At 36.1% G+C, this 144,179-nt stretch overlaps 4 protein-coding genes across 13 annotated transcripts; 3 read left to right on the top strand and 1 right to left on the bottom strand.

Annotated features, from left to right (window-relative positions):
* Nucleotides 1-62,523: 62,523 nt before the first annotated feature.
* On the top strand, nt 62,524-82,063 carry LOC148651947 (palmdelphin-like). Its single transcript, XM_088598313.1, has 9 exons — nt 62,524-62,865; nt 69,331-69,382; nt 71,070-71,150; nt 71,644-71,774; nt 75,788-75,902; nt 76,397-76,421; nt 76,530-76,646; nt 77,127-78,200; nt 81,486-82,063. The coding sequence occupies exons 2-9, from the start codon at nt 69,338-69,340 to the stop codon at nt 81,524-81,526; spliced, it is 1,629 nt and encodes a 542-aa protein (XP_088454439.1). The 5' UTR covers nt 62,524-62,865; nt 69,331-69,337; the 3' UTR covers nt 81,527-82,063.
* A 1,876-nt stretch (nt 82,064-83,939) lies between these two features.
* Nucleotides 83,940-95,901, top strand: LOC148651946 (uncharacterized). 6 transcript variants are annotated; one of them, XM_088598312.1, is made up of 4 exons: nt 83,940-84,059; nt 91,911-94,083; nt 94,730-94,818; nt 95,043-95,901. In XM_088598312.1, the coding sequence occupies exons 2-4, from the start codon at nt 92,022-92,024 to the stop codon at nt 95,130-95,132; spliced, it is 2,241 nt and encodes a 746-aa protein (XP_088454438.1). In that variant the 5' UTR covers nt 83,940-84,059; nt 91,911-92,021; the 3' UTR covers nt 95,133-95,901. The 6 variants fall into 6 exon arrangements, with proteins under 6 accessions (XP_088454438.1, XP_088454432.1, XP_088454435.1 ...); XM_088598306.1 differs by lacking the exon at nt 83,940-84,059 and adding an exon at nt 86,057-86,580; XM_088598309.1 differs by lacking the exon at nt 83,940-84,059 and adding an exon at nt 86,061-86,533.
* A 2,501-nt stretch (nt 95,902-98,402) lies between these two features.
* On the bottom strand, nt 98,403-112,690 carry LOC148651945 (ferric reductase 1-like). The gene is made up of 16 exons (XM_088598305.1): nt 112,535-112,690; nt 109,353-109,551; nt 108,657-108,805; nt 107,856-107,950; nt 107,256-107,394; nt 106,795-106,977; nt 106,439-106,537; nt 105,574-105,721; nt 103,514-103,627; nt 103,060-103,175; nt 102,213-102,299; nt 101,210-101,307; nt 100,577-100,635; nt 100,139-100,282; nt 99,503-99,561; nt 98,403-99,335 (listed from the first exon to the last, which is right to left on the bottom strand). The coding sequence occupies exons 2-16, from the start codon at nt 109,549-109,551 to the stop codon at nt 99,243-99,245; spliced, it is 1,782 nt and encodes a 593-aa protein (XP_088454431.1). The 5' UTR covers nt 112,535-112,690; the 3' UTR covers nt 98,403-99,242.
* Nucleotides 112,691-113,477: 787 nt separating this feature from the next.
* On the top strand, nt 113,478-143,796 carry agla (amylo-alpha-1,6-glucosidase and 4-alpha-glucanotransferase a). 5 transcript variants are annotated; one of them, XM_088598300.1, is made up of 34 exons: nt 113,478-113,535; nt 114,613-114,762; nt 116,584-116,794; nt 117,686-117,855; nt 118,903-119,106; nt 120,892-121,073; nt 121,189-121,300; nt 121,670-121,796; nt 122,606-122,708; nt 122,805-122,902; nt 123,672-123,811; nt 124,320-124,507; nt 125,324-125,447; nt 125,696-125,859; nt 126,402-126,503; nt 127,042-127,197; nt 127,697-127,847; nt 128,222-128,346; nt 129,320-129,432; nt 130,172-130,306; nt 130,525-130,655; nt 130,805-130,941; nt 131,911-132,044; nt 132,432-132,607; nt 132,754-132,856; nt 134,109-134,334; nt 137,123-137,234; nt 138,671-138,806; nt 139,034-139,146; nt 140,011-140,222; nt 140,655-140,752; nt 141,106-141,193; nt 141,318-141,451; nt 142,656-143,796. In XM_088598300.1, exons 2-34 carry the CDS (start codon nt 114,681-114,683, stop codon nt 142,771-142,773), a joined length of 4,605 nt encoding a protein of 1,534 aa, XP_088454426.1. In that variant the 5' UTR covers nt 113,478-113,535; nt 114,613-114,680; the 3' UTR covers nt 142,774-143,796. The 5 variants fall into 5 exon arrangements, with proteins under 5 accessions (XP_088454426.1, XP_088454430.1, XP_088454427.1 ...); XM_088598304.1 differs by lacking the exon at nt 125,324-125,447 and adding an exon at nt 124,927-125,050; XM_088598301.1 differs by lacking the exon at nt 113,478-113,535 and adding an exon at nt 113,681-113,973.
* Nucleotides 143,797-144,179: the final 383 nt, after the last annotated feature.

Genomic DNA, 144,179 nt, shown 5'->3' with positions numbered 1-144,179 from the left:
AAAGCAGATACCTTTAAAGTACTTAAATACTGCTAGTGTGAATGTTTCTGAAGAATTTGTACTCATTTAGCTAACTTTTGTAGCACTTTTTCAGCAGGCCAGGATTTTGACATTTCTTCCAGAAGTGCCCGAGCTAGGGTTAGGGTTAGGGTTTGACAGCACCTAGACATATTCTGATGCATTTGTTGTGCATAAGGATGCATTTGAAATGCAAGAAAGGTGTTGGTTTTTAGTTTCCTTGAAAATTTAATGTTTCCCCATTTTGTACTTTTTTGTGAGCCCCACACCTGTCAGGCAAACACAGTCAACACTGAATGTTTTGAAAACAGCCTTTCTACATGCTGAATCCTCTTATTTTATGTGGTAGAAAACAAACTAAATGGAAAGTTTATCCAAACTTTAGTAATAAATGTAATCCTATCCAGTAAACGGCAAGAATCATGCTAATTTAAAATACTATTTCAACAGCAACTTGCAAAAACCTAGATAATGCAGAATTAAAATAGATTAAAAGCAGATAACTTTAAAGTACTGAAATACTGCTAGTGTGAATGTTTCTGAAGAATTTGTACTCATTTAGCTAACTTTTGTAGCACTTTTTCAGCAGGCCAGGAATTTGAAATTTCTTCCAGAAGTGCCCGAGCTAGGGTTAGGATAGGGTTTGACAGCACCTAGACATATTCTGATGCATTTGTTGTGCATTAGGATGCATTTGAAATGCAGGAAAGGTGTTGGTTTTTAGTTTCCTTGAAAATGTAATTTTTCCCCATTTTCTCATTTTTTGTGAGCCCCACACCTGTCAGGCAAACACAGTCAACACTGAATGTTTTGAAAACAGCCTTTCTACAAGATGACTCCCCTTATTTTATGAGATTTAAAACAAACTAAATGGAAAGTATATCCAATATTTAGTGGTAAATGTAATTCTGAACAGTAAACGGCAAGGATCATGCTAATTTAAAATACTATTTCAACAGCAAGTTGCAAAAGCCTAGATAATGCAGAATTAAAATAGATTGAAAGCAGATACCTTTAAAGTACTGAAATACTGCTAGTGTGAATGTTTCTGGTCAATTTTACTCATTTAGCTAACTTTTGTAGCACTTCTTCAGCAGGCCAGGATATTGAAATTTCTTCTAGAAGTGCCCGAGCTAGGGTTAGTGTTTGACAGCACCTAGACATATTCTGATGCATTTGTTGTGCATTAGGGTGCACTTGAAATGCAGGAAAGGTGTTGGTTTTTAGTTTCTTTGAAAATTTAATGTTTCCCCATTTTCTTATTTTTTGTGAGCCCCACACCTGTCAGGAAAACACAGTCAACACTGAATGTTTTGAAAACAGCCTTTCTACATGCTGAATCCCCTTATTTTATTTGGCATAAAACAAACTAAATGGAAAGTATATCCAAACTTTAGTGGTAAATGTAATCCTAACCAGTAATTGGCAATAATCATGCTCATTTAATATACCATTTCAGCAGCAGGTTGCAAAAACCTACATAATTCAGAATTAAAATAGATTGAAAGCAGATACCTTTAAAGTACTGAAATACTGCTAGTGTGAGTGTTTTTGATCAATTTGTACTCATTTAGGTAACTTTTGTAGCACTTTTTCAGCATGCCAGGATTTTGAAATTTCTTCCAGAAGTGCCCGAGCTAGGGTTAGGGTTAGGGTTTGACAGCACCTAGACATATTCTGATGCATTTGTTGTGCATTAGGATGCATTTGAAATGCAGGAAAGGTGTTGGTTTTTAGTTTCCTTGAAAATTTAATGTTTCCCCATTTTGTACTTTTTTGTGAGCCCCACACCTGTCAGGCAAACACAGTCAACACTGAATGTTTTGAAAACAGCCTTTCTACATGCTGAATCCTCTTATTTTATGTGGTAGAAAACAAACTAAATGGAAAGTATATCCAAACTTTAGTAATAAATGTAATCCTATCCAGTAAACGGCAAGAATCATGCTAATTTAAAATACTATTTCAACAGCAACTTGCAAAAACCTAGATAATGCAGAATTAAAATAGATTAAAAGCAGATACCTTTAAAGTACTGAAATACTGCTAGTGTGAATGTTTCTGATCAATTTGTACTCATTTACTGTAGGTAACTTTTGTAGCACTTTTTCAGCAGGCCAGGATTTTGAAATTTCTTCCAGAAGTGCCCGAGCTAGGGTTAGGGTTAGGGTTTGACAGCACCTAGAGATTTTCCGATGCATTAGGATGTATTTGAAATGCTGGAAAGGTGTTGGATTTTAGTTTCCTTGAAAATTTAATGTTTCCCCATTTTGTCCTTTTTTGTGAGCCCCACACCTGTCAGGCAAACACAGTCAACACTGAATGTTTTGAAAACAGCCTTTCTACATGCTGAATCCTCTTATTTTATGTGGTAGAAAACAAACTAAATGGAAAGTATATCCAAACTTTAGTAATAAATGTAATCCTAACCAGTAAACTGCAAGAATCATGCTAATTTAAAATACTATTTCAACAGCAAGTTGCAAAAACCTAGATAATGCAGAATTAAAATAGATTGAAAGCAGATACCTTTAAAGTACTGAAATACTGCTAGTGTGAATGTTTCTTAAGAATTTGTACTCATTTAGCTAACTTTTGTAGCACTTTTTCAGCAGGCCAGCATTTTGAAATTTCTTCCAGAAGTGCCTCAGCTAGGGTTAGGGTTAGGGTTTGACAGCACCTAGACATATTCTGATGCATTTGTTGTGCATTAGGATGCATTTGAAATGCAGTAAAGGTGTTGGTTTTTAGTTTCCTTGAAAATTTAATGTTTCCCCATTTTGTACTTTTTTGTGAGCCCCACACCTGTCAGGCAAACACAGTCAACACTGAATGTTTTGAAAACAGCCTTTCTACATGCTGAATCCTCTTATTTTATGTGGTAGAAAACAAACTAAATGGAAAGTATATCCAAACTTTAGTAATAACTGTAATCCTATCCAGTAAACGGCAAGAATCATGCTAATTTAAAATACTATTTCAACAGCAACTTGCAAAAACCTAGATAATGCAGAATTAAAATAGGTTAAAAGCAGATACCTTTAAAGTACTGAAATACTGCTAGTGTGAATGTTTCTGATCAATTTGTACTCATTTAGGTAACTTTTGTAGCACTTTTTCAGCAGGCCAGGATTTTGAAATTTCTTCCAGAAGTGCCCGAGCTAGGGTTAGGGTTAGGGTTTGACAGCACCTAGACATTTTCCGATGCATTTGTTGTGCATTAGGATGTATTTGAAATGCAGGAAAGGTGTTGGTTTTTAGTTTCCTTGAAAATTTAATGTTTCCCCATTTTGTACTTTTTTGTGAGCCCCACACCTGTCAGGCAAGCACAGTCAACACTGAATGTTTTGAAAACAGCCTTTCTACATGCTGAATCCTCTAATTTTATGAGGTAGAAAACAAACTAAATGGAAAGTATATCCAAACTTTAGTAATAAATGTAATCCTAACCAGTAAACTGCAAGAATCATGCTAATTTAAAATACTATTTCAACAACAAGTTGCAAAAACCTAGATAATGCAGAATTAAAATAGATTGAAAGCAGATACCTTTAAAGTACTGAAATACTGCTAGTGTGAATGTTTCTGAAGAATTTGTACTCATTTAGCTAACTTTTGTAGCACTTTTTCAGCAGGCCAGGATTTTGAAATTTCTTCCAGAAGAGCCTGAGCTAGGGTTAGGGTTAGGGTTTGACAGCACCTAGACATATTCTGATGCATTTGTTGTGCATTAGGATGCATTTGAAATGCAGGAAAGGTGTTGGTTTTTAGTTTCCTTGAAAATTTAATGTTTCCCCATTTTCTCATTTTTTGTGAGCCCCACACCTGTCAGGCAAACACAGTCAACACTGAATGTTTTGAAAACAGCCTTTCTACATGCTGAATCCCCTTATTTTATTTGGCTTAAAACAAACTAAATGGAAAGTATATCCAAACTTTAGTAATAAATGTAATCCTATCCAGTAAACGGCAAGAATCATGCTAATTTAAAATACTATTTCAACAGCAAGTTGCAAAAACCTAGATAATGCAGAATTAAAATAGATTGAAAGCAGATACCTTTAAAGTACTGAAATACTGCTAGTGTGAATGTTTCTGAATAATTTGTACTCATTTTGCTAACTTTTGTAGCACTTTTTCAGCAGGCCAGGATTTTGACATTTCTTCCAGAAGTGCCCGAGCTAGGGTTAGGGTTTGACAGCACCTAGACATATTCTGATGCATTTGTTGTGCATTAGGGTGCACTTGAAATGCAGGAAAGGTGTTGGTTTTTAGTTTCTTTGAAAATTTAATGTTTCCCCATTTTCTTATTTTTTGTGAGCCCCACACCTGTAAGGCAAACACAGTCAACACTGAATGTTTTGAAAACAGCCTTTCTACATGCTGAATCCCCTTATTTTATTTGGCATAAAACAAACTAAATGGAAAGTATATCCAATCTTTAGTGGTAAATGTAACCCTAAACGGTAAACGGCAAAAATCATGCTAATTTAAAATGCCATTTCAGCAGCAGGTTGCAAAAACCTACATAATGCAGAATCAAAATAGATTGAAAGCAGATACCTTTAAAGTACTGAAATACTGCTAGTGTGAATGTTTCTGATCAATTTGTACTCATTTAGCTAACTTTTGTAGCACTTTTTCAGCAGGCCAGGATTTTGACATTTCTTCCAGAAGTGCCCGAGCTAGGGTTAGGGTTAGGGTTACGGTTTGACAGCACCTAGACATATTCTGATGCATTTGTTGTGCATTAGGATGCATTTGAAATGCAGGAAAGGTGTTGGTTTTTAGTTTCTTTGAAAATTTAATGTTTCCCCATTTTGTAATTTTTTGTGAGCCCCACACCTGTCAGGCAAACACAGTCAACACTGAATGTTTTGAAAACAGCCTTTCTACATGTTGAATCCTCTTCTTTTATGTGGTTTAAAACAAACTAAATGGAAAGTATATCCAAACTTTAGTGGTAAATGTAATCCTAACCAATAAACGGCAAAAATCATGCTCATTTAATATAGTATTTCAGCAGGAAGTTGCAAAAAACCTAGATAATGCAGAATTAAAATAGATTGAAAGCAGATACCTTTAAAGTACTTAAATACTGCTAGTGTGAATGTTTCTGAAGAATTTGTACTCATTTAGCTAACTTTTGTAGCACTTTTTCAGCAGGCCAGGATTTTGAAATTTGTTCCAGAAGTGCCCGAGCTAGGGTTAGGGTTAGGGTTTGACAGCACCTAGACATATTCTGATGCATTTGTTGTGCATTAGGATGCATTTGAAATGCAAGAAAGGTGTTGGTTTTTAGTTTCCTTGAAAATTTAATGTTTCCCCATTTTGTACTTTTTTGTGAGCCCCACACCTGTCAGGCAAACACAGTCAACACTGAATGTTTTGAAAACAGCCTTTCTACATGCTGAATCCTCTTATTTTATGTGGTAGAAAACAAACTAAATGGAAAGTATATCCAAACTTTAGTAATAACTGTAATCCTATCCAGTAAACGGCAAGAATCATGCTAATTTAAAATACTATTTCAACAGCAACTTGCAAAAACCTAGATAATGCAGAATTAAAATAGATTAAAAGCAGATACCTTTAAAGTACTGAAATACTGCTAGTGTGAATGTTTCTGATCAATTTGTACTCATTTAGGTAACTTTTGTAGCACTTTTTCAGCAGGCCAGGATTTTGAAATTTCTTCCAGAAGTGCCCGAGCTAGGGTTAGGGTTAGGGTTTGACAGCACCTAGACATTTTCCGATGCATTTGTTGTGCATTAGGATGTATTTGAAATGCAGGAAAGGTGTTGGTTTTTAGTTTCCTTGAAAATTTAATGTTTCCCCATTTTGTACTTTTTTGTGAGCCCCACACCTGTCAGGCAAGCACAGTCAACACTGAATGTTTTGAAAACAGCCTTTCTACATGCTGAATCCTCTAATTTTATGAGGTAGAAAACAAACTAAATGGAAAGTATATCCAAACTTTAGTAATAAATGTAATCCTAACCAGTAAACTGCAAGAATCATGCTAATTTAAAATACTATTTCAACAACAAGTTGCAAAAACCTAGATAATGCAGAATTAAAATAGATTGAAAGCAGATACCTTTAAAGTACTGAAATACTGCTAGTGTGAATGTTTCTGAAGAATTTGTACTCATTTAGCTAACTTTTGTAGCACTTTTTCAGCAGGCCAGGATTTTGAAATTTCTTCCAGAAGAGCCTGAGCTAGGGTTAGGGTTAGGGTTTGACAGCACCTAGACATATTCTGATGCATTTGTTGTGCATTAGGATGCATTTGAAATGCAGGAAAGGTGTTGGTTTTTAGTTTCCTTGAAAATTTAATGTTTCCCCATTTTCTCATTTTTTGTGAGCCCCACACCTGTCAGGCAAACACAGTCAACACTGAATGTTTTGAAAACAGCCTTTCTACATGCTGAATCCCCTTATTTTATTTGGCTTAAAACAAACTAAATGGAAAGTATATCCAAACTTTAGTAATAAATGTAATCCTATCCAGTAAACGGCAAGAATCATGCTAATTTAAAATACTATTTCAACAGCAAGTTGCAAAAACCTAGATAATGCAGAATTAAAATAGATTGAAAGCAGATACCTTTAAAGTACTGAAATACTGCTAGTGTGAATGTTTCTGAATAATTTGTACTCATTTTGCTAACTTTTGTAGCACTTTTTCAGCAGGCCAGGATTTTGACATTTCTTCCAGAAGTGCCCGAGCTAGGGTTAGGGTTTGACAGCACCTAGACATATTCTGATGCATTTGTTGTGCATTAGGGTGCACTTGAAATGCAGGAAAGGTGTTGGTTTTTAGTTTCTTTGAAAATTTAATGTTTCCCCATTTTCTTATTTTTTGTGAGCCCCACACCTGTAAGGCAAACACAGTCAACACTGAATGTTTTGAAAACAGCCTTTCTACATGCTGAATCCCCTTATTTTATTTGGCATAAAACAAACTAAATGGAAAGTATATCCAATCTTTAGTGGTAAATGTAACCCTAAACGGTAAACGGCAAAAATCATGCTAATTTAAAATGCCATTTCAGCAGCAGGTTGCAAAAACCTACATAATGCAGAATCAAAATAGATTGAAAGCAGATACCTTTAAAGTACTGAAATACTGCTAGTGTGAATGTTTCTGATCAATTTGTACTCATTTAGCTAACTTTTGTAGCACTTTTTCAGCAGGCCAGGATTTTGACATTTCTTCCAGAAGTGCCCGAGCTAGGGTTAGGGTTAGGGTTACGGTTTGACAGCACCTAGACATATTCTGATGCATTTGTTGTGCATTAGGATGCATTTGAAATGCAGGAAAGGTGTTGGTTTTTAGTTTCTTTGAAAATTTAATGTTTCCCCATTTTGTAATTTTTTGTGAGCCCCACACCTGTCAGGCAAACACAGTCAACACTGAATGTTTTGAAAACAGCCTTTCTACATGTTGAATCCTCTTCTTTTATGTGGTTTAAAACAAACTAAATGGAAAGTATATCCAAACTTTAGTGGTAAATGTAATCCTAACCAATAAACGGCAAAAATCATGCTCATTTAATATAGTATTTCAGCAGGAAGTTGCAAAAAACCTAGATAATGCAGAATTAAAATAGATTGAAAGCAGATACCTTTAAAGTACTTAAATACTGCTAGTGTGAATGTTTCTGAAGAATTTGTACTCATTTAGCTAACTTTTGTAGCACTTTTTCAGCAGGCCAGGATTTTGAAATTTGTTCCAGAAGTGCCCGAGCTAGGGTTAGGGTTAGGGTTTGACAGCACCTAGACATATTCTGATGCATTTGTTGTGCATTAGGATGCATTTGAAATGCAAGAAAGGTGTTGGTTTTTAGTTTCCTTGAAAATTTAATGTTTCCCCATTTTGTACTTTTTTGTGAGCCCCACACCTGTCAGGCAAACACAGTCAACACTGAATGTTTTGAAAACAGCCTTTCTACATGCTGAATCCTCTTATTTTATGTGGTAGAAAACAAACTAAATGGAAAGTATATCCAAACTTTAGTAATAACTGTAATCCTATCCAGTAAACGGCAAGAATCATGCTAATTTAAAATACTATTTCAACAGCAACTTGCAAAAACCTAGATAATGCAGAATTAAAATAGATTAAAAGCAGATACCTTTAAAGTACTGAAATACTGCTAGTGTGAATGTTTCTGATCAATTTGTACTCATTTAGGTAACTTTTGTAGCACTTTTTCAGCAGGCCAGGATTTTGAAATTTCTTCCAGAAGTGCCCGAGCTAGGGTTAGGGTTAGGGTTTGACAGCACCTAGACATTTTCCGATGCATTTGTTGTGCATTAGGATGTATTTGAAATGCAGGAAAGGTGTTGGTTTTTAGTTTCCTTGAAAATTTAATGTTTCCCCATTTTGTACTTTTTTGTGAGCCCCACACCTGTCAGGCAAGCACAGTCAACACTGAATGTTTTGAAAACAGCCTTTCTACATGCTGAATCCTCTAATTTTATGAGGTAGAAAACAAACTAAATGGAAAGTATATCCAAACTTTAGTAATAAATGTAATCCTAACCAGTAAACTGCAAGAATCATGCTAATTTAAAATACTATTTCAACAACAAGTTGCAAAAACCTAGATAATGCAGAATTAAAATAGATTGAAAGCAGATACCTTTAAAGTACTGAAATACTGCTAGTGTGAATGTTTCTGAAGAATTTGTACTCATTTAGCTAACTTTTGTAGCACTTTTTCAGCAGGCCAGGATTTTGAAATTTCTTCCAGAAGAGCCTGAGCTAGGGTTAGGGTTAGGGTTTGACAGCACCTAGACATATTCTGATGCATTTGTTGTGCATTAGGATGCATTTGAAATGCAGGAAAGGTGTTGGTTTTTAGTTTCCTTGAAAATTTAATGTTTCCCCATTTTCTCATTTTTTGTGAGCCCCACACCTGTCAGGCAAACACAGTCAACACTGAATGTTTTGAAAACAGCCTTTCTACATGCTGAATCCCCTTATTTTATTTGGCTTAAAACAAACTAAATGGAAAGTATATCCAAACTTTAGTAATAAATGTAATCCTATCCAGTAAACGGCAAGAATCATGCTAATTTAAAATACTATTTCAACAGCAAGTTGCAAAAACCTAGATAATGCAGAATTAAAATAGATTGAAAGCAGATACCTTTAAAGTACTGAAATACTGCTAGTGTGAATGTTTCTGAATAATTTGTACTCATTTTGCTAACTTTTGTAGCACTTTTTCAGCAGGCCAGGATTTTGACATTTCTTCCAGAAGTGCCCGAGCTAGGGTTAGGGTTTGACAGCACCTAGACATATTCTGATGCATTTGTTGTGCATTAGGGTGCACTTGAAATGCAGGAAAGGTGTTGGTTTTTAGTTTCTTTGAAAATTTAATGTTTCCCCATTTTCTTATTTTTTGTGAGCCCCACACCTGTAAGGCAAACACAGTCAACACTGAATGTTTTGAAAACAGCCTTTCTACATGCTGAATCCCCTTATTTTATTTGGCATAAAACAAACTAAATGGAAAGTATATCCAATCTTTAGTGGTAAATGTAACCCTAAACGGTAAACGGCAAAAATCATGCTAATTTAAAATGCCATTTCAGCAGCAGGTTGCAAAAACCTACATAATGCAGAATCAAAATAGATTGAAAGCAGATACCTTTAAAGTACTGAAATACTGCTAGTGTGAATGTTTCTGATCAATTTGTACTCATTTAGCTAACTTTTGTAGCACTTCTTCAGCAGGCCAGGATATTGAAATTTCTTCTAGAAGTGCCCGAGCTAGGGTTAGGGTTAGGGTTTGACAGCACCTAGACATATTCTGATGCATTTGTTGTGCATTAGGATGCATTTGAAATGCAGGAAAGGTGTTGGTTTTAAGTTTCCTTGAAAATTTAATTTTTCCCCATTTTCTCATTTTTTGTGAGCCCCATACCTGTCAGGCAAACACAGTCAACACTGAATGTTTTGAATACAGCCTTTCTATATGATGACTCCCCTTATTTTATGAGGGTTAAAACAAACTAAATGGAAAGTATATCCAATCTTTAGTGGTAAATGTAATCCTGAACAGTAAACGGCAAGAATCATGCTAATTTAAAATACTATTTCAACAGCAAGTTGCAAAAACCTAGATAATGCAGAATTAAAATAGATTGAAAGCAGATACCTTTAAAGTACTGAAATACTGCTAGTGTGAATGTTTCTGATCAATTTGTACTCATTTAGCTAACTTTTGTAGCACTTTTTCAGCATGCCAGGATTTTGAAATTTCTTCTAGAAGTGCCCGAGCTAAGGTTAGGGTTAGGGTTTGACAGCACCTAGACATATTCTGATGAATTTGTTGTGCATTAGGGTGCATTTGAAATGCAGGAAAGGTGTTGGTTTTTAGTTTCCTTGAAAATTTAATTTTTCCCCATTTTCTCATTTGTTGTGAGCCCCACACCTGTCAGGCAAACACAGTCAACACTGAATGTTTTGAAAACAGCCTTTCTACATGCTGAATCCTCTTATTTTATGTGGTAGAAAACAAACTAAATGGAAAGTATATCCAAACTTTAGTAATAAATGTAATCCTATCCAGTAAACGGCAAGAATCATGCTAATTTAAAATATTATTTCAGCAGCAGGTTGCAAAAACCTACAGAATTCAGAATTAAAATAGATTGAAAGCAGATACCTTTAAAGTACTGAAATACTGCTAGTGTGAATGTTTCTGAACAATTTGTACTCATTTAGGTAACTTTTGTAGCACTTTTTCAGCATGCCAGGATTTTGAAATTTCTTCCAGAAGTACCCGAGCTAGGGTTAGGGTTAGGGTTTGACAGCACCTAGACATATTCTGATGCATTTGTTGTGCATTAGGATGCATTTGAAATGCAGGAAAGGTGTTGGTTTTTAGTTTCCTTGAAAATTTAATTTTTCCCCATTTTGTCATTTTTTTATGATCCACACACCTGTCAGGCAAGCACAGTCAACAGTGAATGTTTTGAAAACAGCCTTTCTACATGCTGAATCCCCTTATTTTATTTGGCATAAAACAAACTAAATGGAAAGTATATCCAATCTTTAGTGGTAAATGTAACCCTAAACGGTAAACGGCAAAAATCATGCTCATTTAATATGCCATTTCAGCAGCAGGTTGCAAAAACCTACATAATGCAGAATCAAAATAGATTGAAAGCAGATACCTTTAAAGTACTGAAATACTGCTAGTGTGAATGTTTCTGAACAATTTGCACTCATTTAGGTAACTTTTGTAGCACTTTTTCAGCAGGCCAGGATTTTGAAATTTCTTCCAGAAGTGCCCGAGCTAGGGTTAGGGTTAGGGTTTGACAGCACCTAGACATATTCTGATGCATTTGTTGTGCATTAGGATGCATTTGAAATGCAGGAAAGGTGTTCGTTTTTAGTTTCCTTGAAAATTTAATTTATCCCCATTTTCTCATTTTTTGTGAGCCCCATACCTGTCAGGCAAACACAGTCAACACTGAATGTTTTGAATACAGCCTTTCTACATGATGACTCCCCTTATTTTATGAGGTTTAAAACAAACTAAATGGAAAGTATATCCAATCTTTAGTGGTAAATGTAATCCTGAACAGTAAACGGCAAGAATCATGCTAATTTAAAATACTATTTCAACAGCAAGTTGCAAAAACCTAGATAATGCAGAATTAAAATAGATTGAAAGCAGATACCTTTAAAGTACTGAAATACTGCTAGTGTGAATGTTTCTGGTCAATTGTACTCATTTAGCTAACTTTTGTAGCAATTCTTCAGCAGGCCAGGATATTGAAATTTCTTCTAGAAGTGCCCGAGCTAGGGTTAGGGTTAGGGTTTGACAGCACCTAGACATATTCTGATGCATTTGTTGTGCATTAGGGTGGATTTGAAATGCAGGAAAGGTGTTGGTTTTTAGTTTCTTTGAAAATTTAATGTTTCCCCATTTTGTAATTTTTTGTGAGCCCCACACCTGTCAGGCAAACACAGTCAACACTGAATGTTTTGAAAACAGCCTTTCAACATGTTTAATCCCCTTATTTTACGTGGTTTAAAACAAACTAAATGGAAAGTATATCCAAACTTTAGTGGTAAATGTAATCCTAACCAATAAACGGCAATAATCATGCTCATTTAATATACCATTTCAGCAGCAGGTTGCAAAAACCTAGGTAATGCAGAATTAAAATAGATTGAAAGCAGATACCTTTAAAGTACTGAAATACTGCTAGTGTGAATGTTTCTGATCAATTTGTACTCATTTAGCTAACTTTTGTAGCACTTTTTCAGCATGCCAGGATTTTGAAATTTCTTCCAGATGTGCCCAAGCTAGGGTTAAGGTTAGGGTTTGACAGCACCTAGACATATTCTGATGCATTTGTTGTGCATTAGGATGCATTTGAAATGCAGGAAAGGTGTTGGTTTTTAGTTTCCTTGAAAATTTAATTTTTCCGCATTTTCTCATTTTTTGTGAGCCCCACACCTGTCAGGCAAACACAGTCAACACTGAATGTTTTGAAAACAGCCTTTCTACATGCTGAATCCTCTTATTTTATGTGGTAGAAAACAAACTAAATGGAAAGTATATCCAAACTTTAGTAATAAATGTAATCCTATCCAGTAAACGGCAAGAATCATGCTAATTTAAAATACTATTTCAACAGCAAGTTGCAAAAACCTAGATAATGCAGAATTAAAATAGATTGAAAGCAGATACCTTTAAAGTACTGAAATACTGCTAGTGTGAATGTTTCTGATCAATTTGTACTCATTTAGCTAACTTTTGTAGCACTTTTTCAGCATGCCAGGATTTTGAAATTTCTTCCAGAAGTACCCGAGCTAGGGTTAGGGTTAGGGTTTGACAGCACCTAGACATTTTCTGATGCATTTGTTATGCATTAGGATGCATTTGAAATGCAGGAAAGGTGTTGGTTTTTAGTTTCCTTGAAAATTTAATGTTTCCCCATTTTGTCATTTTTTGTGAGCCCCACACCTGTCAGGCAAACACAGTCAACACTGAATGTTTTGAAAACAGCCTTTCTACATGCTGAATCCCCTTATTTTATTTGGCATAAAACAAACTAAATGGAAAGTATATCCAATCTTTAGTGGTAAATGTAACCCTAAACGGTAAACGGCAAAAATCATGCTAATTTAAAATGCCATTTCAGCAGCAGGTTGCAAAAACCTACATAATGCAGAATCAAAATAGATTGAAAGCAGATACCTTTAAAGTACTGAAATACTGCTAGTGTGAATGTTTCTGATCAATTTGTACTCATTTAGGTAACTTTTTTTGTAGCACTTTTTCAGCAGGCCAGGATTTTGAAATTTCTTCCAGAAGTGCCCGAGCTAGGGTTAGGGTTAGGGTTTGACAGCACCTAGACATATTCTGATGCATTTGTTGTGCATTAGGATGCATTTGAAATGCAGGAAAGGTGTTGGTTTTTAGTTTCTTTGAAAATTTAATGTTTCCCCAATTTGTAATTTTTTGTGAGCCCCACACCTGTCAGGCAAACACAGTCAACACTGAATGTTTTGAAAACAGCCTATCTACATGTTGAATCCCCTTATTTTAGATGGTTTAAAACAAACTAAATGGAAAGTATATCCAAACTTTAGTGGTAAATGTAATCCTAACCAATAAACGGCAAAAATCATGCTTATTTAATATAGTATTTCAGCAGCAAGTTGCAAAAAACCTAGATAATGCAGAATTAAAATAGATTGAAAGAAGATACCTTTAAAGTACTTAAATACTGCTAGTGTGAATGTTTCTGAACAATTTGTACTCATTTAGGTAACTTTTGTAGCACTTTTTCAGCAGGCCAGGATTTTGAAATTTCTTCCAGAAGTGCCCGAGCTAGGGTTAGGGTTAGGGTTTGACAGCACCTAGACATATTCTGATGCATTTGTTGTGCATTAGGATGCATTTGAAATGCAGGAAAGGTATTGCTTTTTAGTTTCCTTGAAAATTTTAATTTTTCCCCATTTTCTCATTTTTTGTGAGCCCCACACCTGTCAGGCAAACACAGTCAACACTGAATGTTTTGAAAACAGCCTTTCTACATGCTGAATCCTCTTATTTTATGTGGTAGAAAACAAGCTAAATTGAAAGTATATCCAAACTTTAGTGGTAAATGTAATCCTATCCAGTAAACGGCAAGAATCATGCTAATTTAAAATACTATTTCAACAGCAAGTTGCAAAAACCTAGATAATGCAGAATTAAAATAGATTGAAAGCAGATACCTTTAAAGTACTGAAATACTGCTAGTGTGAATGTTTCTGATCAATTTGTACTCATTTAGCTAACTATTGTAGCACTTTTTCAGCATGCCAGGATTTTGAAATTTCTTCTAGAAGTGCCCGAGCTAAGGTTAGGGTTAGGGTTTGACAGCACCTAGACATATTCTGATGCATTTGTTGTGCATTAGGGTGCATTTGAAATGCAGGAAAGGTGTTGGTTTTTAGTTTCCTTGAAAATTTAATTTTTCCCCATTTTCTCATTTGTTGTGAGCCCCACACCTGTCAGGCAAACACAGTCAACACTGAATGTTTTGAAAACAGCCTTTCTACATGCTGAATCCTCTTATTTTATGTGGTAGAAAACAAACTAAATGGAAAGTATATCCAAACTTTAGTAATAAATGTAATCCTATCCAGTAAACGGCAAGAATCATGCTAATTTAAAATATTATTTCAGCAGCAGGTTGCAAAAACCTACAGAATTCAGAATTAAAATAGATTGAAAGCAGATACCTTTAAAGTACTGAAATACTGCTAGTGTGAATGTTTCTGAACAATTTGTACTCATTTAGGTAACTTTTGTAGCACTTTTTCAGCATGCCAGGATTTTGAAATTTCTTCCAGAAGTACCCGAGCTAGGGTTAGGGTTAGGGTTTGACAGCACCTAGACATATTCTGATGCATTTGTTGTGCATTAGGATGCATTTGAAATGCAGGAAAGGTGTTGGTTTTTAGTTTCCTTGAAAATTTAATTTTTCCCCATTTTGTCATTTTTTTATGATCCACACACCTGTCAGGCAAGCACAGTCAACAGTGAATGTTTTGAAAACAGCCTTTCTACATGCTGAATCCCCTTATTTTATTTGGCATAAAACAAACTAAATGGAAAGTATATCCAATCTTTAGTGGTAAATGTAACCCTAAACGGTAAACGGCAAAAATCATGCTCATTTAATATGCCATTTCAGCAGCAGGTTGCAAAAACCTACATAATGCAGAATCAAAATAGATTGAAAGCAGATACCTTTAAAGTACTGAAATACTGCTAGTGTGAATGTTTCTGAACAATTTGCACTCATTTAGGTAACTTTTGTAGCACTTTTTCAGCAGGCCAGGATTTTGAAATTTCTTCCAGAAGTGCCCGAGCTAGGGTTAGGGTTAGGGTTTGACAGCACCTAGACATATTCTGATGCATTTGTTGTGCATTAGGATGCATTTGAAATGCAGGAAAGGTGTTCGTTTTTAGTTTCCTTGAAAATTTAATTTATCCCCATTTTCTCATTTTTTGTGAGCCCCATACCTGTCAGGCAAACACAGTCAACACTGAATGTTTTGAATACAGCCTTTCTACATGATGACTCCCCTTATTTTATGAGGTTTAAAACAAATTAAATGGAAAGTATATCCAATCTTTAGTGGTAAATGTAATCCTGAACAGTAAACGGCAAGAATCATGCTAATTTAAAATACTATTTCAACAGCAAGTTGCAAAAACCTAGATAATGCAGAATTAAAATAGATTGAAAGCAGATACCTTTAAAGTACTGAAATACTGCTAGTGTGAATGTTTCTGGTCAATTGTACTCATTTAGCTAACTTTTGTAGCACTTCTTCAGCAGGCCAGGATATTGAAATTTCTTCTAGAAGTGCCCGAGCTAGGGTTAGGGTTAGGGTTTGACAGCACCTAGACATATTCTGATGCATTTGTTGTGCATTAGGGTGCATTTGAAATGCAGGAAAGGTGTTGGTTTTTAGTTTCTTTGAAAATTTAATGTTTCCCCATTTTGTAATTTTTTGTGAGCCCCACACGTCAGGCAAACACAGTCAGCACTGAATGTTTTGAAAACAGCCTTTCTACATGTTTAATCCCCTTATTTTAGGTGGTTTAAAACAAACTAAATGGAAAGTATATCCAAACTTTAGTGGTAAATGTAATCCTAACCAATAAACGACAATAATCATGCTCATTTAATATACCATTTCAGCAGCAGGTTGCAAAAACCTAGGTAATGCAGAATTAAAATAGATTGAAAGCAGATACCTTTAAAGTACTGAAATACTGCTAGTGTGAATGTTTCTGGTCAATTTTACTCATTTAGCTAACTTTTGTAGCACTTTTTCAGCATGCCAGGATTTTGAAATTTCTTCCAGATGTGCCCAAGCTAGGGTTAAGGTTAGGGTTTGACAGCACCTAGACATATTCTGATGCATTTGTTGTGCATTAGGATGCATTTGAAATGCAGGAAAGGTGTTGGTTTTTAGTTTCCTTGAAAATTTAATTTTTCCGCATTTTCTCATTTTTTGTGAGCCCCACACCTGTCAGGCAAACACAGTCAACACTGAATGTTTTGAAAACAGCCTTTCTACATGCTGAATCCACTTATTTTATTTGGCTTAAAACAAACTAAATGGAAAGTATATCCAAACTTTAGTGGTAAATGTAATCCTAACCAATAAACGGCAAAAATCATGCTTATTTAATATAGTATTTCAGCAGCAAGTTGCAAAAAACCTAGATAATGCAGAATTAAAATAGATTGAAAGAAGATACCTTTAAAGTACTTAAATACTGCTAGTGTGAATGTTTCTGAACAATTTGTACTCATTTAGGTAACTTTTGTAGCACTTTTTCAGCAGGCCAGGATTTTGAAATTTCTTCCAGAAGTGCCCGAGCTAGGGTTAGGGTTAGGGTTTGACAGCACCTAGACATATTCTGATGCATTTGTTGTGCATTAGAATGCATTTGAAATGAAGTAAAGGTCTTGGTTTTTAGTTTCCTTGAAAAATTAATTTTTCCCCATTTTCTTATTTTTTGTGAGCCCCACACCTGTCAGGCAAACACAGTCAACACTGAATGTTTTGAAAACAGCCTTACTACATGCTGAATCCACTTATTTTATTTGGCTTAAAACAAGCTAAATTGAAAGTATATCCAAACTTTAGTGGTAAATGTAATCCTAACCAGTAATCGGCAATAATCATGCTCATTTAATATACCATTTCAGCAGCAGGTTGCAAAAACCTACATAATTCAGAATTAAAATAGATTGAAAGCAGATACCTTTAAAGTTCTGAAATACTGCTAGTGTGAATGTTTCTGATCAATTTGTACTCATTTAGGTAACTTTTGTAGCACTTTTTCAGCAGGCCAGGATTTTGAAATTTCTTCCAGAAGGTCTTGGTTTTTAGTTTCCTTGAAAATTTAATTTTCCCCATTTTCTCATTTTTTGTGAGCCCCATACCTGTCAGGCAAACACAGTCAACACTGAATGTTCTGAAAACAGCCTTTCTACACGATGACTCCCCTTATTTTATGAGGTTTAAAACAAACTAAATGGAAAGTATATCCAATCTTTAGTGGTAAATGTAATCCTGAACAGTAAACGGCAAGAATCATGCTAATTTAAAATACTATTTCAACAGCAAGTTGCAAAAACCTAGATAATGCAGAATTAAAATAGATTGAAAGCAGATACCTTTAAAGTACTGAAATACTGCTAGTGTGAATGTTTCTGGTCAATTGTACTCATTTAGCTAACTTTTGTAGCACTTCTTCAGCAGGCCAGGATATTGAAATTTCTTCTAGAAGTGCCCGAGCTAGGGTTAGGGTTAGGGTTTGACAGCACCTAGACATATTCTGATGCATTTGTTGTGCATTAGGGTGCATTTGAAATGCAGGAAAGGTGTTGGTTTTTAGTTTCTTTGAAAATTTAATGTTTCCCCATTTTGTAATTTTTTGTGAGCCCCACACATGTCAGGCAAACACAGTCAGCACTGAATGTTTTGAAAACAGCCTTTCTACATGTTTAATCCCCTTATTTTAGGTGGTTTAAAACAAACTAAATGGAAAGTATATCCAAACTTTAGTGGTAAATGTAATCCTAACCAATATACGGCAATAATCATGCTCATTTAATATACCATTTCAGCAGCAGGTTGCAAAAACCTAGGTAATGCAGAATTAAAATAGATTGAAAGCAGATACCTTTAAAGTACTGAAATACTGCTAGTGTGAATGTTTCTGGTCAATTTTACTCATTTAGCTAACTTTTGTAGCACTTTTTCAGCATGCCAGGATTTTGAAATTTCTTCCAGATGTGCCCAAGCTAGGGTTAAGGTTAGGGTTTGACAGCACCTAGACATATTCTGATGCATTTGTTGTGCATTAGGATGCATTTGAAATGCAGGAAAGGTGTTGGTTTTTAGTTTCCTTGAAAATTTAATTTTTCCGCATTTTCTCATTTTTTGTGAGCCCCACACCTGTCAGGCAAACACAGTCAACACTGAATGTTTTGAAAACAGCCTTTCTACATGCTGAATCCTCTTATTTTATGTGGTAGAAAACAAACTAAATGGAAAGTATATCCAAACTTTAGTAATAAATGTAATCCTATCCAGTAAACGGCAAGAATCATGCTAATTTAAAATACTATTTCAACAGCAAGTTGCAAAAACCTAGATAATGCAGAATTAAAATAGATTGAAAGCAGATACCTTTAAAGTACTGAAATACTGCTAGTGTGAATGTTTCTGATCAATTTGTACTCATTTAGCTAACTTTTGTAGCACTTTTTCAGCATGCCAGGATTTTGAAATTTCTTCCAGAAGTACCCGAGCTAGGGTTAGGGTTAGGGTTTGACAGCACCTAGACATTTTCTGATGCATTTGTTGTGCATTAGGATGCATTTGAAATGCAGGAAAGGTGTTGGTTTTTAGTTTCCTTGAAAATTTAATGTTTCCCCATTTTGTCATTTTTTGTGAGCCCCACACCTGTCAGGCAAACACAGTCAACACTGAATGTTTTGAAAACAGCCTTTCTACATGCTGAATCCCCTTATTTTATTTGGCATAAAACAAACTAAATGGAAAGTATATCCAATCTTTAGTGGTAAATGTAACCCTAAACGGTAAACGGCAAAAATCATGCTAATTTAAAATGCCATTTCAGCAGCAGGTTGCAAAAACCTACATAATGCAGAATCAAAATAGATTGAAAGCAGATACCTTTAAAGTACTGAAATACTGCTAGTGTGAATGTTTCTGATCAATTTGTACTCATTTAGGTAACTTTTTTTGTAGCACTTTTTCAGCAGGCCAGGATTTTGAAATTTCTTCCAGAAGTGCCCGAGCTAGGGTTAGGGTTAGGGTTTGACAGCACCTAGACATATTCTGATGCATTTGTTGTGCATTAGGATGCATTTGAAATGCAGGAAAGGTGTTGGTTTTTAGTTTCTTTGAAAATTTAATGTTTCCCCAATTTGTAATTTTTTGTGAGCCCCACACCTGTCAGGCAAACACAGTCAACACTGAATGTTTTGAAAACAGCCTTTCTACATGTTGAATCCCCTTATTTTAGATGGTTTAAAACAAACTAAATGGAAAGTATATCCAAACTTTAGTGGTAAATGTAATCCTAACCAATAAACGGCAAAAATCATGCTTATTTAATATAGTATTTCAGCAGCAAGTTGCAAGAAACCTAGATAATGCAGAATTAAAATAGATTGAAAGAAGATACCTTTAAAGTACTTAAATACTGCTAGTGTGAATGTTTCTGAACAATTTGTACTCATTTAGGTAACTTTTGTAGCACTTTTTCAGCAGGCCAGGATTTTGAAATTTCTTCCAGAAGTGCCCGAGCTAGGGTTAGGGTTAGGGTTTGACAGCACCTAGACATATTCTGATGCATTTGTTGTGCATTAGAATGCATTTGAAATGAAGTAAAGGTCTTGGTTTTTAGTTTCCTTGAAAAATTAATTTTTCCCCATTTTCTTATTTTTTGTGAGCCCCACACCTGTCAGGCAAACACAGTCAACACTGAATGTTTTGAAAACAGCCTTACTACATGCTGAATCCACTTATTTTATTAGGCTTAAAACAAGCTAAATTGAAAGTATATCCAAACTTTAGTGGTAAATGTAATCCTAACCAGTAATCGGCAATAATCATGCTCATTTAATATACCATTTCAGCAGCAGGTTGCAAAAACCTACATAATTCAGAATTAAAATAGATTGAAAGCAGATACCTTTAAAGTTCTGAAATACTGCTAGTGTGAATGTTTCTGATCAATTTGTACTCATTTAGGTAACTTTTGTAGCACTTTTTCAGCAGGCCAGGATTTTGAAATTTCTTCCAGAAGTGCCCGAGCTAGGGTTAGGGTTAGGGTTAGGGTTTGACAGCACCTAGACATATTCTGATGCATTTGTTGTGCATTAGGATGCATTTGAAATGCAGGAAAGGTGTTGGTTTTTAGTTTCCTTGAAAATTTAATTTTTCCGCATTTTCTCATTTTTTGTGAGCCCCACACCTGTCAGGCAAACACAGTCAACACTGAATGTTTTGAAAACAGCCTTTCTACATGCTGAATCTTCTTATTTTATGTGGTAGAAAACAAACTAAATGGAAAGTATATCCAAACTTTAGTAATAAATGTAATCCTATCCAGTAAACGGCAAGAATCATGCTAATTTAAAATACTATTTCAACAGCAAGTTGCAAAAACCTAGATAATGCAGAATTAAAATAGATTGAAAGCAGATACCTTTAAAGTACTGAAATACTGCTAGTGTGAATGTTTCTGATCAATTTGTACTCATTTAGCTAACTTTTGTAGCACTTTTTCAGCATGCCAGGATTTTGAAATTTCTTCCAGAAGTACCCGAGCTAGGGTTAGGGTTAGGGTTTGACAGCACCTAGACATTTTCTGATGCATTTGTTGTGCATTAGGATGCATTTGAAATGCAGGAAAGGTGTTGGTTTTTAGTTTCCTTGAAAATTTAATGTTTCCCCATTTTGTCATTTTTTGTGAGCCCCACACCTGTCAGGCAAACACAGTCAACACTGAATGTTTTGAAAACAGCCTTTCTACATGCTGAATCCCCTTATTTTATTTGGCATAAAACAAACTAAATGGAAAGTATATCCAATCTTTAGTGGTAAATGTAACCCTAAACGGTAAACGGCAAAAATCATGCTAATTTAAAATGCCATTTCAGCAGCAGGTTGCAAAAACCTACATAATGCAGAATCAAAATAGATTGAAAGCAGATACCTTTAAAGTACTGAAATATTGCTAGTGTGAATGTTTCTGAAGAATTTGTACTCATTTAGCTAACTTTTGTAGCACTTTTTCAGCAGGCCAGGATTTTGAAATTTCTTCCAGAAGTGCCCGAGCTAGGGTTAGGGTTAAGGTTTGACAGCACCTAGACATATTCTGATGCATTTGTTGTGCATTAGGATGCATTTGAAATGCAGGAAAGGTGTTGGTTTTTAGTTTCCTTGAAAATTTAATTTTCCCCATTTTCTCATTTTTTGTGAGCCCCATACCTGTCAGGCAAACACAGTCAACACTGAATGTTTTGAATACAGCCTTTCTACATGATGACTCCCCTTATTTTATGAGGGTTAAAACAAACTAAATGGAAAGTATATCCAATCTTTAGTGGTAAATGTAATCCTGAACAGTAAACGGCAAGAATCATGCTAATTTAAAATACTATTTCAACAGCAAGTTGCAAAAACCTAGATAATGCAGAATTAAAATAGATTGAAAGCAGATACCTTTAAAGTACTGAAATACTGCTAGTGTGAATGTTTCTGATCAATTTGTACTCATTTAGCTAACTTTTGTAGCACTTTTTCAGCATGCCAGGATTTTGAAATTTCTTCTAGAAGTGCCCGAGCTAAGGTTAGGGTTAGGGTTTGACAGCACCTAGACATATTCTGATGCATTTGTTGTGCATTAGGGTGCATTTGAAATGCAGGAAAGGTGTTGGTTTTTAGTTTCCTTGAAAATTTAATTTTTCCCCATTTTGTCATTTTTTTATGATCCACACACCTGTCAGGCAAGCACAGTCAACAGTGAATGTTTTGAAAACAGCCTTTCTACATGCTGAATCCCCTTATTTTATTTGGCATAAAACAAACTAAATGGAAAGTATATCCAATCTTTAGTGGTAAATGTAACCCTAAACGGTAAACGGCAAAAATCATGCTCATTTAATATGCCATTTCAGCAGCAGGTTGCAAAAACCTACATAATGCAGAATCAAAATAGATTGAAAGCAGATACCTTTAAAGTACTGAAATACTGCTAGTGTGAATGTTTCTGAACAATTTGCACTCATTTAGGTAACTTTTGTAGCACTTTTTCAGCAGGCCAGGATTTTGAAATTTCTTCCAGAAGTGCCCGAGCTAGGGTTAGGGTTAGGGTTTGACAGCACCTAGACATATTCTGATGCATTTGTTGTGCATTAGGATGCATTTGAAATGCAGGAAAGGTGTTCGTTTTTAGTTTCCTTGAAAATTTAATTTATCCCCATTTTCTCATTTTTTGTGAGCCCCATACCTGTCAGGCAAACACAGTCAACACTGAATGTTTTGAATACAGCCTTTCTACATGATGACTCCCCTTATTTTATGAGGTTTAAAACAAACTAAATGGAAAGTATATCCAATCTTTAGTGGTAAATGTAATCCTGAACAGTAAACGGCAAGAATCATGCTAATTTAAAATACTATTTCAACAGCAAGTTGCAAAAACCTAGATAATGCAGAATTAAAATAGATTGAAAGCAGATACCTTTAAAGTACTGAAATACTGCTAGTGTGAATGTTTCTGGTCAATTGTACTCATTTAGCTAACTTTTGTAGCAATTCTTCAGCAGGCCAGGATATTGAAATTTCTTCTAGAAGTGCCCGAGCTAGGGTTAGGGTTAGGGTTTGACAGCACCTAGACATATTCTGATGCATTTGTTGTGCATTAGGGTGGATTTGAAATGCAGGAAAGGTGTTGGTTTTTAGTTTCTTTGAAAATTTAATGTTTCCCCATTTTGTAATTTTTTGTGAGCCCCACACCTGTCAGGCAAACACAGTCAACACTGAATGTTTTGAAAACAGCCTTTCAACATGTTTAATCCCCTTATTTTACGTGGTTTAAAACAAACTAAATGGAAAGTATATCCAAACTTTAGTGGTAAATGTAATCCTAACCAATAAACGGCAATAATCATGCTCATTTAATATACCATTTCAGCAGCAGGTTGCAAAAACCTAGGTAATGCAGAATTAAAATAGATTGAAAGCAGATACCTTTAAAGTACTGAAATACTGCTAGTGTGAATGTTTCTGATCAATTTGTACTCATTTAGCTAACTTTTGTAGCACTTTTTCAGCATGCCAGGATTTTGAAATTTCTTCCAGATGTGCCCAAGCTAGGGTTAAGGTTAGGGTTTGACAGCACCTAGACATATTCTGATGCATTTGTTGTGCATTAGGATGCATTTGAAATGCAGGAAAGGTGTTGGTTTTTAGTTTCCTTGAAAATTTAATTTTTCCGCATTTTCTCATTTTTTGTGAGCCCCACACCTGTCAGGCAAACACAGTCAACACTGAATGTTTTGAAAACAGCCTTTCTACATGCTGAATCCTCTTATTTTATGTGGTAGAAAACAAACTAAATGGAAAGTATATCCAAACTTTAGTAATAAATGTAATCCTATCCAGTAAACGGCAAGAATCATGCTAATTTAAAATACTATTTCAACAGCAAGTTGCAAAAACCTAGATAATGCAGAATTAAAATAGATTGAAAGCAGATACCTTTAAAGTACTGAAATACTGCTAGTGTGAATGTTTCTGATCAATTTGTACTCATTTAGCTAACTTTTGTAGCACTTTTTCAGCATGCCAGGATTTTGAAATTTCTTCCAGAAGTACCCGAGCTAGGGTTAGGGTTAGGGTTTGACAGCACCTAGACATTTTCTGATGCATTTGTTGTGCATTAGGATGCATTTGAAATGCAGGAAAGGTGTTGGTTTTTAGTTTCCTTGAAAATTTAATGTTTCCCCATTTTGTCATTTTTTGTGAGCCCCACACCTGTCAGGCAAACACAGTCAACACTGAATGTTTTGAAAACAGCCTTTCTACATGCTGAATCCCCTTATTTTATTTGGCATAAAACAAACTAAATGGAAAGTATATCCAATCTTTAGTGGTAAATGTAACCCTAAACGGTAAACGGCAAAAATCATGCTAATTTAAAATGCCATTTCAGCAGCAGGTTGCAAAAACCTACATAATGCAGAATCAAAATAGATTGAAAGCAGATACCTTTAAAGTACTGAAATACTGCTAGTGTGAATGTTTCTGATCAATTTGTACTCATTTAGGTAACTTTTTTTGTAGCACTTTTTCAGCAGGCCAGGATTTTGAAATTTCTTCCAGAAGTGCCCGAGCTAGGGTTAGGGTTAGGGTTTGACAGCACCTAGACATATTCTGATGCATTTGTTGTGCATTAGGATGCATTTGAAATGCAGGAAAGGTGTTGGTTTTTAGTTTCTTTGAAAATTTAATGTTTCCCCAATTTGTAATTTTTTGTGAGCCCCACACCTGTCAGGCAAACACAGTCAACACTGAATGTTTTGAAAACAGCCTTTCTACATGTTGAATCCCCTTATTTTAGATGGTTTAAAACAAACTAAATGGAAAGTATATCCAAACTTTAGTGGTAAATGTAATCCTAACCAATAAACGGCAAAAATCATGCTTATTTAATATAGTATTTCAGCAGCAAGTTGCAAAAAACCTAGATAATGCAGAATTAAAATAGATTGAAAGAAGATACCTTTAAAGTACTTAAATACTGCTAGTGTGAATGTTTCTGAACAATTTGTACTCATTTAGGTAACTTTTGTAGCACTTTTTCAGCAGGCCAGGATTTTGAAATTTCTTCCAGAAGTGCCCGAGCTAGGGTTAGGGTTAGGGTTTGACAGCACCTAGACATATTCTGATGCATTTGTTGTGCATTAGAATGCATTTGAAATGAAGTAAAGGTCTTGGTTTTTAGTTTCCTTGAAAAATTAATTTTTCCCCATTTTCTTATTTTTTGTGAGCCCCAAACCTGTCAGGCAAACACAGTCAACACTGAATGTTTTGAAAACAGCCTTTCTACATGCTGAATCCCCTTATTTTATTTGGCTTAAAACAAACTAAATGGAAAGTATATCCAAACTTTAGTGGTAAATGTAATCCTAACCAGTAATCGGCAATAATCATGCTCCTTTAATATACCATTTCAGCAGCAGGTTGCAAAAACCTACATAATGCAGAATCAAAATAGATTGAAAGCAGATACCTTTAAAGTTCTGAAATACTGCTAGTGTGAATGTTTCTGATCAATTTGTACTCATTTAGCTAACTTTTGTAGCACTTTTTCAGCATACCAGGATTTTGAAATTTCTTCCAGAAGTGCCCGAGCTAGGGTTAAGGTTAGGGTTTGACAGCACCTAGACATATTCTGATGCATTTGTTGTGCATTAGGATGCATTTGAAATGCAGGAAAGGTGTTGGTTTTTAGTTTCCTTGAAAATTTAATGTTTCCCCATTTTGTACTTTTTTGTGAGCCCCACACCTGTCAGGCAAACACAGTCAACACTGAATGTTTTGAAAACAGCCTTTCTACATGCTGAATCCTTTTATTTTATGTGGTAGAAAACAAACTAAATGGAAAGTATATCCAAACTTTAGTAATAAATGTAATCCTATCCAGTAAACGGCGAGAATCATGCTAATTTAAAATACTATTTCAACAGCAAGTTGCAAAAACCTAGATAATGCAGAATTAAAATAGATTGAAAGCAGATACCTTTAAATTACTGAAATACTGCTAGTGTGAATGTTTCTGAAGAATTTGTACTCATTTAGCTAACTTTTGTAGCACTTTTTCAGCAGGCCAGGATTTTGAAATTTCTTCCAGAAGTGCCCGAGCTAGGGTTAGGGTTAGGGTTTGACAGCACCTAGACATATTCTGATGCATTTGTATTGCATTAGGATGCATTTGAAATGCAGGAAAGGTGTTGGTTTTTAGTTTCCTTGAAAATTTAATTTTTCCCCATTTTGTAATTTTTTGTGAGCCCCACACCTGTCAGGCAAACACAGTCAACACTGAATGTTTTGAAAACAGCCTTTCTACATGCTGAATCCCCTTATTTTATGAGGTTTAAAACAAACTAAATGGAAAGTATATCCAATCTTTAGTGGTAAATGTAATCCTGAACAGTAAACGGCAATAATCATGCTCATTTAATATACCATTTCAGCAGCAGGTTGCAAAAACCTACATAATGCAGAATCAAAATAGATTGAAAGCAGATACCTTTAAAGTACTGAAATACTGCTAGTGTGAATGTTTCTGAACAATTTGTACTCATTTAGGTAACTTTTGTAGCACTTTATCAGCATGCCAGGATTTTGAAATTTCTTCCAGAAGTGCCCGAGCTAGGATTAGGGTTAGGGTTTGACAGCACCTAGACATATTCTGATGCATTTGTTGTGCATTAGGGTGCATTTGAAATGCAGGAAAGGTGTTGGTTTTTAGTTTCCTTGAAAATGTAATGTTTCCCCATTTTGTAATTTTTTGTGAGCCCCACACCTGTCAGGCAAACACAGTCAACACTGAATGTTTTGAAAACAGCCTTTCTACATGCTGAATCCCCTTATTTTATGAGGTTTAAAACAAACTAAATGGAAAGTATATCCAATCTTTAGTGGTAAATGTAATCCTGAACAGTAAACGGCAATAATCATGCTCATTTAATATACCATTTCAGCAGCAGGTTGCAAAAACCTACATAATGCAGAATCAAAATAGTTTGAAAGCAGATACCTTTAAAGTACTGAAATACTACTAGTGTGAATGTTTCTGATCAATTTGTTCTCATTTAGCTAACTTTTGTAGCACTTTTTCAGCAGGCCAGGATTTTGAAATTTCTTCCAGAAGTGCCCGAGCTAGGGTTAGGGTTAGGGTTTGACAGCACCTAGACATATTCTGATGCATTTGTATTGCATTAGGATGCATTTGAAATGCAGGAAAGGTGTTGGTTTTTAGTTTCTTTGAAAATTTAATGTTTCCCCATTTTCTTATTTTTTGTGAGCCCCACACCTGTCAGACAAACACAGTCAACACTGAATGTTTTGAAAACAGCCTTTCTACATGATGACTCCCCTTATTTTATGAGGTTTAAAACAAACTAAATGGAAAGTATATCCAATCTTTAGTGGTAAATGTAACCCTAAACGGTAAACGGCAAAAATCATACTAATTTAATATAGTATTTCAGCAGCAAGTTGCAAAAAACCTAGATAATGTAGAATTAAAATAGATTGAAAGCAGATAGCTTTAATCTACTAAAATACTGCTAGTGTGAATGTTTCTGAACAATTTGTACTCGTTTAGCTAACTTTTGTAGCACTTTTTCAGCAGGCCAGGATTTTGAAATTTGTTCCAGAAGTGCCCGAGCCAGGGTTAGGGTTTGACAGCACCTACTGTAGACGTATTCTGACGCATTTGTTGTGCATTAGAATGCATTTGAAATGAAGTAAAGGTCTTGGTTTTTAATTTCCTTTGAAAAATTAATTTTTCCCCATTTTGTCATTTTTTGTGAACCACACACCTGTCAGGCAAACACAGTCAACACTGAATTTTTTGAAAACAGCCTTTCTACATGTTGAATCCCCTTATTTTAGGTGGTTTAAAACAAACTAAATGGAAAGTATGTCCAAACTTTAGTGGTAAATGTAATCCTAACCAATAAACGGCAAAAATCTTGCTCATTTAAAATACAGTACTATTTCAGCAGCATGTTGCAAAAACCTAGATAATGCAGAATTAAAATAGATTGAAAGGAGATACCTTTAAAGTACTTAAATACTGCTAGTGTGAATGTTTCTGAACAATTTGTACGCATTTAGGTAACTTTTGTAGCACATTTTCAGCATGCCAGGATTTTGAAATTTGTTCCAGAAGTGCCCGAGCTAGGGTTAGGGTTAGGGTTTTACAGCACCTAGACATATTCTGATGCATTTGTTGTGCATTAGGATGCATTTGAAATGCAGGAAAGGTGTTGGTTTTTAGTTTCCTTGAGAATTTTATTTTTCCCCATTTTCTTATTTTTTGTGAGCCCCACACCTGTAAGGCAAACACAGTCAACACTGAATGTTTTGAAAACAGCCTTTCTACATGCTGAATTCTCTTATTTTATATGGTAGAAAACAAACTAAATGGAAAGTATATCCAAACTTTAGAAATAAATGTAATCCTATCCAGTAAACGGCAAGAATCATGCTAATTTAAAATACTATTTCAACAGCAAGTTGCAAAAACCTAGATATTGCAGAATTAAAATAGATTGAAAGCAGATGCCTTTAAAGTACTGAAATACTGCTAGTGTGAATGTTTCTGAAGAATTTGTACTCATTTAGCTAACTTTTGTAGCACTTTTTCAGCATGCCAGGATTTTGAAATTTCTTCCAGATGTGCCCAAGCTAGGGTTAAGGTTAGGGTTTGACAGCACCTAGACATATTCTGATGCATTTGTTGTGCATTAGGATGCATTTGAAATGCAGGAAAGGTGTTGGTTTTTAGTTTCCTTGAAAATTTAATTTTTCCGCATTTTCTCATTTTTTGTGAGCCCCACACCTGTCAGGCAAACACAGTCAACACTGAATGTTTTGAAAACAGCCTTTCTACATGCTGAATCCTCTTATTTTATGTGGTAGAAAACAAACTAAATGGAAAGTATATCCAAACTTTAGTAATAAATGTAATCCTATCCAGTAAACGGCAAGAATCATGCTAATTTAAAATACTATTTCAACAGCAAGTTGCAAAAACCTAGATAATGCAGAATTAAAATAGATTGAAAGCAGATACCTTTAAAGTACTGAAATACTGCTAGTGTGAATGTTTCTGATCAATTTGTACTCATTTAGCTAACTTTTGTAGCACTTTTTCAGCATGCCAGGATTTTGAAATTTCTTCCAGAAGTACCCGAGCTAGGGTTAGGGTTAGGGTTTGACAGCACCTAGACATTTTCTGATGCATTTGTTGTGCATTAGGATGCATTTGAAATGCAGGAAAGGTGTTGGTTTTTAGTTTCCTTGAAAATTTAATGTTTCCCCATTTTGTCATTTTTTGTGAGCCCCACACCTGTCAGGCAAACACAGTCAACACTGAATGTTTTGAAAACAGCCTTTCTACATGCTGAATCCCCTTATTTTATTTGGCATAAAACAAACTAAATGGAAAGTATATCCAATCTTTAGTGGTAAATGTAACCCTAAACGGTAAACGGCAAAAATCATGCTAATTTAAAATGCCATTTCAGCAGCAGGTTGCAAAAACCTACATAATGCAGAATCAAAATAGATTGAAAGCAGATACCTTTAAAGTACTGAAATACTGCTAGTGTGAATGTTTCTGATCAATTTGTACTCATTTAGGTAACTTTTTTTGTAGCACTTTTTCAGCAGGCCAGGATTTTGAAATTTCTTCCAGAAGTGCCCGAGCTAGGGTTAGGGTTAGGGTTTGACAGCACCTAGACATATTCTGATGCATTTGTTGTGCATTAGGATGCATTTGAAATGCAGGAAAGGTGTTGGTTTTTAGTTTCTTTGAAAATTTAATGTTTCCCCAATTTGTAATTTTTTGTGAGCCCCACACCTGTCAGGCAAACACAGTCAACACTGAATGTTTTGAAAACAGCCTTTCTACATGTTGAATCCCCTTATTTTAGATGGTTTAAAACAAACTAAATGGAAAGTATATCCAAACTTTAGTGGTAAATGTAATCCTAACCAATAAACGGCAAAAATCATGCTTATTTAATATAGTATTTCAGCAGCAAGTTGCAAAAAACCTAGATAATGCAGAATTAAAATAGATTGAAAGAAGATACCTTTAAAGTACTTAAATACTGCTAGTGTGAATGTTTCTGAACAATTTGTACTCATTTAGGTAACTTTTGTAGCACTTTTTCAGCAGGCCAGGATTTTGAAATTTCTTCCAGAAGTGCCCGAGCTAGGGTTAGGGTTAGGGTTTGACAGCACCTAGACATATTCTGATGCATTTGTTGTGCATTAGAATGCATTTGAAATGAAGTAAAGGTCTTGGTTTTTAGTTTCCTTGAAAAATTAATTTTTCCCCATTTTCTTATTTTTTGTGAGCCCCAAACCTGTCAGGCAAACACAGTCAACACTGAATGTTTTGAAAACAGCCTTTCTACATGCTGAATCCCCTTATTTTATTTGGCTTAAAACAAACTAAATGGAAAGTATATCCAAACTTTAGTGGTAAATGTAATCCTAACCAGTAATCGGCAATAATCATGCTCCTTTAATATACCATTTCAGCAGCAGGTTGCAAAAACCTACATAATGCAGAATCAAAATAGATTGAAAGCAGATACCTTTAAAGTTCTGAAATACTGCTAGTGTGAATGTTTCTGATCAATTTGTACTCATTTAGCTAACTTTTGTAGCACTTTTTCAGCATACCAGGATTTTGAAATTTCTTCCAGAAGTGCCCGAGCTAGGGTTAAGGTTAGGGTTTGACAGCACCTAGACATATTCTGATGCATTTGTTGTGCATTAGGATGCATTTGAAATGCAGGAAAGGTGTTGGTTTTTAGTTTCCTTGAAAATTTAATGTTTCCCCATTTTGTACTTTTTTGTGAGCCCCACACCTGTCAGGCAAACACAGTCAACACTGAATGTTTTGAAAACAGCCTTTCTACATGCTGAATCCTTTTATTTTATGTGGTAGAAAACAAACTAAATGGAAAGTATATCCAAACTTTAGTAATAAATGTAATCCTATCCAGTAAACGGCGAGAATCATGCTAATTTAAAATACTATTTCAACAGCAAGTTGCAAAAACCTAGATAATGCAGAATTAAAATAGATTGAAAGCAGATACCTTTAAATTACTGAAATACTGCTAGTGTGAATGTTTCTGAAGAATTTGTACTCATTTAGCTAACTTTTGTAGCACTTTTTCAGCAGGCCAGGATTTTGAAATTTCTTCCAGAAGTGCCCGAGCTAGGGTTAGGGTTAGGGTTTGACAGCACCTAGACATATTCTGATGCATTTGTATTGCATTAGGATGCATTTGAAATGCAGGAAAGGTGTTGGTTTTTAGTTTCCTTGAAAATTTAATTTTTCCCCATTTTGTAATTTTTTGTGAGCCCCACACCTGTCAGGCAAACACAGTCAACACTGAATGTTTTGAAAACAGCCTTTCTACATGCTGAATCCCCTTATTTTATGAGGTTTAAAACAAACTAAATGGAAAGTATATCCAATCTTTAGTGGTAAATGTAATCCTGAACAGTAAACGGCAATAATCATGCTCATTTAATATACCATTTCAGCAGCAGGTTGCAAAAACCTACATAATGCAGAATCAAAATAGATTGAAAGCAGATACCTTTAAAGTACTGAAATACTGCTAGTGTGAATGTTTCTGAACAATTTGTACTCATTTAGGTAACTTTTGTAGCACTTTATCAGCATGCCAGGATTTTGAAATTTCTTCCAGAAGTGCCCGAGCTAGGATTAGGGTTAGGGTTTGACAGCACCTAGACATATTCTGATGCATTTGTTGTGCATTAGGGTGCATTTGAAATGCAGGAAAGGTGTTGGTTTTTAGTTTCCTTGAAAATGTAATGTTTCCCCATTTTGTAATTTTTTGTGAGCCCCACACCTGTCAGGCAAACACAGTCAACACTGAATGTTTTGAAAACAGCCTTTCTACATGCTGAATCCCCTTATTTTATGAGGTTTAAAACAAACTAAATGGAAAGTATATCCAATCTTTAGTGGTAAATGTAATCCTGAACAGTAAACGGCAATAATCATGCTCATTTAATATACCATTTCAGCAGCAGGTTGCAAAAACCTACATAATGCAGAATCAAAATAGTTTGAAAGCAGATACCTTTAAAGTACTGAAATACTACTAGTGTGAATGTTTCTGATCAATTTGTTCTCATTTAGCTAACTTTTGTAGCACTTTTTCAGCAGGCCAGGATTTTGAAATTTCTTCCAGAAGTGCCCGAGCTAGGGTTAGGGTTAGGGTTTGACAGCACCTAGACATATTCTGATGCATTTGTATTGCATTAGGATGCATTTGAAATGCAGGAAAGGTGTTGGTTTTTAGTTTCTTTGAAAATTTAATGTTTCCCCATTTTCTTATTTTTTGTGAGCCCCACACCTGTCAGACAAACACAGTCAACACTGAATGTTTTGAAAACAGCCTTTCTACATGATGACTCCCCTTATTTTATGAGGTTTAAAACAAACTAAATGGAAAGTATATCCAATCTTTAGTGGTAAATGTAACCCTAAACGGTAAACGGCAAAAATCATACTAATTTAATATAGTATTTCAGCAGCAAGTTGCAAAAAACCTAGATAATGTAGAATTAAAATAGATTGAAAGCAGATAGCTTTAATCTACTAAAATACTGCTAGTGTGAATGTTTCTGAACAATTTGTACTCGTTTAGCTAACTTTTGTAGCACTTTTTCAGCAGGCCAGGATTTTGAAATTTGTTCCAGAAGTGCCCGAGCCAGGGTTAGGGTTTGACAGCACCTACTGTAGACGTATTCTGACGCATTTGTTGTGCATTAGAATGCATTTGAAATGAAGTAAAGGTCTTGGTTTTTAATTTCCTTTGAAAAATTAATTTTTCCCCATTTTGTCATTTTTTGTGAACCACACACCTGTCAGGCAAACACAGTCAACACTGAATTTTTTGAAAACAGCCTTTCTACATGTTGAATCCCCTTATTTTAGGTGGTTTAAAACAAACTAAATGGAAAGTATGTCCAAACTTTAGTGGTAAATGTAATCCTAACCAATAAACGGCAAAAATCTTGCTCATTTAAAATACAGTACTATTTCAGCAGCATGTTGCAAAAACCTAGATAATGCAGAATTAAAATAGATTGAAAGGAGATACCTTTAAAGTACTTAAATACTGCTAGTGTGAATGTTTCTGAACAATTTGTACGCATTTAGGTAACTTTTGTAGCACATTTTCAGCATGCCAGGATTTTGAAATTTGTTCCAGAAGTGCCCGAGCTAGGGTTAGGGTTAGGGTTTTACAGCACCTAGACATATTCTGATGCATTTGTTGTGCATTAGGATGCATTTGAAATGCAGGAAAGGTGTTGGTTTTTAGTTTCCTTGAGAATTTTATTTTTCCCCATTTTCTTATTTTTTGTGAGCCCCACACCTGTAAGGCAAACACAGTCAACACTGAATGTTTTGAAAACAGCCTTTCTACATGCTGAATTCTCTTATTTTATATGGTAGAAAACAAACTAAATGGAAAGTATATCCAAACTTTAGAAATAAATGTAATCCTATCCAGTAAACGGCAAGAATCATGCTAATTTAAAATACTATTTCAACAGCAAGTTGCAAAAACCTAGATATTGCAGAATTAAAATAGATTGAAAGCAGATGCCTTTAAAGTACTGAAATACTGCTAGTGTGAATGTTTCTGAAGAATTTGTACTCATTTAGCTAACTTTTGTAGCACTTTTTCAGCAGGCCAGGATTTTGAAATTTCTTCCAGAAGTGCCCGAGCTAGGGTTAGGGTTAGGGTTTGACAGCACCTAGACATATTCTGATGCATTTGTTGTGCATTAGGATGCATTTGAAATGCAGGAAAGTTGTTGGTTTTTAGTTTCCTTGAAAATTTAATTTTTCCCCATTTTCTCATTTTTTGTGAGCCCCACACCTGTCAGGCAAACACAGTCAACACTGAATGTTTTGAAAACAGCCTTTCTACATGCTGAATCCCCTTATTTTATTTGGCTTAAAACAAACTAAATTGAAAGTATTTCCAAACTTTAGTGGTAAATGTAATCCTAACCAGTAATCGGCAATAATCATGCTCATTTAATATACCATTTCAGCAGCAGGTTGCAAAAACCTACATAATTCAGAATTAAAATAGATTGAAAGCAGATACCTTTAAAGTACTGAAATAATGCTAGTGTGAATGTTTCTGATCAATTTGTACTCATTTAGGTAACTTTTGTAGCACTTTTTCAGCATGCCAGGATTTTAAAATTTCTTCCAAAAGTGCCCGAGCTAGGGTTAGGGTTAGGGTTTGACAGCACCTAGACATATTCTGATGCATTTGTTGTGCATTAGGATGCATTGGAAATGCAGGAAAGGTGTTGGTTTTTAGTTTCCTTGAAAATTTAATGTTTCCCCATTTTCTCATTTTTTGTGAGCCCCACACCTGTCAGGCAAACACAGTCAACACTGAATGTTTTGAAAACAGCCTTTCTACATGCTGAATCCTCTTATTTTCTGAGGTTTAAAAAAAACTAAATGGAAAGTATATCCAATCTTTAGTGGTAAATGTCATCCTAAACAGTAAACGGCAAAAATCATGCTCATTTAATATACAATTTCAGCAGCAGGTTGCAAAAACCTACATAATGCAGAATCAAAATAGATTGAAAGCAGATACCTTTAAAGTTCTGAAATACTGCTAGTGTGAATGTTTCTGATCAATTTGTACTCATTTAGCTAACTTTTGTAGCACTTTTTCAGCATGCCAGGATTTTGAAATTTCTTCTAGAAGTGCCCGAGCTAGGGTTAGGGTTAGGGTTTGACAGCACCTAGACATATTCTGATGCATTTGTTGTGCATTAGGGTGCATTTGAAATGCAGGAAAGGTATTGCTTTTTAGTTTCCTTGAAAATTTAATTTTTCCCCATTTTCTCATTTTTTGTGAGCCCCACACCTGTCAGACAAACACAGTCAACACTGAATGTTTTGAAAACAGCCTTTCTACATGATGACTCCCCTTATTTTATGAGGTTTAAAACAAACTAAATGGAAAGTATATCCAATCTTTAGTGGTAAATGTAACCCTAAACGGTAAACGGCAAAAATCATACTAATTTAATATAGTATTTCAGCATCAAGTTGCAAAAAACCTAGATAATGTAGAATTAAAATAGATTGAAAGCAGATAGCTTTAATCTACTAAAATACTGCTAGTGTGAATGTTTCTGAACAATTTGTACTCGTTTAGCTAACTTTTGTAGCACTTTTTCAGCAGGCCAGGATTTTGAAATTTGTTCCAGAAGTGCCCGAGCCAGGGTTAGGGTTTGACAGCACCTACTGTAGACGTATTCTGACGCATTTGTTGTGCATTAGAATGCATTTGAAATGAAGTAAAGGTCTTGGTTTTTAATTTCCTTTGAAAAATTAATTTTTCCCCATTTTGTCATTTTTTGTGAACCACACACCTGTCAGGCAAACACAGTCAACACTGAATGTTTTGAAAACAGCCTTTCTACATGCTGAATCCCCTTATTTTATTTGGCTTAAAACAAACTAAAGGAAAGTATATCCAATCTTTAGTGTTAAATGTAACCCTAAACGGTAAACGGCAAAAATCATGCTCATTTAATATGCCATTTCAGCAGCAGGTTGCAAAAACCTACATAATGCAGAATTAAAATAGATTGAAAGCAGTTACCTTTAAAGTACTGAAATACTGCTAGTGTGAATGTTTCTGGTCAATTTGTACTCATTTAGCTAACTTTTGTAGCACTTCTTCAGCAGGTCAGGATATTGAAATTTCTTCTAGAAGTGCCCGAGCTAGGGTTAGGGTTAGGGTTTGACAGCACCTAGACATATTCTGATGCATTTGTTGTGCATTAGGGTGCATTTGAAATGCAGGAAAGGTGTTGGTTTTTAGTTTCCTTGAAAATTTAATTTTTCCCCATTTTCTCATTTTTTGTGAGCCCCACACCTGTCAGGCAAACACAGTCAACACTGAATGTTTTGAAAACAGCCTTTCTACATGCTGAATCCCCTTATTTTATTTGGCTTAAAACAAACTAAATGGAAAGTATATCCAATCTTTAGTTGTAAATTTAATCCTGAACAGTAAATGGCAAAAATCATGCTCATTTAATATACCATTTCAGCAGCAGGTTGCAAAAACCTACATAATGCAGAATTGAAATATATTGAAAGCAGATACCTTTAAAGTACTGAAATACTACTAGTGTGAATGTTTCTGATCAATTTGTTCTCAATTAGCTAACTTTTGTAGCACTTTTTCAGCAGGCCAGGATTTTGAAATTTCTTCTAGAAGTGCCCGAGCTAGGGTTAGGGTTTCACAGCACCTAGACATATTCTGATGCATTTGTTGTGCATTAGGATGCATTTGAAATGCAGGAAAGGTGTTGATTTTTAGTTTCCTTGAGAATTTTATTTTTCCCCATTTTCTTATTTTTTGTGAGCCCCACACCTGTAAGGCAAACACAGTCAACACTGAATGTTTTGAAAACAGCCTTTCTACATGCTGAATTCTCTTATTTTATGTGGTAGAAAACAAACTAAATTGAAAGTATATCCAAACTTTAGTAATAAATGTAATCCTATCCAGTAAACGGCAAGAATCATGCTAATTTAAAATACTATTTCAACAGCAAGTTGCAAAAACCTAGGTAATGCAGAATTAAAATAGATTGAAAGCAGATACCTTTAAAGTACTGAAATACTGCTAGTGTGAATGTTTCTGAACAATTTGTACTCATTTAGCTAACTTTTGTAGCACTTTTTCAGCAGGCCAGGATTTTGAAATTTGTTCCAGAAGTGCCCGAGCTAGGGTTAGGGTTTGACTGCACCTAGACATATTCTGATGCATTTGGATGCACAGTCAACACTGAATGTTTTGAAAACAGCCTTTCTACATAATGAATCCTCTTATTTTATGTGGTAGAAAACAAACTAAATGGAACGTATATCCAAACTTTAGTGGTAAATGTAATCCTAACCAGTAAACGGCAAAAATCATGCTAATTTAATATACCATTTCAGCAGCAGGTTGCAAAATCCTACATAATGCAAAATTGAAATAGATTGAAGGCAGATACTGTACTGTAGGTCTTCTTCATACTTTCTGGTTATTTACATGTTGTGGAAATATGATACCTGCTTGATCATTGGCAATGGAAAAATTTCAATGGGAAAACGTATTTCCCTTGGGCAGTACCACGATGTATCCTACTTTTCCGACAAAGAGTGCACTTTCAAAGCCAAACACATTTTGGCAGAGAATCAACATCAATCAACAAGACAAGTTATTTTTCAATTATCAAACTGTCAATCCTTTCAGACAGAAATTCCGATTCCACCTTCATTACAGTTAAAAACTGAATGTACCACAGAAGAGTCAATTTGCTGCCTAGAATGATTAACTTGATGGTTTGCCATTCTTTTTCAAAAATACGTACTGTAAGACTTAATGACAAATTATTCCACAGATAGCTGTGAAAAAAAAATTAAAACTTAACAATTAAACTAGAACAAGGTGTGTGTGGAGGTGGGGGGAGGGGAGCTGTGGAGATGATGAGCTAATTCAGGCAAAATGCACGTTGAGGAATCTCATGTGTTAAGGTACAGTATGGAGGTGCACTCAGATGAGATAAGTAGACAAAAGTACAAATACTGTACAAGTTTTGGATGAGGCCTGACCTCTTTATGATAGTATTAGAGGGCTCTTATACCTTATATCAAAAGAGATCACGTTATGTTTGCCAGTGTTTCTGCCTACACAATACAGTATGTATTGAATGCAACCATTTCTAAAACAAATGAAATACTTGAAGGATTTTGAACTCCAAAAAGTGCTACCATGCTATAGACTAGACAAAAGAAAATGTCTTTTTTTTATTAAAGTGTTATACAAATACTGAAATGCCCCTTTAGTCAAGATGTAAAAATGTGTGATCACAAATATCAGAACTTACATAATGGATTTCTTTGATTGTGGGCACTTACTAACACCAGCAAAAGTACTGTTTATTATTCTCTTTGGCTATCCAAAAGAACTCAGAATGGTATTACTGTAGTATTAGCAGTAGTATTTAGATGTTTCAGCTTTCAAGATGTTAATTTCTGAGCTTTCTGAAACCTAACATCAGACAAAAATGTTATGGATGAGCTCCATATAATACAGTATATATATTGTATTCCTTTCAGGCTCACACCTTGAGCTGATGAGGCTTTCTATAGATTCTTTAATAAGCTGCATAGCAGTGCCTTGGTATTTACTGTATGTGTGGTGTCAGGAAAACAAGGTCTCTTTCCATCTGTGCATCATTTCTCTACCAGAAGATCCGTTTAGCACATCTAGACCCCTGTTGGCACCATGCAGGTAGATAATTCACAAAGGTGAGGCTTTGCTTTTCAGTGCTAACTGTAAGTCTCACATTTTAGAACCTTTGTTATTTTCACTGTTGGAGAAAGAGGCTATTACATATATACTGTACAGTAGGTGTTGTAATCAATCTGAAATAAACTGCTGAATGAGCACATAGTTCTGAAAATTCAGAATTCAATTTAAAAAGTTTCCGTAGGAATTTTTTTTTCCTGTCACTCATAAAGAAATCCCTTTCTGTCTTCAGCATCAGCATTCATGCATGGCTAATATCAATAAGTCACTGTTCTGTGAGAGCTAGCATGCATTAAACTGTTTTATGTTCAATCTGACAACTGAAAGATCTGAACAAAGAAACAAAATACTTTTAAAGCTACAGTAGAAAAGCATTGTGACATAATGCATTTAAAATGTGTGGTTTTAAAAAAAACGTTTCATTTGATTTAAATATCACATATTTAAGGACTGATTATTAAAAAATGAAGTGAAATATGTGATAAGAGGAACAATAGAGAATAGTCTAAATATAGATTTTAAAATTATTGAAAAGGGAAGTGTTCTTTTACTACCAACAGGTATTTAAAAAACAGCAACATTTATACTACAGGCTTGTGGTGTTTTTTTTCTGAATTTCATAAAATTAATTAGCTTAAAATCACTGAGAGCCTCTTTTCAATTTTGAACAATTTTGCATTTGATTTTCTTGGTAAAATGACAATGACAATCAACAATCACTGTGAATAGCTTTACCAGAGATGCCTGAGAAACAACATGAAGAGGTATTTTCATAAAGAAAATGAATAGCAGTGATCAGCATAGTGGCACAGTGGTTAACACTGCTGCCTCACAACTCTGGGGTTCTGGATTCAATTCCTGGGGTGCTATTTGCATGGGGTTTGTGTGTTCTCCTGTGTTTGTGAGGGTTTCCAATGGGTACTCCAGATTCCCTCCATGGTCCAGAAATGTACAGATTAATTGGCTTCTGGGAAAATTGGTCTTAGTGTCGGTGTGTGCATGTTTGTCTGTGTGTGCCCTGTGATGAACTTTGTCCCATCCATGGTACTGTATATCCTGCCGTGTTTGCTGGGACTCTGAATTGGAGAAAGCAGATAGAAAATGGATGGACAGATTGTTGTAATTTACAGTATATAAAATGGGCATAAAAATATCTCAAAAACATACTGGTATTGAGTTAATTTCTAGTATGGAAAATGAAGATACCTTTGGCTAAACATTCACTATTTCCATTTCATTCCATGCAGATTGAGGAAAAGACAGAGGTGTCTAAGCAAACAGGCAGGGGGTAGTCAAACTTTACTTTTCCCACTATGGCTAGGCTGCACATCCCTGGCGTTGCTGTAGTAACTACTCCTACTCATTTCTCACTCTTATTAAGTTCATCCATCTTGCCTGAGTCTCTGCAGCTTGGCATTGTGGTCTGCGCAATAAAATAAATGACAGACTTCATTGCTTAATTGTTAGAAAAGGACAAGCTTGGAAGTGTTTCACGCTGGTTAGCTAAAAACTAAATATTTTTCACAATACGTTAGATATCTAAGGAGATTGTTTTCTTTTCAGTTATCAAAAATTACTGAAATAAATATTCCCTAATCACCTTACAGCACCCACCTGTTTAGGCTGTACCTAGAAAGGTCACGATCCATCCCAGAAAATTGCTGTATATTTTATTGATTTGCTTGCTGTATAATTTATTGCATAATAGTAAATGCTAAAAATGTTTGTATGCCTCTTTATATTTCGCAGTTTACCACTTGTTTTAAAGTCTAGTTCAATGAAGGCATTATCAATTAATTTCTAATAATCTCAGCAAATTAATTTCTTCGTAATAGGAAAATGCAACTAAACTATTCAGTTTACAGCATTTTCTGATAAAAAAAAGAAAACTTTTAGAGAGATATTATGGTGTTTTTACAGTTTTCAGTTTCAGAATGTATCTTATTCTTTGCGTCAGAGAGTGAAATATCTGTTACATTGTTTGATCACATCTCCTATTAGCTAATGCTTCCCTTTTCTTCACAGAGGTACTGTATAAACAAAAAGATTTATGTGAAACAGCTCAGTCTTGTTAAAAAACAATTCTCACCTTGCTCTGATACCCTTGACCTTTTGAAACAAATAGCAAAGAGGTAGACAGCCAAAGCAGTTGTACTCTGGCTAAATGTTTCAAACCATCGATTCTTTTCACCACTTAATTCAGAATGGGAATAAACATCTTAATCGAGCCACAGGTTTGTGATGTCAATTTTCACTATGCCAGGATGTTGATATTAATGCTATAAAAAAGTCTCTGTCAATTCAAAAAACATTCTGAGGTGTGAACTTAAATTATATAGATTATCTTTTGGATGGAGTGGTTCTAACTATTAAAAAATGAATATTTTGAAACCTGTAGGATATTGGGCAAAGGTATTTGATATCTATTTTAAAGCAAGAAAGCAATTAAATCAGTTTTAGGTCATATTATATTATATTATTATATAATATACATTAATTCTGCATTATCCTATTTACTGGCACTTAAGCAAAACAGCAAATATTATTTGATAAAATAACATTTTACACAAAGCCTTTAACTGAACTTTTTTTGCTTAGATTTCGTCTGATTATTAATCTGTTTTTAACAAATTAAATCATTTTAGTTGCTCATTTGTTATGAAAACTCCACAGGACGTAGAGCATGTACAGTATGCTTTGTCCCGTGAGCATTGTGTTCCTCATTACATGTCTTTGAAAAGTATAGATACAGTTGGGTTTTGTCAACAGGTTTCTTCTTATGTATCCACTATTCCAAAGAAGCATAATCTTACTTCTTGCTCTGAACAACATTTGTTTTTTAGATGTTCCCTTTTATCAAGGAAATTTACTTTCCCTAAAATATTACTCATATTTCTTCCCATAGTCATCCTGCTATGGCAGAAACAGTTTAGTTGGCCTTACCAAAGTTCAAACAATTTAAACAATCTTTTTGCTTGTTTTTATGTACTTCATCTATGGAATATACAGCAGCCTACTCTGCATGGTCTATATCTTAATGATAAATTAAAGGGTAAAAATTAGGAAAGAGGTGACTTCTTGTCTTAGTTTTGTACTTTGATAATGAGATTAAAGTGATTTTCACACTTTTTTTCTATTCCCCTTATCACCCAAGGAATTCAAGTCCATCTCCTTGAATTCTGAAGGGAATGTCTTAAAATATTCATGTACAGTACTTCACTGGTGGTATTCCCATTTTAGCTGTGAGTACCTTGTCCTCCAAACCTTTCACTCAAGAGCCTACATTCTGTATCCAAGGGCAGTTCGATTTCACAACTCAGAGACACAACTATGGGCATATTTTTTGTTTAGCCAATGCAGTTTCATAAAATGTATCCGTTGGTATTTGATATAGCCAACCCTGGGTCTCGTTGCTGACAAAGAAAAGTGAATGACAAAAAAATACTTTCCATCGTGTTAACAGCTGGCACTTTGCACATTTGCTTTTGTTAGTGCATTAAGATTGCAGTGTATATAATACAGAGTATGTTTGGTTACTTTAGATGATCAATCATAAAGAAAAACTGTCAGGTAATGCCTTTCATTTCAGTTACTTTGTTTGTTACGTCGCTCCTCTATGGATGCTGCTATCTTTCCTAGCTATAAATAACTTGATATCTATTGATAGAAACCATAAATGAAACTCATATGATGACTTTATTTATAAAGCACCAAATGACAGCATTCATCAAGCTGATAAATTAATAGAGACCCCTTTTCAAGTAGGGCAGTTGCTTGCAAATGTAGGTCGGGCCATAGGAGAGATACAATGCTGTGACTGGAATGAAACAGATCTACAGCCTCAGGCCACGGCCTCAAAATAACTGCCTGATGTATCCGCTGATGTTACATTGTATTAAGTCCAGCTGCATTATATTGAAATCTGGAAAATGAAACTAAATCCCCTGATGGGTTTACTGTATATTTACCAATTCTAGAAAAATAATTAAGAACTAGTGTGTGTGAAATTACCAAACCCCTAGTTTACTTAATATGATAAACAGAGTAATTAGAATCAGGTGGTAAAATAATTGGGTAACACTTAAACAAGGACTGGGTTTGGGCAGCCCTGTCCCATATATGTCCCATATTAGAAACTTTGTGCATTTAGTCTTCAATATATACAGTAAATTAGTGAAAATGCATCATACCACAATTTCAGAGGACCTCAGCAAAAGAAGAGGTGATGCCCATGAGTCTGGAGAGGGTTACAAAACCATTTTTAAACACTGAGGCTACATCCATCCGCTGTCACATAGTCAACAGATGAGAACTATTAAAGACTATGGTGACTCTAGCCCAGGACCTGTCATCCTGCCAGGATCTCCTCAAGAGCAACCTGGAAAATCATCAAGGAAATCCCACAGAAGACCAGGGTAACATCTGTAGGCCTCCCTCACTGTGGCTAATGTCAGTGTAAATACCTCAACAATCAGGAAAAGACTGAATGGGAACATGGCTTTCATGAGAGTATACATTGGAAAGAACCACTGATTTCTAAAATGATCACTATTCTCGTCTAATATTTGTCAAAAAGCAGCTGGGTGAACCCTAAGATTACTGGAAGAAAGGAAATTGCACTGCAATTTCCCTCACGGGATCAATAAAGTATCTATCTATTTAAGAATGATTGCTAGACAAAATAGTCAAAAGGGTTGCACTTTTTGTCAACAATAAGATATGTTGTGTGGTAAAAACCAAGCATTGACTTCCAACAGAATAATATCAACCTGAGTGTCAGTCATGGTGGTTGGAATATCATGGTTTGAGAGTGTACAGTATCAGGACCCAGACAGCTTTCCATCATTGGGGAAAACCCATGAATTTAGTGTAGTTTCAGCATATTCTCGAAAGAGGATGTCACATCTTTCATTGTCAGCTGAAGTTAAGTCGAAAAGGAGTCATGCCGCAAGATCATACAGATACAGATATAAGCAAACAGATATAAGCAAATCTACAACAGAAAAAATAAGTTTTGCATTTTGGATTGGCCAAGTAAAAGTCTGGACTTAAACTCCCTCGAACCGTTATGGAAAACAATGTTCATTCATGGAAAACGTCAAATGTCACCACGTTGAAGAAGGTATGTAAGAAAAAATAGGCCTAAATTTAGGGAATATAAGGGATCACATACAGTGCTTACATACATACTTAAATATGTTTATTTATATTTACTGCTGGATCATTTTATGTATCCAAGCACCTTTCTTTGGATTGTGAGATGGTGGTGCAATGTTTATTATTCCTCTGGGACCCTGGGTTCAATTCCAGACCTGGAGTGTTAATCTGTCTGCAGGTTTGCATGTTCTCCTCATTTTCATTTGGGTTTCCTCCAGGTGCTCCAGTTCCCTCCCACAGTCCAAAAACATACTGGTAGATTAATTGGCTTCTGGGAAACTGTTGGTATGAGTGTGTGTCTGCTGTATGTATCTGTTCTGTGATCTGGTATCCCATCCAAGCTTGAAACTGCCTTGCTCTTGCTAAAATAGGCTCTAACTCCCCCATGACCCTGAATTGGAAGAAATGCTTAGAAAATGGAAATACTCTATGTGTTATTCATTTAATCTTGATCTTTACGTAGACTTTCCTAATAATCTAATTACACTCTAACATTTTAAGAACATAATGTATTGTACTATAATATTTCTTAGTGTAATAAAGTCTCCAACTTTCCAATCTACAAAACAATGAATAATTTGTGTTCATAAAGCCTCAGCAGTCACTAAAGTGACAAGCCGCAACTAAGAATTTACATTTTTCAGACATTATTCTCACAGGCTCACCAATATTATCACATAAGACTGCAATTTTACAGTTGCTTTTACAGCCTGGATTAAGGGCTCTAGAGTCAAATAAAAAAGTATTTCATTTAATCTTTGTTTATAGATTTATCTTTCATCTTTTTGCAATGTTAAAGATAATGTATGCAATTAGTCAGATTTCTAAATGGTCTCATGATAGCTGTCATATACCTTCATAAAACTCTTTGATTTTACTTTAATTTATAATCCATGATCTACCCATACCTGGGATTTTGTCACATGAAGGGAGTAAACATTTGGAATATATAATGTAAACTAATATCTGATTCTTTTTAAAAACATAAGTTTATGGTATAAAATATTTCTGCCAACTTTCTCAGGTTGTGCCGTAGTACCTTAATATGCTGAATAAAGATTCTAATACTGCCTGAAACAGATCAACTTCTTTCCTGAGCCAGGGAAGAATGTAAGCAGTCTGTAGCCAATAAGAGACCAAGCTTTTCTGAACAGATGGTTCAGGTTGTTTTCTGCTCCAGGGCAATTTGGACAGATTTATGCTCAAACCTTTTAATCTTAGTGGAGGTACAACAGAGGAGAAATTAATGCCAACATAACATCAAGCTCAGGGCAAGTGGCCTTGGGTTTAGGGCAGGGAATTTGCAATGGAAAAAAGAATTGTAGATCACATTTGTCAATGTCTACTGTATATCTTCACATAATGTAACATTTGATTGACTATAGGAAACCTCGCTGAAAGCAACATTTACAGACTTTTAAAACACAAATCAGAACTCTACCACTGAAAAGCTCGATAATGGTAACTATTAAAACAGGCAGGTGAAATCAGAACTGCAAGGCAGAATTCAACAGTCAAAATTTATCTGATACTTTAAGTGACAACACTGGGCTGTTGTTTCAGCTCTGTAAAATGCAGTTGTCACCTTTCCTGCCTTTATCTTTTCATGGCTTAGGTTCTTTTCAATATTCCCAAAACACCTTTCACAGCCTTGAAACATTACTGTACCTTATTGCAAAACGTGTATTCATTTGTTCCGTAAACATGTAACGTTTCATTTTTGGGGCATCTACTGTTGCAGCCTTTTATCTTACATTATTACAGTATTATCGTTAGCCCCTTTTTTCTGTATAATGCTCATCTCACAGGTAATGTCATATTTTCAGTGTCTCCTTATTGTAAGCAATGTTATCTGTCAAAACGGCATCTGAAAAGCTTGAACGCTTGTGATGGAAAAGCTTTGAAGAAAAAAAAAACCTCCCTGCTAGAAATCAAAACAAGAATCATTTCAACAAATAAGACCTTAAGAAACATTTTAAAATCAATAAACAGATCTCCTGGAAACACCCAGAAGACCTGTATGAATATACATTCATCATGACCGAATTAAAGAAATTTAGCCTTGTGTAAGATATAAGAAGATGATTTGCATAACTCTGGTGCCTTCTTTGTAGCAGTGTCATCCTGTATTGTATTGGTAAAGTACATTCATACAAGTAGAAACAATAAAATCTCCCAGCAGGCATGGGTACCACTGAGAGTGCTTTTGGGTTTCCAGCAGATATGAATTGATTGAGCAGTTCAGGCTTTGCTGCTCTTCAGCCTTTATAAAATCATTTCTTCACCAGTGTGTTACATTCATTAAAATCAAAGACTAGTGGGGAAAGAGACTAGAATACCAAATAGCTCTGTCTGTGGAACTACTGTGATAATACAAAATGAATCAAAACATGATCTTTAAGGTGTTTCTATATGGACAGTATATGTACAGTAGATCTGAATATGTTTGTTTATTGCAAGCATTGATATCACACTTTACAGACACGCCCTTTTTCTGTTACTTGTTAGCCAGATTTCAACTTTGACATTATCAGCTTTGATATTATCTTGCTTATCATAAAAGTTACTGTCTTTACATATAAAAATAAAAGGAAATTATTAAAATGTTCCTTCAGTTAAGTGTCGTACATTTTCCTGATTTATCTGACAGGAGTAGATTGTCTAAATAATAAAATTATCATAACAAAGAAAGTAATTGCCTGTATTTTTTATTACTAAGAAGGGGAAAGATGTCATAATTTAAAAAGACAAGGCTTTTTCTTTGGAAAGGGGGTTAAAAGTGACTGTTAGCCAGGCTCCTTCCATTTGGAGTGAGGAAAGCAGTCATTTGGTTTCCATGGCAGTAGGAAATCTGTATCGGAAAGTGATCCAGAAAAATAACTAGTGCTGGAAAATACATTTTCAACAGGTCTTCTTTATTGTTGTATGTATGCATGAATACAGAAGGCATTTCGATTTACTTTATATTTGTGATTCATGTTGACTCTTTGTTGGAATCAAGCTGATTCAGAATCAAATTCTGTAGATCTTAAATAATAATAGTAATAACAATACTTTATCAACCTTTACTTGCATTAGGAATTTATCTTTTTGTATACCCCAGCATGCTCTCCATGAGACACACAGACAGGGAGAGAAGCTTGGGGGTCATTGCACAGGGTCTGCCATTGTATGGCACCCCTGGAGCAGTTGGGGTTAAGGGCCTTGCTCAGGGGCCCAACAGAGGAGGATTCCTCTGCTGGCTGCAGGATTTGAACTGGCAACCTTCCAGCCACAGGCACAGATCCTTAGCCACAGAGCCACCGCTCCACCCAATACTCAGTGTCTTTTCAGAAAGACATAGATAACCCTATACTATTAAGCTGCAGTACATAGTTACCAAATATTTGGGTTTTGTATGACCAGTAAATAGTTTAATTTAAGTGTGTATGAAAACACATTTTGGCAGATGCAAGATACGAGAAACACTTAAAATATGCAGTTATTTTATTTTCATGACAAACTTTTAGTCACCCTTTGCAAGTTGTTTTAAGTTGTTATTTTTAGAATAATGAATAAATGCAGTAGCTGGAGAAGTGTTAGGTAAAGTCCTATAAATTAAGAATACTTCTTGATCCGCTTCTTGGTCTAAATTGTCTAAATCTGTCAGCTTGCACATCTAGTACAAATTGTCCATTTCCTGTGGTAGAAGTCTATTTAATGATCACCTGGTTCTTGTGTCTGTTAAGCACCATCTGTTTTCACTGATTTGCAAGTGATACTGGAAGGTGTTGTAATGAATCAGCCACAAAGAAAGGAGTGTATAAAATATAGTCAGCAAAAAACATAGTGAAGTGGTTAATTAAATGTGCTTGTTTTTTTGCTTACTGTTCTACTTTTGTATTGCTTGGAAGCACAAAAAATATACTTATGATACGTTTTATAAACTACTACAACATTAAACTCCTCTCAGGAGGAAGCTACTGTATAACCCACTACAGAATATTAATTTCATGGTCTCAAGTTAAGGTAAAGATCCAGCAAAAGACATTTAAGCATGAAACTAAAAGTCTATACATACTGTACTGTAGGTTTCTTTATATAGGCATTTAAGATGTAAAGAAATTAGAACAAAAAGCTTATTGGTATGTTGCACTGAGCCCCCATCACATCACAACATCATCCGAGGATCCAAGTTTTATTGAGTCTTGACAGAAACAGAACTATAAGTCCTTCAAACTGTCAGTTTACATTTAGATGCTGACAGCTGTCCCATTGCATGGCACTGTCGAAATATTAACCTAAAAATTTACTGCTTACAAGGGAACTGAAGTATTGAAAGCATCACAGATAACTGTAAGGTATCAACGTGAAACTAATAGTGCAGATAGCACTATTGGTTACAGTTAATGATCCAATGGAGAAATTTTAATAACTTAATTCTATGAAGAATTTATCCCTAAGAGGACACTATAGTTTAAAGAAAACCATAAATAAGGGAGACTTAAATCCCTTAGTGTTTACATTTAAAACTGTATTCCTGGATACCTAAGCACAACATAAATTGAAAACCTCAGGAGTGTGATTTTAGATCAAATCAGTAATTTAAGGCTGTCTGAGGCATTTAGGATTTTGCCTTTCTGGTTTAAATCTAGTATTTCGTGGTCTCAAAACAACCAAGTTCCTGTTTTTTTCAGTACAGTGTGAGTAATATTTCAAGATTCGTATCAGTGATCGAGAAAGTTCTATCTGTTGAAAATAAGGTCGAAATTCAGAAAAGAATATGTATTAAGCAAAATAATTCCCAGCATTTGCCAGAATAAAAAGCCTTTCTCTGCATTACATTGGGATAATTAGTACTTAAACATAAATTCAGTTCTATATAATAAGCTGTTATTTAAGAACTGGTTAATTTTCAGATCCTGTCTGTGCTGCCTGTAGAAAAGGTTTGACATATTCAAGCCTTGCATTCCCTGCTGCCCATGTAAATAATCACCATGGTAACCACACCAAGGAAATTATGAGTGCCTAACTGCAGCTGTCATCTCTTGGAGTCAGCTCTTAGTTCCCCAACCCCCCCCCAGCTTCCCCACCAGCCTGTGATTAACCATATCACATTCTGACCAACACCAGCACAAGTCCAGTAGATAACTACGTAGTCCAGGGTAATTAATTGGAAAGTAATAAAGTAATAGCAAAACATTACATTTCAGGTGTGATTAGAATGATAATCAACTGAGAGAACGTGTAATTTGGCTCATTTCATTCAGAAACAAATGTGATTTTCTATTATATTTTTGGACAGGTTTGTTTATTTGTTTGGGTTCAGCTAAATATGGTGTTTAAAATATTGTATGAATTAAGATTGAGCACCAAGATGGAGTTAGATACAAGATTGCTACAGTAGAGCTACTTGACGTATAGTGTTAGATTTACCTTAACTTGCTTACTGGACAATTAACTTCCAGGCTATGAGATGAGTTAACTCATTAATTGCCACCAAATTCCAGATCACAGATGGTCAATGAATTCTGAAAGGCTGAACAAGTTCCTATAGTACCAGATTTTACCTGACGTACTGTATACAGGATTTTATGTTTTACATAACTCGCATTATCACAGCAGAGAAAAGAGGTTAATTAAAGATGTGAAGTGACATATCTGATGCAGAAATATAATTTAAAGTGTGTATAATGGTTTTCAAAGCATACAAATACACAGTCAGCTAATAGTATTTTGCAGCAGTTTAATGTTACTTGTTTACCACTATGCATATGTACATGTTTGATGGCATTTGAATATGAAATGAAGAAATGTCCTTCTGTCACAGGTACAGAGTGAATTAAAGATGCAGTATAACCCAATAACTTGTCCAGTGGGAGGCATTGCTACCATTTTGACTCTAGCACTACAAGCACTAATATATTCATACATCACTTGATTTACCAAATACAGTCTGAGTTTATTTACTGTATGTATATATAGGACCTTTGGTCTATTCTCAGTGTAAAACCTTTATTCTGTATCACTGTTTTGACTTGAGAAAGAAAAGACAACAATTGGAATGTGATGAAAAGCCCAAGCTGTTGCTTTTGCTGTGAATAATGAGTTATAGATTTTAACAGATTGCCTGAACAATCTGTGACTTGTTACCATTTAAAAGACCAGGATTTATAACCTTGCCTTTCGTTCTAAGTTATAGGCACCATCTTACTTTATTGCAAGTTTGTCCTGAAAGGGCAATGAGAGAATAGTACATTAATATTATTGCTAGTGGAGCTGTGACAAGTGCCATAAAAGCTCATTTTAATTCAAGTCATGATTCAAAACTAAATTTGCTGTAACACAGGATGGTTTAAAATCTATTCTGGGTCATGATTACCAGTGTTTTCCATTTACACTCTGGACAATTAAGAGTAGATTGAGCAGGGATTTTCTATCAAGATTTTACATTATAGCCCAGAAATGAAATATATTGAGGCAGATACATAATGTACCCTACTTAACAATCAGTATTTTTAAGCACAATAATGTACACAAAGGCTTACCTCTAAGGAGGTTAATGAGAGTATCAGATTAGTTTATATTTCCAGATAATTTTACTGCTACCACATCTAACCTAACGTATCATTGTTACCATCATGTGTAAAGAATATGAAATTATTATTTCCTTTTGAATAACCAGAACACAGTGTAATAAATCAAGAAAGCAATGGAAAAAAAAACTTTAGATTTGCTCAACTGATTTTGTTCTCAAAGAGGTGTTTAGGGAACTGCTTTGTTTAGCAATCTGAAATGTGCTTTGTTTCTACAGAGTTGTATCAGATAAAATTTAGCCTGGATTTAATAAGTAAGGGTTTTTTTGCTTGTCATTAAGATATGTTCACCCTCTATGTTCTCTAGCCTGCTTTCTCATAGATTGTTTAATGCACCAGTTGCTGTTGAGGACTGACAGTTCTGTGTTCTTTAGCTCTCATTAAATGATTTAATGCCGAGAACCTGTTCAGATTTTCTTTTACCTTGACCTCACAGAAGTATTTTCTTTGATCCTTGAAAACTGAATACCATCCTACCATAAGAAAACATTGTGACATTGGATAATACAAGATATGTCTCCTGGACCTTTTTTTCATCCAGAGCACTCAATTGCTTTCAAAAGTCCCTAATTGAAGCCTTGTTTGCTAAGGCGTCTACAGCCTGCCAAATGTATCACTTAGTCAGCACCTGGTAATGGCACATGAAGAGAGAAACAAAGTGTAGCAAAACCCAGATGGGGTCATAGCTTATATTTATCATGCTTGGCTGGGTCTGAGCCTACCTATTTTCACCTACTGCAGTTTAAAACACAAAATTAGGCTGTTTCAGAGCTTTTAGCTTTCGGCTGCTTCATTTTTTGCAATTTAAAATCTGGCAAGTGAAGTAAATCTACTCTGAAATTAAGCATGTAAATTTTTCATCTGGTAGAATAAATTACACTATATTCAACAAATGCAGCAGAATGATGGATGAACAGACTAATGACAAATTGGGCCTTCATTTTTGGTAAAGACTTGCTTACTCTTACCCTTGATTCATTCATAGGGCTACAAATTAATTTATATTGAAAATTGATTCAATTTATGCTACAGTAGAAAGAATTTTCAGAAATGACCAAATGAAGCTCCTTTTTTTATTTTTTTCTACATTTTAATTATTTTTAAATGTGTATAATTATTTTGACAGTAACTTGACCTTGATTAGGAGTGATTCCAGTAATATTTAGCTTCATACTTACATACGAGATGAATCGCAGTGTTGCCTTTGACTTTGTGAACACCTGCCTCCTCCATTCCTCTCTAAGGAACGTGGGCCAACAAGCTAAGATGACATCTAACAACAGTGTCAGAGAAAAGAGAAATTTAGAGCGAGTTGAGTTGGGATTTAGTACCATCTTCTGGCGATAAAGGAAATCTCTTTATTAGTGATTAAAAACACCCTGTACAGGCACAGTTTACCCGATAATGTACTATACAGCTTCTGATGAGTGGAGGAAATAAGGATAATTTTACAGCGAATTTTTCCATAGCTTAACATTTATTTGTTGTCTCTAATGCACAGACAAGCAAGCCCAAACCAATACTCTTCATGTTGTAATTAACTTAAGTTACATACAGTACATCTGTAATATACCTGTAATATATATTTAGACCTCTGACACAGAACAGTCATGAAATCTCCATGATTTTGTCTTGCTATGTCACATAGAAATTATGAAATGTTTAATACTATTTCCTTATTCTACTCTAAATTTGTTCCAGTTAAATTTTAGTATAGCATATGAATGACTACCTTTCTGAGAAATGAGATTTCCCAGAGATGTACATTGTCGGTTTTAAACATCTTCAAGTACACCTGTAGCCATTACATAGTGTTAGTTATCTTTGTGATTATAAATGTGATGATTACATTTGCTGATAGGAATATTTATACAAAATTCAAATACCTATATTACAAAACAGATACTGTATGTTTAACAGCTGTAATTGGGTATTGAAGACCGATTAAACATTATCCGTTTAAGACTTGAAACTCATTTATAATCATCCTGTTATAATATAATCTGAAAGAAATTTAATGAAACACACCTCCTTAAATTTGATTCCTTCAATTAGTAATTGATTGATAAACAGGCTCCATGGATGTTAAATAATCACATTGTTTTAAGCTGTAGATTTGCCTGAGGCTGTATGAAAATATCAGCAAAAATATCATTTGTAGTAGGCATTTATAAAGGCTCATAGCAATGGTCTCTGAATAAGGAAGGGGAATGTCAAGGACAACCTTAAACAAATAATTTGGCTCACTTTTCAAACAAGAAAAACAAAGAATAAACCTTAACAAAGGAGCAGGTTTTTGAACATCTTCTGACGGCTGTAGTTCATGATGCCTAACGGTCAAATTCAATTTTGTATTAGGTTCAACGAGTAAACCAGATAGCAGTGCGCATTTGTAGCCTAAATTGAATCAAGTCTAATACTTTTATAAAACTATTTTGGCAAAAGTTTTTTATTTTCAATAGGCGTCCCATTCTCTACTGCAATATTATTCTGCGTGTAAAGAAGACATTTACATGAGTGCAACATTTTTTGTTGTTTTGCATATTTTTGTTAGCAAGAAAAGGGCAAAAAGTGTGTAACACGACAAATCCTCTCGTACACTCGTGTATGTAGATTAAATGTTTTTCATATTTGGTAAACTTTCCATTTTTCCTTACAGTACATACATTATTTACATACAGTAAAGTGATGATTCTGCACACCAAAAAACCTTTAAGGATTATTTTGCCACTGAAATGAGCAAATGTATGATAATAGAACTTTCATTAGTATATTACCAGCTTGATATTCTATACGTAACAAGCAGTTATTTTTCTGGTGCTGGTTCTGTAAGCCAAAACAAGTTCCAATAGATAGTGAACAAGGTACCAATATATACAATATGTGTTGATATTGTAACACTAAATGCCAATGAAAGTACGTGAAAGTTTATCTCATGGGGTAAGAATGCTGGACTGGTATAAAAACAAAGAAACTTTTAGAGGGCTGCCAGTAACTCATTTATCAAAAACAATTGCTCAATGGCCAGTTGCAATGGTGTAAGCAAATACAACAGCGATTGGTTAATAACAAGCCATGGAATGTAGCTTTTATAACAGAGCAACAACATGTGGGAATTATTTGAGCTTGCCAACCACAAAGCTAATTGCACTAAGAACAATGTAATGTAAAATGAAACAAAATCAGAAGCCTTTTCTTTGTTTTCAGAGTCATTATAATCAGTTATAACAGCAGAGGTAAAAACATGTCATCTGTCTTTATTAGGTTTTATTCACCAGCTTGGCTGTTGTATTTTTGTATTTTAGTAGATTGTTTAAAAACCAATGGTAGTATTAGTGGTAGATATGTGGCGAACGAATTTCACAAATAATTCTAAGGAGACCAAATTAGATTTTTTTTTAAAAATCCACATATCCGCCCTCAAAAGCAGTTTACATATTTTATTTCAGTAATTATCCTGATCCTACACTACATACAATTGAAAATGTGAGAGCAGAAGCAATAAATAGAATAGGAAATCAGAACCCCTGCTTAGTTTTTGAGTGTAGGTTTACTTCTGCTGCCATGACAACAGTATTGCACCTTTGGCTTAGCTTAGATGATGAATTAATGCTTTTAGTAATTTTGCTCATTTTGAAGCTCTTGAGAGAGCACAGTTAGATTTGTGCAGTATTTAATACTTCATGTTATACTGCACTTTCAATCAACTACAGTATATACTGTAGATGATGGATAAAGAGGTACTGTATATAGTAAATATGTACATATATATAAGCAGTATATATATAAACATTTTTGCCTACATACAGTATTTGTTTATAGGTGTATGTACATATCAGACTCAATACACATTTGTGCTATACAGTTTTTTCTCACTACTACATATTTATTGTCCGACAACATATTTATTGTTCCTATTAAAATTAATTATGTTGTAATATACTGTCTACATTGTCTGGTGTTGTCTGTTGTTCTATGGATATCCTGAGAGATCAGCGTAATTAAGAATTCTGATGTATGTGTACTGTACAAATGGCAATAAACTACTCTACTATCTTCTGTATTAAAGCAATTAACAATAAAATGTTGCATGAAGACCTACTCAAGATTAATTTTTTACCCATGTTTTAAGAAATTCCATTAAGAGTGGATAAATGGAGAAACATTAGAATTATTCACCATCTGCTTTTAATATCTTTGTTTAATGAATATCTCTTTTAATACTGTGCATTTTGGATAAAAGTATCTAAACCACTCTGTTTCTAGGGTTATTTCAGTGTGTTTACTGTGTCTTGTACATGCAGTAGATTTGGTATCTCATTGGTAGAAAACTCACCTGCTGCTGTAGTTAAGGATGAGATGAGGTACTGTATATTGCTTTGGGGTCTGGACTCCTTATTGTTCAGGTTGTGGGATCTCATAACTGTGCCCAAAATGTGCTCCAGCAAATTCAGTTTTATAAAATGGTTTTGAAAACTGCATATACAAAAAAGATTGTATTTTATTTTGGATAAAAGTGTCAATCAAATTAATAACAATAACAATCCAGGGTTAATAACAATCCAGGGTTTTCTTTCCACACATTCACAATGCCCTAAAATGCTGGGTTCACTTGCAGTTTTTTGTCTTAAAGTTAACAGCACAGATTTTTTATGCTTCACATTATTTCAGTTTTGTGAAGTCATGTATTTTGAGCAGATTTTCAGTAAGCTGACAAAAATGAAAGAACATTGGGCGCTACTGTTAATAAAATACATTTCAGTCTTTAGTCTGGTGGAATTTGATGGGATTTTGATGTGGACAAGGTAAACATATGGAGTCAATGCGTCTACAGGAATAAAATGCTATAATACTAAATTACTAGCTCTACTTCAGAGTCAAGGAAATAATGTTTGTCACAGGAATCATATTGCTCTGAGGTAAATAATGTTCGCATTCCTAGAGTAAATAGCTATTTTACATGAATTACCTGATTAAAAGGTATTTTACAGCACACTGACAAATGTTTTTTTCTAACCTGGTCATGAGATCCAATAAGTTATGATATGGAAAACATCCTTGCCTTTCACCTTACCAACTCAAGAAAGCCCTTATTAAAGATTTGTTTTATACCTTATTTTATTATTAAATTACTTTTTAAAATATTGTTCTTGCTGTATTAAAGAACCTGTTTATGCTTTTTGCATCACTTCATTGGGTGTTTAGACCTTCAGATTGCAAGATAATTTACAATTTAATATTTTGTTATCATAGACAATTACATTCTTTGGCTAAACACCAGTAATGAATCATGGAGAGCATGAGTAATAGGAAACCTTAAAAGTTAGAACTAAGAGAAGAGCATAGATCATACATACTCGTACAAGCAAACCATGTATGCGAGCAGCATGTGGGAGGAAGGGTGTAAATCTGAGGATTGAAAATTGACAAAAAATGTTTTTTTTAAAACATTTTACCCTTTGAATGGGAAGGAACATCATGGGCTTGTTTGAGGTTCGATCCAATGTTCACTGCTTTAGGCAGTGGAAAGCAAGATTATTTTTTGCTTTTCTTAAAAGAACCTGTGATCCTCATTCTAGGCCAATTTATTTTTGTGTTAATGCCACAAACCTCTAATTAACCTACAGTAAGATTTGCTTTGTACCTAACTGAAATGAGTATATTACCATATACTGAAACTATACTTTTTATGTAATGATTCAAATTACTTTATATGTAATGTAATTCATAAATCCATGGCTCAACAGATTTCGCCTATAATGGACAAAATCTTCTAAAGGGGAATTTTGCCTTATATGAAACACCAGACTTTGCATAAATAATAAAACAAGGTCAAAATTAATACTTTACGGTTTGCAAATTCAGGAATGTTAACAGTGCTATTGCCTTGCTTATGATGGGTATTCCACATGATTTAGCAAATGTTATACATTATATTTGCAACATGAATTGAAGAGCTATTAGATATATCTGGTAAAAAAAGGCACATGAAAAAAATCCATTGACTGTTGATTGCACTTGTTAAAAAAAATTCAAAAGCTCCAAAAAGCATATATACAGTGTATATGTACAGTACTGTATACATTTCTCATATACAGTACTTTAGTTTTTCAGCTGAAAAAAAATGATTTATTGTGTCATGCTGCCCAAGAGAATGGCAGAGGAAGGCCAGGAGGTGTTCAGGACCCAAGAGCAAGGGCCAGGGTTAGTCGTCTGCCCACTCCTGAAGGAACAAGGGCAGGGAGAAAAACCAGAGACAGAGCAGGATTGGTTAGTCTGCACCTGGGAGGACAGGGAGCCTGTCATCAGGGAGGTTTGCCTTGAGGCATGGAAGGTAGCAGGCATGGAAGGTAGCAGGCTGAATCCAGTGGGGAAAACCCGGGTGGAGAGCAGGCAGGCTGGGGCACAGGGCTGGAGCGAAAAGGAAGGATCACTAAAGCTGACAGCTGCGTAGGGCTCCAGGGTGTTAGGCTGAGCTGGCAGAGCCCCTAGACAGCCATAGCACCACATGATGACTGAAAAGCCCAGCACAGTAGCAGACCAAATTGCACACCAAAGGGGAAAGTGCCATGCCAGCAGAGTGACTTAGACACCATGGAACTAGAAGCGCCTCACACCCACCGTGGGACGATTCTAGTGTATCAGGAGTGCCAGGGAACAGAAATGTGTATGCTAACAGCAGGCAGCAGCCAAACCAAACCCACAGTCCCACATGGAAATGCTAACAACCAAAGAGCCAGACGTCCGCTGCACACATCAGGCTGGAGCGGTGTGAGGGCAAGCACAGTGAAACAGGAGAACATGGGGAAACAGGGCATTTAGGCAGTCCGGGAACAGCATTAAAGCAAGGAGAGCTGCACTGGGAAACTGCTGGCTCATGGTCTGTAAGTGCAGGGCAAGGAAAAGCAGGGACTGTAAACGCAATGATGGCTTGCTGAGGAGAAAATAAAAAGGGCTTAAATATCCAGCAGCAGCTGATGCAGACTACTCATTACAATCAGACGCTATGAGTATTTGTCTCCTCAGAAACCTGTGCAGTGCAACCAGGAGAGCGGAGGCATGAACTACAGCCATTACAGCTGCATTCCTCCACGAGGCAAAGCTCGTGACATTGTGATGTTCAACAATAACTGACACCCCATCCCCACTATTAAACCAAGGGTTTACTGGACTTCTCTCAACCAAATCAATATATTATTTTGAACCTTGACATGTTGTTCATCAAATACCTATGTAAAGCTGAAAATTGTACTACTACAGTACATCTCAGGTGCTAATACATAAAAGGGAATTTAAGAACTCCTTACTTACTCCAGAAATCATATGGGTAGATTATATCTTAACTTTTCTGGGGGGCTGTGCTTTTTCCAGTGTAGGTGTGGCTATATGTAAACTGTATGCACTGACAACCATGTTCCCAATAGAGTTAAAAGCCAGTCAACTTTCTGCTTTCATCAAATTTTTGATCTATGGAGTAGATCAAGTACAGGAACTCGAGTGATATTCTAATGACATGCACTTACAAAGCTATGAAATAGCCCTGCCCTGCAGTCTGTTGACACTGAATTTCCCCTAATGATACCAAGATCTTTTTAAAAAACAGAACAAATCAGGATGAGAGCTGGTTGGTGCATCATAAAAAGTGAGATAGTAAGGAAAAGAAAAAAGTGGTGGGGAAATGTTAACAAGATGAGAAATTTATTAGCCTAGGACTTTATATATTAGCTCACATACTTTGTAGGATATCACCTACCTCAGCACAGCTAAATGTGTGTTCACACTCTTTTGCCATATTTTCTAGAGTGTTCTTTGAAACCTAACAGGCTTCCAAAGAGTAGTCCAAAAACTTTGACAGACAGTGTCAACTATTAAGTGGTCTTTGAAGGACTACTGCTTTTATGTTGTTAGAATTTAAATAATTCAGCTTACTGAAAACAAAATCAGAAGTCAAACTGTATTTTAATGTGTACAAATATCCTTTCAGTTCAGGAGTGTGGCAAGTACACACAAATGCACATATTTGAAGAATAGTCTGACATAGTCTTTATTTTTGTAAGTGTATTTTGTATTGCATTATTTCCAAAAAAGGTTGTATCTACTTTAAGCTCCACAATAAATTAATAATTATATCTTTTTAAAAATATCCAACAGCCTTTAAATGTTATTTACCATTAACTGTTTAAAGGGGAATTGCAGTCCCAAATTCTCAGACTGTTTATTAATTGTCTGTAACAAAATTAATTGGTGGTATTGCACAATTTTACAAATCCTGAATTAAGCACAAAATTGTGATCTTTGTGAAAGTATAGTTGGCACAAACTGCTGGTCTCATCAAGGAAGATTTGTGACTTGAAGCAACCCTTCCTGCTCACTAGTCACTATAATATATAATGCAATGCAATGTACGAGTGAATAAATACAGGTTGTGCGGCAGGCATTTCACAGCAGAAATTATACAATGTGATCTGTATGCAAAGCAAAAAAGTAGTTTTTGTTGGCAAAATCGTCTCGAAGTCCAGAGTAATGTTTCTATTGGATTAAAAGAGATGTATTCACAAGCCTGCTTGTTTGCAATGTAATAGGGCCACTTTGTGTCACCAGAAGTTTTGGTATGTTGTTCTCAATCATAGACGATGATGGCAATATGGAGCTGCCAATTCTCTATTTTGTTATGTAAATTGGAGGTACATTTCACTTTTTAAATTGAAATGCACTCATCAATGCCGATTGTTTCTAACCCCAAAATATAAAAATAGTGTTGCAGTTCCCCTTTGACGTATAACTAAATTATACCATATTATTCGACGATGGCTGCTTTCTTATCATTGCTGAATCCTTCTGTTTACAGGTCTGTCATGGTGGAAAGTTAAATACTGGGCGGTATTGAAGCCAGATAAAGTATGTTTAGCCTTTTCAAAGACACAGCAGCAACGTGTCATATTCGCTTTGTGACAGTTTTTCTGGAAACGAAATGCTAATATGACTATGAGGCTCTTGAACTTCTTAGCACTTTTATGGTTCAAAAGATCAATACATATCTTGCCAGTAATAGAACCAGTTACCAGATTGTTTGCTCAGGAATGCTGAATTCTGCACTGGAAGCTAGTGTTCTCACATATACAGTAAATGGTGATGTACTGAGAATTCCTGAGGCATTATTCATGGACCTTCTGTCTGTGTTTTTTAAGATCAGATTTGGTTTCAGCTGTCGCTCTTATAAATGGTTCCCATGTGTTGTGTGTTCCTGATAAAGTAGCTGACCATAGGACAGATGCACAAAATGAGTGGTCTGATGGCTTTCTTCTTAATTAAAGAGGTCATTTTATTTATGTAATATTTTTTATACATGCACCCATGTGTAAAATGGTAGTTTATTTGATGGCTAAAATTTGTTTAAGTGCTTTTGATACTACTTGGATCGCAAACTGTGAGCAAGTAGATTTAATGAGTCAAAGAACATTTCAATTATAGAGTCAATATACAGTATATTATATAATTATGCTATATGGTATTGCATATAATTATATCCTATATGATAGAGTACAGTCAATGATCTGTTCTCATTACATTTTTACATGTTTGTATGAAAAAAGCCTTAATTTACAGTAAAGTTAATTTACTTAACTAGGTTTCCTGTCAAACGAGGCCTGTGTGTCCATTAGATGTCAGTGTAGGTTATTACATAAATATTCTTTATAAGTAGGTGTTATTGAAACTTATTGGTAAGTGGAAAGTGAGCTAGATGAGACCAATGGTCTCTTCTTATTTGCAAACCATTACTGGTATAACAGTTATGACAAGAGATAAAGTACAGATGATGCACTGTTGAATGGGAAGAGCCTTGTAATTAAATGTGTTTTTGACTTCCTGTGTATATAATAATTCTGTAAAATATTTTTTCTTTTTCTAGACATTCGAGACAATTTCTCCAGGAGAAATTTAGATTGCACACAATGTTGCTCTGTACATGTTTTGTTATTTTTTTTTCCAGGACAATGCTGAGTTTATTTCACTCTATATGCATTTCAAAACCTTTATGTATCTTTATTTCCTAGGTATTGCAATACCTCAATTTGAGCATTAATGAAGATTTTAAATAGTTTAATTCTTTTTAAAGGAAAATCTTCTTAATTAAAGTTTTTAGTGTGCTTTCTAAAGAAAGAAAAGGATCCAGCTCTTTCTTTCCATGTGCGATTCTGTCAGTTTCCAACACCATGCTGTGTGTAGGCTGCAGCAAATTTAAATCTTCCCAAAAAACTAGAACAGTCTGTGTAATGGCTGCAAGTGTGACAGTTCATGAATGCATTTTCATTAATTAGATTGCTGGTTAGAAATGTTACACTTAGGTGAGGCCCAAATTGTAGCTGACCATAAATAAAAAGACAACAGTGTAGGAATGCCTGATATTTGCCTGGTTTCTGCAACCTGTCTCTCATTTGATTTGTGGATGTATTTTTGTTTAACCAGCAGCTCAAATGTGCATTTTATCCCTATGAACTCATTTTTTCATGTTATCAACTTAGTGTTATATTAAATTGTCTCCATAAACTCTCAACTTGAAGGCAATATTAAGATATACTGTATGTACGTCATTGTATATAGTTGTCTTTGAAATGAGCTTACATTTCTCAAAATGGGATTTGTATCCTCAAAAGATGAACTTTATCCCCAACATGGGTGCTCTTTTACAAGTTAATTTCCTGTCCAAGAATTTGTTTTTTTAAGAAAGGCAGACAAAAATTTTCTGCACTCTGAGCCTTGGGGGAAAAAGCACCATCATTGATAATGACTTTTTCCACACCTTCCAAAACTAAATCAAATGAGCTTATGAACTGTTGATCCGTTTATATGAGATGCAGATGCATTTTTACACCTCACTACATAACCCATAGCTAGCACAAATCTCTGCACAGGAATAAACTCATTCCAGAATTTCTTTTTAGATAAAAATGTAGAAGATACCTTGCTACCCACAGCCACTGTCTTCAACAACACCAAAAAAAAACATTAAACGAAACGGTGCAACCTGAACATAAAGTGAATTTCTAAAAAAAATAAAGAAGAATGAGAAAATGCCCCAAGCATTGACACACTGCAGCAGGCTGTGTCAATAAGTAGATAGAAATTGGACAGCATATTTATTTAGAATTATTTAAAAATACTAATAAGAAATCATTGATGAAATTTAGTAGCTTATTAACGTTATTTTTTTAAGTTGCCCATTGACATTAAGAATAGCTGAAAGTAGACTAAAAAAACTGCTTAAAACATTTGTTTGGTCGAGGAGGGCACTAAATTAGTACAAGTTCTTATTTACTTGTCGCATATGAGCCAGGGTAATATTAAGCATTTGGAGATTCACCATGTTTCCATGGATACTTTTTCAACATGCCTCAGGCTCTCAGTGAAGGAAGGAAATAATTGTATCAGTGATAGTGCTGTGGCTATATTGACAATTCAAATGCTGTATACTGTTTCTATTTAAAGTACAAGATACTGCTGCAAATCTGAAATAAAGAAGCAAGGCATGTGTCTAGGAGGCACTTGTAAAACTATCTGGTGTTTTGTCATGTCTTACACTATTTTTTGTAATTTCAAGCATTTACGAAGTCTTTTCGAACAATTCAAAAAGTTAATTTCATTCTTTAAGAATGTATTTGAATATTTCATGTTTGTGTATCAAGATGTGCATTAAATTAATTAAATTAAATTAATATTTTGTCAAAGTGACAATAAATGTCATAGACATGTATGCTACTCATAATAAAAAAATGCTATGGAAAAAATAGATTTGCATAAATACTTCTATGAATGTTATTTTTAAAAGAGTTTCCAAAAAGAATTATGATTAAGTTTGATATACTACATCATGAATTAATCCTGTACTGTATTCCTAGAGCAGTCAATCTTTCACTATGCAGTTACTGTACTGTGCAGTATGCGGGTCTGCACAAGAACACAATAATGTAATATGATATACAATATCAATGTGCGTTTATAAACACAAATTTAGGCAAAGAACCTGTAAACCTATCAATTATTTTACAGTTATTGTATTGGCAATATAAAAAATTTTATTTTTACATAAACATTTCTACATTTTTAGAAACTATTAGGATATTATGCACTATGTACATACATCCTCAATATGTATTTTCCGTTAAATTTGAAGGCTTCACATTTTTATTCATCAAAGGTTTTAGTTGCTTCACCTACTGTACAGTACCTTAGCAATGTAAAATTATTGAAACATTATGATTAAGATTGCTATAATAATAGCATTGGGTAGAAACTCATTGAAATTAAATCCAGTATCTACTTGCCAACTAAATTAATTGGAGTTTAGGAAATCAAACAGCTTGACGTAATGGCAAAGCCTTTGAAGCTAATTTGGGAGAAAAGTAATTCCCTAATTGTGTGTCGGTGTCTAAGCCTGTGCGTGTCAGTTAGCAGGAGACAGCTGTGTAGACACCAGGAAGAGGCAGCCAAGTAACAACTTTCTACATTGAAACTGAAGCATTGTTTTGCGCTGAGATGTTAACTCACAGACTGCTGAAAAACACAGCCCTGATGGCCAGATGAGATGTTGAAGGGCTGTTCTTCAAGAAACTCACCCTTTTTCATTGGTGAGAGGGCAGTCTGCCAGGCATTGGTAACCCCATCTCAACTCTCAGCCTACCTGAACTCTCAGCCTGGTATTCAGAGCAAAGCTATGCACGACGCCACACAGACCACAAGGCAGTGAGCTCAGATTACAGTGGTCACCAAAGAAGTCTCCACTGATTTACAAAGACAGGTAAGGGATTTCTCTTCTGTGTACAGTTTTGCAATTGTGGCATATTTTTAGCTGCAAGAATTTGTACATTGGTCTTTTGTTTGATCGGTATGTTTTACATTAAGTGATAATGTTTCTCAGTTATCTGTGACAGTGTGCATTCATTTCTGTAGAGCACTGCTAACAAACACTGCATTTTGTAGAGAATGCCAAGAATGGCTTTGAAATTAATCGTAAAATTGCATCTGTGTTCTGCTGTTGTGTGGTAAATTAAAACAAAAGAGAGCGATATTGTGGGGTCGATGATAATCTTTTAATCCTTCTAATCTTGTTGCTATTTCGGCCACTATGTCTGCCAGTTGGAGGTCTTTAAAACCTATTGTCAACAGATCCAAGGAGTCGAGGGCAACAATATTCAAAGGCTAGTGGGAAAAAATTAAATTACTTACTGAAACTCTCCTGTTAATAATAACAAAGTTGTGAAAACGGTACATAAATATCTATACATTTCTATAGTTCTAAAGAATAAGTATGTGATGCACCATTGTAGTATTATTTGTGCCATGAACCTTCTTTTATTGCTCTTAGAAATGAAAATAAGTGGCTTTCTTTCTAAGCGAAACAATATAATGAGCATTCATTATGCAAATGACTGCTAAATCTAGCTGTAGCTAACAGATGGATCTTCGTTTAAAGAGCACCACACAGCCCTGTACACTTCACAAAAACTGATGCAGTCAAAATACCTGCTCAGTCCCACAGCCCCACACAGCCAAATCACACTCATTTTCTCTGTACTGAAATACTTTTTAAAAGCATTTGTATTTTTGTACAGCCCGCTGACAGATGCTCCTTCTCCGAGAAATAATTGTCAAGTGTGTCGCTTTTAAGTTAAAAACTTTTGAGCTTTATGACAGAAGACAATGATAATTATGTTCTAGAGTGTACATTTATAGCTGCACGTCTGATTACCATACTAAGAGGGCATGTGTGCCAGAACAGAAGAGTACACAAAAAACAATGTGAATGTTTGTTCAGTTACTCTAGTTGAAGCAGATGATAAAAGAGATTTACTGCTTATGCTACTGGTGATTAGATTACAAAAGTCAGATTACTGTGAAACCCCCTTCCTAACTGAAACCTTTAAATGTATTTAGAGGTTTACCAGCACTTATCTTTCATACCTCGTGTTCTTTACTAGAGCAGCTTCTTAAGGAGTGTTCACAATAAAGGAAGTCAGAATTGAAAAACAAGAATCCAATGAACATTTCCAAAAGAAGAAAAAACAACTTGTAACAAAATGTCAAAATTCAGTGGAGTGTTTTTTTATGTTTATATTCATTTTAAACATTTATAAAGCTTTCTGTGGTTTTAAGTATCATCAAAGCAGCACTTAGAATATTATTTTCCTGATCCTACATGCTGTAATTCAGAGCACCTATAATGGAAAATGGCAGTTAATAATCAAAATGCATAATTGAAAATGTTGGGGTTTTTTCTGAACTTTGAAATTTGCAAAAGTGGATTCAAAATATTTTCAAAATAATTAAAGCTGAAAGAAAATGTTTTGAAAGAACTAAAAAATTTCCCACATTCCAAATGTAGTAGTGTTTGTTTAAAATGCATATCATGTCATTTTGGAGAGCAGTTGTTCAGTCCTCTGAACATTTCAAGCTACATACCATAGGAATGATGAATTAAGGTTTATTTTCAAAACTACAGTATCTTCAGATACTGTAAATACACCTTCAAATAAGAATCCCTGCTAGTCGCAGATCCTGTATTCACATAATCAAACTGAAAGTATTTAGGGAGATATTGTGAATCTTTATTAAAAATCCGGCCATTCATCCATAGCATTCAGTTTCCTTTTATTTAGGGTATTTCATAAAGGTGCAGAATGAGAATGAGGAAAAAAAGAAATTTTAAGGTTTATTTTCAGACTTATTTTGATCATTTCTGAGATATAGCATGCGGCAAAAGTAAGAGGTTCATTTCTTTTTAATTATTAGAATTTATCTTGCATAGATGTACTCCTGACAGCTCCATTTTCTGTGTAACAATGGCTGCTGCTTGTGGCCATTCAGGGAGAGTAAGTCCCTGGAGAACTGCATGCCAGACTCATTTGGTTCTTGACCGAGATATCACCTGTTGAAAATCTTCAGTGATCATCCATCGTTGCAAAGACCTTAACACACATTCTGGGTCAGTAGCACTAGCCTGGTGACGGCTGAGCTGGGTGGCCAGTTATTTTTAGATGCAGTGTACATAGACATAAAAATGTAACTTTACAACAGGTGGAAAATAACTCATGCTAGAACCTTCTTTCATGTCATAGCCTTTCCTTGTAGTGATTGATTTTTCTAGGTATTGAAATCCGTAATGCCATGTTCTTCAACACACAAAATGTATTCCTTGCATTTATATATACTGTATATTACTTCAGCTTTAAATACTGCACATTATGAAAATGTGACAAATCTCATAGGTGTGGGATATACATCACATAATAGTGAGCCCCCCACCCTTTTTCATTTTTGTGTTTGTGATGGAATTTCTTATCCAAATAGTGACTCATACTTAATTATCATCTAAACACGATGCATAAACATCAAATACTGAACGTTCTTTGCCAGATTTTGTTCTGTTATTTGCACTGGGAATGTGTTCATAATAGATATCCCAGCATAAACTGTATGTACTGTGTATGGTTGCTAGCTTTGACTTTATAGAAGTGAAATTGAATTACAGGTTTGTTGTTCAGACAGTTCAGCTTTCTAGTCTTGTGAATCAACCCATTAATATTTCCATTCCCATAATTCATAGAGACCGTTTGCCATGAGAAGATGCTTTAGGCCTGGAAGTTTTTCCTTGGAAGAGAGATATTGATGTTGTTAAATGAAGTTTGGGAGGGATGGTGACAACCTAGATACTTTTGCCTGACTGTTTTAAATAATTTCCAGTGTTATTTATTGTTTGCAATGTACCGTGTTTCTTTCGCAAATCCTGCTGATTTCACATTTCGTCTCATGCATCTATCCTCCATCCCATCCCAAATTTTGGTTAACTCCATATCCTGCCAGGAAGATCCTCAACCAAGTAGATAAAGAAAAATCTATCTTAAACTTTAAATGCTTTATCAACATCCTCAAATGCTTGGATGCCATTATTCCTTATGAAATCAATTTAATTTCAGCAATTAAAAAATATATTGCATGCCTTTGAGGCTTAAGTGTTTCATTGAGGCTTCATTGCACATTTTGTCACAATACATACACATACTGTATGTACTACTTTATATACCCAGAGTACAGTCCCCCCATTTAATAAGCAAATGCTTTTATAATTCAGTGTAATTTTGTTGCAGCAGTAGGAGGGACAATTGTTTCATAAACCACTTACCCTCCCTCTAAAATTAAAAAGTCTTGTCATGTTTTGGTGTATTTTCAAAGTGTTATTTTGCATGTAGAAGGACATGCAAGACTGTAAAGTTGGTCAAAACCATCTTATTAGTTCTAGTTCTTTTTTCCACTGGACAGTGAGTAAAATATAATAATTCTGACATCATGAGGTATTGTCAACATGTTTTACAGCCTTGACAATTTGACAAGTCAACAATATGATTTGCCTTTGTAGAAGACCAACCACTGTGACAGTAACAAATAGATCCATTCCCACGGGCATCAGTTATTGACCCAGTTCATAAGGTAATGCCAGGACACATATCATGAGATCTTTCAAGAGATGACCAAAAAATCTAAATGTACATTGTGTGATTTTATCATGAAAATGTCAATTGTTATAAAATAACAGTCGATTTTCCACCTACTTGCAAGTCAGTCAAATGTCAAATAGATATGGTAAACCACAACAAAAGATGTTGTGTTATTATATGTTATGATAAATGTTATTTGTGGTACGAGCAGTTCAGCAATTAGAAACCACTCAGTGTGTCCTGGGATATTGCCTGTGTTAATGTGAATTAGTGCTGACTTCCTCTTTGTTTAAAATGTCATCAGGTGTCCTTTCATCAATCATTTTTCTTATTTACTGATCTCCTTAAATATGGGATAAATCAAGTAGTAGTTATTTAAATTATGCTGTTCACGACTTTAATACTACCATTTAGAAATAATGCAGTAGTTGATTGGTGTTTAAATTAAGTTGTATCCTTCAGTACCAAGGATAGCAGGGAGTAACCAAGGAAGTAGAGAGCTCCGTTTAAGGTTGCACAGAATTGTGCCAAACACAGCAAAACACCTAAGGTCTTATACTTGCACTTGAGATGCAAACATTTCCTTAGTGTGCTAACAACCTACACAGACACCTACAGAGTGTCTTAAGTGCCAGACCATCAAGAGTGGTAAGACTTTTGTTTCCCGGGGAAAAAGAGAAGGCAACCATGCTGACAAGCTCCTAGAAGAGTTTAGGTTATTTATATCCTTACCCTTTACTCTATTATTTGAATTACAGTCTGTTTTATAAAACCCTATGCTGTATAATTTCTATATTTGATATTGGTTTGATTTTAAAAAAAGTACAAAATTGGCCATTCCTTGCTTAAATATCTCCTGCGGGAATCAAATTTTATTTTCATTTGTATGCCAAGTATGTGTACAGTATATACATACTGTATGCAGATATCTTAACTCTAACCAAAACATATGAAATATATTGTTCTTGGTTAAATACAGTGACGCATTGCATTAGAGCCTACTCCAGCAGAGAATGTCTATCCTGCACACACCCAGGATACAACACCAATATAAACTGATATGTCTTAGTACTGTGGGAGGAATTCAGAGCTCCTAGCAAAACTTCACAAGGCTACAGAGGGATCATACAAACTCCACACAGAAAGCACCCCAGGCTGCAATGAAACCCAAGACTCAAAAGCTGAGAGGCAGCAATGCTAACTGCCAAGCCCCTGTGCCACCTCCATATGTGCTGTACATCAAATGCATAATATATTCATATTTTAAATTATTTATATCTAGTAAAACCCACTATTGATTAAGAAGAAGCTGATTCTCCCAATAACAGTTTCAGAACAGAACAGTTTTTTTCTGAATACAGTCACTCTAGAAGTGAGAGCATTGGCATCTAAATTGTTTTGCTTTGTTTAGAACACATGTTTTAGAAAGGACATGTATCAGATTTCCAAAGGTTCCTGAAATTATGCAGCCAAACTGTCTCTGATTGAAAAACAGCTGGTAACAGCCTATTTACTGAATTTTCAGTACTACGACAGCATATCTATTGCTGGAAGGAAGTCATTTGAGGCTGTCATGTAGACAGCTGGTCATAGTCTCAGTCATCCACAGCGAGACTGAAACTAAGATTAACTGACTTGGGTCTGAAACTTCTGTTTAGAGGTTTGCCAGATTCACTCCTTGGGGTCAAAAAACCCAGTACGTTGTATGCCTCCTTAATTTCTAAATAGTTAGTCACTTGGGACTGTTAGTTGTTAAATCAACTATCATACTGGTCCAATAAACGTTGAACTTGGACCAATGTATCCTTCAAAACTTGATTTAAAAAACAGACATAGAAAACCTTTTGGATTCTGTCTGCCAAAGTCCTGGAGTAGAGATCCCCTAGTCTAATAGTCTAATCTTTTTGGAAATTCTACTTTTCTCCCAGAATCTGTTTTTTTTCCCCATGGCACTGAAACTTGATCTTGTTCAAAATGTGTTATGAATGATTACTTTCCAATTCATATAGGTCAGTCATATGGGTGTCTAAAAGAAGAGAGATCTCATCACAACTACTCTTTAAAGTTCTGCCTCCAGGGCATCTGTTTTTTGTACCCTAGCTTGCACTTCCTCATTGTAATCAATTGATTTCGACAAGTGTTTTAAGTGAATAAATTTAGCACTCGTCCTCAGGGCAGGGAGTTGAAACCTACTTCTAAAATATTTAAATGTGACATAAATGTAAAATATAATGTTCACATTTGTTACTAGAGCAACCATTTATTTATTTACAGCACCTGTTTGAAACCTTAGGGAATTTCTTTTTTCAAAGCTATGTCAGTTGTCCTGTCACCTGGTCTTTGATTTGAGTTCATCGCAGAAAGCAGACTTGATAGGATTGGTTGCACTGTTTATGGTTTCAAAGAATTCTCCAACAATGACCCTTACCGGTCTGCTGCTTGAATCACCTCTTTAATTCTTGCTGTAGAGACAATGATAAAATGTTGCTTTAGTCTCAAGTAGTGCTGCCTCTCCATCCCTAGAAACTTTTCTAGGATAACTCTGACATGTGATGTGTCAGAGAAACATGCTGGCTATTCCAGCAATCCAAGCCTGCGTCCCCCACCCCTCCACTCCTGTCACATGTGCCTCTGCCCAGGGGAGACTCATCAGAACGTCTGTCCGGCTATCACAGATCCTCCACACGGCTCCAGCCTAGCATCCTCCTCTCTCTCTGCTCCTTGCCTAGGACTCCTCTTATTACAGCGTTCCCCATTTACTTTTGTTTCAGTGCGGAAATGGAAGAGGCAGAGCTGCTGAAGGAGAGACTCCAGGCCATTACAGTAAGTGGAGTTGGGCATTAGTGTTTGAACAATTTTAAGAGTCTAAAGGGAAGCATTCTTTTCTGCTTAACATTATGTTGCTCTGAAAAATGCACAGAGAATCTGCTTTTGCTTCTCTCTAGCAAGACCTTCAAACAGTCTTTCTCTTCAAATTAAACTCATTCTTCAAATTGTATTAGTAGCTATCAAGCTTTTTTCATTTAAATGCTGAAACGTTTGGCATATCAACCTGAGGTCATTTTAAAAGGCGTGGGTAGTGCTTATTAAACTATTTTTTTCTTTCACAACTCAAAAGTGTCAGGTTAAATGTATGAAAGTAAAAGAATGTTCCTGGTTACTCTGGGTTTGAAGGTCAAAAGTATTGTTCAATAATAGTTTATTCATTTTTTATTTTTACTTGAAAATGTAGAAAAATCAATTTATTAAAATATTTAACTTATTTCTGTTTGTTTTCTTAAAAGGGGTTTAATACACTATTCAATGGAGGATAATGTCAATTGATTTCCTGTGTAAGGGGCTATCTGTTTTCACTGTCTGCGCTTTACTAGGATCAAGTACAAACTATTAATAGAACACAATAAGACTTCATGTTTGCTTTGCTACGAATTGTGCCTGAAAACACAATTATTTTTTGTACTTTATACCAGCCTCGTATATATACTATTTGCAATGGACTTGTAGCTCAGAAGATATATAAAATATAACTTTAATTTTAAATTTAATGTAAACAAGGAAAATGAAACTTTGGCAGTTTATGTATCTGGTCAATGATTTACAATGTAAATATATTATTGGCATATCTTCTAGCATGTTACATTTCTTTAAAAATCCTTACCCTTATGGAAGTTATTTAACATTTCCACTTGAATGTTGGAACAGATTCTGAAGTGATTTCATTTTCTATTTTTGTAACAAAGAAAGCACGACCTGTGATTTATTTGTGATATTTGTTTTCTGCATTTGGGTCACGTACTTCTCTATCGAACTGTACATCTAAAAGAACAAAAGCAAAACACTGGACCAAAACAATATCTCAGAAGTGGTCTTCCTTATATCCTGCAATTTGATTAAATAAGTATTCGATCTGTACAACTGCAGCATCCATTATTTATGGATGTGTTGACATTAAGTTCCTGATATCCTCCTTGAAAACATTTGCTGAATAATTAGTAATTAACAACAATTGCTTACACTTATATAGCGCTTTTCTGTACACTCCACTCAAAGCGCTGTACAGGTAGTGGGGACTCCCCTCCACCACCAATGTGCAGCCCCACATGGATGATGCGATGGCAGCCATAGTGCGCCAGAACTCTCACCACACATCAGCTATCAGTGGGGAGGAGAGCAGAGTAATGAAGCCAATTCATAGAATAGTTCTCTAAAATTCTCTTGTAATGGATATTTGGAACAAATGTTTACAACATACTAACAAAATTAATGTTTTATGAAAAAGACACCTTTGTACCTTCCAATATTAGTTAAAGAAAGGGTTATACATGGAAGCACTTGATAAGGGCTGCCCCAAACAGTTCACTGCCAACAGGTTGCACGAAATGCACCACAACGTTTGTGAGAATGACATATGTAATTAACACTTTGTGTGAGTGGGGAAATGGGGCATTAAAAAGTGTTAATCTCATGAAGGGATGAAAATCACAATATTTATACTGTTTTGTTTTTAAAGGATAAGAGAAAAATACGAGAAGATATTGCAAAGAAAAGAACAGAAATAGAAGAAGAAAAATTAAAGCTTCAATATCTGAAGGTATGGTTTTCCTCTTAAAAGATCAAAGTGATATTGTTAGTGTTTGATTAAAATGTTAAAGGATATAAAAAGGACATTTACCTTCCAGCTGTCATATTATTGTTAGTGATAGGAGTACTATAATTATTTTTAGTCTAGGAATAACAATAAATGTTTCTGTATTTTTACAAAGTAATTCTTATGAAGAACTTAGTAATCCTATTAAAATGTTTTTCAAACTTAGTTACTGATTACCTTGTATGCCAGATAACTAGGATCCAGCACTCATATTAAAACCCAACTTTTATTGATTTTGAAGAAAAAGCAAACAACTAAAAAAAAAATACAGTTTACACAGGTTAAAATATGAGGTGAGGAGTCTAAAGAGATTTTTTTTTATGTTGGGTATAATATTTTCACAGGATGACATTTCTGCTGTCCCTGATTTTTTCATTATGTTCAGTGAACAATTATTGACAGGCATGGTAAATGACTTTCTCTCTTCCACAAACAGAAAAAAGCCTTAAGGGAAAAATGGCTTATGGATGGATTAAGTTCCCCAAATGTGCAGGAGGAAATGGCTCTAAAACTGCAGGCTCAGGATAATCAACAACAAACGAAGATTTTGGAGAGTAACATCAGCAGGTACCTGACATAATGTGTTCTGTGAAAGCATGTTATGCTCAAACTCTACAATACATTAGTCAGACCTCATTTATAACAATGTTCACTGTTGGTCGAAACTGATATTATAGCCTTAGCAAGAGTTCCAAGAAAAATAACCTCTTCCTGATCTCAACATACACAGACAGTTAAAGGAACTAAATCTATTCATTGTAATTAAATCTCCCTTTGTATATGCTATGTTCTAGAGTTTATATATAGAAAATCCTGAAGGATATACACTGTAATGCCTGATAAAGTTGGTTTACAAACGATGGAGAAGTACGTATAGTTAGGGTCAACTTAGGAGGCTGCTTTAGACAAGGACTAAAACAAGGTCCAGGGTTCACAACTGGAAATGAAAAGGGCATTCATTTAGCCTGATGAATAAGATATGTATGTGCTTTTCACAGTCATACTTTAGGTGTCTGTAAGAAGCTACATGGTAGAGGCCCAAGAGGTGACTGGATGAGGGTATACATTTACCAGGCTGCTAAACTGATACATGAGCAAAATGAGCCAAACAGCCTCTCATTTGTAACATTTGTTAAACTCTTTTATAAACTCCTGAATCTTTATCAATGTGTGGGGTTTTAGTTTGTGATTGTCTGGCAACATCATTTATGATGCCTATAGGTAAAACCCATAGGCACCTGACAGCATGAAAGCTATGCTATGTCAATAAAAGTACAATTTGGGGCTATAAAAAAGTGAAACTGGAGACTTTCAATGCCTGGTTAACCTAGCCCTAGCCTTGATTAGCCATCAAGACCAGTTGTGTAAGATTATCTGTAAGAATCACATGCTTCAAAAGACAGCTTTCACACCATAACCAAACATGGAAATTCCAATAAAGTCAGCCAACCAGCTGGGCTAGAATTCTAGTACTGTACGTGTTCAGCAGGAGAGGACTACAGGAATGTTGCATCAGCTCTTTCTTCCCTGATAACAAGCAGAGAATGAACTGGGCTCCTCTAGTTCCACATGTAGCAGGTCTCACAGTGCATAGGAAGAAACTGTTATGCTGACATCACTCCATCGTCTCAGAATAGCAGTATTGCAGATTTAACTATTGTTGGTGGGGGCTGTGTGGGTCAGGGCTGGGAGATGCCTGAGAGGTGACAATTGAATCCCAGCTGTGGATGAGCTACACACACCATGCATGTCCTAACCTTTATGCTTAGTTGAAAGTCAGGGGACTTCAGGCCATACATATGGGGTGAAAAAGTAAATGTGAATATTCTTGTGATCGATGGCTATCTCAACCAGTTCCTAATTTATTGTATTGTAGGAACAGACACAAACACAATATAATCAGGGGGCTCTCTGTTTCCGAACTGCATGTACTTTCAAGGCTATTGAAAGTCTGGATATCAGATGAATTATTGAATAGGCCGTTGTGAAATCTTACAAAAGAAACAATATCAAACAATAACAAATATCATGCCAAGCAAACAAATAGGTGTCTCATCTCGGCATTTGTTGCTTTTGAGCTATAGGTAGGGTAACTGAGTGCTTGCTGAAACTTTTCCAGGAAATAACAGGGCAAGGTTGGAATGTGAACTGCATGTTGGGATGAAAACTCATTTTTTCACAAAATCTCTAGTTTCCATGCAGAATGCAAGTCTTTGTGTGAGTTTTCATCTGCACATGAAAAGGACCTCGTCTCCTGTAGAGTTGCTTTCTGGGCTGGGAACACCTCTACTGGGGTTTCTTCTCTCTAAAAACTGAAATGTACAGACAGGATGTGACAAGCTCAGAATGTAAATCATTCTCCCTGCAAGGCAGAACTGACTTCTTGAATTGACTGGTGTCTTTAGCATTCAATCCTATTTTACAATTACAGATATTATTAACTGCATTACTACAGTGATAATATACTGTATAATAACTTAGTAGTGAGTACATAAACTCACTTCAAATTAAACAAAAAATAATGTTGACAGAAAAACTATTGCCTTTTCTATGAAACTATTAATTGATTTTTAATAGTTTTTAAATGAGTTTAAAATGTAAGATATTCAGTTATTTTAAAATATAACTATAATTATTTTGTTTAAAATATGATCAAGACAGATTATTTTAATTTTCTTGATGGCATCTCCAGGCTTCTCTAACAGCAATGTACTGTACTAATGTTAATTACTTTAAGCACTGTGTGCTGTAGGTACTATATTAAAAAACATAAAAGCAATGCTCAGCATAGTATGTAATGGTTGTAATTTCAATAGTGCTTAATAGATTCCATAACCTTTCCTGTAGAATGGCTTGGAATATTAATGTGGACTTTCATGTAACGTAAATTACCCCAAAGACTGGTTCCATTTACTAATCAGCTTTAAAAATTGCCCATCACAGGTTTAAGGTTGGTGAGGTCAAGTATCACCACATAAACAAGGAAAAACAAAATTGTGTTTCTGAATATGCATCAAAATGGCTTCCAGCCACCTGTAATTCATTCAGAATGAATGGGTAACATTTTTAATTCATCCCTGTCATATTAAAATGGGCGCACTTGACATAGATTTTTTATTTGGGGACTTGACAAATACAAACGAAAACCAGTGTCTTGTAGCTGCTGTATGTAGAACTGCTGTATATAGTGTAAAATAGTGTACATTAAGTGGAGTACTTAGGGCTCGTTTTTTATATGAAAGGTCTCACATTGAACACAAGGTAAATAATCTGACATCTTTAGAGCTTCAAACATGAACGAAAACTATTAACACTATCAAATAATAATAATTGTGTTAATATGGTAATTTTGTCAATGGCATTCTGTAGAAATTATGGCTGTAAATATATTCTTTCACTATACTGAACATCAGAGAAGCACAAGATTTCAAAACCATGGTTGTAACAGGTTCTCTGCCATTTTGCTTTGTTGCATGCACATAACAGGTAAATTCAAGATGCTGGTTAACATTTGTCACAAACAGAGTGTCTAACAGAGTGTCTACTGTGAAAGTCACTGACTAGTACCATTGGAACAAATACAAGCTGTACTGTATATCTACAATGAATAATCTATTCTAGGTTGCATATGTCTTGTGGGATTCTGTCCCATTATCCTCAAAGAGCTTGCAAAAGCATGCCCGTTCACTGGTCTCTGAACCCTACATGCCACACATCATCCCAGCTCATCCCACAAATAGTTCATGAGGCTCATGTGGGGCATACCACAGCATACCTGTCCCAGTTTCATCTTACAAGAACGACATTGCCACACAAGTATGAGGCATGTGTGTGCATTATGTCTGGATCAGCCGACAGAAAAGGCAGCAAGTGAGGGTGACAGGACTTGATCAATGTAGCACTGTGCTGTCAGTATGCCATCAATCACAACAAGTGGAGTTCTGTAGTGACAGGACACTACTGGAACTAACTGGCGTCATGTAGTTTAGACCGTTTAGTGCCTTATATGAGAAAAAGGAGGAGAACTGAAACGTGCACTCTAAATTTCACAGGGAGCAAGTGCAAACTACAGAGGATGGGACGTACATGTTGATGCAAAGAAATTGTAGGCATCACATGATCTAATTAGTGTAGTAATCTATATTCAATGTACATTCAAATTAATAAAAAATTTAATTTCTGATATGTGATATTTCCAGAGGCAAAATAATTGGAAATTACTTTAATGAAAATTTTGTCATAATTGTTTCTTAAAACAATTGTAATGTCTTTTGAGTTTTTTTCTTTTTTTCTGACCATCTTACTACCACAGCTGTGCAAAGGTTTTTTGGTACATATAACCTTTTCTCAGAAATAAGTTTCTTACGTAAGTTGTAGAAGTATCAGTTATAGGGCATACATTAAAGATTTACAGGTGAAAACCTGACATTAACCATTTGGTTTTCAGTAATATAAACAAATACTGTATAGTTTTTAAATTACATACTTACAAATTAAGAATTGCCAAACAAAATGCCGTGGGTGGAGGTTTGGAAACAGTATCTTGCATTTCAAATTGTGTTTTCCCACTCTGCCTATAGGATTGATAACGAAATTGAGGCTCTTGAAAGGCAAGAAATGATGATTTCAACCAACGAGAGTCTCATTCTGAAGAAGCTGAAGGAAGTTGAAAGGTCAGCTGAAGACATCATAAAGGTACAGTGCATTTACCCATCTTCACTGCAAAACTCGGCATTCTGTCTTTGAAAACATCCACTTGTGTTCAGTTTGCATACGTCACATGGCTGTTGGTTCAGGCAAACAAGCAAGCAAGAAAGAAATTCAGCAAAAGAAATGTAATAAATCTTTTTGGCTGAGACGATTTTCAGATGGAATTGTGGAAACCTTCACGACGTGGTGGCATTTGTTTGAATAGGACAATGGAGTTGAACAAAAATCAGTTGATGGAGAGCTGGCTGTGAAGGTTCTGAAGACAGCGGAGTTATGTCAAGGATGAAAAGAGTAACCTAACGAACGTAGCCTTTCTAATGCCGAAAAGGCAGATTAGGAAAATGACACTTGTCAGTGTTTTTGATTTATTTTTTCTTAAACTTTATTTTGATATATAAACGAAATTGAAGAAAATGTGACTCCTGCGTCGTGTGCTCGGATTGTTTTCAGTTTTTAATTTCTGAACTATTTCCTCACAGGCAGTAAAGGCAGATGTCAAGCAAGGTAAAGCCCTTTGTTTCTGTTTTCATTGTCGTTTGTTTCAATTTTATTCCTACAGCAAAGCAATCAGGAGGCAAGAATAAATAAATGGCTGTTTTATTTCCATTACAGAGCCTATTGAATATATTTATTCAGAGATCCCAGATCTTCCAAAGTCCTACAGACCCACAAACCTGAAAAAAATGCCAAGTCCAGAACAGCAAATGGATAATGAACAAAGCAAAAAAGGTATGAAGCTAGGATATTTTGCTGTATGACATTAAACTTAGAGTAAATTTTCTTTTAGAAAATCAATACATTTTCTTTAATTCCCTGTGTAATATTAGATACTGTACTGTACATAAGATAGAAAAACAGTTAATAAAATACACAGATTATGTACGTACTCCATAACTTTGTCAGTTAAACTGAGAGACTTGTGTGTAATAAGAATACAAGTCTGAGCTTCAGCCCTATGAAACCGTAGTCCAAAACAAGAACTGGTACTAAAATAAAACTTTATTGTTAAAAAATTAAATATCTAAACTTTGGGTTTATTTCCATGAAAAATTACAGAAAAAAATACAATGTTTCAGAAACAAATTGTGCTCTTCAATTTGACAGGGCAATAGTGGAAACAGTGCTCTACATTGTCTCTGTAGTTTAATGAGTTGTTCGAATTGCTACTTTATTTGCTGGGGCAGTTTAACACTTTTCATTTCTCCACAGCACTGTTTGCAATGGAAATCAATGTAGAGAAGGATATGAAGACTGGAGAAAGCCAAGTTCTGTCGACCGCAACCGTCACACCTGAAGCGTTTCAAGAGAAAGGCATTAAAGTCTATGACGATGGTAGAAAGTCTGTTTATGCACTGTGCTCTGATAGGGAAGTTGCTCACAACGGCGTTGATGAATTGACTCCTATCGAAGTGGAGGAGCTCTTGAGGAAAGCCACAGAGAAAAAATCCAAAACTGCCTTAGAGTACCATGAACCTGTGTTTTCCAGCTCATACAGCAGACCATCAACTCCACGGCGACATGACAGGCCACAAGCCAGTCCAGAGCCCAATGGCCTCCAAGAGTCCCCTGAAAAGCACACTCCCATGATGCCAGAACTCTCTCACAATGACACGGCCAATTTTCAGGAGGAAATGGAGTCCCACATTCTGCACAGACGTCCCGACGGACCTCCGAAATTTGCCGAAACCAGCCCAAACGGCAAGACTAACCAAAGCATTTTCTCAAACGGAGATGAAACCCATTTACTGAGCAATATTGCCAAGTCAGAGCCGATGCCATATCAAGACTCCAGGGATGCCCACCATGCTGCAGTATTTGTTAATTCAGTGGATGATAACAAACAGTCAGCTGCGGCCTACCCAGATGATCCCAAATGTAACGTTCTTCATGCTATGCCTACCAGTGTTGCTAACGAGGAGCCCGTCACCATGATATTTATGGGTTATCAGTGTGTTGAGGATGATGTGGAAACACAACAAGGTATGGGTTTCGAGGGGGCCATTCGGGCTGAACTAGTAGTTATTGGCGATGACGATGACAATGAATCACAGCCTTCTTACCACCCTGATGGATATCACAGCAAGGTTTTCCAGCCCAGTATGAACTCCAGACTGAGCCATTACCTCCCAGACACTGAAGTCAATTGCAGCACAAATAACGTGTTAGCTTATAGCGATTCAGTCCCATTACAGGATCAAGAAACAAGACCAAACCACGTCCCAAACAGAACATATTCAGACGGGCAAACCAGCAGAGATGCCACTGAAGACGTCTCCGTGACAGGTATTAAAAAGAGAAAAGTGAGCTGCTGCACACTGATGTAACTCATTTATCTGACACTAACATCCTGTTCTCTGATGTGAGTGTTTGCAAGAACATTTTCACCAGCTGGCCATGCTTTCTGCAGATTGCATGCTGATTTTACTCATCTGCATATCTGTGCTTCATTTCTTAACATTGCTCAATCAAATTATAATGAACAGCAGAATAAAAATACAGGCACTGATTCTGTAGTAGAAGCTGCTTAAAAAGCACTAGAACTGTCTAGAATTCTCAAATGAAAACTGAAGATTTTTAACGTGCCCATTTGACATATCACTGGTTATGTCAACATTGTGACTTCTGGAAGTGTAACCTCAGCTCTTCCACCACCCAGTGGCTGATTCTGTATGAATCATTATTGCTGACTGACCCACAGAAAGGATTTTAAAAATGAATAACTGTGTAGCGTAGGTAGAACATGTACTTGAACACCTCTCGACAAAATATCAGTTAATAGTCTTGGACTGAGTCATTTTGTTTACATTTTTGATTACAGTATTACAGTTCTCACAATAGTTTGCATGACAGACGCTCTCTCTGCTATCTGTTTTGTACATTTTAATGATTTTCTTAATTATTTTCTTCTCCTTTGTATTTCACTAGTCTTAATTTAGAAGTTTACAACATTCTGGATAATAAATATTTTAGAAAAAATGCTTCTTTCTGCTTAATTCTTTCACTTTTCAAGTTTCCGATTTTTCACTTTAACTTTTCTGATCAAAGACATGAAAATTTTGGCAAAGTTTCCATTATTCTTTTAATTACTAAAAAGCATCTCACTAACATCTGACAGCAGCCTCAAGAGTTTTGGCTGGGCTGCTGATCCAAAATTCTAACAAAAAGCCCTTTTTTTTCCTGTTGATTTGTTGTTTCTGGTGTCATTAATGGTTTTCATATTAATGAAAACGAACCAAATAATGCTCGGATAACAATACATCCCGGAAAAGCTGAAGAATTTGAGGTATTTTATAAAGTTTATTGCCAATAGTCATTTCCTCCAGGAAAATGTAGGTAGGTGCTACAATACAATTGCAGCTGAAGGTGCTGATAGATTCATTGAATTGTCTGCTATTTTAGAAGTGACATTTAAAAAATCAAGGCACAAACTGTCACAATAAAAACAAAAAATTGTAAGGTCAAAATTGGTCCATTTACTCAAATGAATGCTGTGATAATTTTCATAAAATTAGACTACAGTATGTAGTGACAGATTCATAAAGACAGGAACAGCAGGCATGGAAATGCAGTTAGCAGTGGTTAGCATTGCTCCCTTGCAACCCTGGGGCCCTGCGTTCATTACCACACCTGGGGTGCTATCTGTGTTGGGTTGGTATAGTTTCCCTGTGTGTGTGTGGGTCTCTCCACCCCCCTGTGACCTTATATTGGCCCTGTAAAACAGATAGAAGATAGATAGATGGAACAGCAGGCTTGTTTTGTTTGCTCAGAGCTGAAGTTCCATTATTTTTTCCCAAAGTGAATGACTGAGGTGGCTGTGTGAGGGTGCATTTAAAAGATGCAGACTTTTGCCATCCACCATCAACCCACACAGCAAAATCCCCTCAAAGCAGTAATTAAACCACACTGCCATTTCATTTGGCTGTTGCAATTAATTAATCCAATCTGTCCTAAATAAGTCTCTCAAGATGTCTTTTTATCTCATTTTCATCAATAGCTTAGCTGGGAAATAAAGTTTTGAAATTGCAGAAGTTTTGCATTGTATTAGCAGTCTGACTATAATTTGCATGTCTCTGTAAACACAAATGAAAGAAAGAGACTACATCTTAAAACATGGATTCTGTAAGGGCACACAAATAGTTAACCAATTAGAAATCTTTTGATGGGGGAAGGAATGACAACATAATTTGTACACATGTGGGGTTATTTTATTTTACTAGATTTCAGCAGTGAATAGTATGAATAAGAAGAGTAGGAGAAGCAACTTTGAAATCAAACCCTGATAAAAACGTCCTTACTATCAGTGTTAAAGAACAAATAGTACCTAGCCCAGTGATATCTTACAACTGAGTTGTCTCTTATTAATCTGTTCTCTTCAATACTCATCAGTTTATTCCTGCAGTTCAGTTATGTATGTATAATATATACTGTGTGGCATTTAAAATGCAACAAATGAACATTGAAATAATAGTGGTAGTGTTCTGAATGCATTTCAGTATATACAGTGCATGTATCTTAGTTATCTAAAACCCATTTCATTGCATTTACAGAGCTCTTCAACATCACTAAATTCTTAAATTAATGTCAGGCCTTTTTAGATAAAGGTCTTCTTTCAACCATGTTAATGAATTAGCCCTGCTTACCAACCATAAAAGTAAGAAATCGATCAGAAGGGGATTATTATGTGATTTGGTGTGAAAGGCTCCTCATTTTAGTCTAAAGCTCACCATATTTCAGAGATTAAGTATCATGCCATCCATTTCTATGCCATTTCTATTTCTTACAATTTATCTTCTAGCACTTCAGGTAATAGTGATACACAACATTTAAAAGTGTATTTGGGGTGCCCTATATCATAGTACTAATCAAGTCAGACATCAGTCAACACAGAATTATTTATGCCAGTGCATCCCGGAGCACTGTGCACAGTTTAGCACAAACAATACAACATGTACGAATAATAGCATAAAACTTAAACTTAAAATAATTCAGTTTCAGCCTGTGCAATATCTTATGGAATAAAATTACATAACCGCAGAATCAAAAGGAGCATTTTTATACAACCAGTCAAAGCAGGGAAATCTGAGCGACCACGCTGAGTCATTTCTGTGTGTTATATAACTGTTAGCCTTCTCTATGAGGTTTCATTCTAATAGAGCAGGCCAATAGTTACATTATATAGTACAATATACCAAGAAACATTCAAATGAAACAGATGCTATTGGTTCCAATATTCATTTGTTGCATTTTAATGCTATTCGGTATATGATAAATGTGATATTTGTTCATTCATGTTTTAATGATTATTCAAAAACATTGTGATTTGAGTCTACACCATGCATGGTACATTTAGGCTTAAAATGTGCTGATCTCTGTCACTATTTGTCTCTTGGTTTGGTGGCTTAGAAAACAATGGATACCTCTTATACATGTACAGTACTCTCCACTTTTGTTGGTTTCCTACTTGCCTATTGCCGTAATAGTCTAATCTTTTGACAGTTTGTCCCCAAGGGAGAAATGTATTGCCATCATCAGATAAGTAATTTCATTGATTTTTTTTCTTGTTCACAGCTTTAAGAATGAGAATGACAAAGCTAGGCAAAAGAATGTAATCAATGAAGAGCAAGATTCCAGTAGCTGCCTTAAGGATTCCTTGAAGAACAGTCATAGAAAGACTGTCCACTGACATGGACTCTTTTACGTTTTGCACAATATTAAAAAGACTAACCTACTGTTGACCACTGTTGATGATAATTATACGACTTAAAAATATTGTATCAATGTAGACATTAGGGCATCATTTATAAACAGTTCATCTATGCTTTCTTTTACTAGAGAACGCAAAAAAGATATTAGTTTCTATTAATGTTTTATTTTCTTCTTTGATGAAAGTGCCATTCAAATATTTATTGTTTTAATATACAGTATGTGCCTTTGGTAAAACGGTGACTAAATAAGATTTTATATGCTGCTTTCCTAGTGTGAGAATTATACTCATTTAGCAGTAGGGGTTATTCCCAATTGCCAAAATTCATATAAAAGTTCATATAAGCGAAGCCAAAGATGTAAACAAAATATGTATGCAATGTGAGGGCTACTAAACTATGGTCATGTTACACAAATATTAATAAAAATAATGCTGTTCTCAACACTTCTAAATGTTTCATTATTTACACGATGGTAAAAAGTACATTATCTCAAACCACACATAAAGAAACTGCCAAAATCAATTTTCTTTAAAACGTGGTTTATTTCTTATTTTGTTTGGACATCGTACCAAAAATATATTAAATTGAGGTCACAGGGATTTTTTTTCATGAGTTCAACCAGCATACTACAAATAAATAACTCTCAAGGTAATGGATTACAAAAGTCAAGTTTACCTCTATATGTAAACTAGGAGAGCACGATCTTATATTTATGCAGCTGTGCTCATCTATTGGCCCTTAAAAATCCTGTTTTTTGTCACCACATGAAAACTTCAAGTATTTCTAGTTTTTTTTTTTTGCTTTGACATCGGTCTTAAACGTTACATTATTTTTTTCTGACGTTCAAAACCTACAAGCTTAAGTTTAATGGAAAGAAAGACAATGAAGGGGAGTTAAAACTAGTCACTGGTGGCATCTAGTGGCAATTACGAGACTTACATGAAGAAAAAACAACATAATGTACCAAACTGTACAAAATTAATTATGTAAATGTAAATGTAAATAAATGTACTGTGGCATAAAGCACAAAGCTGGTCCTGATTCTAAAATGATGACAATGAGCACAGCTCAAAAGAGGACTGGATAACTGCTAAGATCTTCTTATAATATAAACAGAATTTTGTGTTTATATTATACCATAAACAGAACACTGGATGCTGTGCTTTTAACTATTGAATTAACCTTTATTACTCCTAAAGGAATTTATCTTGTGCTCAAAAACATAACATATGACAATAATACAATACAACAACCTTAAGAAATCTTAATACAAAACAAAATTCAACAACATTGCTCAATCAGAACTCTTCCAGTATAAAGTTAAAAACAGACCTTGTAAAAAGTCTACCAACACCAACAGACATGTTATTGGGTCCAAGATTGCACCAGTAAACTTGGCACCAGTTCTGATCACTTTGTTCATCTTATTTTTGGTCTGCAACAACAAGGCAACTCCCTATAATCCTATATTCATGAGGAATAATGACACCCAACAATTACATGCTTCTGAGGATGTTTAAGTATTTAGGTAGAGTGATATTTGGCTAAACTAAATGGTCCCCCTGGCCTTAGGAAGAGACGTCTGGGATCTCCATGCTGATTGAGGTCACCAAGGAATAGCTGCAAGGTGGAGAAGGAGTGAAGGAAAAGAGCAGGAGACAAAATACAAAAGGGTTTGTGTATGATATATATACTGTAGCTCTCAAGAAGTGATATCAGGAATGATTGATTAGGAACAGCTGGACGAAAGCCACTTGGTTGTCATCCATCCCAGGTTTCACTTAGATATTCCATTTAGTTTGCATTTAGGCTTCAAAAAGACATATTAACTTCCTGCTTAAAAATTCGTTCCACCTGTCTTTTCATTGTGGCCGTGTCCAAAATACAGAACCCTATTTTACAGTATGTACGAGTTTCATATGTTATCGTTTATGTATGTGTGTTAAAGTATATGTGTAGTTTATTTGTAAGTAGCAGTATTGTATTTTACTGAGTGTTGTTGGTTAATGAGATCTATGGTTCTTAATGCAAATACAATCCCATCAGACTGCGTTTAATGAAGTAGCACGGAGAATGTATAAAGTCTTACTGATTAACATTTTGAATTAATCTTGTAATAATAGGCTTCAAGTATCTTTCAATAATGTACAAAAAAGGGAACCAATTTGCTGCCAGTCTGAGAGTTAAAAAATACCTAATAACATTACATTTCAAATAAGAAATAAACTTGCTTGGCTTTTCATATGGATATCCTTATGACCCATACACTGACATTAAAGAGTGCCCTTTGACTATGTGTGTTAGTGTGGGTTTGTGTGAGCAACACAGGTGCTGTTCTGTCATTGGTTAGTTCCTTCACATCCAGTTGGTGTCTCAGCTGATATATTTTCAGGCAGAGAATCTAGCAAACACCTCTACTCGGCAGCATTTTGAAAAGGTAGGATAAAATTAACTTTGTTTATGATTTTTTTTAAATGATTTGTGACTCGTCTTAAAACAAACTACTGTACTTGTTTAGCAAAACAAAACAGAAAATTATCATTATGTGATTGCTGTCTGACGAAAGAGTTGTGTAATTTGCCACGCACAGTGGTTTTTTGGGGCGTGATGGGCTGCTACAAAAAGGGTTGTGCAACTATTGAACTCCCAGTAAAGAGACTGGAACAACAGGCAGCAGACTGATTAAGAGGTGGAAATTCAAAGACAAATAGCCTGATTCAATATGTGCAAACTGCTCTCTGCTGAAGTGTGTGGGCTGATGGAAAAATCTGGGAGAACTGGGGACAGTTTCAAAAAACAGGCAGCTTTAACCACTGAAATACCAAATTTGTCATACCTTACTCCTGCTCATTTTGGGGCTTCACTCATTTCCATATTTTTACAGTACATTCTTAGGATGATAACAGTGCTACCTTCTGCAATTTGTTTTATTAACAAGCTTCCGGAACTGTCGGTTTTCCCTTGTGTGTGAAATGGAAATTTTCTGTGTTTTTAAGAAAGAAAGATTTTTTTTTAAAGCTTGTTTGAAATTTGGGCAGGGTGAAATCAAAAGTATGAAAATGTTTGCATGCAATTCAATTAAAACTATCATTCAAAGCACTCTATATTTAATTACTCTTCATGTTTTGTTAATCTTACCTCTGCCTTGATTGAAATTACATGGTCTGAATCACCTTCCTTACATACTCGGCTTGTTTTGCCACTTATAGTCTATGCAGTTGTCCACTTCGATACTGTTAATTCACTATTTTATTTTTACATCTGACATTTTTAAAGTGGCTAGAAGTGCACTCTAACCAAATCAAGCTTTTTTGTGATTAGAATTGGTGTGCATGCTAGTTACAAAGTTACTTCATGCATGCAATTACTTAAAACTCCCACATCACAGCCAATACCACGTCATTATTATAAACAAACATCTCTGTCTTGTCTCTGCTTTCAGGAATTTCTTAAACCAGCCTGTCACATCTGGAGGCACAGTATCTGTGCCTGACAGAATACATCAGGTTACTTGTAGAAGAAATAGAATTGTAAGGATTTTTCCAGAATATCCCAGTCTTCTGGTTTTCAAGTTCTTGGGTCTTTTTGTTGTAGCTATCATAGCTCACCATTCTTTGACCATGGTCCAGTTATTAGCACTGAATCGGCTATGTCTTCTTAGCATTTTAGATAACATCAGACTGCAGGGTGTCAGACTTAATTCTACATAAACTAATTTAACTTTATTTAAATTGCCTCGTGAAAGTATGATGTTCCAAAGACTTTCTCTCCCTGCCCATGATAAAAAAATCTTTACCCTGTACAAGTGATGTTAGAGGGAAAGCAGGCTTTGTGTTTGGATGTTGATGTTTGAACCTCTGGATCTGTGCAGTGTTGCACACAATCAGCACCTGTGCTGGGCTGCAGAAACACCGTTAAGGGTTTTCCATTGCATCTGAAACTCATAGCCAGTTCCTTGGCTATTGTTTTTCCTGAAAAAAAGGTTCATTTTAGGACTTAAGTCACAGATTAATGGAATGGATGTGCAAACCGTTCTCAAATGTTTGTACATGACCCTTGCTTCCTGCAAGGTAGAAAAGTTAGCTCTTTCATAAAAGCAATATGAACTCAGGGTCGTTGCACCTCAGTGTTGCAGCTAATCATTCCCTCTGCATTGTTGTAATTTCGATTTTATAAGTGAAATCCCCCGCTGTGGTAGTTTTCTTTTCACTGAGCTTTGAGCAGGAGCACAATGCACTGTGATTCATTGGCATTATTCTCCGCTGAAAAGAGCCTGCATTCATCCTTGAGACTGCAAAATACATTCTGTTGCAACGTTTTGTCTCTCAGAGGTGCTTTGTTTCACACTGATAGCTTAAATTGTACATACATTCCCGATGATAGTGGTTTGTCAGAAGTTTTGTTCATGTAGTGCAGTAAGAGCCTCCACTTTTAACACTGATATCACATGGATTTTTTAATTCCATTCTGCATACAATAATTAGTCTGGAAACAAAATCTATTTGATAATTTCTGAACAGAACTCTGACCTTGGTTGCTTATTGACTCTGTTCTAAAAGCATGTGGGCTAAACTGAATAAGGAGAAGCAAAACTCAATAGCTGGACTAAAGTACTCAAGCCTGGAGGCTAAACTAAAGGCTCTTACCATACTGGTAATGTTACCAATGCGCATAAACATAACGTGTCTGTTTAATATGGAGAAAGTGCTTGAGGGAAGTACTGTTTGTGTGATGATGAACCACATTTCAGTGGTGTGCATGCCAATACCTATCTCATCTCGTCTAGATCAATTCAGACAGACTCCCTCTGTGGATCAATATCTCCGAATCTAAAACTCTCTTTATTTTGCTCATTTTGCACTGCTGGATTGTTAAACAGACTATATTCGATTCTGAAATGCTGATCTTTTGGTAAGTTGGAGATGATTCCCTTCTGGCTGCTGTATTTGAAGTTGCTGGTAGGTAATAGTACAAAAATATATACTGTATACAGAATCTGAGTTTCTGGAGCACAGAAACAGTAGTTTTAAAAATAATCTAATGCATGTTTTGTGTTACGAAATGTTTAGGTATTAGCTAACAAGCAATTGTGTGCTACCAGGCAGAAGGAATAAACTGTTCGAAAGATATTTCTTATAATCATCAATGTGGTGCATGTATTACGCAATTATCCATCTGTTAGCTGTTTTTTTGTTGTGGTGTTTTGTTTTTTAATTTTACTTGCATAGTATGAGGGAATTTTCAGCCCTAGATTGTTTCATTGACTTTCATTATTTTTAAATAAATGTAAATCTCTGATCCACAATTTGTTATGCAATGATTTCATTATGATTGCAGTAAATGTGTTGTACAAAATTACCATTTAACAGCCAGCAAAGCCTTAACTGCAGTGTGAGGAGAAAAAAAAGCGTTATTTCCTAAGGCTGTAAACAAGAATCAAATCTTTAGCCTGTGGGTAGAACTATTAGTTCATAGTTCATAGTTTATTGCATCCAATATTTTCTGATCTAAATTGATAATGCTTTGTTGATTAAGAAACCACTCTTATTTGAATTAAACACCAAAATATGAATAGTTCTTAGAAGACAGAGCATTCTGCTTAAATGAGTCACAGTCGTCTATGATACCCAATCCAGATAACCTCACTTAAAGACACTTTGAATGTCATTTATTTTTCACTGAAAAATTGTAATCCTATTTCATATCCTATTTTAGTGAACATGGTGTATTTTTTTAAATTCATGTCTTTGTCAAGGTTTGTTGCAGGACAAAATTAGTAATTAATATCAGAACTTCTATCAGAACATTAATATCAAACTAAAAGTAAGTTTCCCTGCTCTTAGAGCTTTATTTGAGTTTGGAAAGACTGGAACCTGTATAGCATAACTTTAAATGAACTGACCTTCACGGGCGTATTTTTAAAAGTTTTTTAAAACAAATCAAATTCTGGAAGAAAGGAGAATATTTCTGTCTCTAAATATTTGGATTATTTGCTTATTAATAGGAAAATAGATCAAAAATGCAATTGAGTAATGGCATAGCAACATAAAATAATTTAAATAATGGACAAATACTGGTTATACATTATGTGTTAAATGCCACAGATCACTGTGTGTGGGCACTTTATCAAAAGAAGGAAAATCGCCCCTTCAAAAAAAATCAAAATGAAAGTGGCTGCTTTAGATTTTGTTTGTTTATAATATGAGTGGACGAGGTAATGCCAGTTTTAATATTGAATGTTCCATCTCCCGTTGTCAAAGAGTTCGGCTCCGGTTCGATGGCTCTCCAAAATTTGGCAGGAGGATCTGGATGACATCACTGTCAGATGTGTTTCTGAATGATAGCTGAATAAATGCCTCTCAGCTCTGGTGGGAACAGGCTGGAGTAGCACAAGGAACAGAAACTCCTTTTCTGTTCTGAAGAGCACTAAGTGAGCAGGGTCTTGGGAATAGAAGGAGCTATGGCATCACTCGGGTACAGGTTATTTATTTACTTCATTTTTGCATGTGGACCCTTGTGAAAATACAAGGTATAGTGGTTTCTATCAAAATCGTAAAGCATGATTAATGTTTGACAAGGTAATTTTTGGAAGAAAATGAAGTACATACAGCAATCAGAAGAAGGGTCAATTCAGAATATTTCTATTTTGACATCTTTAGGAATATGTGATTTCTTTTATCATGCTGGTTTTCTCCTGTATGACATGAAATATATACCTGTAGCTGTGGTAACTACCTTTGAATGATTGTGGCTGAAATGATGAATAATGTGTACTCACCGCATGGGTTCATACAGTGCTCAAAAGACCTGCGAAAGCTATAGTCCCGTCGTTATTTGGAGCATCCAAGCAACTATGGTTTGTTTTTTGTCTATACAAGGAACAAAGGTCACTGTTGCAAACTTGGCTATTCACTGTGAAGGTTTAGAACAGGGACTGAAAATGCATTGATGGTTAATACTTCACAGTTACATAATCTTTTGAAATTATTTTGTGCTACATGAATAGGTTCTTTCAAGAGTTAATCTGAATAATATAGGTTGTATTTACTAGTATAGCAGTATATTTGTAGAGGTTTAGACAAGTAATTATGAGTTTCAATGACTGAATACCAATGTTGAAGATAGAAAAGATATATACTGTATATTAACAATTAATACAATGATTATTCCACCAGATATTGATAGATTAAGTGTCTATGAAATTCGCTGAATAGAAATATATTCTTTATCATTAAGACAAGATCTTAAATAGGATTTCAGTATGTCTTAGATTATTATCTTTTTCAAGTTTCATAACATACAGTAAGGCACTTGCAAGACTTTTTTAGGCATTTTTGTCGTTCATAGACGTTAGCGTGACTGAAAGGAGAATACAAATATCCAGAATTATATTCCATATAGTAGCATATTAGTCAGAATTTATGCACCTGTAATAAATTTCGTTTTTAAACCGAGCTCAGTGAGTAATGAATGAAAGGAACAACTGTATGTTCAGTAACTCTGCTCTACTCATTTTCCATGCTTCACACTTAAGAATTAGCTTTTTCGAATGTGACCCTAACTCTCTTCTGAACCTTTCTTTCCCATCCAGTAAAATCAAATGGGCTTTGATTCACCAAAATATCTAGAATATTGTTTAAAGAACTAAACTAGTTAATGGCTGGCATCTACAGTACCAGCCCAGATCGCTGCATATGTACAGTTTGGCGTAAGCATGTGCTTTCAGAAACATGTACAGTATCCATGCCTTCAAAATGTTTATTTTTTATAGCTAAATCAACATTAGAAACTCTAAAAGTGTTGTAAAGATGGGTCTTAAATTCAGAAAGAATTTAAATCCACATAGGAAGAATTGGGAATTTAGGCACTTGAGTGTATTGTATACTGGACTCAGTGTGTTTTCAATAATAGTGTTTCTTATCCACTACTCAGTGGCACACAATTTTAGGTATTTCAGAAAAAGGTGAACAATGGAACACTGAATGTGTGAAGGATACAAAGCAACAACAGCTTGAATTATACGTGTTCATCACCAAAAGCAGACAGAACTTCTCAAGTGTACATTATTAATGAACTCCAAAGTACGAACCAACAAGTTGCAGAGGGACAGATGATTGACCGCCCGTAGAGAACCTGGTTGGGGAGTACATACCTATTTTATTGGATCACTTGTTCAACTAAAGCCAAACTAGTCTTTTCTTATCCAGGTGTATATTTGGGAAGCTGTATAAAAAAAAACTGCACTGATTTGAATTAGTTTTAATACAGAAACAATCTACTCCTCAAACTACAGTTTTAGAATTCCATTCCAGCAAATAGAAGTGAATATCTGGATATATTTAAATATGCAATACATTTTAATATTTTTGCTTAAAATGCACAGGGTAGCCTGAAGGCCTTATCACCTCATAGTTCACCCCACATTCATACCAGTGTAAAAACACAAGCAGAGCTCATTAAGGGCTTGGACCCAGCCATAGGGATCTGGCCTAATGCCTGACGGGTTTACTGGAGCTATCTGCTGCAGTAACAGTAGCACACAGGAACAAAGCCGTGGGTGAACAATTTAATCCTGCAGTGTTATGTAATTCATCATTTAGTTCAGATGGATTTCATTTCTGCCTAAGAGTGCATGGCCTACTTTTTGTATCATAGAAAAAAACAACTGCAAATTAGATACAATGAATATTTTAGACTGCAATCTACAGTATGTTCCTTCATCTGTGCTATATTGTGCAGTGATTATCCTTAGGTTCATTTCAGATGTGTACAGTACGTTGTCAGGTGATTTTGACTTGAAATCAATGTTGCTTATAAGTAAATAATCTTGCCTGGTAATGTTGAAAAATTATTTAGGCAGTTAATTCACTGGCAACTAAATATGCTGCCATGCCAATCAAGCTCAAGTGATGTGACTGAAGATGAATGATAACCCCACCACATACATTCTCATAATTTCAATTAAGGTAAAAATATAGGTAAGAATAGAGTTGCGGGAGTGTGCGCATATTTAAAAATAGTGGTAATTTTGTATTGAATAAATGAAAACAAATTAAATTACGAACATTGACAGACATACACGGTATGTTAATTTTAGAAATGGTATACTCTAGTTCAGTTTGAATTTGTTACTGAAATTGCATAAAAGGAAGTGTTGACTATTAACAAATCGGAAATGACTAACGTGCTTGCTTTAACATTAACAGTGATTGAATTTATCCTTGATATCAGACTAAACAGGAATCTACTCAGCAAGGTTATTACCAGCTACGCTACGCTTTTTTTAGTTTTTAAATAAAGGGTTCTCTGGTACCACACACAACCAGAATCATCCAGAATTAATACATATTTTGATTCATGAGATTGTCTCCCCTCATTAAATTAGATTTAAGGCTGTACACTGGTGTGGTGATTAGTTCTGCTGCCTATATCACTCATGAGTCCTGGGTTTGATTCCAGTTTGTGCGTGACTTTTGTGTTTGTCCTCTCCCCACGCATGGATGAAATTCCTTCCAAGTTCCAAAGACTGGGTGAACTGATGTCTCTTGTCTGTGTGCGTGCCAAGGTGTGCTCCCACCATGCGCCCTGTGCATCTGGGATAACCTTCGGGTTGCTGCAACTCTTACCTGGAATAAGCAGATGTCGAAAAACAGATGGACAGACAATTTAAGTCTGACGCTGACTTTAAAAAACTGTAAGCACTCCCCTCTTCCACCCCACCCCTCCCCCCAAAAAAATAGGAAAGAGAGCTACACACTAATTTGCAATCTCTTAGAACCATGCCAAGCAAATTACACACTTGGTTTGAAGTGTGTTTCACAGATATTTGGGTATCGTATGCTTTCTTCCCACCTCTTCAACATCACAAAAAGATAAGTTCTGTGAACAAATCAAAGTCCCTGCAGTTCATTTTGCAGGGAGAGAGAAGGGGGTGATTCTCCAATCGAAACACTTGCATTCTGCTGCTGGGCTAGCAGTAGCGGTTTGTGATTCTGGTGATTTAATTTATTGTTTGTGAAGGAATGAGAAGCTTCTTCACTGTGCAGAGAGGTAGGTTTTTCATGGTAAAGGCAGTAACAGATAGGAACAGAGAAATGTGTTTTTTTAAAGATATGAATATTATTAAGTTCGTAAGGGAATGACAGAGACCAGAGAGAGACAGCATGTATGTACCGAAAGCTTTTCTATCCCAAATCACAGGGGCTTCTCTAGTAGAATTAATTTTAAAAACATAACTTGAATAACATTGTCAGTCCTCTCAATGTATTTTAACTTTTTTTTCTTTTAGAGAGGCACAGCTGGAGTGAAAAAGAATAATGGAAATGAACTGAGTGAAGACTGCAGCCGCACTCAAAATCTGAAACAAAAAGAACAAAAATACTTCTCTGAAACAGTAACCATGGAGACAAGCCAGCTCTCAGAAATGGCTACTGTAGTCGACAATAAAATGGATCCTGTTGAATCAGAAATGTCTGAAAATAAATACTCGCCTGGAGCAGCTGGGCAAGCTAGTTTCCAGGCAGATTTCTCAGAGTCAAAAGAAGCACAAGATACAACAGAAATCTGTGTTGCCACGGCACAAGGTGAAATTCAAAGTGATAAATATGAGGGCTTTGAAAATGAAAAACAGGGTCTGAAAGAAGTTATATTCCAAGATGAAGCTTTAATTCTAGAGGTCGGATTAGTTGAGTTTAATCGGACAGAATCTATTACCTCTTCAGTATCAGACACAACATCTAGCGCAGGAAGTGTCTGTGAAAATGAATTCATTGTCAGAAGACAAGAACCGGACAGCCAGGATCATCCAGAAAATGTGATTACTGTGGATGAATCTGGAGTCAGCCATGTCACAGAAACAACAGAACATGCAGTCCAAGACATCATACCCAAAAGCCCCGGAGATGAAGAACTGGAGACCTCTTTCTTAGAGCAATGCATTAAAGAAGAAACACTTTCTGATGTGTCCACAGAATCCTGTCATGAACTTGACAACAAAGAACTGATTGAGAGTCTACAGGATGAAATAGCTGCTGCTTCTTCAGACAGTGAAATTGATGAGAAATGGAGAGCCATATTTTCTTCCTCTGTCAATAAGGAAGGTGAAGATCTCTTTTTGGACACCACTAATGAGTCAAACACCCAGGAACTGTTGTTTGAAGAAACTGACAGGGATGTGCTCAACCCTGAAGAGCTCAATCAGAAGAATGAGGACAAACCTGAGTACCTCACAGAACATGACTTTCAAGCACAGGACCATTATTACAGCTCTGCTCCTCTGCTTCATGGATTATCCAAAATTTCTGAAGATGAGGAAGAACTTAGTCAAAGTTTGAAGCAGAATATTTATGTATCACACTCAGCTTTGTCAGATCCTACCAAGAAGATTCCTGATGATTACTGTGTAATTCAAGAGACTAAGAATGCAAATGTCAGCACAGAGCATGTTGACTTTAGAGAAGCACGAAAACAGTTTCGGATGATGGAGGAGCAAACAAAATGCCAGGCCTGCCAACCTACTGTTAAGCCAAATACATGCCAGGGTGGCCATAGCTTCATGTACACTCCGGTCAGAAACATTGACAGGCCAAAAAAAGATCCTGAGGGTGATAGTTTAGGGTTAAATGATTATCAGAATACTCTTTTCAGTCCATGCTCAGAAGACTCTGGTCTGGGTGACCCCAGCTATAGATCCCCTTATGATGATCCAAGTTTCGCCTGTGACTTCAAAGACCTTTCAGATTCATCATACAGTCGCCGGCTCATTCCTGAGACTCCCATTGAAAAGGAAATCCGCCTGGCTTTGGAGAGGGAAGAGAACCTCCGTCGTGAAAGAGGGCTTTCAAAATCAGTCAACGCTAATGCATGTACAGAGACCAAACCTAAACCTGTAATTCTAAATCCAGGCAAGTACGACAAGGGAATGTGCCAGGAAATTGAGGAGAAGAGAAAGATGTTTGAAACTCAGGAAGAAGTCTGCACTTTGCAGAGGTCTCCAAAACCCCCATCTTTCACTATAACAGCCTCACCATCAAAAGGGCCTTTGTATCATGAAATGGCCGCTAGTAATGTCATCATTCTGGAGCCAGACACTTATCTCTCTTCCCCAAGACACCGTGCAAAAGATGCACTAATTTCTCCAGTGGCTAAGAAGTCAAATGAATGGCCTTCAGAGGCAACCAATGTTATCATACTTGAGACCTCCAACCTTATCATAAGGAGTGCATCAGAGTTTTGCCTGAACTCTGTGTCAGAGGAGAGTCAACAAAACACATTCCAGAATAATCCTTTCTTCAAACTGCGTTCCAGGAGCACCCAGTCTCTTGTAGATCAGGAAATTAAAGTAGCCAAACAGAGAGAGGAAGAACTCCAGAGGCAAAGGGCAAGTCTGTATGCAAAAGAGAAGTACAACACTGTCCTGGTATCGCCGAATCTGCTGGACAGCCTGACCTTTGACAAATCAGGTAGGTTTCTGTTGACGAAATAAGTTCGAAATGCATTGCTTTTTTGGAAGGAAAGCTGAAAGTATTTGCACTAATTTTGTTTTTGGTTCTATAATGATTTTAAAAGCCAAGTAACAGAAAATTCTTATTTTTATTAAAAATGTTATTGCAAGAGCATTTTTCGAATAGGAAATAAACTACAGAAACAGTCCAGTTATTCTTTTTTTCAGCATTTCAATATACCGTACATGTGATGATGTATACATTTTTGTATTAGTCATATGTTTTCGAAATATATACAAAAACCTTTTAACCATAAAAATATTAAAAGGGTTACAAACAAGACAAAGCCTTTCAGCACAGTTTATTTGACCACATGCAGCTAATTCATCCGAGAATCTTATCCAGGTAAATTTTGAAAGCCAACGTATCAGCTTTAACACTATAGCTGGGCAGTTTACTACGGACCCACTGGTACGTATAATTTAACAAACTATTAACTGAAGATTTTGTCTGCTCCTTAAGCTTGAAACAAACTCCAGTAATTTGACCCGTGCTTTGCCCCAGATCTATTGGTTTATTTCAAAATAATGGTTAATACTTTTAAAAATGTCTAACATTACCTCTGTCTGTGTTATTTAAGTACTATTCTTAAATTCTTGAACAGATTTGCCCGTGAGATGTAGATCTTCTCCATCGTCACCAATGAAGACAGCATACAAGATGGATCGATCAACACTTTCTTGTGAGACTAAGGTACTATCGTCTTTGTACATTATTTTTGTTCGTTTTTTTAAAACTACATTAATTGTATAACAGTTATAATTAGTAAGTAGTAGTAATGAATAATTTCTATTTAGGGGGCAATGTTATTACCCAGTATTCACGGCTTACACTTTGATTTGAAGTTGAATGCCTATCAATACCAGCCTTGAAGTTGAAAAGCTTCATAAAACTACACAGACAAAACTCTCTTACAGTTTCCAGATTCCTTCTCTGGAGCTCGTCGCAAAAGTGCCATGGCATTGCGCTGGGAGGCTGGGATGTTTACCAATCAAGAAAAAGAATGAACAGAGGATGCCATCCAAAGTAAAACATAGATATTCTGCTACATTTGTCTAAAACAATGGTGCAGGTCTATATTTGCTCATGGTTAAGCATGACAACGAGCTGCTTTTGTAGTTTTATTGATAAAAGGTTTATGCACAAATGAGCCAGAACATATATTCTTTGTTGTTTTGTGGAAATGCCACAATGCCTGTGTGCTATTTGGATTTCGTATTTAGTCCACAGTTATTTACGTATTACTTATACAGTGTAATTGTGTTGAGCACAGCTTTTGTACATCATGTCCATGCTTCTCTGGAGTTATACTACATAAAGGGAAAATGGCATTTATTTATTGGATTTTCTTATCAAATTTACTCACCTGGCACTTCAGATATGTATTTTTTCCCCAAAATGTGGAAATAGAATTTGAGTCAGTGACATAAAAATCACAAACATTTAGAAACCAATTATTTTAGGCATTCAGCATTATGCATCCCATAGTAACAGTAGATCATTTTAACTTGTTTCAAAATGCCTGATTTTGTGTTTGCAATATTGTTAATTTTTGTAAGCTTGACTGTGAAATGGTGTCGTTTACGAATATGTTTTCAGATTTAATTGTACTACTTGCTTATTCCTGAATTTGAATATTTCCTTTAATACAGGAGCACTTTGATTGCCTTTTCACAGCTAATCTTTTGCTTGGTTAACCTTGTATTTTGAAAAAAATGAGTGTGTGGCAAAAGGTTGATGCAAAATAAAGGTGTGGCGAATCATTTAGAGACAAAATGGTTTCCTTTCTTTAATGAGTTACTAATGAACTGCTTAAGCCATTTGTGAAGTCTTTATTTAAGTCCTTTAAATTGTGGATGCAATTTTAGGAATATCATGTTTATGACATCCCAGAAATGCTAACTCAAACTTTGACTGCTGTTCTTGGCAAAAAAAGCCCCCCCCTGCTGAGTGCTTTCGGTTTCTCCCAATATAGAGTAAGAGTTCTGACTGCAAAATTATGGGCCGTAATTTTTTCCATGTTTCAGACGCCATGTGGGAATGAAATATTTTCATGTCATCCACTGACATGTTGACAATTACTTAAAATACAAATGTTAATGGAGAGCAATGAATAGTTTGACCTAAAACTGAATCCTTAGCTAGAATTCAGAATGAACAAATACAAGTTGTGACTCATAATCAATTATTTAAGACTCCTTCATATAGAACAGCATATATAAAGTTCAGATGAAGTGCAAGTCTAATCAATATAACATGCAAGTACAATCACGCACTAAGCATCAAAAGAAACCTTTTATTCTTAACACATTCACAAAAGTTTGGGGGGAATTTGTTGATTTTTTTGTAGCAGGTACATGTCATTTTATTGAACAGACAGGACGCAGCTACATTCATTATGCTGATTAATATTGGTCATCAACAGGTCTGATTAAGAGGTAGTCAACAAGTTACTATGCTAGAAGAATGTGTTTAATTATTGGAAGCAACACAAGCTGTTCATCCATGATGAATCCTTGGCACCAGTGTGCAGATGCTGTCTAATGCGATTCTGTTCCATTCTTTTCATAGACTCTGAACAGGCATGGTGTGTTCACTGGTCTCTGAGCTGTACATACCACACATCATTCCAGATCATCCCAGAAATGTTTAAGGAGGCTCCAGTTTGTGCTAAGTATGGCATCCATGCTATACTGTAAATGTAATATTGTCATCTCACAAGAAAGTATTTGTTACACAAGCAGCATGAGGACATATATTGTTCTGCTGAAATGTTGTAACAATCTGGATGAGTCTGCAAGATGAGCAGTAAACATGGGACCAGAACTTAACCAGGCTCTCATTTTGTCATCAGTCACTACATCTGGACTTCTCTAGAAACTAGACACTGCTGCACAAATCATCACACTTGGGCCTCCCCATCAGAATTGACCAGGTGTTGTAAAACATGACGTTCAGAGGTGTGAGCCCTGCCAGTACCTGGATGGGAGACCTCCTGGGAAAGCTAAGGTTGCAGCTGGAAGAAGTGTTTGTGGGATCAGTAGGGGGTGCTCACCCTGCAGTCTGTGTGGGTCCTAATGTCCTGTATGGTGATGGGGACACTATACTGTAGAAAGGTGCCGTCCTTCAGATAAGACGTAAACCCGAGGTCCTGACTCTCTGTGGTCATTAAAAATCCCAGGACATTTCTCGAAAAGAATAGGGGTCATGGCCTCCTAATAATCCCCATATTTGCCCACTGACAGTTGAAGTGTGGTACTGGTACACTTTGGCTGCCGTCGCATCATCCAGGTGGATGTTGCACATTGGTGGTGGTGGAGCGGAGTCTCCATTACCTGTACAGCGCTTTAGTGGAGTGTCCCGAAAAGCACAACGTAAGTGTAAGGATTTTTTTTTTTAAACATGGCCTCCCAGATCATGTCCCATCACCGACTTACTGTTTGGCTGTAACATCTTGCCTGGTTACAGATAGCATGGCGTGAACAATCCAGACAGCAAGCAACAGTGTGCAACTTAGTCCACCCTCCAACACCAATGAAATGAAGGCATTGCTCCTTTGACAAGCATATTGGTTATTTTCCATATTCTTCTTTCTTGATTTTTCACGAGTCTTGATATTCAACAGATTAAATCACCTCACCACTTGTGCCCAATCAACTCTCTCACCAATGAGGTGATTTAGTGATTACGCAACAATCACTGGAATATATGATCTTGAAAGATGAATTAATCAAAATGATGCCAAAAACATTTAATCAATACCCCAAAACTGTAGACTTTATTTTTCTAAAAACAAACTTGCATACACAGTGTGATGGTACTTTTGAAGTACCATCAGTATAAAAGATTTTTTTTAAATCACAATAAGGCTGGAAATGCAACAAAATTAAGCCTAATAAAAAAAACATAATAAAGAACCAAAATAATATCATGCAAACATGAGTGTGGATCCAATACAGCCAGGTGGACACCGTTTGAGTTTCTCCACTTAAATAGGTTCAATCTGCAAATTACTTTACCTCTCTGAGAATTAAAAATATTAACGCAATACTTTTGTAGGAGCTACTGAAGAATGTAATGCGAACAGATGAAAGAGAACAGATGAAACAGCTGAGCCTGAGTAAGTGCTAAAAAGAGGCTGCATAAATATAATCGGTAACCTGGCAGATTAGTAATGAGAAGGCAGCACAAATTCAGTTCATAACAAAAGCCATAAGGCACCCTTCTTTATTGAAAACAACCATTGAAATAAAAAATGCAAAAGAAGGCACAAAAAATCATTTTAAAAACTTGCTTATTTCTGTTAGAGGTTTGGTTGAGTCGTATTGAAGACACAAAGTGCATTAGCCCCATTTGGGCTACATAGACTTTATTAAAGGACTAAGGTCTGAAGACCTACTGTTGAAGTACACAGCACCACTGACTTTCACATCTTAACTGTAGGCACCTCCCAATAAAATTTATCTCTGCTCTCCACGAGCATTAAAATCTAGAATGCACACGTTTTGAAGGCTTATTTTTTCTGTGCTGTTGTGTTTTCTTTTTAAAACACTAAAACAAAAGTAACAATTCTGTCGACTGGTTGTGAAATAAATATTAATATCTAGCATGATAAAACCTTTCCTATATTCTGTCATGCTATTATATTTTCCCAATGTTTCCTGCAGAAATGGTATTTGAAATAAAAACTAAATCTTACAAAGTCATATACTCTATATCAACACCTATTCCTTAGTTAATCATTTTAAAATGATTAACTAATTAGTCAACTTTTATGCATGTAAAGGCAGCATTAGACTGAGTGCAATTCTTAGTTGTGGAAAAATGTCAGATTACAGACCTACACCTCAGAATTAAAAATAATTCTATTTATGCTTCCAACTCATTTGATAATACCTGTACATTATTTCCTTAGAAGCACATTGCTACATACATGATATTTGTAAACACCAGGGCTATCCATTCTTTGAGGTTTTGTTCTGTCCTTTTATAAAATTCAACCACATGCTCCTCATTTCTGGTGGCTCTTGAGGAAAAGTACAACTGTATCTCACTCCAGGAGCTGACTGATTCTTCAACCAAGGAGGTAGGAGGTCAGTTTCTTTATAAGCCTCTTTTCACATGTCATTTATGGCAATCAAAAGAGTAATGAGAAATCCCAGATTTCCGCAGATATAGACTGCTAAAACAATCTTCTTAAAGAGGTCACCCTAGAAGAAGGACAAAAGTGTTAATTATGTAAAAGAGCTAAAGAATTGTCCATCATAAATATTAGTTTTTTTTTTCAAAAATGTATGACAAAGATTTCTAGAACACTGCCTTTAAGACCTGCAAAATTTCTGTCTATAGTTAAAAACAGATTTCATTGCATTCTTACCTCTGACGCCTCTGAAGATGAATGTATAATTTCCTCTTCATCATCTGCAACATTCTTAGCTATAAAGAAGTCCCATTATTAGATCAATTACCAGAAATCATTCCATGATAAAATTCCCTAGTTCTAGAAACCAAATAAGTGAGCAAGTGTGTATTTAATCAATCTGTTTATGTATAAAACTCAGTCCGTACTGATAATAGAGAGTAAGCACATTTCAAATGCATACAATACAAAAGAAAGCATTTTGTTGACAATCCTGTTTATTATGAAGACAATAATCATTCTTTTCAATATGAAGTGAGATGCTGAAAGTGACATTTACGCTACATTAATATTCATCCCACGCTCGGTGTAAAATGACTGCAATAAGAAGGTACTTTATTGCTCTTTGTGCAGTCTTTCTGCACTAAATGGCACTTACACCTGCCTATGAATTATCAACTGCGCTCCAGAAAATTTAACATCAAATGCCATGGAAAAATAACATTCATTTGTGAAGCGTAATTAAGACTCTTCCGATATTTTCTTTTTATACTACAGTATATCACAAGGAAACAATAGACAAAAACGTCTGCTTTAAGAGGAAAACTGTATCTGGAATTTGTAGCAGGTTAACTTGGGGAAAAAAAGACCAACCTTTATGAATCATGTGGTAGTTGTGTATCTCCAAAACCAAATCTGCAGCAACATCCCACACTACAAACCCACACAGCACAAATGTATCCCAAGGCCTTGGAAGATCCAGAGCTTGCTGATGAACTCCCAAGAACATAGCTGCAACTGAACAAGAAGAAGCACTCTTTTTGATAAGAGATTATATTGTGGAGCTAGTTTTACACAGTGTTTATTATTTCTCATGTCTATGCCAGCAGGGAACATCTCTTAAAACGCCAATCAAACTTGGCTTATAACTAAACGAAATTCTGAGTTAATAGCATAGAGTTACCAGACACCAAAACAACAAACACGGCAAAAGGCCGCTACAAAACAATTTTGTGATAAAGAAAACACAGTATTAGAAAAAGTATTGTAATGCAGCACATGGAAATTCTATCTATAAAACATTGTACTTACCAGCAATTATCCTAGCAATGGTGCCTGCACTCCAATGCATCCAGTTAAAGATGTACCTTCTGAGGAGGAGAAAATAGTTGCACATTGTGTTTATTTGAAATACTTATTTTTCGGAACATTTCTTCCTCCCTCCGCCTTATATATTAAAATTGTTTTCAACTTCACTTCAAAAGAACGCACTAAACAAATGGGCTGTCCATAAACGGGCAGTTTACCATAAATTGTTAAGGTCAACTACAACGTGTCCAGTTTAAATGCAAACAGCAGAGCAAAAAGCTAGTTATTACTAGGATAAATCCACATTTGATTTCAGATCTGTTACAAGTATAAGAATTGGTAAACCTAGGTGCCTCTGCTTGTCATATTCCCTTGAAAACCACCCTTCAGATATAATAAGCACCACAATGATAGGATATGTTGGCATGCATACATCTGTATATTAGCACAGCTCTTACTTCATAATCACTTTTTCATGCTACTTAGAAAGCAACGCACAAAATGTATCTTAAGTTAATCAGGATGTGTATTGTCAATGTGTATTGTGCACACTGTACTGAAGTATTATAAAAGAAAACAAAATAGGTAAGACAGGTGCAGAACAGTAACTATGTTTTTTTTTCTTTATATTTTTACCTCAAGGAATCAGGATGTGGCCTTAAAATAGCCATGAGGGGCTGGAGAAGAGCAAGCGCCATAACTGTACAGCCAAGGAAAGGGTGGGCACCTGCATGCTGCACATGACACAACAATAATGAGAGATTTTTTATTTTTTCACCCATGTTAGCATTGGCTTGATTGCTTCCTCACCAATCAGATCACTTAAAAGGTATTCCTACTGCTAGTAAAAGTAATGCTGTAGTGGGATGGTAGCAGCAGTGAGTGGGTAAGTATATGCCGCATGCTTGACTCAAAGCCCTTGTCCTCATCTACTGCTGTCTCAACCACTCTACACCCCCGTCCCACTCTCTGCACTCCTCCTTCCCCTCCACCAGATGCTCTATAATCCTTCTCTCCTCCCACTTCCAGAGCCTGTTCATTCTCCGCCTTTGCGGCTCAATGGTAGAATGAACTACCCACAGTAATAAATACAGCTGGGCCCCTGACCACCTTGTGGCACCTGCTCAAGCCTCATCTATACAGACATCATCAGTGATTTCTCAGATCTCAGTTACATTCCATATGTACAGTACATGTTTGGCTCTCAAGTCAGTGATGTGACTGTGCAATCTTACTGTCTAAATTCACATTGCCTAGAGCGGAGCTTACATTGCACTTCAATATTGTGCTTTGAACTTTATTTTATTAACTTGTGGTGTGTACAGGATTGTGATTACCTAAAGTAAATTTAATCTCATCTTAAGACACGCTAGATGAGGGCGTCCGACTACAAAATTCAGCACAATATTTTCATTTGGTAGGAAACAGTGACCTCTGCTGTTCACACTGCGAATAGCACAGTGAGCCAAGGCAGAGAAATCAGGTCAGATGAAAATTGTGAAAATTGTCAGATGACAATTGTGTGAAACCGAGCAAATTTACAGTTTAAATATTGTGTCAGCACCACAGCTAAGTGAAAATGAAGATGGGATGCCAGAGGTTTTAAATGAAAATCACACAGAGACCCTTCAAGACTTACGTGACTCCAGCCACCTCTGTAGGCAAAAGGCAAAACAAAGGCACAACAGGTGAGTAGCACTGTGGAGGTCATTAAGACACGATGCACCTAACAAAGTCAAGATTAAAGGAAGACGTAATTAAAACTTATTTTAAATAATGTTTCTATTTAGCACCATGATAGCGTAATTATTGCAAGACCACTGCTAGTTATACTGATTCATTTGAGGCTAAAGGAAACAGGTAATTGAAGCCAAGTGTCTAAAACAAAAGCTGCTACAGAGCCAAATACTAGTAGGTAGTTCATTTAAACGCATATTAAATGTGAAAGCAACACACTGTCCGAGCTGACACACAATGTACAAAAGATGTGACACAACCTCTCACAACACTGACAGATGAGATGTACAGTGAATCACCACATATCACAGACCTGGAAGACTGTATCAGAGACATCCAACACAGTAAAACTAACCAATCATCGTTAGTAATATTAATGTATCTCTACTGGTCACACTAAACTTAATATATTATTTGCATTTTGTATTCAAAACATTGTCATACATTTGCGGCGCACTTTGTATGACACTTTCTATAAGAGCAATTTCAAACTCCATGGAAAAACAGAAAGAAATAAGGAGACACCATTGCGATATGAAAAATGATTACCTAATGATGTCAGTGAAGTTCTAAAAATATTTTTCAAATTCTGTTTAGCACACATTTTCATAATAGCTGCAACCCTAAGTAAAAAATAAACTTTGGAGGTGCTCATTATTATGGTCAAAAGTCTCATTTCTGAACCTGTTACATTTTGATGACTATGCATGAATTCAAGTGTTCTCTCAAAGATCTTCTAAATCTCTCACCTGAAACCATATCTGCTCACCAAACAGTCTGCTCTCTGGCCACAGGGGTTTAAAAAATCGAGCAATAATGACACCAATGCTAACAGTTGATATCCATGCAACAAGCATTAAAGCACCTGCAAAATTAAGAGAGTCATTTCAAGTGGAAGAATTCAAAGAAGAAACCTGACAAAGTGCTTCCAAACCCTGCAGCGTTTGATAAACAAGCTATTAACTGTGTACATTGATTGTAATTCCACATAAATGCATACCTTCCATGCACACTAAATATTTAACTTCGACTTCTGAAATGCAAAATATTAATACTGCTTAAGAGCAAATACAAAACTGGTTATGATGTAGATCTCTGATAAAATTGCAGAAGAAATGTATAAAGTCAAATTAAAACTGAAGCAAACTTGGGTACTGTATTTGATAGACACAACACTTTTTTATTCTTCCAGGACATACGTACCATGAGCCTTAATAATTAAGGGAGACCGTGAGCCAACAAAGTTGCCAGGTGGTCCAGAAATAACCTTCTTTTCTGATGAAATCAGAGGCTGACGGTTATGCCTGTGAATCATCCCTTTAATTGAGAGGAAAATACTTAAATTATTTTCACAAGAAGGACTCACATGATATAAGTTGATACAAATTTCCAAAACTGAAGTGATTAGGATTTGCACTTGTCAAAAACTAAGGAAGTTGGTTGAAAACAAAATACTGTAGGTTAATATTATATATATTTAGCACCTTTTGTGTGAATGGTTGCTGAAAACATTTATATTTCATAGATAAAAGTTAAAACAATCATTAAATAATATAAAATATTTAAAAGCTATTACAAGCTAAAACCAATTTAAAATACTGTAAAACAAACTACAAAGTAAATGCTTTGTTCGGCTTGATCAACCTAGGCTTGGCTGTCTGGGTGAGGGTGTCTGGTGTTGAAAGACCTGAGACACTCAGTGACCCCAGGTAACATCACCAATGATGTGTCCAAGTTCATCAGAAGATGTATTTTCAAACTTTTTTGTTGTTCAATAGCTAATGACAAACAAGTTAAAGGACTGGCTGTCTTGAGGTATTATCTTGGAAGGAAAAAAACTGCAGGAATGGAGAATTAATAAACTCTGACCTCATTAAGTCATGTAAAAATCACTTTGTCAGGAGCTTTATTGTTTTATGAATGATTCTATCCTGCAAGTCTAGCAGTTAAGGTTTACTTAATATAATCTGTAATTTTATTGCTCAGTAAAAACACAGGTGAACACAAATCACAATTTAATCTTTTAATCAAAACACTACAGTGAAACTTATACATCAATAGCTCATTTGGCACACACTTTAAATAATGAGCAGTGATGTTTGTTGATTATAGGAAATAGTATTACTCTCTATGGAAACAAAATAATAAGCTCAATTCATGTAATTTCATAAAACTACCAGGTGTCCAGTGTCTCATATTTAGGTTGAGTATAACTAATCTGCTTAACTATACAAAAAGGCATGATTTTAAAACATTTTTTGTATGAAAAAATGCAACAAACCCCCCTCTTTAGTAATAATGAAGATTTATTGCCTGTTGGACAGCTGTGAGAAAAATTGCCTGGAAAATAAGTTGTTCCACTTCAAGAACAATTTCGTTTTAAAACTATTTTTAAAAATAGTCTGACTCTAGACTGGCACATACATGATCCATCTGCATAATAATTTTCAGACTGCGGTGACCACACCACAAAAAAGTCAAAGAAGCATTAGGTTGACATTAACAGAATGACATAGTTTGCATGACATGATCTGCATCCTTTGAGGTTGTTTAGGGGCAACATGCTGACAGATGGGAGACTAAATGTCTGAACATCTGAGGTAGCTGATTTATTCACCAAGTTTCCAATCAGTGGGAAAATGGCTCTGTGTTAATACTGGGAGGAATCTCCTTTCACAGAGGAATGTCTTTAGTGCAGATAGAGGATATTTTTAAGCATCCATGATAAAATATATCGAATTCAAAAAAGTGATTAAAAAATAAACAAAAGTTCTCCTATTCTGCAAAAACATTCCACAGTAGTCCACCCAGAAACTAATCAGATCTATCATGAATACTGCCAGGATTGTGTTAAAACTCAGGGACAGCATACAGTACCTAACTTTGCAATGTTTTCATTTTGAGTGTTTCACATTTTATACAGAAAAAATATATTGTGTTTATATTTAAACATTTAGTGTATAACTGAATATATTTTTAAAATACATTATATAGAATGAGTCTGACTAAGTCTTGCATATTTTAAATGCATCAGTAAACAATTCTCAGTGTTGCAGTTCTGTTTAAAATATGAGACGTTTACCTTTGCTCAGCTGTGTCAATAAAAGGCTGAAGGTAAAAGACTAATTACATCAATACTGACCTAAGCAAAAAATACCAGACTTTCTCAGCAGTTAGAGCACTAGTCATCCAAGAGAGATTCACAGGAAATGTAAGAATAAATGAAGCTTAAATTATTGTGTAGAAGCTACAGCAACACTCACCATGCTCTGCTTTACCACTTGCTAAGAATATGTAGTAACTCGTATCAAGATTAAACCTGTGCTCCTCTCCTGGGATCTGAATATTCCTCTGAAATGTACACTGAATAAGCCCATCTGACCACCTCCATGCCATATTCCTCAATGTGCTCTACAAAACATATATAAAATTGTAAAAACGGACACATCATCGAGGATATCAAAGGACATTATCAAGATCGCATCAGTGTGTCAAAAATTATTTTAACAATATTGCTCAAACAAATATTGTTTGTGATTGTCTAGGGAAACAAAAAACATAGCTATGGAAAAGTTAAAGCATCTTATGTGCAATCACAAGTTACAAAATAAGCATGTTGTTAGTAACATGTACTGAAATTCTCCACTAAAGACTTCTGCTTATACAAAAACTTTGTATAGATAAGTATCAAACTTTCAAACTTTGAACAGATAGTATAGATTATCTGCATGAAAGAAAACCAACAGTGTCACTTTGCAATATTTAATTCACGTTCACCAAAAATGTGATGTCAACAGCTCAGAATAAACAGTCAATGAACAGCACACATGTAGCTACTCCATGAAATTTGCCAATTAAATCTAATTGATAACACATTCTCAGGTGTTTCTTATCATTAAATTAATTTTTCCCTACATTCTGAAAAGTTAAAGGCTTTTTTTCTGAAAAAAAGCTCAACCTACGAAGAGAAACTGTCAAAAAATGGCACCTATTTCAGTAGAAAATCAGCACAGAATATCTACATTAAGAAGGATAAAACAATCTGTGAAAAGAATATGTAAATACTGTACAGCAGTGTACCTACAGTATGTGATTTCAGTACTTTTTAGGATTGAGTTGGTCCCCTACCTGTAACTCTACTTCAGGATGGGTTCGGCCTGTGACATATGCTGGATTTATGTCCACATATTCATTTCTTCTAACACATAAATATACATCGTCATCACCCTTTAGACAAAAAGAATCAATTAGAAGATCAATTAGTTGCATGCATCATAATAACGTTCCATCCCCTGCTGCAGACAGCTCACTGGAGGTGCAGAGCATAATCAAGATACTAGCCCAAAGCTAGGATGCTCATTAATATTAAAAAATATATTCTCGGTGAGAAATCAAGTCTCTTGGGGGGAAAAAGAAGTGTTTTACTTCTTTTCATCATGATTCTGATGCTTAAGGCATGAAGTAATCTTGGTATATTCACCTACCATCCATTTGTCATGTGACAATGCAAAAGAAACATATCCCTCAGCAGGTCCACTGAGTTCAAACACCACTGACTGCTCCTGGCCAGCGAATGAGAGGAAATGGCACTTTGGATCAGTCTCTGGATCACAACCAACTGGATCACGCAAACAGGACTTTGTCCTGCCACAACCCTTTGAGGTAAACTGGGTAAAGAAAAAAAATGATTAGCTCTCTAATTCATGCTACACAGAAGAACATATGTCGAGTACAAGTTAAAATGTTCGTGAAATACAGTCAAAAATTAACATGTAGTACAGAATGACATTTCTGGTGTTTGGAGTATTTAAAAATACACTCTTAAATCTTAAAATCTTTGCTCCTTTGCAGGACTCCCCAGAAAATAAAGATTGGGTATTTAGTAAGATGTTTCTTAATTAGTGATCACAAAAAATAACACAAACACAAAGAGGCTTAAACTTACTGGCTTTGTAAGTGCAGATGGATGTGTTGTCTGATCAGCAGCTGAAGTTGGCAGGACTGGAGGACTCACATTGTTCTGAGATACAACTGGGCCTGGTATTTTGACCCAGAAAACATCATAGTGTTGAACAACTGTAGCCCTGAAACAAAAGATTTTCAGCAACAAATTCCATATGCTCGATTTATGTCCACATATTCATTTTTTTGTAACATACTGTAAATATACAGTGTCATCGGCCATAAGATACAAAAAATCAGTTAGGAGATCAATGAGTTGCATGCATCAAAATAATGTTCAATGTTCTCCATCCATTATCAGAAAGTCTCTTATTCCTGTACATAAAGCTGTACCCTGTACAGAACACCAGTCCATCACAGGATAGACACACACAAGCACAATTGAGACATACTAATCAACCCAGATTAATAAAATACACACAAACATATGGAGAGACATGTTCTTTTATTCTACTGTATGAAAGTTAAAACATACCCCCCCAAAAAAAAGTTAAAACATCCTTTCTGACAGTGGTCTTGTTATATTTAAGTCAAGCCAAGCAACTAATTTTTTTTAAAGTGGAGAATATAAGGAAGAACTCACAGAAATTGGACGGAAGGTGGAGAATTTTTAGGCGCATTCCAGATGACTTTGATCTCCATCTTTTTGGACTTACTGGTATGACTAACTGCTGATCCCTGAAAAGAAAAGTATTGTAGCACTTCACCTAAATGAAGAATATTTTCTGTCTAAATTATATTATGAAATGCTGCTATGACATTAGGTTATCACTATATTTATCCATCCATTTTCTAACAGCTTTATCCAACACAAGGCCACGAGGGAGCTGAAGTCTATCCCAGCAAGCAACGGGCACAAGGCAGGATACACCTTGGACAGGATGCCAGTCCAGTGCAGGGAACACATTCACACCAGAAGCCAATTAACTCACCAGCATGTCTTTGGACTGTGGGAGGAAATAGGAGAACCTGCAAACAAGGGGGAACATGCAAACTCCAGGCAGAATGTACCCCAGGAACTGGACCCAGGACCACAGTGTTTTGAGTCAGCACTGCTAACCACACTGCCACCATGATGCCCGGATATCACTATATGCATGTCAAAATCACCTTTTTAATTTGCTTTTAATTCGCAAATCAAAAAAGAAGAAGAACTAAAGCATAACATCCATTAAATTCTAAATTTGCTGGAATTGTACTGATTAAAAACACAACAGAAATGTAGGGGCCCCAATTGGATCTGTTACACATTTAAAGCCTCTCAGTAATTATTGCTATAAAAACTGATATGAGTCCTTCAGCAATAAAAGTAAATACATCACTCTTTCTCCAATACAAATTCCACAGTTCTTTAAGGTGAAGGATTTTTAAAGCGATATTATACCTTTGTGCTCCCACAGTTTAAAAGCTGCGCATCAGCATTACTAAGAAGGCTAAATGATCCAACTGCATCAGCACTCAGATTTGAGGTGTCCCGTGCTTGAATGAGAAACCCTTTAAAAGGCTCTCCAGGTGCAGATCCAGAGAGAGTGACTAGGAATGAATAAGAATTCAATTTCAAGACAAGAAACTGTAATTCCACAAAATGAGCTTAATCTTCAATATTCCTATTCAGTGCTGAAGGAACATGGAACCCCAAATTTACTTTTGTCGTAGCTATCTGGAGCTTATGGTTAAACAAAAAAATAATTTCTTAGATTCTATTTCTTTATTATAAAGATCTAAATTTAAAATCTAAAGTTTGATCAAACCTCACTGAAAAGTAATACACTTTACAATACAAAAGCTGTGTGGCTCCGTCACTACTAAGTTAAGATTAATAGATTCTGATATAATGAACTCACTATTGATTTGTTACAGGAAAACAGCATTGGAAATATTTTCATTTCTAGTAGTAGGGTAGTGCAATTCGTTTTTTTCTACTTTCAAAACTAGAAGTTAGAAAGCAAATGTAAAAATTAAGTTCTGCAGTATTAAGACCATCCTTTCTTAATTAGATATAACTTAGATATAATTAGATAAAAAGAAACATGTTTCTTAAGATATTTACATATAAGTGAATCTGAATCATTCCACATACCTCTGATCTGATCACCAGGACTGAAGTGATTTTTATCAACAGATATCTTGTAGGGACTGGCCTTTGTACTACGAGCATGACCATGGCCTGGTCTCATACTTTTACAGGATTTTGATACTTTCCCATTACTATAACCAGCAACAGTGTTCAAGGAGAGAAACACAATGAAAAAAAAGACACCTGCCATGTTTAAGTCCATCTGAAAATAAAAACATATCCAATGATTAAAGTTATGTATTCATACTTAATCTATAATCTAAAGATATATAATCTATATATATATATTGATTTTAAGAGCTACAGACAGGAGTTACTGTGCAGTACGGTTTCTGTATAAGTAGAACAAGTATTACAGGTTCTGTGTAAGTATAAGTACAGTATAACAATTATCTTTGAATTGCAGTTTGAAGCCAAATAAAAATGGCTAACATCATATTTGTAAATAATCAGTTTTTCAAGGAAAAGAACCTGGCACTCAGTGATCAGTTGATTAGTGTTGCCTGGACTTTAGTGATCTTGTTTTGCACTGGGCATTACAAGAGGTTCACCACTATGGAATATGACATAGCCACCAAACATTCTGGACAATATAGCCAATAGAGGCCTGTAAATGAGGGCAGAGAGATGGTTCCCTAAAGCCACTCGCTAAGTGGCTCTACTACTGTATGTCTAATAGGTATGTAGTTGGCACAGCTCAGATCATGTTAGAGCTGTTTACAGTGCTCTCCATGACTACTTACCAATCAGAAATGTGTTGCTAAGCCAAACCAAGACAAGGCATGGCCTAAGAGAGCAGCTGTGGTGAACTAGAAAGATTCCTATTCACATATAATGAACCTTTTCCCTTGGACAGGGCAGTACAATTAAGAAGATGCCCAACAATGTAACAAAATAGCAAGTGAAGAGGTGAATGTCCTGTCTCTGATAAACAAGACACTGTACTGTATGTGAATTCCACCTTCCTCCAATTTGACCTCCTCTTTAAAGACTGAAACATAAGTGACAACAACCAGAGCATAGATGAGACTGGTAGTAAATAGAGGGACAAAAGGTCATATTTGTTTTATATTTGATGGAAGCTTAATTTCCTCTTAGTACCTCTCAGGCAGAGCACATGTCTCTGGAATGCATTTAGAGGAATTGCATTTTATACTGACCCCCTAATACTAATAAAAGGTCCAATTAAGAGATTTCACAAAGGATTCTAATGAAATGAAGATTGTATTATTCAACTTTTTTCCAATTATGGACAACGCACACAGCATGTGCTAAATAAAAATAACACTTTTTTCCACAAATACTTCTTCAATTTAGAACTTCTCATATTCAGGCATGCATGAATCATCTCTTTTTACATAAAAAAGCAAAACTTTTAAATCTAGTGTGAAACAACATGAAAGATGTTGGTCAATTTTTCTGTACAATCTTGAATACCTGGAACAGAGTTCAGTCCCCAAAATTGCTGCAGTTATTTCTTTCCAAGTTACTGATAAGAGGCATCATAGTTTAAAATAAGAAGACGGTGAAGTTACTCTTTTAATCTTTTAAGGGAGCAATTACAGCACTTTATCTATTCTGAAACATTAAAATAAATTAAATTTAATAATAAAGCACCATGAGAAATGTGACTTTTTGGATGTTTTTGACTCCACTTAGGTTTAAATGTGTATCTTCAAGCTGATTCTTGAACAATATCAAAAGCTCTGTCTGTCTCTAATGTTTCATTAACTGCATTTTACCAGGGATCTAAGGGCAAGTCTTCCTGCCTTTATCAGTATGATTCTGAATTATATAATAAAAATGTAAATAATTCTCTAAATGTGGAAAGACTGCAAGGAGTCTCATTTTGACAAGCCTTGGTTAAAGTTTTACCAGTTCTGGAAAGAAATTGGAAGCCTGCTCTTCAAATCTTATCTTGTAGGAAAACAGGAACACTGTTCTTATTTTGTTGCTGTTTTATCAGCTATTGCAGTTAAGTGTACTGGTCTGGCCGTAAAGATAAAGGTTATAACAACCTAATTTCAAGTTTCTCTGAATATTTCAAATTCGAAATAAACTAATTTGGAATGCATATTTTTTAGGTATTAATAATAGTAATTGAACTGAATTTTTTTAATGGGTTTTAACATGATTCATGCTAATCTTAAACACACTGAAAATGCTGTAAATGACTATTTTGAACCTACGTAGGTAAGCTCATTATTTGTTCATGTCCAAACAAGTTATACTGCAGACTAGTATTACTAAACACTATGTGGCAAATTTTAAAAAAATCTTAAGTTTCTTTAAAAAGAAAGAAATAGAGGCACAATGAGAGCAAACATCTCATTTCATTAAGCCAGGGGGCCTGCAGTTATGTACCAAAACAACACTTAAGAGCTCTTTTCTTAATATATCTTTATAGGCAGTGGTTTTACAAGATGTGACATGTAGAAAAGTTGGAATATTGTGTGAATCCAGCTACATACAGTAATAATGGAACTAACAGTCCACTATTCATTCAGCTGATTTTTTTAAAATAAAAAAAGCACTCTTTTATTAAATAAGGTATATGTGTGTAATTCTATCTTAGTCTTGTTTAATATCATGAATAGTTCTCTGTACTTGGGTTCATGTTACAGGTACACTTCCTTTGAGCAGATTTCAAATAATATATAATTTCTGTTTCAAAATCATGTTTCCATTCATCTGAAAAACACAGGAATTGCTCATTATTGTATCTAGCTGTTTAAAAGACACCAATGCTTTAGTAGTTCAGATAAATCATTTAACCTTATTAATTTATCAATTAAATATTAAATGCTCAACATTAACATTACCGTCCAAACTCTTAGCGAAAGCCTACAAGGAACCCTAAACTGTAAAACATATTCATCCAATTACTGTAAAGCGCTATGATACTATTGTAGATATAATCAAACATCCAACTTATTTTCATTTCTTAGATGACTGAAAGTCAGATCAAATATTTTACTGGGTCAAAACCACGAAAAGCAGAAAGATTTAAAAAGAATGAACATTTTAGATTCTGTATGTTCTACTGCGCGTCCATTGATGGGACACAACGGATGATACCTTTGATTACCTGCATTTCAAAGTCAGAAGCATTACACCTGTCAGAAGCATTACACCTTTTGAAATAATACATATGATAAAAAAAATTGTAAATGTCATTCGCTCACCTTGCTTGTGCAGTGTCTCCTTCACTGTTAAGGAAGTGCAAACAAAACACAGCAGCCCATTCAAGGAGTAGTAGTGGCAGGGGCGGCCCTTCTGGTTTCGTACGTAAGGGATGTGGAGCTGTCTCAATCATGTCACGTTCCCCCCAGCCCTGGCGTACAGCACTAATTGCCTGCAAGTCGTTTGTGAGCTGTGCCCCCTGGCGGAGCTGAAGCCGAAGGATAACCTGAGAAAGGGCAAGAGATGAAGGTTGAATGATTATTGAGCGCTACAGAGTCCTGAGCTGCGTTTTTCTGCTTTTCAGCTGCTTCTCTGTTCTTCGGCGTCTAACGAAGAGTTTGTCTTTAGAGGGAGCTGGAGACTGAGCCGGGCCATTCAGAGTACTGTTAAGGCTTAAGGTTTAGCTACATGCTGGAAGGGACTAATAAACATATCATGCATAAACACTCGAGACGAAGGCGTCAGAAAATAACCAGCAGCGGTTCTCTGGATATAAGGAAGAAGCTGAAGTAACTGGGAAAAGCCGATGTGGCGGGGGGGGGGTACCATGCAAACTCCACATATAATGTACCACAGTCTGAAGTCAAACCCAGGACCAAAGCGATGTGAGAAAGCAACATGCATTCATTTTATGTTTTATTAAGTTAAGTGCAACTGATTTGAGAAGAAAAATGAAGTTCCCTCCCTACATTGTTCCTGAGGAATACTTTCAGTTTTCAGTTTCAGTTTACATGTATGTCTAACTTAGGCGACGTGATGTATTTATCTGTTTCTAAGCGTGCATGAAAGCGTAGGTGGAAACAACAATGGAAAACCAAGGTATTTTGGCAGATGAATGTCCCTGAGGTAAAAATGGTCCTGCAAAAATAAGATTTTTAAATCGTCTATTAGAAACAGTACGGTAACGGCGGGTAAAAGGTTGCGGAATTAACGCCACGCCTCTCTCTGCAGCGTCTGGAACAGCTGATCCTGCTGCAGCTCAGATAGAACCAGGAAAAACAAGGTGATTCTGTGCAGAATCAATTATTTTTCAATGCTTGGCTTTTTATATATGGTGTGAAAATTAGTTGCATGTTTTTCTGTGTTGTTACTCTTTAAAAACGTTTTAGCGGACATTCGTCTTAAATATGCGCGTTCATGTTGAGTCGAAAGTTATGCACAGGGAGATAGTGTCATATTTGCACGGTGGGGTGAATTTAATGTGAAGCTTCATCGGTCAGGACAGTTAAAATAGCCTGACCTTCTTCAGCTGAATTCCTGACCTTGGGAGATGGTTAATTATGGCTGCATGGTAGCTGCTCGGTGGAGCAGACTCTGTACGAGTGTAGCAGGGATGTGAGCTGTTTGCGGTGCGACATAGAGTAGAGGGTCTTGGGTTTTTTTAATTGGCCGGCACAATTAGTGCTTCCTGATTAATTCAGACTCAAGATACAGATCACAGGTGTGTTTTAAAAAGAGTTTTGCACGGATGTTCTGAAGAAGGTATCACTATAACTTCGGGGCTTCTTATAGACGTTTTAATGGTTCAGAAACTTTTTTTTACCACGCAACAAGTGTGCGCATTAAAAAGGATGACAAAGTAAAGATCGGTAGCAAGATTGTAGCCTGTTGTTTAGATTAGAGTGTTTCATTTGAGTTTATTGATACGAATGTGTTTACAAAGCAATGTGTTCTGCCTGTATCTATTTGGGGACTGGGGATGAAGGACATTTGGAGAGGTTTCTTCGATTTAAAATGAGATGTTAGTACCTAAGCTGCACGCGAATGCTGAATGGGTGAAGGACAGTTATTTTTAGAAAGCAGAATAGCACCTAACAGGCTGTCTGTCTCAGTATTGTAGAACCGGACAACAGCCAAAGCCATTATTACAAACGGACCGCAGATGAAAGGATCTGTCATTTACTGTACCTAGAGTGTTCAATTCACACTATTGAACTTGCATTTCGACTCTCTCTCTCTCGCAGTAGAAAATAGCTGCTTATTCCGTCTCTTGGGCATTAAGGATGTAAGTAAAAATAGATTATGAAAGTGCTTTCTTGTAAATAAATGTAAGTGTTCGACCCTTTTCTTTTTGTTAAAGGTGGTCTGCTGGAATCCCAGTGTATCATTTCCTTTGTGTGAAGGTGAGCCTTGTGAAGGACAGCAAAAATGGTGGCCAGCAAGCAAATTAGGGTTTTGCTTCTCAGTGATATGGAGAAGCTTGAAAGGACCCTCTTTAGACTGGAGCAAGGTAAGAACATTTTCCTATAGCCACCCCCATGCTTTGCACAGAGTTTTGTAATGGGTGTGCAAATATTATGCATTGTGATTTATTGGTAGAACTTTTCATTTTAAACTCTGTGCAAAGAGCAAAGAGATTCTGTTACAGCTCGGGAGCAGTCGTGCATGGTTATTTTAGAAATGTTTCGGTTAAGAAATATATTGTTCCTGGAAGTGTTTTAAGGTGACATGAAATGGGACAGGTACTGAGTGCTGCACTCAGAAAAAGTGTTTGAACAGTTCAGCCAGAGACGCATAATCTTCATTTAAGAAAAAAAGATTAATTGAGATTTTGCACATTAAAACCCACTTGACTTTCTTATGGAACTTTTATACAGTTGATATTGTTAAGGCAGTTTTAAATTTCAGTAATGTATTTCAGTGCTGCTATTTATAGACGTGCATAGAGCTTCTTGTCTCTGTGGATTAATGTGAGTGTAGTTTAATATTTAAAACGGTCATGTTATTGACATATTGTAGAGGGCTTCCTTAATTGTGAAAAGGAGTAGAATTTTATTGATTTATTAAGTCAAATAAAAAGGAAAACAGAATTGGATTGCAGAATATGAATTGTGCATTCATATAATCTGGTCCTCAGTTTTTCCATATTAAAAAAAGTCAGGTCAGAAATAGCTTGTGTCCACCATAAAATCAGGTATTTTCAAATCAAGTAAACAAGTTCATTTAAAAAAAAAACAGTTTTATGAATACAGTGTACACTTAGTTTACCTATGTTTTTTTTTTTTCCTGAAACAAGTGTGCACTTGTTGAAGTTGAAGAAGCTGGGTGTTTTAAAAACTATCCAGAATCTAAATGTTTCTAAACTTAGTTCTTCAGACATGGTATTTGAAATTACTTGATATTACATAATTTCCATTCATTCAGAAATTTCCCTCCCCCTGACTTTTACAGATTAATAAGATCTACTTAAATTCACCTTTGTCTAATTAATCCATTTAGCATATCTTTAACAAGCCTCAGCTAAAACACCTGAAGAAGGAGAACTCTGTCTTCAGTGTTAATGAAATACTCCTCAGTTACACAATATTACACAACTTGGTTTTTACAGCTATTACTCAAGCAATGCTGAATTTACTTTCTTCTAAGAGTTTTTCTGTAGGCATTTTAATGATAGGTATTTAATTCTTAAATGTATTTGGTAAATTCAAGAAGGATGGAAATCTGGTTCAGAATGCATATATCATTTATTTAGACAAAAACCGAAGATGCGTTTATTGGATATAATGGAGGAGCTAGATAAAGAGTTGTGAAGGGGACCGTGTTAATATTAAGAATAGAATGAAAGTTGAAATTCATGTTGCAAAAAAACACTGATGAAAGCTATTGAAGACAAAATAGTGTTTTATTCAGAACAATTCTTGGTTCTGACTGCACACAAGTACGTGCAAACCTTTCTCCATCCTAAGCAAATCTGTTTTTTTGCTTGTATCAATTTAATATGGGCAGGAAATCAAGCTGTTGCCTCAGGCATGACAAACAGCTGTGGAACAAGGCCAGACTCAATTTCAAGTCTGGGTTTTGGCACCTACAGTATTTCACACAGAGGACACTGGAAAAGTACAGAGTAGTTTAGGCCCAGAGCATTATAACTCGATTTCATCAACAGAAAAATGTATATAGTGAGCATTAAAAACTAAATGCCTTTCAGCAAGATCGTGGAATGAATTTCAAGGTGTGGTAAACCTTGTTTGATGTTTTTGTAATGTGTACTGTATATACTGTATATTGCAGATGTGCTTCAGTATTGCAGAAGTTTATTTTTTGTTTTAAGGCTATGAGCTTCAGTTCCGATTAGGCCCTACGTTGCAAGGGAAGCCTGTGAAGGTCCACACGAACTATCCACTTCCTGGGGAGCAGTTTAAACGCCATAATTTTAGGACATTGGATTGGTTTAACCCAACTGGAAGAGAAGATGATTCTGATAAGTTTTGTAAGATTGACCTACAGATTGCAGGATCTTACCAGTATTTTTTTGAGTATGGGTAAGTTGCTATTGCTGTTTTTCATGATTCAGTCTGTTTTAAATTTGAAAGTTGCCAGTCGGATTGGTTATAAATCTTTAACTACTGCAGTCACTTACCCTCTATCAAAGCAAAAGTTAAAGGGGAACTGCACTCCCAGATTTGCAGACCGGTTAGTGACTCTCAGTAACAAAATAAATAAATTGACAGTATAGAAAAAAATGACAAATTTCAAATTAAGCACAAAATTGTGATCTTTGTAAAAATACTGCGTCGCCATGTTGTCTCAAACTGCTGATCTCATCACAGGAGAGAGCAAGAGTTTGCGTGAACTGTGATGTGAAGTGACCCTTCCTGCTCACTAGTCACTGTAATGACTAATGTGATGTACAGGTTGTATAGCTGATATTTCATCGCAGAAAGTTTCCAGCGTAATCTGCATGCAGAGTGAACAAATATGTTCCATTTATCGGCAGAAACGTCTTGAATTTGAGAGCTATATTTCCATCGGTTTAAGGAGATGTATTCACAAGCCTGCTTCTTTACAACGTAATAGGGCTGCTTCACATCACCAGATGTTTTGTTGCCTCGTTCTGAATGGCTTAATTCAGCGCTGCACATACCTGGAAATTATTCTGTTCTATGATATAAATTGGAGGTTTTACAAATGTATGTGTATCTGACTTTTATTGTGGTTTGTGGTGCACTCATCAATTCTGATTCTTTCTAACCCTGAAATATAAAAATAGCTTTGCAGTTCCCCTTTAATACTTTCATTGTCCCCAAATGTTTAGTTTAATAATAGTCTGGTGCATGGTAGATTGAGCATAGTCCTTAAAGTCTATGCCAGGTATTCTAAATTGTGCTTGACAGGATGCTCTGAATGGTAACATATTGAAATATTCTTTAAAGGAAAGAAGAGAAGAGAGGTGGAGGATATGTGGTTGTTGACCCTGTGTTACGAGTTGGTGCTGATAACCATGTCCTTCCACTGGACTGTATTACCATTCAGACTTACTTGGCCAAGTGCCTGGGTCCCTTCCATGAGTGGCCAGACAGACTGCGAGTTGCCAAAGAATCGGGTAGGGACAGTATACAGCATACAGTTTACAAGTATAGTAAAGAAATGTTTTTTACTTGTGGGGGTGTCAGTGTCTGTATGACACACGTATTATTATACTGTATACTGCTAATCCACTTATCCCCTTTGAAGGAGCTCTGGTATTTTGTTTTAAAACCCGGGTTAAAAATGGTGTCCCAGTTTATGCTGAATTAAATTAAGATATTCACAGTAGTTCTTTATTTTACCAGAAAAAGACAAGTCATGAAATTTTAAATAAATTAAATAATTTGGAATGCTATAAAAAAGAAATAACATGTTATCTACTAGTTTTGACTTCAAAATTTAGACATGAGTTAAATCGGTATGCGAAATATAAACTACAAATCTATTATTTAATTTGGCCTCCTGCCTGGAAAAACCTTCATCAAACACAATTCAAATATTTTGCCTGTAGTTTTAGGTTGACCAGAGTTTTTGTTTAATCTGGGCTGTAGTTTTGATCTTTAGACTTGGAAGGTGTAGAAACCAATGATGACAAACATTGAAGAGTTCTTTGTTAATCCCAGTGATTTCAGTAAACTTTTCAAAACATATACATCAATTTTGTCATTCATTGTACTGCACCAGTATTTACATTACTTTCTGACCCTGAATAACTGCATGCTGAGTTTGTTAAAGCATCTCTAGGGTAAAGGTTTTGGTTTAATTATTAACGTTTCTTTTGGATATAGGTACAAAAAAATTTAGATCTGTGTTTTTGCTTTTCATTATTTTTTTACCATATGTAAGCGATTCAGTTGAGATTGAATATGAATGGTCATATCAGTTTTCTGAAACTTAAAGAATAACTGCACTGCCGAATTTGCTAAATCATTATTTCCAATTTGTATTGGAGGTGTATTTAAAATAGATTTTTATATTGCTACAACTTTATTTAAATAAAGCATTATTTTTCAAAGCCATTTACTTTTCATATTGGCTTGGAAAGATGAGATGATTGAACTTATCTATAAAACAATGCATATCATCTGCTGAATCTACAGTCTTGTTCTTTTGTGTCTTGTAGGGTATAACATGATTCATTTTACACCACTTCAGACACTGGGTTTATCTCGGTCATGCTACTCCTTAGCTGACCAACTAGAGCTGAACCCAGATTTTTCAACCTCGGAAAAAAAATACAGTTGGACAGATGTTGGCAAACTAGTGGAAATGCTCAAGAAGGAGTGGAATATGATTTGCATTACAGATGTGGTTTACAATCATACAGGTATGTAAACATCTGCATGCCAATCTGAGAGAGGATTCTCTGTGTCATTGAGAGCCTTTGAAGAAAAAGCTATTCAGGTTTAAAACGGATCAATTTCATCCTGGAGAAACATGCCTAAACATTTTAATCAAATATTCAATAATTATTAACAAATGTACTAGCCTCTACACTTTAAAGTGTGTAGAACATAAGCAAAATCCCTTGCTGTATGCCATCAGATAAATCAAAGATTTAGAAAGGAATGCCTGGTGGAGGGAAATAAGGAAATCCTCTTTGTTCCTCTCCCTGATAATAATGTTCCTTGTATCTCTGCTTATCTCACACTTCCATCATCTTAAATGTAATCTCTCTTCCCATTCCTAATTGTCCTGGATACGTACACCTTCTTAGCAAATGCATAATAAAAAGATGCTGCAGTACATGACTGATATTCAAGAATAATTACTGTTTGGTCCTGGTGTTTACAACTTACAGGATGTTCATAGCCTGTACTTAGAATGAGCACAGCTACTGTTAAAATAGCCTTTCAGAATACCATGAAGCTTAATGAGATGAATGCAATTGGCTACTTAGAGCAGAGCTGTAGCCAAGCTACAGTACAGAGTGGGAAAAGATCAGCTGTGTGTGACCTGCATACAGAACACTATGCTAGAAAAGCCCCACTGAATGCAGAATCTGTTGTTGGTGAGTGTCTGAAACAAGGTGCTACTTCATCTTTAAAAAAAAAAGTTGGTCTCCAAGGAGAAATTTGCAGAAAAAATATTCTGCAAAAAATAAACTTTTTTATGCTATGTATGCACAAATTCGAACATTCACTGAAAGATTTCAGCTAAGAATTCAAACCCTGTCAAATCTATAATTGCAGGTTCTTTCTTCTAGTGGTTGGTTTTGTGCTACAATTCCCTGCTGCACCTTAAACTCTCTACTTTGGCTAAAAATTGATGTCATACTAGGTTTTGTGGACTGACACACCATTGACGCAATTTGCACAATTTTGTGCTGTTTGTATGGATTTTCAATAGGTGAAGATCACCATTTATTGCCGCAAGAGATTTTCATTTACTAGCTACGGTGCTAGACTCTATGGTGAAGTGAATATAGGGAATATGTCTTTTGCACCAACATGATTTGCACAAGAGGAGCAATGGAACTCCTCTTGGCTTGAGCTTGAGTCCAGTGTTTTAAAGGTCATGCACTCAGTGAAATACAAGATGTTACTCAGTTTAAATTCCAGGTTCTGCTCTGAGTCTTAGTTGAGGAAACTAAATGTAACCACTGTAGGTACAGTGTCATTCCACACAGCTTGTGTTTTATTAATGTGCAGTCGTTTATCAGGTTATCAGCTTTTATCTACTACAGTACGTAATCTACTACAACATAAATTTCAATTGCAGTCCTGTTTTCCCCACAACTAGAGTTATACTGTTTCTGTCTTTAAATGAAAGAGTACTTTTTTTAAATGAAAATACAGCATTGAACAGCCACACAACTGCTAGAAAATGTGCATCATAAGATGTGCCTGTTGCATTTAGCTGCAGAATACTTTAGTAAAGTGATATACAGTGTATGGATTATTTCACTACAACACAATGCACATTAGCATGCAGTAGCCTAAAAGTTATAATTTAGTAATTTGACATCCCTGCGAAAATCACATCATATTTAACTTTTGATTGCAGTACAAGTGAAATACCAACTTCATTGATAAGGTCATTGTAGTCACTGTTTGTGGGAGTGGAGTTTTGATATGTGTTTTTGCTCTTGATCCCTTTCTTTTATATGCAGCTGCCAACAGTAAATGGATTCGGGAACACCCAGAGTGTGGCTATAACCTTGTCAACTCTCCTCACCTTAAGCCTGCCTGGGTGTTGGACAGGGCAATATGGCACTTCACTTGTGATATAGCAGATGGGAAGTACAAAGACAGGGGTCTGCCTGCTCTGATTGAAAATGATCAACATTTAAATGTAAGTTATTATTTCCACATTCATGAAACCTCATCCAAGGGCAATAAGGCTGCTGATTGCCCCCAGGTAGCCCATTTACATGTTTTTGTACAATGTAAGATTCTTTTCTGTACAGGCTATTCGCAGAATACTCTGGGAGGATGTCTTCCCAAAGGTTAAAGTGTGGGAATTTTTTCAAGTTGATGTGGAAAGAGCTGTGGAGCAATTTCGAGATCTTCTCATTAGTGGTGAGTGGTAGTGATGTTAAATTACTATGGTGATACTATAAAGCTCTGCTAACTTTTGTCATCCACTGTAAAATGATTGTAATTTTTCAAGGAATTTTGTTAGCAAAGCATTAGAAGATGTACTGTAAGTGAATGGGTTAAAAGCTTTAAGAGCACAGATGCTTTGATTTCTCAGCTTGATCACCTTGTAGGAAGTAAAAGATAACCCAGATCTCCACCCTTCTACTGCTTATTGCAGTTCCCATTTAACATTAAAGTGCATCTTCATAAGCCATTTAATATTGATGTTACATTTTCAGTTATTAACAAATTAAGGATCAATTTCTTTTTTTTTCTAGGCTGATTTTTTTTATATTTGCTTTTATTCAGGCGGTCAGGCGGGTAAACACAAGACTGATACTAAACAGCATCTCAGGATTATCCAGGATCCACAGTATAGACGGTTCGGAAACACTGTGGATATGAACATTGCTCTGGAAACATTCATTCCACATGGGTAAAGTTCAGATGTTGGGAGCTGAATTACCTATGCGAAGTGCTTGGAGTTTTCAGTGGGATTTTATTTGGCGCGTGCTGTGCTTGTAAACTTACCTATGACCAATTGCTTCCCAGTTAAAAATAGTAAAAACCTGCCAAGTTGTGACATCTCAGTCACTGAGTGTTATGCTTCCTCCATACCAATGGAACAATTTACAGTTGAGGCCGTCACTAAGCCTATTTAACTGGAATTTTAGCTGGTTAATGATTGATTAGTTTCCATGATTAAACTTATTTTTGTCCGCTTTAAAAAAAAGATATACTGACAGCACCCTTTTCGGTTTTACGTTATGTGGTGTGTCACAATAACGCTTTGTTTAGCATTGCTGCCTCGCAGAGCTGGGGCCCTGGCTCCAGTTCCAGACCTGGAGTGCTGTCCGTATGGAGTTTGTGTGTTCTCCCTGTGTTTGCATTGGTTTTCTCTGGATGCTCCTACCCTGCTTTTGCTTGTTGAGATAGGCCTCGGCAACCCCCACAACCCTGAAGCAGATTAAGCGGTTAGAAAATGGATGGATGGTGAATAACATTCGCATCCACACTATTTAAAATATTATGGAGATATGGATATATAGATTATCACTATGGAGATAACAAAAAGAAATATCCGATAACCAGCCAAAACGAAACACCCAAAATGAATTAAATTGTGATAAGGCCAAGACTCAAGGGTAATAATTGCCTTTTAAAGGGAGCTACGTGAAACGATCTCTGACAATTTCACTGAAAGGATTTCGTCTACGTCTTATTCTGAATATTCCTCTATCTCAGCAATGGACCATCAGCTATTGATGACTGCTGTAACTGGTTCCGTAAGAGACTTGAGGAATTGAATGGGGAGCACTACAGGGAAATTCACTATCATCATGAACAGGTTTGTTTGTGTCCTGTCTTGTGTTTTTTTGTAGTTGAATTACCCACAATTTACTAAGCTTTCTTTGAGGTTTCTCTTTGATCGCTCCTTTTTCAGGCAGCCAATTGCATTGTGGGAAATGTTGTTTATGAGCGTCTTGCAGACCATGGGCCCAAATTAGGCCCCATCACCAGGAAAAATCCCTTGGTAACAAAGTATGTATCTCATGCTTGATTTTAATTTATTGTTCATGTAGAGAAACTGGAGATATTAACTATCAAAGTGAAATTAGTTCAGTATGAAAATTCTGATTTATAAAGAAGCAGCCAAGCTAAAAACATTTTTTTTTTTGGCTAATATAGGAAGGGGCAGCCTGTTGAAGTATCTGAAATAGTTTCCATTAGAGGGCGCCTCTGTTCACATTCAGAATATGATGATGCTTGTAGCCATGAGAGTTGTAGCCTCAATAGGACTACTTGATTCATTTTATGATCCTGGCCATGTATTCCTAACCTTCCAAAGTCAATGCAAGTACTGTAGTTCCTGCAGTTGGTGAGACTGCATAACATTTGAATGTTAGTAGTTTCCATACAAATTTATTTGTTTCAAATACTTTTCTCATTTAATTGTTTGACTTAAAGGGGACTGAGAAAAACACATCTTAGATGTTCTCATAGGAATTTTGAGTGAGCTTTTTCGTTTAGTAACTCATGTTACAAATTTTAATAGGAGCGTGTACTGTAGAATAGGCTTGTGTAAAGCACATTATTCTCCCATTTGTTGTTCTTTTTACAATACAGAATGGGGATTTTCAAACTAATTTTGTTGCAATTGTTTTAGTTTCTAACATGCGTCAAACATAGTTTAATTAGTTCCTCAAAGATTTACAACGGCTCCTCCTCGGAGGTGTTGATTCTAATTTGAACACCCTAGTCTTCTAAAGAGATAAGACAAGAAATACTGAAAGCTGACTTCCTTTTTCAGATATTTTACTTTTGTTTTTGGCGAGATGACTCTGAAGGCAGAGGAGGCCCTCATGCACCAGCCTGACAAAGCATGTCATTTCCTCGCTCACAATGGTTGGGTGATGGGAGATGATCCCCTCAGAAACTTTGCTGAGCCAGGTGATCTCCCTCTGACCTGCCACCAATCAACAGTTTCCTATATACAGTATTTAACCAAACCAATCCTGTTTGTTGTGTAATTGTGTGCTTAATGACACTGGGTTTACTGTAGTTAAACTATATTAATAGTCCTTCATACACAGGACACCAGTAAACCCTTTTAATTTTTAAAGTTTAATGATTTTAAGATGACAAAGGTTACCTGGTACAGACTACCACGTTTCTTAGTAAGTCTAGTATTAATGAAAACTAATTAATTAGTTTTATGTTAAAAAAGAAGGTATTGAATAGCAACACTTAATTTATTTACCACAAGAATACTGTTGTTTTGTAAAATGCTTTTTTTGTAGAGCATTCCTGGTTACATTGAATGTACAGTATGTCATATACTTGGTTACCAGCAGGTGGCACTGTTGGATGGCTCTGTATGTTCCTTTGGCTCCATTGCAGGTGTCCCAGTACTGAAGTTTTTATGCTCCTGTTTGATGAGGAATGTACTGTTTTTCAGGGTCGAATGTTTACCTGAGGAGGGAGTTAATTTGCTGGGGAGACAGTGTCAAACTGCGTTACGGCAATAATCCGGAGGATTGTCCCTATCTTTGGGCTCACATGAGAAAGTATACGGAAATCACAGCAAAGCACTTCAGTGGTGTGCGTCTTGACAACTGCCACTCCACTCCGCTACACGTGGCTGAGGTAGTGTACTGTTTCTGTACAGTTCCTTGTTTCATCTGTTGTTATCAACCATGTGCAAATGTGCTCAATTACGTTCAGAAGTCTTAGTTTTCAAATGTGGCAGTTTGTGACCTTTTTAACAGTTACTGGAGTATACACTAAAAATATATAGTAGGTGCAGGTCATTTCATTGATTTATAAGTTAATGCATAATAAACCTCAAAGGAACAATCTTAAAACCAGTTCTTTCACATCTCAAGAGAATTACGGTGTTCTTTACCCTTAGCATACTATGTTTATACAGTGTCCAGAAAGGCAGAAATTAAAAGGCAGCTTCTTTGTCAGGGATTTTTTTTATTCTGTAAAATCCGGAGTATTTGTAAGTGTGGTGTACAGTATAGGACAGCCTTTCTGATGCCATTAATTGTTGTACTCTGTAGGAGATGCTGGCAGTGGCCAGGTCAGTCAGGCCCAATCTGTATGTGATAGCAGAGCTCTTTACAGGCAGTGAGCTGATTGACAATGTTTTTGTCAATCGCCTGGGGATTACCAGTCTGATCAGAGGTACCGATGAATGACTGCTTTGCAACAAGAAGGGGGGCATGATACTAAAATCCTCTCTATTTGTCTTTCTTCCTTACTCCTTGCTGACTACATACTTCTGGCTTGATCTTACTACCAACTTCACTTTTATCTTAAAATGCCTTTCTGTTTTCCCTGCCTTGTTTCTTCCTGATGTGGCTTTATTTTCTCTTGACATACTCATCCTGCTACTTGCCTACTTTTGCTTCGCTCCCTTCATTGTCTGGCCTGTTTGGTTCGCTTTGCTGCCTGCAGTACATGCTGGACACAGCCCGAGCACTGCGGCCTGATTTATATGTGGTGGCTGAGCTGTTCACAGGAAGCGAGGAGCTGGACAATGTCTTTGTCACTAGGCTTGGCATAAGTTCCCTTATAAGAGGTAGGCTGTCTGAATAAAGAATTAATTGTCTGTGCTACATTGAATGAAAAAGAAAACTGTGTTACTGTGTTACTCAAGGCAATTCTTGTCAGTTGCATGGTAATAGTGTAATCGTATATAGTTACCATAATTAACTTAATTTTAATGTTTTACATTATTTCTGCTAAGTGATTTTGCTTGTGAGTACTAAGAGCAAAGCGATTTTGCTCTTAGTGAGTTCAGTAACAATTTTTCACTGTTCCTTCCAGAGGCGATGAGTGCCTATGATAGCCATGAGGAAGGAAGACTAGTGTACCGCTTTGGAGGAGAACCTGTTGGCTCCTTTGCCCAGCCCAGCCTGAGACCTTTAGTACCCGGCATTGCTCATGCATTGTTCATGGATGTTACCCATGACAACGAGTGTCCTATTCAGGTGGGACATTTATTTTACCCATTAATGTTATAACTCCATCCAAGGGTATGTACACCTTCCTGTATGATGAGGGCAAACCTGCAGAAATAAATGTGGTCAGTGTAACATTAAGTTATTTAAATAACCAATGTAAATGTCACCAGATAGTTATCGAGCGACTCTACTTATCCAGTTTCACCATCTTATCCACTTAATCTTATCCAGTTTTACCATCTTGCAGTTCCATGATCTGAAAATTTTCAAATTCAAATTAGAACATAAAGAACTTTAGAAAGACTTCACCTATTGTACTGCTCTGAATCAACATTTATTAAAACTAATCTTTGCATACATTTACCTTGAACTTTTTCAGCCAAATGAATGAAAGTCGGGTTTAGCAATTTGAAAACTTATAATATTGGAGTGTTAGAATGTAAGTAGTTCAGTATTTTACTTTTAGGTTCACACAATGACAGCTCTCCTGTTTTGGATAAGGGGACATATATAGATAGATATGACAGAAGGTGACCCTGACATGAGTGTGTTTAAATTTCTTGTTCCAGCTGCGCTCTGCGTATGATTCTCTCCCTAGTTCAGCAATAGTGTCCATGGCTAGCTGCGCTACTGGCAGCACTAGAGGTTACGACGAGATGGTTCCCCATCAGGTCTGTGATCACGTATTCACACCTTCTTTATAACCACAATCGACAAATACCATTTCAGAGTGTTAAAATGACATTGAAACTTTCATAATGTCTTGAAATTAGGTTCATAATAAAACCTAGCAAAATTATAGTGTTAGTACTTATGGTTCTGTACGCCGTGCTGTAAATGAATATTAATTGGATCTGTTTCTTCCGGATCTGATCTCCCTAACACTTGAAGGTTAAATCCCTGGTTCCCATAATGAGGACAGTTGGGCATCCCTCATTACTCTGTCCTGACAGGAAAGGTTTTGTAGTTTTAATGTTCTACTCCCAGTATCAAGTACAATTCAGAATTCAGCGATTTTAATTAAATTAAACCACTTGGGATTGGTTACCACCTTTTGAGTATAAACTTGTTTGTCATATTTTTTTTAGTGTTTTGTCCCTGAGCAACCTTTGCTTACCCACTGTTTTAATTTTTTTTTTATAAAGTTTTTACAAAATTAAATTCACAGTTCATGTATGTAATTTCCACTTCACCCTCTCTTCTGATCAGATCTCCGTTGTTAAAGAGGAGAGGCTGTATTGCAAATGGAATCCTAAAGCAAAGCCTTTATCCCGAGGGGAGGTTAACCGTCAGAGTGGTATTATCGCAGGGAAACTGGCCCTCAACAAGCTGCATCAAGAGCTGGCCAGTAAGGGCTTCATTCAGGTGGGTGGGCCTTGATGTCTGTCCAGGACTTGACAAGTAATATTTCCTTAACTGATCTAAAAGAGGTGTAAATTAAAATGGGTTGATATTGAGGATACAGCAATCCTCACATTCCCCAGTTCCCTTTTCAGTATTAGAAGGTTCTTTTCTAAGCATTCAAACCTTGTCATCTGACAGATAATATCTAATATATGTAGTAAAGCATATATATATATAAAATGCCAGAATCTATGCTTTATAGTTATAAAATGTTTTTTTTAACAAATTACAACTGAAATGAAGCATGTAAGTCATAAATTTAAATTGTCTATCTTTTCTGAATTTGTGGAAAGATTGTCCTTTAGTTTTGAGGCATAAGGTTTTAATTATTATGAGAATGTTGGAAGACCTTGCAATCGGCTTTGAGCTGCAGCGTCTTTTTCTGTTAAGGTAGAAATAGAAGGTTGTGCTGCACAAATGTGAAATTTCCCAGTGCTGGCAAGTTGTGTGTTGCCCTCAGGTCTATGTCGATCAGGTGGATGAAGACATTGTATCAGTGACCAGACACTGCCCCAGTACACACCAGTCAGTAGTGGCTGTGTCACGTACAGCCTTCAGGAACCCCAAGACTTCCTTCTACAGGAATGATGTGCCTCCCATGTGCATCCCAGGTAAATGCTTTCATTGCATAAAACACTTTAGAAGGAATCGGGTCTGGCCTTTTTTATTTCTGTGTCTTATTTCTGGTACAGAAAGTAATCCTAGCCAGTCACGTCCTGTGCAGGTCTGATCTTTTTTTTTATATGAATAACCCTAATACCCTCTTCTTAAATCATTCCTGGACAGATATCATCAGCTTGTAACCTCCCCTCCTTCTTGACATTGTTGTGTTCAGTGTTATCTTTTTGATTTTTTTTCCCACATACTGTACTGTACGCACCTTCCTGTAGGACAGGTCTATGATAAAAATCAACCTTCCCTGGTTGAGGTATCGGCCGTCGTTCTGTATATCTGAAAGTAAAGTAACTTTAATTGTGTCCTCTAGGTAAAATAGAAGAAGTTGTGCTTGAGGCCCGGACCATTGAAAGAAATGCTGGCTCATATGAGAAAGATGAGAAGAGTATTAATGGCATGCCTGACTACACTGTGGAAATTACAGAGCATATTCAGGTAACATTAGCAGACTGGGAATTGTATAATTACAGTTGAACAGAATGGATATAATGTCCAATACAAGTCTTGCTACCTGAAAAAAAAATCTGGCATGATGTTTAAACAAATAGCAAAGAGAATTAAGATACTTTTTAAACCTGTGGGTTTTTTTTTCTCTTGTGTTCTGGAGTGCCAGAAGTCTTGTTTAAAGTAGTGTCCCAGTTATTAACCATCATGGGTGGAATGGTGGCACAGTGGTTGGCATTGCTGCCCTGCGCTGCTGGGGCCCTGGGTTCAATTTCAGACCTGGGGTCCTATTTGCCATGAGTTCGTATGATCTCTCCTTGTTTGCATGGGTTTCCTCAGAGTGCTCCAGTTTCTTCCCACAGTCCAAAGAGGTACTCGTAGGTTGGATTCTGGGAAAAGTGGCCCCGGTGTGACTGTGTACATGTTTGCGCCCATCTGTCCCCTGCCATGTGCCCATTGCTTGTTGGGATAGACTTCGGCTCCCTTGCGACCCTGAATTGGAAGAAGTGGTTAGAAGATGGATGGATTGATTGAAATGTAAAATACAGTAGACATGCATTTTACATGGTAGTTTGGTTCCTGATGTGGCGCGTATACCCCAAATCACATAATATCAGAACACCCCTCTTCAACCCTCCTATTCCCTTCACTTAAACAAGTAAATGAAATTGTAAGTTTTTATTATGTGTATATATGTAGTTTAAAGTATTATGAAAACAGTAATACAACATAAGTTGTGTTGACTTGCCTTTTTCCTTACCACAGTCCGTGTTTCCAGTTTACGAGCCATATTGAGTGCGATGGCGCACGATAAAGAAAACACTGGAGAAACATCCCGCATTATTTGATTTTTCATTTGCAGTATTTGGATTTTTTTCGGCGCCAAGCAGATTCGTGTAAAAATATTTTGTGAGTCTACTGTACAGTACCCGTCATGAGATGCAATATTTTTGTTTTCTTGAAGCTGAAAGACAGCAAGATTGTGAAACAGGCCGAAGTGACATCCAAAGGTCGCCACGAGTTTGTGCAGGAAATTGTGTTTGAACACTTGTCGCCTGGAAGTGCGATTGTGTTCAGGTAAAATATCACAAGACGGACGTCGACCACAGCACAACAGGAAATTGCTTTGCTTTATTTCTTGTTAGCTTAAAACACATAGGAGCCCACATACTGTATGTTGTCAGAGGTAAAGCATAAATATTAGCATATAAGCATATTTATGCTTTACCTCTGACAATATACTCTATAAAAGTACCTGTTACAGGTATATTTTACTGAATTTCATGTTAAGATTTTTCTTATGTGTCCTTGATTTATCAGAGAAAAGTGGCAGAAATGTTCTACAAGTTTTTGTTGAGATAAGAATGTTGCAATAGAAGCATATAAAAAGCACCATCGCGACTTGCAAATGTCATGATTTTACAGGGTGTGTCACCAAAACCAGGATTAAAAGTAACAAAGACAGCCTGAATGACTGGACAGATATTCCCTCAGTAGACAACAGACATGGGTGTGTTTATCAGGTGACAGAAGGGCTAGTGTGTTCAACCATGTGTTGTGCCTTTAATGACTCCCATACTGGATATAGTTTTGAAGAACTTATTATATTTCCTATATCGTGTGATGAATTTTTAAAATACCTGTCTGCTTACTCCTGGACGTTTGAGCAAGAGTCTGAATTTCATGGTTTCTGACAGCTGTGTTGCAGTTATAACAACTGCATGTTATGTATTGGTCAGGAGTAATCTCTGCTGAAACTGTCAATGATTTACACTTGGGCAGTCGAAATTCCATTTTCCCACTTCTCTTTTCACAGAGTGAGCTTGGACCCAAAAGCCCAAGAAGTGGTTAGTTTACTCAGGAACCACCTTATTCAGTTCAGCCCTCATTTCAAATCTGGCAGTCTCCCTGATGACAAAGCAGAGGCCATACTCAAAACGCCATTTGCGTCGTAAGTTTCCGTTCTGTTTTTCGTTTTGTACGTTCCCACACCCCCCATCTTCAGTATTCTCTAATATGCTGTGAACCAAAATCATACCATGTCAATGTCGACAAGTCCATCTTGCAGTTGCATGCATTTTCTATACATTAGTATCAGTTCAGTTTACAGTGACCTGTGCAGAATGCAGCAGCTCTGCTACTTCAATTGTTTTCCTGTTTATGCAACAGTATCGCATCAAAGCTGACCCTAGCTGACTTGAATGTGCTGCTTTTTCGCTGTGATGCTGAAGAGCAGGAAGATGGAGGAGGTTGCTATAATATCCCATCATGGACGTCGCTGAAGTATGCTGGCCTTCAAGGTACATAAATGGAGTCTATAATGAGTACCTACTGTACAATGGCCAGGTTTCTAAAAACACATTTAACTTCGCACATTTTAATTATTTCTTGCATTGTGAGTAGCGTCGGCCCTCGTTTGTGTTCTTTCATACATCTCTGCGGTACCCAGGTCTGATGTCAGTAATGGCGGAAATCCGGCCTAAGAATGATTTGGGCCATCCATTCTGTGACAACCTGAGAACAGGAGACTGGATGATTGACTATGTGAGCAACCGTCTAGTGAGCAGAGGTGGCACCCTGGGCAAGGTAATATTTGTCGCCGTTCCCTGCGTATGTGTACAATACATACATGTAGTTACAATTAATAATTACACTTATATAGCGCTTTTCTGGATACTCCGCTCAAAGCACTTTACAGGAAATGGGGATCCCCTCCATCACCACCAATCTGCAGCCCCACCTGGATGAGGCAACGGCAGCAATTGTGCGCCAGTACACAGCTGCCCACACATCAGCTATTTTACAGTATAGTGTCCCCATCACTATACGTGGGCATTAGAACCCATATAGACTGCAGGCTGAGCACCCCCTGCTGTCCCCACTAACACCACTCCCAGCAGCAAGCTTAGTTTTTCCCATGGAGGTCTCCCATCCAGGTACTGAGCAGGCTCACACCTGCTTAGCTTCAATGAGTTGTGAGTTGTAGAGTGATATGGCTGCTGGCAAGTTACTGCTAGATATTGTATTTCATTTGTCATTCATCTTTGGGATAATTGTTCTGAAAATGAAGCATTATATGAATACACAGTGAAACTTTCTTTGGAATGTTTTCTAGCCGTTTTCCCTTTTAAAGGTTTTTTTTATTTGCAGCTTTCAAGAGGCAAAGATCTACCAAAGCATTTTGTTCTGAAAATCTGAACTTTTTTTTTCCCCAAAGTAGTGTCACCTGGCAGCATTCTGTGCAGCATTCTTTCTCACAAATCCCTTTGATTTACAGAAGAGTCATTTACGGTGTGCGTTTCGCTCTCCTGCTTAAGAATCTATTAAATAAATGAGGGCTTGCAAGTGGCAGACTGTAGGAACTTGCATCGTTAAAGGATTTAATAATGAGTTAACATGCTGCGCAGATTGGCATTGTAACAGTTTTTGTGTTTATTGTGGATCATATAATTTTTATATAATGAAGTTTTTAGCGTGCCTTTCATTTTCTGCATGTTTTATTGAAATGATTTAGCAGTTAATGGAATGTAAGGCTGCAAGATTTTCTCTCAACAGGTTGGAAAGTGGTTTCAAGCCATGTTTGCATACCTAAAACACCTTCCTCGTTATCTCATCCCATGCTATTTTGACGCCATTCTTGTTGGGGTCTATACCAGCCTTTTGGATGTCACATGGAAACAGATGTCAAGGTTTGAGTGATCAGTATAATATGCTTTTTGAAAGGAAAATTAAAACCTAAAAAGGGACAACTATTCTTTCCAAGTCAATGGCTTTTAATCTGAGAATGTCACAAATCCAAACTAAAAGCACATTATGCCTAATTACATTGTTAAACAAGAATATAGACTACCATGTGGGCAATTCCCTGAAGGCATAATATCCCTTTCTTAATTTATTATGGATTTGTTTGTTTTTAAATTACTGCAGTGTAAAACCCAGTCCACAAGCATTGAACATGAGAATGAATTTTTCAATTCTAAGTTTGAAATGTTTGTCTGCTTTACAGCAGCCCTAATTGCAAAGCCTTTCTTTCCCAATTTAAGTGTTTTTTTACACTTGCTGGGTCTGGTTTTCAGTTTCATTCAGAATGGGTCCACATTTGTGAAGCTCCTGGCTCTGGGCTCCGTTCAGATGTGTGGCGTAGGCCGTTTCCCTGCCCTGCCTCCACTGTCCCCTGTTCTGCAGGGGGTGCCATACCGTGTAAATGACATCACCAAGGAGAAAGAGCAGTGCTGCGTCTCCTTAGCTGCTGGTGAGAGACACCCCCCTCTAAACTATTTCCTCATAAAAAAACATTTAAATACTTCTATTCCATTTTCATTTTAGAGTGTGATTTAATGGATACATTTTCGATTGAAGATTTATATTAATGTTTCACTTTCTCTTCTGTACCATAAGGTCTGCCACACTTCTCTTCTGGGATTTTCCGGTGCTGGGGACGAGACACGTTCATTGCCCTACGAGGACTGATGCTAGTAACTGGGCGATACCTTGAGGCCCGGTCAGTTCATCAGACTAATATTTCTTACCTTTAATGCGCCAAGACAGATTTTAAAATTCTTATTCTTAAATGTTAGAATTTTTTTTAACGTAAATTCATCTTGACTAGTGCAGAAGTTGTAGGTCTTTAATGTGTTTTTGATTTGTGTATCGCTCGTAGTTAATGTTTTTCTCCCATGAAAAATCTCATAAACACACAGTTAACTGGATGACATTTTCTTTTCTGAATCCAGATGTTCCTCTGCATTCAGAGAAACCCTAGATAAAAACACATTTCTGATAAATGTAAATACAATACCTAAATAGTATGAAAAGTTTAAGGACTGAACATTCTCTAAAACTTTACAGAAATTCATCTGCGTGATAAAAGCCTGCCTACGGCATATACTAAAACTATAAGGCCAACTTTTTGAATCTGGTTTTCCATCTTTGTCTTGTTGAATACAGTAGTAGCCAATGTAAAACCCGATTTGGTGAACTAAATCGAGTTAGTGATGTCGTAATGGAACACCTAAAGATGTTGAAAAGCACAACATTGGAAAGCTGAAAGAAGAAACAAAGTTTTGTCTGCTGAGTCATTTTCACACCTTATGCAGACTATAACCTCTAGTGTAGTCATGATGTAAGAGAATGCAGTTGTCTCATTGGTTTCAGGTAAATATTTATTTGGAGACAATACTGTACATGTTCTTGTTTGCTATGCACAGTTTCCTGCTCAGATTTCATGTGCTTTTCAGTTGCATGAGAATCTCCTCATAGAATACAGCGTAGAGGTTACAGGCACACACCTTACCAACGTCCACCTGAAGCAGTTTGATACATGATATTGCTTTGCAGTAGAAGGCTGGAGCGATTGACTAATTTGACACATTTTTGTGCAGTCTGTAAAATCCCATTTTACACAGGATGTAACAATTTATCACTAAAGCCTGTTAGGCAGCAATTGGGGACTAACTTAAAATAAAGATGGAAATGATCTGCTGGAGAAATTATAAATATGTATTTCAAGTAATGTAATTCTATGCATTTCTTATGGGTTGTCACGTTGTTTATGCAAAGTCACCCTTTCTAGGGTGTTTCACAGATTTTATGGCATTTTAAAAAGTCATTAGGCAGCTCAAAAATTATATCTCTGAACCGTCTAAAAATATATAGATTAATTGAGCTTTGAGCACCTAAAAAACAAACACAAATGGGTATTGTAAGCTATTTTTACTGTTAAGTAATGAACCAACTATTCTTTTTCTTCTCAGGAATATTATTCTTGCTTTTGCTGGTACTCTGAGACATGGTCTGATTCCTAACCTGCTTGGCCAGGGTACCTATTCCAGGTACAATTGTCGCGATGCTGTTTGGTGGTGGCTTCAGTGCATCCAAGACTACTGTAACATTGTTCCCAATGGAACTGAAATCCTAAAATGCCCAGTCTCCAGGATGTACCCCACTGACGACTCTGAGCCACAGCCAGCTGGAAAAGTGGTGAGAATGTTGATGTTCTTTGAAATCCTGAGATCACATAAAACACAGGGGCAAGTTCTGGGTGGCTGATGAATTATATTTGCCTACAATATATGGTATATGTTTTGAATAATGACACTTCAAGTGTGATTCAGATATTTGAATTGAAAAGTAGTTGCCATTAGAAAAGGTCAGTCAATCAGCTGTTTTTGTCTGGGATGACTGTTTTTCTCTCCGTTTATTCACAGTTTTACAAAACCACCATTGGTTACTTTAGAGGTTTTACATTGACAAATCTTGGCATTTATATTGTAAGGAACACAAATTGTGAGGATTGTGTGGTCTTTATTAAGAACAGGCTTTGAATTATGGAAATGCATCCTGCCTAGGTCTGACCTTTTCAGAAGACAAGGAGAAGTGACATTATTTAAAAGTTATGTCACAAAATTAAAACACATCTGTTTAGGCTGTTTTGCTCCTCATTTTATGAAATGGTTAGAGCTAATTCCACATCTGTTCCCATAATTCAAAGTTAATATTTACAGTATGTTTCAGCAGGTCAGTATTTATTACAATATTACAATGAGAAAATACAACATTCTTCAAATTGGGTACAGTATTAAAACCCGATTTTCACAAGTAGTGTACCTTTCCTGTCATCAGAACACAATATACTTGGATAGTGTAAAAGTAACTTTTTTGTTCAAGCTATTCTTGTTTTTTGAAGAAAATAAATTATACATGCGAGGTTTTCATTCTTGAAAAACAATAAGTCACCATAGAGCAGCTCCTGGTGGATATTTTGTTTACCTCCCACAAATGGACTGGTCTTGTAAAGTAATACTATTGTTGTATTACAGCACAAAAAGTAGGATGTATAGCAGCATAATACGCCTTTAAAACCTGATATCTGTTGTGGTTTCAATTCAGGTGTTGCTGTGATATTGTAATAAAAGCTTGTTTTCTAAAGTTAAACAAATATTTGGTGCTCTTTTAGTCTGTTGTCTGGTTCAGGGAGCTGGTAACCGTGCCTTCTCAAAATCTGTTATTTTGTTTTGCTTCACTTGCATGCGGTCATGTGAAAAAGAATGTGCACCCTCTATTCTATGGTTTTATATATCAGGACATAACAAAAATCATCTGGTCCTTACCGGGTCCTAAAATGAGGTAAATCTAACTTCAAGTGACAAACAACACATAACTGTCATTATTTAACAAAAAAAAGCCAAAATGCAGAAGCCTTGTGCGAAAAACTAAGTACACCCTATGATTCAATAGCTTGTAGAACCACCTTTAGCAGTAAAAACTTGAAGTAATCATTTTCTGTATGAATTTATCACTCTCTCACATCGTTTTGGAGGAATTCTGGCCCTCTCTTCTTTACAACATTGCTTCAGTTCATTGATGTTTGAGGGCATTCATTTGTGCACAGCTCTCTTAAGGTCCCGCCACAGCATTTCAATGGGGTTGAGGTCTGGACTTTGACTTGGCCATTCCAACACCTTGATTCTTTTCTGTTTCAGCCATTCAGTTGTAGATTTGATGGTGTGCTTGGGATCATTGTCCTGTTGCATGCCATAGCTGTCGGAAAGATGGACTCACATTTGTCTCTAGAATACTTTGGTATAAAGATGAGTTCATGGTCGATTCAATGACTGCAAGGTGCCCAGATCCTGTGGCTGCAAAACAAGTCCAAATCATCACCCCTCCACCACCGTGTTTAACGGTTGGCATGAGGTGTTGTGTTGATACGCTGTGTTTGGTTTTCACCAAACATCTCCACTTTGTTTCAGAAATCTTGTGGTGTGTTCAGATGCAACTTTGCAAACCTAAGCCGTTCTGCCACATTCTTTTTGGAGAGAAGGGTCCTGGCTACCCTTCCATGAAAGTTGGACTTTTTCAGTCTATTTCTGATCGTACTGTCGTGAACTTTAAAATTTATCATGTTAACTAAGGCACATAGATCCCTAGATGTAGCTCCTGGGTTCTTTGTGATTTCTCTGAGCATTATATGGTCTGACCTTGGGGTGGTGGTGAATTTGGTGGGACATCCACTCCTGGGAAGATTGGCAACTGTCTTGAATGTCCTCCATTTGTAAAAAATCCTTCTCACTGTAGAATGATGAATTTCAAATTGTTTGGAAATGGCCTTATAATCCATTTCCCAGATTAACCCAGATTGATGAGCCGCAACAATTGCTTCTCTGAGTTCACTGCTGATGTCTTTTCTCCTTGGTATGGTGTTAACACACATCTGAATGCTCCAGACCACCAAACTGCCAAAAGTTCTGCTTTTATAGAGGTGGTCACACTTCCTGATGATCAACTAATCACTTGCATTTGATCAGCAGAACCTGGCTGCTGATTCCCTTCTTAATTCCTATGGAAGCAGTAAGGGTGTACTTAATTTTTTCCACATAGTTTCTGCATTTTGGCTTACTTTTTGTTGAATAAATAATGACATAGTGAAATCTGTTATCTGAGGCTAGTCTAATTATAGAAGTTGGTGAGGACCAGATGGTTGTTATTTATGCCCTGATGTGTAAAACCATTGAATTGAAAGAGGGTGTACTTTCTTTTTCACATGACTGTAGCTCAGAAACCTACCATAACTTTGATGTAGTTTAAATGTTCTGTTATGTTTTCATCATTTTCATAGTTTCAGTTAGTTTTGTATAGTGTAGTTAATGTAAATGCATTTCCCAGATAGTAACAAGGAGAAAGTTGTTTTTGTTTCTGTCCTAAGATGTCATAGTCTTCACCATCTTTAGCAGACGGCATATATGAACTATGTGGTGTTGTCTCCTAGGACCAGCCTTTGTACGATGTAATTCAAGAGGCAATGCAGCGACATATGCAGGGAATAGAATTCAGAGAGAGGAACGCTGGCCCCCAGCTGGACCGAAACATGAGGGATGAAGGTGCCCATTGCAGATGAGAACTGAACTCTGTTCGGTGTTTGGTGATGTATAGAAAAAAATTTCTTAAAGACGTACTAATCTTTAAGATCAATTGATAACAAGCTTGCCCCCTCTGTGGATGTGGATATATTTATGTAAACGTTTTCCACATTCCATGTACAGTAGGGTCCCAATATCTGCAAATTTAACATTTTGCGAATTTTCTTATTCACACGTTTTGGTCTGGCCAGCACGGTCTTGGGTGGAAGAAGAGTGGAACAACTGACTGAGATGAATCTAGCTAGTGAGAGAGCTTCTCCCTGCCCCATACCTGAGTACCCACTAGCCAGCATCCACATCTCAGTGTAATCTTGTTTTTGTACTGTAATGACCACTCTCAGTTCTGTGTAAGCAGCATGGAGAGTAACAAAATAAAGATGACTTTACAGTTTTATTGCCCATTTCATCACAATGGGGAGTGCTCATCACGGAGCAGGAATAACCGAGAGAAAGTGCAGGCATCCACTGGACCTAAAGGAGGGATTCATGTTGTTTAGTTTAGCCGATTACTATAAGTTTGTGATCACTGTAGTTAGTTTCAGTTGGATCAATGTTTCATTAATTAACCTAAAGCCCATGCATAATTGCTTTAATTCTTATGTAAAAGAGGTTGACCTATGGCTTTTAGCCATGCATTATATGTTACGTAACTTCGTAAGAGAAGTTAGTTGTACATGACGTATCTCTGCACTAAACCCTTGCAAATGTTGAGACCCTATTATATTGGAGAATTCGTGAATGCATCTCTAGAATGTAGAATTTCCTACAGTGTGAGCCTAATTACATAATTGGTGCTGGACTGGAACTCTGTCTTGTAATGTAATGTGACTTTTTTTCTGCAAGCATTTTTGCAGTTTTCATGTTGACACACTTAGTTTCCCAGTTTTAAATCATCCAAAGCTGAACATCAGAAAATGAAAGGTACAGTATGTATGGCTCATAATTTAGTGCTAATAAATATTTAGCCATTAAAAGAATTCAAAAGGACTTACAGACATGTTGCTTAACGTGAAGACTGTACACAGAAGTTGCCCAAGTCCAGAATTGAAGGTCCCGAGCTGGTAGGTAGCAATTCTAATCCGTACACTACCTTGCTGCTCCATTGTTTATTTAAATATACAATATTCTTAGTGCATCTAATGATTAATGCATATTCCCTTCTGGTCCTAAAGAGTCATTGTCCACCAGATTTTTGGATAATAATGCTCAGTGAGTACCTGTTAACTATGCGCTCATCAACCCATTAAGGGATCAGTTGATTCAATTCAAGTCATTAACAGTCCAGGGAGGAATGAAAACCAGGAGACACAGCAGGCCTCCAGGACCAGGCGTGAATTTTAGTGATGTAATTGATCTGTGGCTACTATCGTTTTTCAGATTTTTTTTTCTATTCTTAGGTTTCAGCGTCTCAGCAAGAGTTGACCCTCACACTGGTTTTGTGTCTGGTGGAAATCGATACAACTGTGGCACATGGATGGACAAGATGGGAGAAAGTGAAAGTGCTCAGAACAAGGGTATTCCTGCTACTCCAAGGCAAGGCAAAACTAACAAATACATTGAATCCAGCTCTCTGAGATCCTGCCTAGCTTCGATATAAATGTGGCTTCTTTTGCAAGGCCTGAGGGTGTATGTTCAGTCGAATTTAACTGAAATTAACTGGTTTTAATTTGTCTTGCTGAATTGAAATGTGCTCTGACTGTGGTGTGTTTCTGGGAAGGCTGCATGTATAATGAGGTGTAACAAGCCCAGTGTTGTTTCAGAGATGGGTCAGCAGTGGAGATCGTAGGCCTCAGTAAGTCCTCGGTGCGCTGGCTGGCAGAGCTGCACCGGAAGAAGTTGTTCCCTTATGCTGCAGTCGTGGTTCAGAGAGATGGTAAGCCACCGCCATACAGTCATTCAAACAGAATGAAGCCATGCACACAGTAAAGCTAAGGACTCCCTTTAAAAACAGAATGGAAATAATTTCATGTGCTGTATATCTGCTCATAAAATATTTGTCTTTGCTTCTTAAAATAGCCAAATGAATTCATCTGCTTTGGTCATTTTCCAAAAGTGGAGGGCAATTTAAATTAACTATAGCTTAAGTGTGTGGCTGTCATTTCAGTGATGAGACAGTTGTTCCTCTTTAAAGGACCAAACTGTGTTGTTGAATACGACACTGACATTGCTGATCAGTCATAAACATGGCTTGTTCAGCAGACAAGCAAACAATTGTTGTGTTTTCTTTCTCTGTCGTTCAATCTGTCTGCATATGCAGATCATCACTGTGTTGTTGCTGAGTATAATAGATTGGTTCCGTGTGCTGGAGGTCAAAAGTCACATTACATGACGTGGCTTGGTCCCTTTTGACCATGTCTATAACAGCTCCCAATCCTGGTCCTGGAGGACACACCTGCTCGTTTTTGTTCTAGCCAAGCTCTATAACACAGTTGAACCCTTAATGTATACGTTAAAAATAGGGTTAATTTGAGCTGTTTGGGTACGTTTAGCTATTGCATTTCAGAAGTAAAATAAAATCCCATAATACTGAGTGCAAAAAAATGGCAGATATTCCAATCAAGCAATATGTCAGTTTAATTAAGGTTATGATTACGTAATTAAGCATGGAATGAAAACGGCAGGTGTGTGGTCCTTCACGACCAAGATTGGGAATAACTGGTCTGTAGTGTAGGTCAGTATCCAGCATGCTTTCTAGGGGTCTTTAAGTCATCTAATAGTTGAAGGGTTCTTTGGACAGGAAAGCAAGTCACGGTGTCCTACGACGAGTGGAACAGAAACATCCAGGAGAATTTTGAGAAGCTGTTCTACGTGTCTAAGGACCCCTCTGATCCTAATGAGAAGCATCCCGACCTGGTTCACAAAAGAGGGATTTATAAGGATAGTTATGGGGCCTCCAGTCCCTGGTGTGACTACCAGCTCAGACCCAACTTCACTATAGCCATGGTGGTGGTAAGCTGTCCTCAGACTGAATTAAACACTTAGTTTGAGCTACTGTATGTACATTAGTGTGGTTTTCAATTGCTGCAGGACTTCTGTCTAGAGTATGTTTTGATGTACATGATGTTGTGTGTTCTAAGCATTAAAATACCTATTGGCTAAGTGGAATTGTGTTATTAGGGCCAGAGTCTTTACAAAAAGAAACTCTGCAATTTGGAAGTTTCTTTCAATAGATGTTTAAAAACATTTCTAGGAAATAACATTAGTAACACACACTGTGAAGATTTTCAAATGAAAACTGTTAATCAATCGGATGCTGTGAAGATTATCTTGTTTGCATGCAAGGGTTTTCTTATTTTGTACACCTTCTGACTCCCTGAAGCATGCAGTAGGATGTCTCCAGCAAGCACGCAGCCCAGTTCTGTTGTTTCTTTGTTTTGATAGGCTCCTGAGCTGTTTACTGTAGAGAGGGCATGGGAGGCCCTGGCTATAGCTGAGAAGAAGCTCCTGGGACCTCTGGGAATGAAGACCTTAGATCCTGAGTAATTATCCCTTTTTCCTCTGGTCTGTGCCAACCCATGAACTTCACCATGATGCAACTAAATGGGAAAATGCCTTCAATAACTGCTGCTTCTATAGTGTTTTTGCAATCGCTTTTTGCTCTGCAATAAGCTTTTTCATACAGTATCACTGATTGTGTTAAAGCACCAATTCTCTTACCCGCAACACATGCTGTCCTTTGAAAGAGAGAGCTGCTGTAAGCTTGACAAAATACTTCACTGTCATGTTTAAAACAGTCAATCCATGTAACCTTCCCCACACATCTGCTTATGATCTTGAACACCAAACACAGTTTAGCTGTTTCTAACTGTTTCTGACTGTTTGATATTCCTAGTGACATGGTGTACTGTGGTGTTTATGACAATGCCTTGGATAATAACAACTACAACATCTCTAAAGGTTTTAACTACCACCAAGGACCTGTAAGTAATCTTTCACTTTTGGAGAAACTACATTTATTTATTTACTTTAATCTCAGACCCGATTAGTGCACCCCTTTGTATGTATTGAGTAAACACTGTAAATGTGCTATACCTCTTCATTTAGGAATGGCTTTGGCCTGTTGGCTACTTTCTACGTGCCAAGATTTACTTTTCAAAGAAAATGAGCCAGGAAATGTATGATCAGACAGTCTACCTTGTGAAGAATGTTCTTTCTCGTCATTACGTTCACTTGGAGAGGTAGGTTTTTTTAAATTAATTTCACAGTGACTCCAAACTGGGAACTGCCTACCAATTTCTTAACAGAACTTAGAACAGAAAATGTTGCTCCCTTATGATCCTGAACTATATCTAGATTATACTGAAGATACTTTGGTTACATAAGGTCAGTGCACTTCACTTTTATTTAGTTTTATCAAATCCTATGTAATTTAGGCTTTTTTAATGGAAATGGTTATCACTGCTCTTGCTTTAATTTTAAATTTACCTAGAAGATAACATTTTTGGCCATACTGTACTTTAATTTAGGAGTTGCAAAATTACACTTTATGAATGAATAAAAAGCCAGGTGAAACAAGCAGATAACCCTAGGGTTAGGGATATGGTTCAGGCTAAACATGTAATTGATTAATCTAAAGGGACTTGGTAATTACCACATTTGTTCGAAAATATGTAAATATATACAAATGACAATTTTAAACATAATCTGACATGTTACCTTTCTAAAAAACAGTTATAAACTGGAAAAGTAGGCCTTGTGATTTTTTTTGTGTTTTTTAATAGAGAACTGAATGCATTTTCTCTCCAGGCAGGCAATAAATACATTGCTTGGTAATACATGAAATAAAAATCTGAATGTGCAGGATCCATGTTATTTTAATTTTTGTCCTTTTGTGTTTTAATTTTAACAACTGTGCTTTTAATGTCCCCAAAGCTATTTTTTATTTTAACCTCAAAACCTTTTGTGTAGTTTGTGTAGAAATCGGTGCAAATGCCCCCTTCTGATTGTTCGCATTATGTTTTTGTGTAATCACAAAATGTGTTTTGTGCATTTTAAAAAGTGATCACATATCTTTTATTGGTCTACATTACATCTCTACATAGTCACCGATTTTGAAACTCTTGCATTCTAATAACTAATGGTTCATGACCCATCCTTGTGCAAAACCTTTTGGTTGCTCCATAAGACACAGTGCAACAAGACTGTTTGAATTTGTGATCACTGGCAATTATGTTATGGGCCCAAAGAGCTGAACATGGGGTAAGACTCAGGCTGTTGCCTTTATGACTTGCCCTTACTTTATGAAGTTTATATATCTCCAAAACAAAAAAGCCTGGGCCATACGTCCTATAACACAGTTTATAACAAGAACAGGGAGAAAAGTGTTCTCTAAAGTAATATGTTCATATTTTCCTGCGTGGGGAAACTTTTTCTCTCTTTCAGGTCTACATGGAAGGGTCTGCCAGAGCTGACCAATGAGAATGGGCAGTACTGTCCATTCAGCTGTGAATCTCAGGCCTGGTCAATCGCCACCATCCTGGAAGTCCTCCATGACCTGTGAGAAGTCACTGTCTGTGGGTGATTTCCCAGAAGCGCCCCAGTCTTCCAGCACTGGTTCTGTTTTGTGGTTAATTGAGTTTTAGGTGGTGCTTTTGTGATTTCGGTGGGATCTTTGTTTCCTCATGCTTTTGCACGGTCTAAAGACTGTTTCAAGAAGATTTAGTGTCCTGTAAATGTGCTTCAAATAGTATTCTGGAAAGATAGTCATACATTTTTTGGAATTTGCACTGAGGAGCAAATAGTAGCATTTTCTGAACGCTTAGATCCTAGCTACTTTATTTTACTTCGAAAGTATGCATGATTTAACATTTACAAATTGTGATGTTGAGAATGGACAGGTAATATCAAATGGACAGGTATGAACAACAGCTATATCATTGGCCTTGAAATTATTGAATAAGTACACAGATTTGCTGCACACAATGGTACTGTGGTTTGTAAAATCCTAAATAGGTTCTTTTACCTATCACAACCAATTAAAACTAGGTAGAAAACACGGTAAACTTAAAGTGCACCATTTTAAGTACTGAACGTTTTGTTGTTTTCCATTGTTTCATACTGTATTCTGTTACATTATAGTTGAAATACCAAAGAGATAGTTACAAGCCTTTTAATATTTTGAATTTCACCAGGGTTCACGGTTCACTGTTTCATAGCCACTAAGCACTTTAATAAGATTCACGGAACCCCAGAAAAGTGCTGTCTGTCAGTATTCAAGTGTTTCAAAGAAGGCCTCATACCTAATATTCCATCATTTGCTCTTTTGCAAGATGGTTTTCTGGCAGTGTTCATGGCATTACATCATTAATTATAATGATTTTTAATATATTTATTAATTCATTCAAATATGCAGTTTGCCATTTCATAATGTACTAAATGTTAGTGTTCAAAAAGTATGTTGTGGTCCTGCTGTGGTACTTTTTGTTTAAAACCTTCTTGTCTGTCTAGCCTGTATGTTATACTTGTTTTTAATTTTTTTTTCTTGTTACTGCGGTGTTTGATATAAATAGCATTCTCCACTATGGCTATGCTTCTCATTTTTGCTTTTCTGGGGGGAAAATGAATGTGGAATATGATGTCCACTTCACAAAGTGCAATTCTGAATGCAGTTTAAGATCCATCAGAAATGTAGAGTAATAACTTAACCATTTAAAAACCTTTTCCACACTTGCACAGAAAAGAAGTAAATTGTGACTTTATACTGCATAATGTGTGGTGAACACTTATACAAGCATTCTGCATATTCTTGTAGTTTTTCTCTTACCCTACTAAAATGTGTGCAGCATCAAGTATTTCTATTATCCCTACAAACTGTGTTAAAACAGAATTTGAGTATGCAAAGCTTCACCATGGATTTCAGATTTACAAGCTATTTCTCAAATAGAGTATTTTTATCAGTATAATATA

The sequence above is a fragment of the Lepisosteus platostomus genome, chromosome 11 (genome assembly GCF_059453375.1).
Source record: "Lepisosteus platostomus isolate fLepPlt1 chromosome 11, fLepPlt1.hap1, whole genome shotgun sequence".
NCBI classification, from domain to species: domain Eukaryota; kingdom Metazoa; phylum Chordata; class Actinopteri; order Semionotiformes; family Lepisosteidae; genus Lepisosteus; species Lepisosteus platostomus.
This window is presented reverse-complemented; position numbering and strand designations above follow the sequence as displayed.

Coding starts and splice junctions, on each gene's coding strand:
- LOC148651947 (XM_088598313.1), top strand. CDS start 69,338: ATGGAAGAGGCAGAGCTGCTGAAGGAGAGACTCCAGGCCATTACA. Junction 76,422..76,529: donor AAAGGCAGATGTCAAGCAAG/GTAAAGCCCTTT, acceptor TTTCCATTACAG/AGCCTATTGAATATATTTAT. Junction 76,647..77,126: donor TAATGAACAAAGCAAAAAAG/GTATGAAGCTAG, acceptor ATTTCTCCACAG/CACTGTTTGCAATGGAAATC.
- LOC148651946 (XM_088598306.1), top strand. CDS start 86,545: ATGATTCCCTTCTGGCTGCTGTATTTGAAGTTGCTG. Junction 94,084..94,729: donor CCTGACCTTTGACAAATCAG/GTAGGTTTCTGT, acceptor ATTCTTGAACAG/ATTTGCCCGTGAGATGTAGA. Junction 94,819..95,042: donor CACTTTCTTGTGAGACTAAG/GTACTATCGTCT, acceptor ACTCTCTTACAG/TTTCCAGATTCCTTCTCTGG.
- LOC148651945 (XM_088598305.1), bottom strand. CDS start 109,551: ATGGACTTAAACATGGCAGGTGTCTTTTTTTTCATTGTGTTTCTCTCC. Junction 108,806..109,352: donor TCCTGGTGATCAGATCAGAG/GTATGTGGAATG, acceptor ATTCATTCCTAG/TCACTCTCTCTGGATCTGCA. Junction 102,300..103,059: donor GTGAGCAGATATGGTTTCAG/GTGAGAGATTTA, acceptor TGACTTTGTTAG/GTGCATCGTGTCTTAATGAC.
- agla (XM_088598300.1), top strand. CDS start 114,681: ATGGTGGCCAGCAAGCAAATTAGGGTTTTGCTTCTCAGTGATATGGAG. Junction 129,433..130,171: donor GGAAGTGCGATTGTGTTCAG/GTAAAATATCAC, acceptor CTCTTTTCACAG/AGTGAGCTTGGACCCAAAAG. Junction 140,223..140,654: donor TCACTATAGCCATGGTGGTG/GTAAGCTGTCCT, acceptor TTGTTTTGATAG/GCTCCTGAGCTGTTTACTGT.